Source organism: Mustelus asterias, chromosome 26 (assembly GCF_964213995.1).
Source record: "Mustelus asterias chromosome 26, sMusAst1.hap1.1, whole genome shotgun sequence".
Taxonomy (NCBI): Eukaryota; Metazoa; Chordata; class Chondrichthyes; order Carcharhiniformes; family Triakidae; genus Mustelus; species Mustelus asterias.
In genome coordinates this window covers 16,209,492-16,328,698 of record NC_135826.1, presented here as the reverse complement: position 1 = coordinate 16,328,698, position 119,207 = coordinate 16,209,492, and the positions used below count along the sequence as shown (strand labels likewise).

Sequence of the window (119,207 nt, the reverse complement as noted above, 5' to 3'; positions counted from 1 at the left end):
GCAGATTTTAAGTTGATGGTGGAGAACACCCGATATTGCGCAATCTGATTAACCATGTCAGATATGGGGGGAAGGGGGTACGCGTCCAGCTGCGTGTAGCGGATAATGGTCTGACTGTAGTCAATGACCATGCGATGTTTCTCCCCAGTCTTAACAACTACTACTTGGGCTCTCCAGGGGCTGGTACTGGCCTCGATGATCCCCTCCCCTAGGAGCCGTTGTACTTTGGACCTGATAAAAACTCTGTCTCCAGCATTGTACCGTCTGCTCTTGGTGGCGATGGGCTTGCAGTCGGGGGTGAGATTTTCAAACAGTGAGGGAGGGGCGACTTTAAGGGTCGAGAGGTTGCAGGTGGTGCGCGGTGGGCGATCTAAGAACTGGTGATTGCAAACAGAGAGCAGGGGAAAAGGCCCATTATACTCCATGGTGACACTCTTAAGGTGACATAGGAAATCTAGCCCCAGGAATACGGCAGCGCAGAGTTGTGGCAGCACGAGGAGCCTGAAGTTTTTGTACACTGTGCCCCGTACAGTCAGGGTCGCCACGCAGTACCCGAGGACATCCACCAAGTGGGACTTTGAAGCCATGGAGATCGTTTGCTTCACTGGCAGTACTAAAAGGGGGTAGCGACTCACTGTGTTAGGGTGAATAAAACTCTCCGTACTCCCAGTCAAATAAACAGTTTGTAGTGCGACCGTTTACCTCGATGTCCATCATGGACCTGGCGAGTTGGTGAGGCCTGAATTGGTCCAACGTAACCGAAGCCACCATTGGATTTTGCGACGCGGCTGATGGCATTCAAGATGGCGGCCCGCACGGCTCACATGCGGCTACCGGCGCCCAAGATGGCGGCCCCCGCAGGTCGCACGTGGCGCTACTGGGCTTGGAGGTCGATTTCGCCCTGCATACCTTCGCGTAATGGCTTTTCTTTCCACACCTGGAGCAGATCGCATCCTTCGCCGAGCAGCGTTGTTGGGGGTGCTTCCCCAGGCCGCAGAAGTAGCACTTTGGGCCTCCAGAGACTGCCACAGCAGTCGGGTCATTGGTGGGACGTGGCGTGGCGTAGGCCTGCGGCCCTCCCGAGTACAGAGGTGGCGGCGACTGCGGCGTCCACGATGCGCCCCCATGGTCGGGGTGTAGGCCTCAAGATTACAGAAGGCCACCTCTAACGAGTCGGCAAGCGTTACAGTCTTTTGTAGGTCCAGCCCACCCTGTTCCAGCAGTCGTTGTCGGATATAGTTTGACCTGATACCCGTGACATAGGCATCTCTGATTAAGTCCTCAGTGTTTTGGGCAGCTGTTACGGCCTTGCAGTTGCAGACCCTGCCAAGTGCTCGCAACGCACGCAGGAATTGGTCGCCCGATTCTCCTGGCTGTTGTCTGCGAGTAGCCGGAAGATGTCTGACGTAAATTATATTGGTCTGTTTGTTGTACTGGCCTTTTAAAAGTTCGATCACATCCTTGTAAGTTTCAGCGTCTCTAATCATTGAGAATACTTGATCGCTTACCCGGGCGTGGAGCACGTGTAGCTTGTCGGTTTTGGTCCGGATAACGGAGGCGGAGGCGGTGAGGAAAGTTTCAAAACATCGCAGCCAGTGATCGAAGCTGTTCGAGGCTCCTACGGCTTGAGGATCCAATTCTAATCTATCGGGTTTTAGTATCTGCTCCATCCCAAAACTTTTTGCGAATAAAATTGATGCACTATCAATCAAGCAAAGACTAGTTTGTATGCAAGAACAAATAGGCTTTTATTCGCAAAAGACTTGGAGCACACCCATACTGATGAACTGGTCCAGAGACTGAGGCAGGGGGGTGGGGAGCAGTCATCGTTATACCTGGACCAGGGGGGGAGGAGTCTCAGGCAGGGCCGGCAGGGGCATGCCCAGGCATGTCACACACACACACAGACAATAAGCTTAACAGTGGTTTACCACAGCAGGTTAGTGGATTGGCCATGCTAAATTGCTCCTTAGTGTCAGGGGGACTGGCAGGGTAAATACATGGGGTAGCAGGGATAGAGTCTGAGTGGGATTACTGTTGGTACAGGCTCGACATGCTGAATGGCCTCCTTTTGCACTGTAAGGATTCTATGATAATCAGTCAGTCATTAGTTTAAAATAACAAGTTACTAGTTCTAATTACTATTGGTTAATGGTTTCATGTTTCCTCGCACAGTGCATCAACTACATAACTGGAGTAATCCTTTCACATTTGAAACAGAAGGCGTACTTAGCTCAGAAAGCAATGTCTCAGCCAATGCTGTGTTTGAAGATCAAACTGTAATTGGATCTAGGATCAAGGTTGTGCAATGAGATCTCGATGTGGAGATGCTGGCGTTGGACTGGGGTAAACACAGTAAGAAGTTTAACAACACCAAGTTAAAGTCCAACAGGTTTATTTGGTAGCAAAAGCCACACAAAAGGTGTGGCTTTTGCTACCAAATAAACCTGTTGGACTTTAACCTGGTGTTGTTAAACTTCTTACAATGAGATCTCACCAGAGAGCAATAGGGGAACATCCCAATAGGGAAGTGGAAGTTGGCAACCAAAACCCTGCAGTTGGGTGGACCAAAGATTTAAGAAGTAAAAACCACCAGAGTCACATGGAATTGAGTCAAGATCTGGGAGGAGTTTCAGACTGATAAGAACTCCCAGAAGTGTTGCCAGTGTTAATCGGTCTCTCTCCAGCAGGTTGGTGTTAAGAGGAAGGGAATCGTTGGAAGGTAAGAGGCTGAGAAGAGAAAATGGCAGTCCTGAAAGATATTTCTGGTTGGTAATGGGAAGGTTTGGGTTAAGTTGAGGTCTTAGTGAAAGCTGGCGGGATTATTGGAATAAACTCAATGTACTCTCCCACAAAGCGGCTGAGCGCTGGGTGGCAGCCAGACTCCCCCCAGAGTTTAAATCCCCACTGAAACTTCCAGAGCCGGGGAATCCGGAGTGTTTTTAAAAGAGAATATTGATTAAAAATCAAGGGGGAGGTGAGTCTTGGAACCTCCGGTCGGGGACTGTAGGATTTAAGAAGCTTTTAGTTTCGTTTTGCTGTCAACTGATGTATTCATTCTGAACCCACATTGTGCCCCCCGCAGTTTCATTTCATTTCTTTATTCGGTGTGTAGTTTCTACAAGTCGACGCAATGGAAATGAACAGATATAGAGTCGCAGAAATCTCTCCCTTTTTCCCACTTTTACTCCCAGGAAAGACGCAACAATATTTCACTCGGGGCATCCGGAATCTGGGCTGAAAATCTGTGGGCATCTGGAGTCTGGCTCTGACGAAGGGTCATCCAGACTCGAAACGTTAGCTCTATTCTCCACAGATGCTGTCAGACCTGCTGAGATTTTCCAGCATTTTCTGTTTTTGTTTCAGATTCCAGCATCCGCAGTAATTTGCTTTTATCTGGACTCTGGGCTGGTACCCTGGGAGCATTTGGAACTAGGATTGCTTCGTACTAGGGCCTGGGTTGGTAGGCAGGGGTGGTAAGGATAGAGTGGAATAGAGGGGCTGAATGTTCCCATGGGGAAAGATGGAGACAGTAAGAGTTTTAACAACACCAGGTTAAAGTCCAACAGGTTTATTTGGTAGCAAATGCCATTAGCACAGAGACACAAACTCAAGTTACAGAATACTGATTAGAATACGAATCTTTACAGCTAATCAAGTCTTAAAGATACAGACAATGTGAGTGGAGAGAGCATTAGGCACAGGTTAAAGAAATGTGTATTGTCTCCAGACAGGACAGCCAGTGAGATTCTGCAAGTCCAGGCAAGCTGTGGGGGTTACCGATAGTGTGACATGAACCCAAGATCCCGGTTTAGCCCGTCCTCATGTGTGCGGAACTTGGCTATCAGTTTCTGCTCAGCGACTCTGCGCTGTCGTGTGTCGTGAAGGCCGCCTTGGAGAATGCTTACCCGAAGATCAGAGTCCGAATGCCGTCACGGGCACTCACGTTGTCTGTATCTTTAAGACTTGATTAGCTGTAAAGATTCGCATTCTAATCAGTATTCTGTAACTTGAGTTTGTGTCTCTGTGTGCCTTGTTTGCGAGCAGATATCCACTCCATCTGGCGAAGGAGCAGCGCTCCGAAAGCTAATGGCATTTGCTACCAAATAAACCTGTTAGACTTTAACCTGGTGTTGTTCAAACTCTTACTGTGTTTATCCCAGTCCAACGCTGGCATCTCCACATCGAAAGACGGAGATCCAGAGGGCACTGATTTAAGGTAATTGACAAAAGAAGCAATGGCAACATGAGATTTATTTGCAGACGACACAAAGATAAGTGGAAAAGTGAATCGTGTGGAGGACGGAGAAGATCTGCAGAGAGATTTGGACAGGCTGAGTGAGTGGGCGAGGATATGGCAAATGGAGTATAACGTTGAGAAATGCGAGGTTATACACTTTGGAGGAAATAATAACAAATGGGATTACTATCTCAATGGAAACAAATTAAAACATGCTACCGTGCAAAGGGACCTGGGGGTCCTTGTGCATGAGACGCAAAAGCCCAGTCTGCAGGTACAACAGGTGATCAAGAAGGCAAATGGGATGTTGGCCTATATTGCGAAGGGGATAGAATATAAAAGCAGGGATGTCTTGATGCACCTGTACAGGGCATTGGTGAGGCCGCAGCTGGAATACTGTGTGCAGTATTGGTCCCCTTATATGAGGAAGGATATATTGGCATTGGAGGGAGTGCAGAGAAGGTTCACCAGGTTGATACCGGAGATGAGGGGTTTGGATTATGAGGAGAGGCTGAGGAGATTGGGTTTGTACTCGTTGGAGTTTAGAAGGATGAGGGGGGATCTTATGGAGACTTATAAGATAATGCGGGGGCTGGATAGGGTGGAGGCGGAGAGATTCTTTCCACTTAGTAAGGAAGTTAAAACTAGAGGACACAGCCTCAAAATAAAGGGGGGTCGGTTTAAGACAGAGTTGAGGAGGAACTTCTTCTCCCAGAGGGTGGTGAATCTCTGGAATTCTCTGCCCACTGAGGTGGTGGAGGCTACCTCGCTGAATATGTTTAAAGCGCGGATGGATGGATTCCTGATCGGTAAGGGAATTAAGGGTTATGGGGATCAGGTGGGTAAGTGGTACTGATCCACGTCAGATCAGCCATGATCTTATTGAATGGCGGGGCAGGCTCGAGGGGCTAGATGGCCTACTCCTGCTCCTATTTCTTATGTTCTTATGTTCTTATGAGGTGTGGTTAGGATCTGGAATGCACTGCCTGACAGTGTGGTAAAGGCAGCCTCAACTGAGGCACTCAGAAGGGAAATGGATCTTTATCTGGAAAGGTTTCCTAAGTTCAGAGCAGAAAGCAGGGAAGTGGGTCCGAGTGCATTGTTCCTGCTGGTTTGAGACATGATGATGGGAATGAGCATAGAACCATAGAAAATTACAGCTCAGAAACAAGCCTTTTGGCCCTGTCTGTGCCGAACCATTTTTTGCCTAGTCCCACTGACCTGCACTTGGACCATATCCCTCCACACCCCTCTCATCCATGAACCCGTCCAAGTTTTTCTTAAATGTCAAAAGTGACCCTGCATTTACCACTTTATCCGGTAGCTCATTCCACACTCCCACCACTCTCTGCGTGAAGAAGCCCCCCCTAATATTCCCTTTAAACTTTTCTCCTTTCACCCTTAACCCATGCCCTCTGGTTTCTTTCTCCCCAAGCCTCAGTGGAAAAAACCTGCTTGCATTCACTCTATCTATACCCATCAAAATCTTGTACACCTCTATCAAATCTCCCCTCATTCTTCTACGCTCCAGGGAATAAAGTCCCAACCTATTCAATCTCTCTCTGTAACTCATCTTCTCAAGTCCCGGCAACATCCTTGTGAACCTTCTCTGCACTCTTTCAACCTTATTTACATCCTTCCTGTAACTAGGTGACCAAAACTGTACACAATACTCTAAATTCGGCCTCACCAATACCTTATATAACCTTACCATAACACTCCAACTTTTATACTCGATACTCCGATTTATAAAGGCCAATGTACCAAAGGCACTCTTTACAACCCAATCCACCTGTGACGTCACTTTTGGGGAATTCTGTACCTGTATTCCCAGATCCCTCTGTTCAACTGCACTCTTCAGAGTCGTACCATTTACCCTGTACATTCTTCTTTGGTTTGTCCTTCCAAAGTGCAATATCTCACACTTGTCTGCGTTAAATTCCATTTGCCATTTTTCAGCCTATTTTTCTAGTTGGTCCAAATCCCTCTGCAAGCTTTGAAAACCTTCCTCACTGTCCACTACACCTCCAATCTTTGTATCATCAGCAAATTTGCTGATCCAATTTACCACATTATCATCCAGATCATTGATATAGATGACAAACAACAATGGACCCAACACTGATCCCTGTGGCACACCACTAGTCATTGGCCTCCACTCAGAGAAGCAATCCTCCACAACCACTCTCTGGCTTCTTCCATTGATGTGGAGATGCCGGCGTTGGACTGGGGTGAACACAGTAAGAGTTTTAACAACACCAGGTTAAAGTCCAACAGGTTTATTTGGTAGCAAATACCATTAGCTTTCGGAGCGCTGCTCCTTCGTCAGATGGACATTTCCACTCCATCTGACGAAGGAGCAGCGCTCCGAAAGCAAATGGTATTTGCTACCAAATAAACCTGTTGGACTTTAACCTGGTGTTGTTAAAACTCTTACAGTCTTCTTCCATTGAACCAGTGTCTAATCCAATTTACTACCTCCCCATGTATACCTAGCGACTGAACCTTCCTAACTAACCTTCCATGAGGGACCTTGTCAAAGGCCTTGCTGAAATCCAGGTAGACAACATCCACCGCCTTACCTTCATCCACTTTCCTGGTAACCTCCTCGAAAAACTCTGTTAGATTGGTCAAACATGACCTACCACGCACAAAGCCATGTTGACTCTCCCTAATAAGTCCCTGTCTATCCAAATATTTGTAGATCCTATCCCTTATCACACCTTCCAATAACTTGCCCACCACCGACGTCAAGCTTACTGGCCTATAATTTCCCGGATTTCTTTTGGAACCTTTTTTAAACAACGGAACAACATGAGCCACCCTCCAATCATCCGGCACCTCCCCCGTGAATGCTGACATTTTAAATATGTCTGCCAGGGCCCCTGCAAGTTCAACACTAGCTTCCCTCAAGGTCCGTGGGAATACCCTGTCTGGTCCTGGGGATTTATCCACTCTGATTTGCCTCAAGACAGCGAGCACCTCCTCCCCTTTAATCTGTAAAGGTTCCATGACCTCCCTACCTGTTTGCCCTATTCCCGTAGACTCCATGCCCATTTCCTCAGTAAATACGGATGCAAAAAAACCATTTAGTATCTTCCCCATCTCTTTTGGTTCCATACACAGTCTACCACTCTGGTCTTCAAGAGGACCAATTTTATCCCTCACTATCCTTTTGCTCCTAACATACCTATAGAAGCTCTCTGGATTTTCCTTCACTTTGTCCGCCAAAGCAACCTCATGTCTTCTTTTAACCCTCCTGATTTCCCTCTTAAGTAGCTCCTTGCACTTTTTATACTCCTCGAGCATCTGATCTGTTCCTTGCTGCCTGTACATTTCATACAACTCTCTCTTCCACTTAATCAGTGTTATAATCTCCCTCGAGAACCAAGGTTCCTTATTCCTATTTACTTTGCCTTTAACCCTGACAGGAACATACAAACTCTGCACTCTCAAAATTTCTCCTTTGAAGCCCTCCCACTTTCCATTTACACATTCCACTGACCAGAGAACAGCCTGTGCCAATCCACACTTCCCAGATCCCTTCTCATTTCATCAAATTTGGCCTTTTTCCAGTTTAGAACTTCAACCCGAGGACCAGAGCTATCCTTATCCATGATCAGGTTGAAACTAATGGCATTATGAACACTGGATCCAAAGTGTTCCCTCACACTCACATCCATCACCTGCCCTAACTCATTTCCCAATAGGAGATCCAATATCGCATCCTCTCTAGTTGGCACCTCTATATACTGATGTAGAAAATTCTCCTGAACACATTTTACGAACTCTACCCCATCTAAACCTTTAACTGTATGCGAGTCCCAATCTATATATGGAAAATTAAAATCCCCTACTATCACAACTTTGTGTTTCTTGCAGTTGTCAGCTATCTCTCTGCTGATTTGCTCCTCCAATTCTTGCTGACTATTGGGTGGTCTATAATACAACCCCATTAATGTGGCCATACCTTTCCTGTTTCTCAGCTCCACCCATAGGGCCTCTGTAGACAAACTCCCTAATCTATCCTGCCTGAGTACCGCTGTGACATTTTCCCTGACCAACAATGCCACCCCCCCCCACCTTTTATGCCTCTGCCTCTATCCCGCCTGAAACATTGGAACCCTGGAACATTGAGCTGCCAGTCCTGCCCCTCCTGTAGCCAAGTTTCACTAATGGCTATAATGTCATATTTCCATGTGTCTATCCACACCTTCAGCTCATCTGCCTTCCCCACAATATTCCTGGCATTGAAATAGACACACCTCAAAAGATTATTTCCACCATACTCAACCCTTCCATTTGTGATTTTGCTTGAACTAACCTGTCTTTTCAGCCCTGCTCCACTATCTGCTCTGGCACTCTGGTTCCCATCCCCCTGCAAATCGTTGTGTTGTGTTGTGCTGTAATAATTCTTTCTTCCCATGATAGTCTAATTATTTTCCTATGATCCAATCTGAGATAGAACCCAGAAGCTCGATGGTGACCATCACTGCTAACTGCACCAGCCTGCCACTTTTGTAATAGATACAAATTTTGTAGGAACAGGAATTAGGCCATTTAGTCCTTTGCACATGTTCCACCATTCTATGAGATTATAGCTGATCTGTGATCTAACTCAATGGGCGGAATTTTCTCGTCCCGCCCGCCATGGGAATTGTAATGGTGGGAAATGGATCATGCAAAGGTCCGTTGACCTCGGGTGAGATTTTCCGGATTTGGGGCTAGTGCGGCTGGAAAATCCTGTCCCGTGGCCCATATCCCTTAATACGTTTCGTTAACGATAATTTCAGGTTTGAAATTTATAATTGACCCAGCATCATTTTCTGTTTGCAGAATTCTAAACTTCTGCAAACCATTTCAGTGTGGAGCCATTTCCTCACTTCCCCCTGAAAAGCCTTGCTGTAGTTTTTAGACTATGGCCCCTCGTCCTAGATTTGCCAACCAGCAGAAATAGTTTTTCTCTATCTAGACAATCAGTTCCTCTTCACATCCTGAAAATCATTCCATAACCTTTGAAATTCCTGTATTTGTGTAATCAATCTCTCCTCATAGTTTAACTCCGGGTATCATTCCAGTAAACCTCTACTGCACTCCCTTCAAGATCAATGTATCCTTCCTAGGCGTGGTGCCTAGAACAATTCACGGAGCTTTACTGGGGTCTAACTAGGTGGATTGTACGGCTGTAACGTGACTTCTAACACCTTCTGGTCCTTTAGATATAAAGGCCAGCATTCTATTAGCCTTCATGATCATATTATTGCAATAACTTGATCTACTTTGTTATCAATGAATTTGCAATGGTTTTTTCTCCAGTCTGTGTTTTAGCCACTCAATGTGAACCATTAAACTGGACATTAAAAATTGACTGTCAGTAGAAGCAGTAGCACTCACGAGGAACAGGTGATTACATACTAGTGAAAGTCACAACCTCCAGAAACTTAAGATCATCCAAAACTTTGACTCCCTTATATTAATGAGCACAAAATCCCAATTCAGCCATCACCTTGTGCTTTCTGAGCTCCCAGTCCACCAGTGCCTCGATTTTATAAATTCTCCTCCTTGTGTTCACATCCCTCCATAGCTAAGTCCCTCCCTGTCTCTGTAACCTCCTTCAGCCCTACAAAGCTCTGAGAACCCTGCATTTTCCCAACTCAACCTAGACATCCCAATTTCACTTTTTTCACCATTGGCAGCTGTGTCTCCATCCATCTAGGCCTAAGCTCTGGAATTTCCTTCCCAAATCTCTTTGTTTTGTCAACATTCTGCCCCTTTAGGACACTACTTAGAATTGATCGAATCCTACTTTGGTTTGTGTCTTTTTGTTGTCTAATTATATCCTTGCGAGAGGGCCGGTTAGCTGGGTTGGTGAGACAGCTAATGTGTGGTCCAGAATAATGCAAGCAGTGTGGGGTTTGATCTCTGTTCCGGCTGAAATAGGCTTTGGGCCTGCTTCCTCACTCTACCCTGTAATAAAATCATGGTCATGATGTGGAGATGCCGGCGTTGGACTGGGGTAAACACAGTAAGAAGTTTAACAACACCAGGTTAAAGTCCAACAGGTTTATTTGGTAGCAAAAGCCACACAAGCTTTCGAGGCTCTAAGCCCCTTCTTCAGGTGAGTGGGAATTCTGTTCACAAACAGAACTTATAAAGACACAGACTCAATTTACATGAATAATGGTTGGAATGCGAATACTTACAACTAATCCAGTCTTTAAGAAACAAAACAATGGGAGTGGAGAGAGCATCAAGACAGGCTAAAAAGATGTGTATTGTCTCCAGACAAGACAGCCAGTGAAACTCTGCAGGTCCACGCAACTGTGGGGGTTACAGATAGTGTGACATGAACCCAATATCCCGGTTGAGGCCGTCCTTGTGTGTGCGGAACTTGGCTATCAGTTTCTGCTCAGCGACTCTGCGCTGTCGTGTGTCGCGAAGGCCGCCTTGGAGAACGCTTACCCGAATATCAGAGGCCGAATGCCCGTGACCGCTGAAGCGTTCCCCAACAGGAAGAGAACAGTCTTGCCTGGTGATTGTCGAGCGGTGTTCATTCATCCGTGGTCGCAGCGTCTGCATAGTTTCCCCAATGTACCATGCCTCGGGACATCCTTTCTTGCAGCGTATCAGGTAGACAACGTTGGCCGAGTTGCAAGAGTATGTACCGTGTACCTGGTGGATGGTGTTCTCACGTGAGATGATGGCATCTGTGTCGATGATCCGGCACGTCTTGCAGAGGTTGCTGTGGCAGGGTTGTGTGGTGTCTTGGTCACTGTTCTCCTGAAGGCTGGGTAGTTTGCTGCGGACAATGGTCTGTTTGAGGTTGTGCGGTTGTTTGAAGGCAAGAAGTGGGGGTGTGGGGATGGCCTTGGCGAGATGTTCGTCTTCATCAATGACATGTTGAAGGCTCCGGAGGAGATGCCGTAGCTTCTCCGCTCCGGGGAAGTACTGGACAACGAAGGGTACTCTGTCCACTGTGTCCCGTGTTTGTCTTCTGAGGAGGTCGGTGCGGTTTTTCGCTGTGGCGCGTTGGAACTGTTGATCAATGAGTCTAGCGCCATATCCTGTTCTTATGAGGGCATCTTTCAGCGTCTGGAGGTGTCTGTTGCGATCCTCCTCATCCGAGCAGATCCTGTGTATACGGAGGGCTTGTCCGTAGGGGATGGCTTCTTTAACGTGTTTAGGGTGGAAGCTGGAGAAGTGGAGCATCGTGAGGTTATCCGTGGGCTTGCGGTACAGTGAGGTGCTGAGGTGACCGTCCTTAATGGAGATGCGCGTGTCCAAGAATGCAACCGATTCCGGAGAGTAGTCTATGGTGAGCCTGATGGTGGGATGGAACTTGTTGATGTCATCATAGAGTTGTTTCAGTGATTGTTCACCATGAGTCCAAAGGAAGAAAATGTCATCGATGTATCTAGTGTATAGCATCGGTTGAAGGTCCCGTGCGGTGAAGAAGTCTTGTTCGAACCTGTGCATGAAGATGTTGGCATATTGAGGTGCGAATTTGGTCCCCATGGCTGTTCCGTGTGTCTGGATGAAGAACTGGTTGTTGAAGGTGAAGATATTGTGGTCCAGGATGAAGCGGATGAGTTGTAAAATTGCATCTGGAAACTGGCAGTTGTTGGCGCTGAGCACTGAGGCCGTTGCAGCAATGCCATCATCGTGGGGGATGCTGGTGTAGAGTGCCGAGACATCCATTGTGACGAGGAGCGCTCCTGGTTCAACTGCTCCATGTGTGCCGAGTTTCTGTAGGAAGTCCGTCGTGTCGCGACAAAAGCTGGGGGTTCTTTGTACAATGGGTTTCAGGATGCCCTCGACATAGCCGGAGAGGTTCTCGCACAGGGTCCCATTGCCCGATACGATGGGACGGCCGGGTGTGTTTGCCTTGTGTATCTTCGGGAGGCCTCCCGAAGATACACAAGGCAAACACACCCGGCCGTCCCATCGTATCGGGCAATGGGACCCTGTGCGAGAACCTCTCCGGCTATGTCGAGGGCATCCTGAAACCCATTGTACAGAGAACCCCCAGCTTTTGTCGCGACACGACGGACTTCCTACAGAAACTCGGCACACATGGAGCAGTTGAACCAGGAGCGCTCCTCGTCACAATGGATGTCTCGGCACTCTACACCAGCATCCCCCACGATGATGGCATTGCTGCAACGGCCTCAGTGCTCAGCGCCAACAACTGCCAGTTTCCAGATGCAATTTTACAACTCATCCGCTTCATCCTGGACCACAATATCTTCACCTTCAACAACCAGTTCTTCATCCAGACACACGGAACAGCCATGGGGACCAAATTCGCACCTCAATATGCCAACATCTTCATGCACAGGTTCGAACAAGACTTCTTCACCGCACGGGACCTTCAACCGATGCTATACACTAGATACATCGATGACATTTTCTTCCTTTGGACTCATGGTGAACAATCACTGAAACAACTCTATGATGACATCAACAAGTTCCATCCCACCATCAGGCTCACCATAGACTACTCTCCGGAATCGATTGCATTCTTGGACACGTGCATCTCCATTAAGGACGGCCACCTCAGCACCTCACTGTACCGCAAGCCCACGGATAACCTCACGATGCTCCACTTCTCCAGCTTCCACCCTAAACACGTTAAAGAAGCCATCCCCTACGGACAAGCCCTCCGCATACACAGGATCTGCTCGATTGAGGAGGATCGCAACAGACACCTCCAGACGCTGAAAGATGCCCTCATAAGAACAGGATATGGCGCTAGACTCATTGATCAACAGTTCCAACGCGCCACAGCGAAAAACCGCACCGACCTCCTCAGAAGACAAACACGGGACACAGTGGACAGAGTACCCTTCGTTGTCCAGTACTTCCCCGGAGCGGAGAAGCTACGGCATCTCCTCCGGAGCCTTCAACATGTCATTGATGAAGACGAACATCTCGCCAAGGCCATCCCCACACCCCCACTTCTTGCCTTCAAACAACCGCACAACCTCAAACAGACCATTGTCCGCAGCAAACTACCCAGCCTTCAGGAGAACAGTGACCAAGACACCACACAACCCTGCCACAGCAACCTCTGCAAGACGTGCCGGATCATCGACACAGATGCCATCATCTCACGTGAGAACACCATCCACCAGGTACACGGTACATACTCTTGCAACTCGGCCAACGTTGTCTACCTGATACGCTGCAAGAAAGGATGTCCCGAGGCATGGTACATTGGGGAAACTATGCAGACGCTGCGACAACGGATGAATGAACACCGCTCGACAATCACCAGGCAAGACTGTTCTCTTCCTGTTGGGGAACGCTTCAGCGGTCACGGGCATTCGGCCTCTGATATTCGGGTAAGCGTTCTCCAAGGCGGCCTTCGCGACACACGACAGCACAGAGTCGCTGAGCAGAAACTGATAGCCAAGTTCCGCACACACAAGGACGGCCTCAACCGGGATATTGGGTTCATGTCACACTATCTGTAACCCCCACAGTTGCGTGGACCTGCAGAGTTTCACTGGCTGTCTTGTCTGGAGACAATACACATCTTTTTAGCCTGTCTTGATGCCCTCTCCACTCCCATTGTTTTGTTTCTTAAAGACTGGATTAGTTGTAAGTATTCGCATTCCAACCATTATTCATGTAAATTGAGTCTGTGTCTTTATAAGTTCTGTTTGTGAACAGAATTCCCACTCACCTGAAGAAGGGGCTTAGAGCCTCGAAAGCTTGTGTGGCTTTTGCTACCAAATAAACCTGTTGGACTTTAACCTGGTGTTGTTAAACTTCTTACTATAAAATCATGGCACAAGCTATCATTCTACAATCCTCGAATAATCAAGATGACACCTGGAGAAGTACTCTTGTGAAATGCCTGGGGATCATTTTAAAGGGGCTGTATAAATGTTGTTATAAATATATCAATAGTTGTTGCAAGAAATACATTTTATTTAGAAATTGGCAAGAATTCAATTCGGGAGAATAGCATTAAAGTCTGCATTGCAACGTCCAAAGGAATAAATAGTATCTGACTTACGCATTTTAATTTTTACCTGCTGGATGAAGCATTTACAACACCTGAATGGTGCCACCAGAATCTGATCCATTCGCTGTAAAACTTTGGCACAGTTAGCTGGACCTAGTATACTGATGTAACAATGTACAGACTAGTTTCTGTACACTGATACATCACATATATAACTTACAACCAGTGAGGTCTGGGGTTCTCTGTGCTACTCTGTGAGTAGCTTCTGACATTGGTTTAGCCCCGTTCTAAACCTCGATTGAGAAAATGAATATTTTGTTTGTTTCCTTGATTGTAATCTGGTGTGAAATCACCACCAGTCCATCCGCCCTCATGTACTGTTGCTGACGGTCAGACAGTTTTTAAGATTCACCAGCATTGGGCGACCTGAACTTCATTTTTAACAATCTTGACCTCTTAACGACCACAGTGGTTAAACGGAAGGTATCAACTAAATTTTAAAGATGGCTCGACCAATATTTTTTTAACACCAGTTTTAAAGGTGCAGCGTTGTCTTTAACAGTCTCAAGTTTTGCATTCTGTAACTGCCAATAAATATATGCATCTGGGGTTGTGTTGAAAAGAGACTTGTTACTCACTGCTAAACATGCAGGAATCTGGCACCTATTGGAATTTGCCTTGGTAGCTAGATCTAAGAGAGATTCTGCTCATTTACTCAAAGTGAAAGTATTTTTTCTGAAATGCTTTGTTTACTTTACAGTTGCTTAGGAAAGATACAGCTTCCTTGTGCAGCCCAGAAAGAGGCCATTTGGCCCATTCTGTCAATGCTGGCCATTTGAAAGAGCTATCCAAATGGTTTCACTACAATTAACACTGCAAAATGCGACTATAGATTACATCTTGGGAATGCTCTTCACAGCCAATTAATTACTTTTTGACACATAGATAGTCGTGGCAACCAATGTGCAAACAGCAAGGTCAAACAAACAGCAGATGCTTACCCTGTTGATCTGTGTGTGAATTGGATTCTATACAGGGCATTGTTGACGCAGGGGCATTGAACCAGCTACGAGTCTACTCAGCAGGAATAAATTTGCATGTGGTTCCTCCCCACCAACCAGTGGAACTTCAGGAAACACCTGCTGAAACCCTCAGTAATGTTGTAAAGTGCTATTTCCTCTGTTTATCTTCCACCAAAGTTTCAGTGGATGATTGGGAGAACCCTTGTGAAAATTCACCATTAATATTGGGGTGGCACAATGGCACAGTGATTAACACTGCTGCCTCACAGCTCTAGGGACCTGGGTTCAATTCCAGCCATGGGTAACTCTCTGTGGAGTCTGCATGTTGTCTGTGTGGATTTCCTCCCACAGTCCAAAGCTGTGCAGGTTAGGTTGACTGGCCATTCCAAATTGCCCCTTAGTGTCCAAAGATTTGATTTATTATTGTCATAGTGTTGGAGTTACAGATAGGGTGAAGAGAACGATCATAATATCTGATAGGACCATTCAAAAGTCTGATGCCAGCAGGGAAGGAGCTGTGCTCAAGTCAGTTGGTATGTGTTTTCAGATTTTTCTATCTTTTTCCTGTCGGAAGAAGGTGGAAGAGAGTGGGGTCTTTGATTATGCTGACTGCTTTTCCGAGGCAGTGGGAAGTGTAGACAGAATCAATGATGGGAGGCTGATTTGCGAGATGGACTGGGCCACATTCACAACCCTTTGTAGTTTCTTGCAGCGTTGGTCAGAGCAGGAGTCTGGATTAGCCATGGGAAATGTGGCGGATGAAGGGAATAGGGCCTGTGTAGGATACTCTGTCAGAGAGTCGGTGCAGATACGATGGGCTGAATGGCCTCTCCTGCACTGTAGGGATTCTGTGATTCTCTGAATATGTGTTTAAGTTCTCATTATATCGTGATATTGTTGACTGTCCTCGGAGAATGATTTAGATTTCCCATGCTGCCTCCACTGTACAAAATGATGAGGGACATGGATAGGGTGGAAAGGAAGAAACCTCTTCCCTTAGCAGAGGGGTCAATAACCAGGGGGCAGAAATTTAGAGGGGATTTGAGGAAAAAGCTTTTTCACCCGGAAGGTGGTGGGAATCATGACATTTAAGAAGTATTTAGATGAGCATTTGGAATGCCATAGCATACCAGTCTGTGGAGCAAGTGCTAGAAAATGGGATTAGAAAAGTAGGTGCTTGATGGCCGGCGCAGTTATGATGGGCCGAAGGGCCTCTTTCCGTGCTGTAAAACTCTATGACTTGCCAAAATAATGGTCTTACTTTGATCTTCAAAAGGATTAAGGGATTATCTAAAACTTAGAGCTGGATAAGCCAAATCTCTCTCCAGCTTAATTTAAAACCAAAGCACCATGTTTGGGCCCTTCAATGTTTATGTGAGTCCAGCCTCAATTCCACCTGGGTCTGGTTACCACATCAGGCTAAGCCATGCGGCGGAGCCTTGGTGGACTGTTCCGGCATTGTCCTTTCTGCTTTCCCGTTTCACCACCCAGAAACTACAGATCATCCTGAATGTAAATGCCAATGTTTTCACCGACACTGAAGACCTCATCTCTCTCACTTCTTTCCTCATCAAGCACGCTATTGCCTTTCCATGTGCCAGAGAATAAACTTCATGGTTCTTAATCTTCAAATCTCTTTAACAACAACATATAAAGTTGCTGTAGTCCCAGATGACCAGAGGCTGATCTCCCTGATTGGGGAGAGCTGACTGGAGGTGATTTAACCTGAGGGTCACCACACTTCAGGTGAGGGGCAAGTTTGAGATTTGATTCCTTCATGAATAACCTCAGCCGGTACAGGAATTTATATAACTTAACAAAACAACCCATGATGCTTCATGGAAATGTTATCAAACAAAAGGTGTCACTGAGCCACATAAAGGGGATAGTAGGGCGAATGTCCAAAGACTTAGAATCATAGAATCTCTACAGTGCAGAAGGAGGCCATTTGGCCCATCGAGCCTGCACCGACAACAACTCCACCCTGGCCCTATCCCTGTAACCCCACGTATTTACCCTGCTAATTCCGCTGACACTAAGGGTCAATTTAGCATGGCCAATCAACCTAACCCGCACACCTTCGGAGGCTCAGGTTTTGGTTAAGGTTTTACCAAACGTCTTAGCGGAGGAAAGAGAAGAAGAGAGGAGGAGAGAGTCAGGGAGAAAATTCTAGAGTTTAGAGCCTTGCCGGCCGAAGGCACAGCTGCTAATGGTTGAGTTATTAAAATGAGGGATGTTCGAAACTGAATTGGAGAATTGCCTAGGGTTGTGGGGTTGGGGCAGATTGCTGAAAAAATGGAAGGTTTTGAAAACAAGGGTGAGAATTTTAAAATTGAGGTGTTGCTTCACCGAGAGCCAGTGTAGATCAGAAAGCACAGCATGATGGGTGAATGGAATATGGTGTAAATTAGGACACGGCTGCAGAACGTTACAAGTTAATGGCGGGTAGATCACATGAGTTGGCCAGGATTGCATTGGGACATTCAAGTCTGGGTTGATAAAGTCCGGACAAGGGTTTCAGCAGCTGATGAACTGAGACAGGGATGGAGTTGGGTGGTTTCGCCAAAGTGTAAATAACCTGAATGCCTCAACACCATCTGATCCAACCACGCCATGTGACAGGACACTCTGCAATCGCACCACCCTCAGTGTAAACATTCTCCTAAATTCTTTATTTGACCGGTTACTGGGTTTCCTGTATTTATTTTTCCTCTTTTCTGAACTTGCCTTCAACTGGAAACAGTTTCTCCATGTACAACCTTGTACTAAGGCTGTTGAAGCTCTGAATTTAAATGACAAATTGGAATTCAGAGCACTGGGCAATGACGGTGCAGAACTGACCACACAGATTATTGAGCTGATGCTGCGATTGAAAATGTGACATGGGGTAAAGAAAGCACACAGCGAATGGTTTAGGGTCTGGGATGCACTGCCTGGAAGTATGGTGGAGGCAGGTTTAACCAAGGCATTCAAGAGGGCATTCAATGATTATTTGAATAGAAACAATGTGCAGGGGTACGGGGGAATGGCACTAAGTCAAAATGCTAATTTGGAGAGCTGGTGCAGACACAATGGGCCAAATGGCCTCCTTCTGCACTGTAACAATTCTGTGAAAATTCTCAGATGCTAAAGGGGACCGTGTTTGACCTGTTTTCACTTCCCAGTGTCACAGCTGCGAAATCATCAGCATTTATTTATGCAACATTAGTGTAAGACACACAGAGACAGCACTGCGGAAATGGCAGTTTTCTGCCACCCATGGTCAGAATGCCAAGGTGGAACGCTCCATCCAACATCGATGGCAGCACCTGCCTAGGGATACTGCCCTGCCAGGGGGGCACATCTCACCTCACTGATACTGTACGTGAATCAGCTGCTTAATACAAATGCACCATAAAAAGGCTCAAGTTTCTTCACTTTAGAGATTAGGATTTAGGATTAAACAGATCCAAGTTGGACATAAGCTGCAAACTATTGCAAGCATGTCACTGTATGTGAATAGTGATCAATTGTCTGCCACTGATCCTGGTGTATTCATTCTATTAGATTACCCATAATGAAGGCCTCCTTCTTTTCCACTTGCTTGGCGGTGTCCTTTCTGGCTGTTGCCTCTGTGCACACACATGATCCTACATTAGACGATGCGTGGTTGAACTGGAAGTCATTTCACAACAAAGACTATACTGAGGTAAGTGGCTAAAACATGAACATTTCCAACTCCCAACAGCTGAATATCCACCGTGAAGCCCAGAACCAGAAACTGTATCCAACTTACATAGAACATAGAACAGTACAGCACAGAACAGGCCCTTCGGCCCACGATGTTGTGCCGAGCTTTATCTGAAAAATGGTTCCATGGTTATCTGAAAAAACTTCCATGGTTTAATCCTGAATAGCCAGTGATGGTAAAATGAAGGGCAGCATTGTTAGCTCATTTCTGTTCTTCTTTCATATATTCTAACGTCTGTATTTTAGAGAATTATCTCGGTTAAGTCCCACCTTTCTGTGATTGGGAGAGTGTCTTTACATTGAACCATGTTAGGCCAGGTCAGCTCAGTGCAGTGCAGGTACGGGCACATTGTGTCCACTCAAAACAGTTCCTCCAACAATCAGAGAATCAGGGCTCCTGAAACATCGCCTACTTCCCCTCTGCATTATCCTAATCTGTTTTGACGTTGTGAGGTTCTGTACGCAACAGGCCGGACAGCAGCCAAGTCGAAGCCATGGAGGGAGCACGACCTCCATTTAAAACTCTCGAGGTTCAGTAGACCTCCCTGCACTCGGTTCATGTAGAATGGGACAGCCTCTCTCCAACCTTCATCCCTCATGGGCAGCAAGGGAAGGAAATGAGGGGAAGCATTAAATCCCAAGTACATCAGGGAGTGGGGTTTGCAGGATGGAGGGGGAGTACCGTCAGCAGCAATAGCAGGGGCTTGATTCTCAGTGGGTACCAACCCCCCCTTCTCCTAACCTGCCCCCTTTCCCAGTCCCTTGATCAGGCACTGAGTGTCTTTGAAGCACGGGCCCCTCTTGGGGGGCCACAAATATCCCTGACGGGGTTTACTTTTCGGGCTTCCCACATGGACAATCGCCCTGCTGCTACTGGGTGAATGCCAGTGGCGGCAGGATGAGGCCTTTTAGTGGGCATCAGCTGCTGGGATAAGGAAAAGGGGCGAGTGACTGATGACATACACTATCCCGCCCTGGGACTTCCTGGGTTGACCCAGCCTGTTGTCACTAGGCCTCTCTGCCTGTGTATGCACAAACCCAATGGAAGAATGAGGCGGGAGGAGCTCTCTTGTTTCTCTCTTCCAATTTCTCTTTGTGAAGTGCAATCCCGAAGAAGGCGGCATGGTGGCACAGTAGTTAGCACTGCTGCCTCACAGCTCCAGTGACCTGGGTTCGACTCCGGCCTTGGGTCACTGTCTGTTCGGAGTCTGCACGTTCTTCCCGTGTCTGCATGGGTTTCCTCCGGGTGCTCCGGTTTCCTCCCACAGTCTCAGACTCGATGGGTTGAATGGCCTCTTCTGAACTGTGTTGGGATTATCTGAAGATGGCACACCAGCTATTTCTATACTCCCATTCTTTACTCTAGGTTGTTTAACAGCAATGTTTTTGCTGTGCCCGATGGAAGCAGCTAGAAACTATAGCACCTGTCCATACAGAGCAGAGTAGTAGGAACATTTACAGTCAACTCTGCTTCTCACTGGTACAGCTCACCTCATGTAGGCCTCACCTCTCTATGGAGACGGGGCCAAGGAGAACAGTCAGTTTTTCACTGCTCTGTCTCTTATCAAGAAGACATCCCTCTAGCTTTAAGTCGGGGTTACCATTCTCTCTGCTTAGGGAAGCTCCATTTCCAATTGCTCCTTACTCGGGGCTGGTGAACACATTTCGGAAAGGCTAGGCACAATATTCAATTGAATTTTAAAATAAGGTTGCGGTATTAAGGAAAGAAACAATTGCTGAGCAAAAGTAAAGCAATGTCACAGCATTCACTTGATAAGTTTTTTTAAAAAGTAATTTATATAATTGACCAGGTGAGAGGGTGAGTGTGTGAATGTGTGTGTGTGTGTGTGTGTGTGTGTGGCTCACTCAATCTCGGGGTACTCACTCACTCACCCTCACACACAATGTGTGGGTGGGCGCCTGTGCATGTGTTGGTGGGTGAGAGTGAGTGAGAAACCTGAGACTGGGAGTAAGGCATGCTCACTCTCGCCCTTGCTGTCTCTCACTCCCACACAGCATGGCACTGTGCCCCCCCCCCCACCCCCCCATGCCGCCCACCCCCCCTCCCCCCAACCAGTTCAGTACGTCCAATCACAGGCTGGTTCCTACCAGTGAGCCTATCAGCAGCCAGTGTCTGGAAATACCAACCTGTGATTGAATGAGCAGACGCACAGTATTTTTCATGAAGTCTTCAGTGGTTGAACAGCCTGGAGGACTGGATCAAAATGCCTTGGCGCTGCAAATGTCTCACGGGCTGGAGGTTCGCCTGCTTTAAGCATTTTCACCTTTCTTCGTCTAACAAAGCACAAACTCTTCTCCAAAAATACCCTTGCAATAATAGCATTGCTTTGATAAGCTATGGCTGACAATTCTTTAACTTGCCAAGGGAAAATCAGTCCTGGTACCTCTCTGATTTGGCTTTGTCTAGAACTCCAGTTTGGAGCTGATTTCCAAGCCCTGAGCATGAAATAATTGGATAGGTTTCAGACGATACTTTTTTCTGTGATAAGCCACTAGTTTCCATTTGTATTTGTCTGAACACAAAATGGCTTCAGGGTGGTTTCACTTCCCTGTTCCCTCTTATTCATCACATGCAGGATTTGCAGCCTCTGCTAAGATACTTCTGCTTCAATAAACAAAAACATCCCTTTGCGTTCCAAATACACGGAAGTGTGTTTCTATTTATATCTTTTAATCGCCTCAGTTGGTGACTTTTGAAGAGGTGCAAGTGTTTTCTTTAAATTAATTTACCGGAATAGGGACATTGGAGTGGCACAGTGGTTAGCACTGCTGCTTTACAGTGCCAGGGACCTGGGTTTGATTCCCGGCTTGGGTCACTGTCTGTGTGGAGTCTGCGCGTTCTCCCCGTGTCTGTGTGGGTTTCCTCCGGGTGCTCCAGTTTCGTGCTGGGTTAGGTGCATTGGCCATGCTAAATTCTAAATTTTTCCACCTGACACGTACCATTCTGTGCTGCCACACAGGGATGTATCAGCGACTCCTTACAAGACAACTAGGAGTTAAACCTGCTCAACAGCCTTGGAGGCTTAGCTGTCGTTGTTCTCAAAATGAGATGGTTGCCTCCATCAGCAGTGCCAAAAAGTTGCAGCCACGATCAAGCACGCGTCTCAGTGTCTGACAGTTGTGTTCCTGTTGTGGCCTCTCGGAGACTTTAATCAGCCTTTGTATCCTCCCACTCTTTCGCTCTCTGAGAAACGTGGGCGAGGATATGACAGCAACTACACCTTAGGAACTGCTGAGAGTGTTTTTTAAATATAAAACTTGTCACATGATCTGTTTCTTTTCCTCTTTCTCTCTAAGGATGAAGGGAATTATAGAAGGATGGTGTGGGAGAAAAATTTGAAATTAATCGAGCTTCATAACCTGGAACATTCGATGGGGAAGCACACATTTCAGATGGGAATGAACCACTTTGGAGACCTTGTGAGTACGAATACAACTGTTATATCACAATAAATCATTTGGTTTCTATGATATAGACCACAGCATGGGCGATTGAATATTGACCAGAAATGCCCAAGGCTCAATCTCAAATCTATATTGTGTTGAACTGAATCAGGGTGGGAAAAGGGGCAATACAATGGACACAGTGTCCCAGAAGCACAGTCACTATCCAGTGATCACTATCAAGTGGCACACTGGGTGAATGGTCACCTCCGTCACATACCAGATGGGCGGTTGATGGGCAGATTGCTCTGGCCACCTGCTCCATTTTAATGGTGGAGCCTCATTTAAATACAAGAACCAGCTTCATGGTGCTGGTGAGCTCGGCATTCGGTGGCAGGAAGTCCATCACGAGGTTGCTGAGGCTCTTTAAAGGCAGCAGCGTCGGGATTGGAGGAGCAGCAGATTGCCGCAGCAGGGAACCTCCAGCAGCAAGGAGGTGAACTTGTGGAAGCCTTTAAGTCTCAAAATGCCAAGGGACTGAAGATGACAGAGCATCATATTTGCTTCGAGTATTCATTGGCTGCAGCTAAGGATCATCTTAAAAATGTCTGAGGAACCTCTACTTTCTGATCCGTCTAGTAGATACATTGGGAGCACTGAGCTCCTTCTGACTCTGATCTGCTTCTCCCACGTAGAAGCGTGAATCATAATCCACCCAAAATTCAGAACAGCCAGACCTCCCGCAGTAAGATCTATTTTCCAGATTCCCTTCCAATACCGTCCCGTTTATGCCAAAAAGCGGGATCGTGCTTGACCTTCATGCTTGAACTACCTGATCTACCCCCCAGCCACTGAACCTCCTCCAAACTCCCTTTCTTCTCAAAGCTCCATGAAAATGTCGTCACTTTCCCACCCCACATCTGTCAAGGTGTAGAGATCTGCGCCAAGAACCTCCGACCTCGTCCGCGGCTGGGATTCTCCGGTCCTGCTGCAGTGAATGGAGTTTTGGTTGGCCACGAGATTCTCCGTTCTCGCTGGCTTTGGGGCCGGCACAGACGAAATTGGAGAATTTGAGGGTGGCACGGTGGCACAGTGGTTACCACCACTGCCTCACAGCGCCAGGGACTCGGGTTGAATTCCAGCCTTGGGTCACTGTCTGTGTGGAGTTTGCACATTCTCCTCGTGTCTGCGTGGTTTTCCTCCAGGTGCTCCAGTTTCCTCCCACAGTCCAAAGATGTGCAGGTTACGTGGATTGGCTGTGCTAAATTGACCCCAGTGTCAGGGGGATTAGCAGGGTAAATATGTGGGGTTACAGGGCCTGGATGGGATTGTGGTCGGTGCAGATCTTGTGGGCCAAATGGCCTCCTTCTGCATTGTAGGGATTCTATGATTCAATCTATGATTCTATGAATCCCGCCCCTGAGGGTGTTGTCAGGTTTAACAAGCCTGGACAGGGAGATTTGCCGACTGATCCCCATTGAACAATTCCCAGCGGACATTAAGCAAGAACAGGGCTGGCCCGAACTGTGATGCCAACGTTGTAGAATAACTTGCTGACTGGAGGCTTGTGCTTGAAAGAACAGCCGCTTGGAGGGATGCAACTAGAGTCCAGTATGAGTCATGAGCTTTGGAAGAGCAGCAGAGTGAGGAAAGCCCAGGGCCAGGAAGAATTCCAGTCTCAGTATTCAATCCAACCTGCCTTAATATATATAGGAAAGAATGAACATTTATTAATAGGGGTACACAGGTTAACTGGTCCTGGGCTTGTTTCAGCCTGAAGGGAATGTTCCATTCCATCATTTCCAGCTGTAGATTGGACCAATCACAAGCTTCTCACAGTTGTAAAGTCACGGTGAGAGTTGCCGGGTGGGATTTTCCGGCTCTTCCCACCTTCAGGATCTTCTGGTCTCACCGAAAGTAACTCCCAGTGGTGGGTTCCCCAGCGGTGGGACGGGTAAGCCACGCAAAATGCTGCATACACTGGCGTGACCGGAAAATCCCATAGGCGTCCAATGGCAAGCAGCCTCCTCCACTGGAAACCAGGGGCAGTGTTGGGGTGTAATGTCTGACCGGTTTATTTGGTTTATGGGTTTAAGGAGATTTTGGTGCTGGAACTAACTGTAACAATCTATCTGGCTTACAGACATCTGAGGAGTTCAATCAATTTATGAATCAACTGCATCTACATGAAATGAAAAACTCAACCAGGAAGGAGGAGCCTGCTTCAGCTAGGCCCAAACCATCCAGAATTCCCCAGAGCATTGATTGGAGAAGCAAAGGTTACGTTACTGACGTGAAAAACCAGGTAAAGTGGTGAGGATGGTGACTAAGCTACCTGAAGAAACCATAATGTCATCTTACAACGTCTCCAGAATTCCACAAAACCTCCAATCTGACACTTCGAATTGACTAGGAACAAAATCCCTGATTTAAACTCCCAGTGTAAGTTTGGACCGGGGGAGAGGCAGACTAGAAACTGTCTGAGTCTGCCCAGTGTCAGTCCCTGGGATTTTACCAGTGGGCTTCAGCTGGATGGTCCCCACATCAGCCTCCCAATCCAGTGGGAAACACTACTAGGCTGGGGGCACGATATTTCAGGTTCATAGAATCCCTACAGTACAGAAGGAGGCCATTTAGCTCTTCGAGTCTGCACCGACAACAATCCCATCCAGATCCTATCCTTGTAACCCCACGTAATCCCCCGATACTAAGGGGAAATATTTACTCCACTAATCCCCCTAACCTACACATCTTGGGACACTAAGGGCTAATTTAGCATGGCCAACCTGCCTAACCAGCATGTCTTTTGGACTGTGGGAGGAAACCGGAGCACCCAGAGGAAACCCACGCAGACATGGGGAGAACATGCAAACCCTACACAGACAGTGACCCGAGGCCGGAATCGAACCTGGGCCCCTCGTGCTGCGAGGCTGCAGTGCTAACCACAGTGCTGCCCACTGTTGCGGATAACTGTTTGCTTGGGAGCTGCAGGAACAGGCCAGGGCGTACATTAAGAAGGGGGATTGGGAGTGCAGTGCAATCAAGGGGAGGAGCGCAATGAGGCCAAGGTTTTCTTCTGAAGCTGCAGAGGAGCAGACAGGCTGGTTTCAAATCACTGCTTCAACCCTTAGAAACCTACAGGTTTGCAGTGATTCCCATCTTTCCGTTGACTGATCACTTTCTCTGTGGTAATGTCTTGTACAGGGAGATTTACCTCATGCCCTACATCAATCTCAGATTGAGAAGTGGACAGAATAGCCCCAAACCTCTGACTGTGATATTCATGAAGTAGAAGTTACATAGCAAAGCCTAAGCTGACTCCTCATCCCTCCCTCTGGAGAACGTGGTGCCTGCCCTGTTAGTGCAGCTTCAGATATTCAGAACATAGCATGCGGAGAGTCAGAGACATAGGGCGGGATTTTCTAGCCTCGCTCGAGCGAGACCGGAAATTCCCGCCCGAGGTCAACGGACATTTCCATTGTCCGCCCCTCGCCCGCTCCAATTCCGTGACGGGCGAGGGGGTAGAATTCCGTCAATACCATTAGATATAGTTATTTTATATTTCTGCCCAAAATGGGTCTCGAAGGAACTTTCACTAGCTCAGGCCTTGAAACTTGCTTTGCAGCAAAGTCTTCATCACTCTCTAACTCCTAAGAGTCTCCCATTGAGACTAACCCCTTGGTAGGGGGATAGCATTATCTCTGACCCTTCTCTCAATCTCTGACTATGAAAAGATGCTTCTCTGAACAAATTGAACTGAGATTGGAAGATTGTGGGTATGAATAGATGTTTAATTTTCGCTGACACTTACTGGACCTCTGACATGCTCCCACCTCAATTCTTTTTCTATTATCTGGACTATGTTTACTGTGTGTCATCCTTAAGCTGTAATGTATCTAAAAGCTTCGTTTGAGATGTTGCTGCTATTACTGTATTAATATCAGTTATTGTTATTGCAGAGGCATTGTGGCTCATGCTGGGCTTTCAGTGCTGTTGGTGCCCTTGAGGGACAGACATACAAGAAGACAGGGAAGCTCATCTCCTTGAGTGAACAGAACCTGGTCGACTGCTCCAATTCTGAGGGCAACCATGGGTGCAATGGCGGGTTAATGGGCAACGCCTTCAACTATGTTCAGTCTAATGGTGGGATTGACACAGAGGTTTATTATCCATACACTGCAACGGTAGGTTTTTTGTTCCCTCCAGGTTTTTTTTCCCATTGCTTTACTCCTTTCCTGAATGTAACTGCTTAATGCTGGAGTGCAGCCCCACAGTTCTAAGCTCATCAGTAGTACGTGACACAGATAGCTCTTCCTCATCTCTGAGCCTTGATATTAGGCCCATTCAACCATGGTATCAGGGCAGTCGAGCCTGGATCCTGGCTTCACTCATTCCCCATATGTCTACCTTTCATCAGGTAGGGTTTAGGAGGGATTAAGTGTGGCTGATTGACCTCCTGTGCCTGAGGGCAGCTGTAGCACTCTCCATCACTGCCAGCTGGGATCTGTCATCTTGTTGAACATCTTACATCCAGCTGGTGAAGGAGATTGGAAGTCAATCTTCACCCGCTTTCAGATTTATTCATATAGTGAGACATTACAAATGTATAGTACCTGACTCTACAAACTGCCACTAGTTTCAATAAGTGTATCTTTGTACACTTTTGAGTAAATCAAATTAACTAAAGAATCACTCCTTTAAAGGAGCAATGCAACAAAAAAACAAAAACTTTAAGGGAAATTTATCAAATTAAATATGTGCACATTGGTCTGAATTTTGAGGCTGAGCCCTTGAGATCCAGAGACTGGGTGAGGAACACATCTCCACCGATTCTAACAGGCTTGCTGCCATTTAATGCTCTGATAAGCGTTGATTGGCACAAGACTTCTGTTTTCACTTGGGTGGAAGTCCTGCCTTGGAGAGTGGCCAGCCATTCAGATTGGCTGGCATCTGCCCAGCCCCTCCTGGCACAGTGCTTATGTCTCTCATAAACTTTTCTTGCATTGATGTATTATATTTATAAGATTAAATTCATAAAAATGGCTAATTAATGAATTTGAAATAAAATGTTAACCTAGCTCCACTAAGAGAGCAGAGAAAGGGGTTCAGACTGAATTCCACTTCAAATGTTTACACACTGATGTCAGATTTCCATCTACGGTTCATGGACTGAGAGTCAGGCCATTTCCTGACATTGTATTCACGATTTCAAAAAGACAGCACATTTCCATCAAATTTGGTCTCTGGGAGTTGGGCTTCCACCTCCCTAGGCAGGTCTGAAGTGACAACGGAGGTAGCTGGATGGTGTGGACAGCAGCTTAAGAGACCTGCCTCTATTTACTGGGACATTGGCCCAGTTCTATTCATAGTTGTTAGACTTTCTAACTCTCACCCCAGCCCAATAGCTTCTCCCAACAAATCTCCAGCGTCTCCCATACATCCCTCAGTGCCCGTTCAATCAATATCCATTAGCTTCAGAACTCATGAACCATTAATAAAACTGACAAGTCTTTGAAATGCTCATAAAATAAAAGCAGCCTTTCAAAATTCCCTTTCAAACACAGCCAGTGAAAGTCCACCCCGAAGAACCATTAATCCAATCAATGGACGAGATCTTTAGAATCATAGAATCCCTACAGTTCAGAAGGAGGCCTTTAGACCCATTGAGCCTGCACTGGCAACAATCCCACTGAGGCCCTATCCCCGTAACCCTACGCATTTACCCTACTAATCCCCCTGACAGTAAGGGATAATTTAGCATGGCCAATGAAGCTAATCTGCACATCTTTGGAGTGTGGGAGGAAACCAGAGCACCCGGAGGAAACCCACGCAGACACAGGAAGAATGTGCAAACTCCATACAGACAGACACCTGGGGCTGGAATTTAACCCGGGTCCCTGGCGCTGTGAGGCAGCAGTGCTAACCACTGTGCCACCCTATCTTCTGGCTCTTCATGCTGGCAGGAACTCCTGGTCCCACCGATGGCGCACCCCTGCTGCAGGTTTCCCGGCAGCGCGCAGTTGAATCAATGGGAAACCCCATTGACAGCAGCAGGACCAGACGATCCCACCGTCAGCAATGGCAGCCCTCTCACTGCTGAGAAACAATGCCATGGGGAGGCCAAAAAATATCTAATTTTATTCAAATATACAGGCATTGGAAAACCGCTTCAAAGAAACATAAAGTTATTACAAGCTTCCAAACTGTCAAATGAACAAAGTAATCAGTCCCCTTTGCAGCTGATTAAATGACCGCCTGAAAGGCTGGCTCCTAAATGAATCTTGGAACTCAACCAAGCATTCATAATGATGCAATCTGGCAAAACACATGTCTGGCCATCTGGTCAGCTGCTTCTGTTGATACATTTGTCAAAGGGGACTACCAGCCTTGTTTGATTGAGAGTTTTGCAAAATTGCAACTGATTTCTTGATAACTTCTGCACAGCACATTGAGGACAATTAGGTGGAGGGGATCCTGTGCACGGTAGGAACCCCTCATTTTCTCTCCGTTTATTTAAAGATTGGACAATGTGCTGCCATGCTTGATTATATCCAACATTGTCCATTGGTCTGAGTCGAGGTGGTCTTTTTGGCTCAGTGCAATCCTTAGTTTCTTCAGCTCCTTTCCACTTGAGCGATATCCTTCATTCTCAATTTTAGACTTTCACCAGGTTAATTAATTTAAAAACACCAACTGGTGTCAGAAACGATCCCCGATGTTAATAATTTAATACAAAACTTGATTAGCTGTCACTTCTCACAGTTCTTTTGAAAATAGCTAAATTATGGATAATATATTTTGTACCTTCCTTAACTCTGAAAGAAGTCTTTATCAATTTGGTTCTTTTTAAAAATTCTTTCAAGTGATGTGGGAGTCGCTGGCTGGGCCAGCATTTATTGCTTGTCCCTAATTGCACTTTAACGAGTGGCTCACTGGATTATTATAGGGGGCAGTTAAGAGTCAACCACATTGTTGTAGATCTGGAGTCTCATGTAGGCCAGACCAGGTAAGGCAGAATGACATTCCTCCTAGTCTAAGCCTGAAAGGTTATGTAATCATGACTGTAGCTGGAATAGTTAGCTTTACAGCAAGGATTTGTTTATTTTGTATATAGTTAAATGCTTTTCTTATGATTTCCTCTCTTACAGGAAGGCACCTGTAAATATAATCCCAGATACAGTGCAACCACGTGCCATGGCTATAGGTTTGCAACTGGTGGTAATGAGGTAGAGCTGGCTGAAGCAGTGGCCACCATTGGACCAATATCAGTCGCCATTGATGCCAAACAATTATCTTTCCAGTTCTACAGATCAGGTAAATAATGAAGTCTAATCATTTATCTTTGTACTAGGCACATTTGGAAGAAAATGGACTAGTTAGTGACAGGCAGCATGGTTTTGTACAGGGAAGGTCATGTCTCACCAACTTGCTTGAGTTTTTTGAAGAGGTGACAACGATAATTTATGGGGAAAAGTTTATATGGACTTTAGTAAGGCGTTTGACAAGGTCCCGCATGGCAGACTGGTGCAAAAACTAAAATCACATAGGATTCGGGGTGGACCAACTAGATGGATACAGAACTGGCTTGTTCATAGAAGGCAGAGAGTAGCGGTGGAAGGATGTTTTTCAGAATGGAGATCTGTAGCTAGTGGTGTTCCGCAGGGATCAGTGCTGGAATCACTGTTGTTTGTAGTATATATAAATGATCTGGAGGAAAATGTGGGTAGTCTGATTAGTCAGTTTGCGAATGTTACGAAAATTGGTGGAGTTGCTGAGTGCCAGGGATTGTCAGAGGATACAACAGGATATAGATAGATTGGAGACTTAGACACAGAAATGGCAGATGGAGGTTAATCCAGACAAATGTGAGGATCAAATTTGGGTGTGAATTATACTATAAATGGCAGAACCCTTAGGAACAGTAACATACAGAGGGATCTGGGTGTGCAGTTCCCTAAATGTGGCAATGAAGATGGCCAAAGTGATTAAGAAGGCATATGGCATGCTTGCCTTCATTGGCCGGGGCATTAAATACTAGAGTTGGGAGATCATGTTTTAGCTACATAAAACCTTGGCTAGGCCACATTTGGAATATTCTGGTCACCACACTACCAGAAGGATGTGGAAGCTTTGGAGAGAGTGCAAAGAATGTTCACCAGGATGTTGCCTGGTCTTGAGGGTATTGACTATGAGGAGAGGTTGAATAAACTAGGATTGTTTTCACTGGAAAGACGGAGGCTGAGGGGAGACTGATAGAGATCTACAAAATTATGAGAGGCATAGACAGGGTGGATAGTCAGAGGATTTTTCCCAGGATGGAAGTGTCAATTACAAGGGGGCACAGGTTCAAGGTAAGAGGGGGAAAGTTTAAGGGAGATGTGCAGGGGAAGTTTTTCACGCAGTGAGTGATGGGTGCCTGGAGCGTGATGCCAGAGGAGGTGGTGGAAGCAGGCGCATTAACAACATTTAAGAGGCATTTGGATGGGTGCATTAATAGGGAGGGAATAGAGGGATATGGACTGAGTAAGGGCAGAAGGTTTTTTTTGTAGTTTAGTTAGGGCATCATGATTGGCATGGGCTTGGAGGGCCGAAGGGCCTGTTCCTGTGCTGTACTTATCTTTGTTCTTTGTTTTGTCTAGCTCACACATCAAAACAACAGATAGGAGTCTGGTTATATATGTTGTTCAAGAGCCGAGATGGGGGGGGAGATATTAATCGAAAAACTCAGCTAATGTTCTGGGGACCCGGGTTCGAATCCCACCATGTCAGATGGTGGAATTTGAATTCAATAAAAAATTTCTGGAATTAAGAATCCACTGATGACCATGAAACTATTGTCGATTGTTGAAAAAACCCATCTGGTTCACTGATGTTCTTTTGGGAAGGAAATCTGCTGTTCTTACCTGGTCTGGCCTACATGTGACTCCAGAGCCACAGCAATGTGGTTGACTCTCAACTGCCCTCAAAAATGGCCTAGCAAGCCACTTAGTTCAAGGGCAACGAAGGATGGGCAATGAACATTGGCCAACCAGCGACGCCCATGTCCCAAGAATGAATTTTTAAAAATCTCTGGAACCTTGAGTGGTTTTTAAACATAATTTGAACTCTGAAGGAGTCTTAGAATATTGAGAAATCCCAATCAGACTCGTTTTATTCCTATTGTTATCAGGTACTGTTACTATGATCAGGTAAGGAGGGATCCTTCTTTGACTGCATCAACTTTTTTTTGTTTTGAAAAGGATGTAGTTGCCGATACTGTGGGTGTTTAACCATTCAGGAAATGTGATCATAAAAGAGCCAATTGGACAGGTTTTTATGAATTTAACAAAAAAAGAGGTTAGCTTTATTGTACTTAAACTGATGTAACTAAAATAATAAAAGAACTGTCTAGATATTCACAACACGCACATGCACGTGTTACAGAGTGGGAAAAGATAGATTTGCTAACTTAGAATCCAAACAAATAAAAGGGCTACACGCTCTGTAGCTTCGTGACTCGATTGGATTCAGGGTGAATTTGGTCGTCTTGCGACTTTCCTTTGGTAGTCCCAATACTTCCGATTTAAAGATGTAGTTGGATGATTTGACTAGTCTCTCTCCACAGATGCTGTCAAGCCTGCTGAGATTTCCAGCATTTTCTATTTTTATTCCTGGAATTGGTCTCTGAACTGCTTTAATACATTTAAGTCTTTTCTTAAATAAGTGGATCAGTATTTTACACAATACTCCAGATGTACTTGAGTATGAGCCCAGATGGGTGGCACAGTGATTGACACTGCTGCCTCACAGCTCCAGGGACCTGGGTTCGATTCCCGGCTTGGGTCACTGTGCGGAGTCTGCACGTTCTCCCTGTGTCTGCGTGGGTTTCCTCCGGGTGCTCCGGTTTCCTCCCATACTCCAAAGATGTGCAGGTTAGGTTGATTGACCATGCTAATTGCCCCTTAGTGTCCCAGGATGTGTAGGTTAGATGGATTGGCGGGGTAAATGTGTGGGATTATGGGAATGGGGACTGGGTGGATTGTGGTTGGTGCAGACTCGATGGGCCAAATGACCTCCTTCTGCACGGTAGGGATTCCATGCTTTCTATGGTGTAGTCTCATCAATACCCTGTACAACTGAAGCATAACCTCCTGACTTTTGTAATCAGTTCCTCTCACAATAAATGATAACATTCTATTGGCTTTCCTAATTACTTGCTACCTGTATATTAGCCTTTTGTGATTAATGCACTAGAATCATAGAATCACAATGTGAAAGGAGGTCATTTGGCCTATCGAGTCTGCACTGAATCTGACAAAGTATCTTACCCAAGCCCTCTCCCCCAGCCTATCCCTGTAAACCCACACATTTACCATGGCTAATCCACCTAACATGGACATCCTTGGACACTAAGGGGCAATTTAGCATGGCCAAGCCACCTAACCTGCACATCTTTGACTGTGGGAGGAAATCGGAGCACCCGGAGGAAACCCTCACAGACACGGGGAGAATGTGCAAACGCCCCACAGACAGTGACCCGAGGCTGGAATTGAACCTGGGTCTGTGAGGCAGCAGTGCTAACCGCTGTGCCACCCCTAGGACACTCAGATCCCTCTGCACGTCAGAGCTCTGCAATCTCTCAGCATTTAGATAATAGATAGATAGACCTGTGCTGTTGATACTATTCTGCGCCATACCCATAGTCAACTGAGCCAACTGGCCCCTGGGACCAACTGGAGAGTTCTTTCAAAGAGCTGGCGCAGGTACGTTGGGCTGAATGGCCTCCTGTGTTGTATCATTCTACATGTCACTGTGTGATGTATGAGAATGATTGGAGGGAGATTATGAATTAATGTCTTGAATTTAAGAATGTTTATTTAAGAATAGCCTAGGTGCTGTTATAGAGATGGTTGATTCCTTGAGGAATTTGCCATTGACCCACATATTTTCTTACCTTAAAATTGGGTACAGACTGAGAACTGACTTTTTTTGCTCAATGTTTGTTGAAGTTATAGCCGCTGATGGTTACATTGTGATTTAGACTGTTTATCATTATAGGTGTTTACTATGAGCCAAAATGCAATAACGTTGAGCCCAACCACGGGGTGCTCACCGTGGGCTATGGAAGTGAAAATGGAAAGAACTATTGGATCGTTAAAAACAGGTATCTAAACGTGAAGTCCACACAACCAACAATATACGGACAAATATGCAACATAAAGACAGAAATAAACAAATTAAATTTACTCTTAATATATTAATGTTTAATGTTAGTAAGAAATTGCTTACGAAACAAGATTTATATCTCCTACCTGATACATCAGAGTACAAAACAAAATGATGAAACCTTGTGATAGAATGAGAAAGTGATGGGGCAATCTTCAGCACTGATTGGTGGAAAACTGGCAGCTTTGAATCAGCTTCCTGTTTTACATTCCAATCAACACCATTGACTTCAATGACCTTTTGGCTAAGATCAAGCATTGGATCAAGCTCAGGATGGGGTGCGATGCCTTATCTTGTCAGCTTGGATCTTGCTTGTCTCTCTTGCGGGAATCTTGAATTGGATTCAAATGGAATTTGGGTTTTGGAACAAGCAAGGAGTGGATTGTGAATTTGCCTGGTCCACTCTGAGCATTGGCTTTGTAACTTTAAGAATGGAGTAAAACTATCTTTCAAAAATCATTGACTTCAGTGAAAAGGAGTTTATAACATTTTCAAGCATCAACTTTACATCCCCTCTGAAGTTGCAAGTGACTTCTTCATTTTCTCTCTTGTATTCCAGTCACTCTAGGTGACCTGCACTGAGGTTTCTGCTAAAACCATTCTTATACTGCTTGCTCTGAGAACCAATGTGTTTTACTATCCTGAGATTCACCCTTCAATATGGGCAGAAGCCTATTTCTAATCACATTTCCTCCAACACAAATACTTTCCCCTTGGTTTCATGGTCAATCCCAATGACGATTATTAAGTGTAGTGTCCTTTCTAAGGCACAACATGTTAATACACCAACACAAACAATAACCTAATAGAAGCTGGATAGCTACATAAAGTGGAGGCAAAGTCTGTGAGAGTAGGATCACCCTTCCATTTCAACAGTCTTGTAGAGTTCCCAGCTGCTCTATGCGTTCTTCAGCTGGTCCACAAGAACATTATGCAGCCTGGCCACATCTGTCCTTTAATCAAAGAACAAAGAACAAAGAACAATACAGCACAGGAATAGGCCCTTCGGCCCTCCAAGCCCGCGCCGCTCCCCGGTCCAGGATTGAATCCTGAATCCAGGATCCCCGCCCAATTTTCCAGCCTATCTACATACCAATATCCTATCCACCGAGCTGTCCCTCACAGCTACGATGCTTTGTTCATTACAACCTATTAACTCACCCCCACCCCCCCATTCCAGACCATGTGATCTCCAGGGAGAGGCGAAAACCCAGAGTGAAAAACCCCAGGACCAATATGGGGAAAAAAAAATCTGGGAAATTCCTCTCCGACCCCCTGAGGCGATCGAAACGAGTCCAGGAGATCACAATGGCCCTGATCGGAAAATGCTTCCCAACCCTAGTCATTTCCACTTCCACGAACACCATATGAATTCCCTGCCCCCGAGACAGGTTCCCAACTATCCGTAGCCTCACTCTGTACTGGCACCAGCAAGATGATCATAGAATGAAGCCTTGAAACGAGAAACCAGGAACAATTAGCCCGCGCCGCTCCCTGGTCCAAACTAGACCACTCTTTTGTATCCCTCCATTCCCACTCCGTTCATATAGCTGTCTAGATAAGTCTTAAACGTTCCCAGTGTGTCCGCCTCCACCACCTTGCCCGGCAACACATTCCAGGCCCCCACGACCCTCTGTGTGAAATATGTCCTTCTGATATCTGTGTTAAACCTCCCCCCCTTCACCTTGAACCTATGACCCCTCGTGAACGTCACCACCGACCCGGGGAAAAGCTTCCCACCGTTCACCCTATCTATGCCTTTCATAATTTTATACACCTCTATTAAGTCTCCCCTCATCCTCCGTCTTTCCAAGGAGAACAACCCCAGTTTCCCCAATCTCTCCTCATAACCAAGCCCCTCCATACCAGGCAGCATCCTGGTAAACCTCCTCTGTACTCTCTCCAAAGCCTCCACATCCTTCTGGTAGTGTGGCGACCAGAACTGGACGCAGTATTCCAAATGCGGCCGAACCAACGTTCTATACATCTGCAACATCAGACCCCAACTTTTATACTCTATGCCCCGTCCTATAAAGGCAAGCATGCCATATGCCTTCTTCACCACCTTCTCCACCTGTGACGTCACCTTCAAAGATCTGTGGACTTGCACACCCAGGTCCCTCTGCGTCTCTACACCCTTTATGGTTCTTCCATTTATCGTGTAGCTCCTCCCTACATTATTCCCACCAAAATGCATCACTTCGCATTTATCAGGATTGAACTCCATCTGCCATTTCCTTGCCCAAATTTCCAGCCTATCTATATCCTTCTGTAGCCTCTGACAATGTTCCTCACTATCTGCAAGTCCTGCCAATTTTGTGTCGTCCGCAAACTTACTGATCACCCCAGTTACTCCTTCTTCCAGATCATTTATATAAATCACAAACAGCAGAGGTCCCAATACAGAGCCCTGCGGTACACCACTAGTCACAGGCCTCCAGCCGGAAAAAGACCCTTCCACTACCACCCTCTGTCTTCTATGACCAAGCCAGTTCTCCACCCATCTAGCCACCTCCCCCTTTATCCCATGGGATCCAACCTTTTTCACTAGCCTACCATGAGGGACTTTGTCAAACGCTTTACTAAAGTCCATATAGACAACATCCACGGCCCTTCCTTCGTCAACCATTTTGGTCACTTCTTCAAAAAACACCACCAGGTTAGTGAGGCATGACCTCCCTCTCACAAAACCATGTTGACTATCGTTAATGAGTTTATTCCTTTCTAAATGCGCATACATCCTATCTTTAAGAATCTTCTCCAACAACTTCCCCACCACGGACGTCAAGCTCACCGGCCTATAATTACCCGGGTTATCCTTCCTACCCTTCTTAAATAACGGGACCACATTGGCTATCCTCCAATCCTCTGGGACCTCACCTGTGTCCAGTGACGAGACAAAGATTTGCGTCAGAGGCCCAACGATTTCACCTCTCGTCTCCCTGAGCAGCCTTGGATAGATTCCATCAGGCCCTGGGGATTTGTCAGTCTTTATATTCTCTAACAAACCTAACACTTCCTCCTTTGTAATGGAGATTTTCTCCAACGGTTCAACACTCCCCTCCGAGACACTCCCAGTCAACACATCCCTCTCCTTAGTGAATACCGACGCAAAGTATTCATTTAGGATCTCCCCTACCTCTTTGGGCTCCAAGCATAATTCCCCACTTTTGTCCCTGAGAGGTCCGATTTTTTCCCTAACAACCCTTTTGTTCCTAACGTATGAATAAAATGCCTTGGGATTCTCCTTAATCCTGTCTGCCAAGAACATTTCGTGACCCCTTTTTGCTCTTCTAATTTCCCGTTTGAGTATTTTCCTACTTTCATTATACTCCTCCAGAGCTCCCTCCGTTTTTAGCTGCTTGGACCTAACATACGCATCTCTTTTCCTTTTGACCAGTCCCTCAATTTCCCTGGTTATCCACGGTTCTCTAATCCTACCCTTCCTATCCTTCTTTTTTACAGGCACATGCTTGTCCTGTAGCCCTAACAACCGTTCCTTAAAAGACTGCCACACACCAGATGTGAATCAGCAATGAAAGCCAACCTGATTGATCCAAAGTGATCTGAACAACTTTCCTTCTCCGTTAATTATATCCCAGCTCACATATTTTGCAAAGGCCTGCATTTATAAATGTCTTGTGGAAAACAGATATTCTTTGACTAGAGTTTAATCAAACTTTCCTGTTTTCCCTCAGCTTTGGAAAATGGTGGGGTGACAAAGGATACATCAAGATGGCCAAGGACGAGAACAACAACTGTGGAATTGCTAACTACGCAGTCTACCCTCTTGTCTAGGAGTCTGATGAGAATATTGCCTTTATAAATGAAAGCTTACTGCATGTTTTGCAAAGTTAAATATTTTTACTTGCTGGTTTATGACTGTTCACTAATTATCGGTCCTGAATTATATAGAATTTCTGGCTTCTCTGTACATGCCTCCAGTGACATTATGGCTGAATGAATCTTTTCAATTATGGGTTCACTCATGCTGAGTCTGTCATTGATTCTGACATTAAGGCCGGAATTCTCCGGCCATTCACACCCCGTCGCTGACAGTGAGGATGGAAAATTTGGTGTTCAGCCAAATCTCTGTTCACTGCAGCGGGATGGGAAAATCCCGGCTGTGAGCGAGTTTGGAGAATCCGACCCAAAATGTAGCCAATTCCCAGGAGTGAAGTTGCATATGAAAGCACATTTCTCTGAAGAATGTTCCCTTGTGATGGAGAACATTAAATCTAAGTAGCGTGGGATACCAGGCCCGTTTGCTGCTATCTTCAATATCCCTGACCATCATTTCTGCCAGTATTCAGCCTTTGAACTATTTACTAATTAGAAACCAGCATTCCTCATGACTTAAGGTCTTTGATAGAGATTCAGGAATGTGTATACAAAATAAAACAGATTACTTTTGTTAAATGCATTATATCTGAAGGTCTTGGCTGGGTGTGAGCTTCTGTATTTAAATTGACAATGGGCAGTGTGTGTGTTTGTAGAGGAGAATTCCCTGAAATCTCTGACCAATGTAACTTATATTTAAACCTCCAGTCAGATCATTGGCCTGTGCTCTGTTCAATAGACAATGTTAAAGGAGACTGGTAGTAATTTAGTAGAACTCCCCAAGGAAGTGCTTAAAAGCCAAGCTACAAAGCCAGTTCTAATGGCTTAGTTGTTCAAAATCACCTTCCCTAAAAAATTCAAGTGTCATAAAAATCTAAAAATGGGCGTGTTGCACGCTGGCCTTTTGAGTGTTCTCTCGGAATGTACAAGTTTGTGAACATCAGTCAGAACAACATCTGCTTCACTGCTGTTGCCCCACACTGGCCACTTACTCATACACTTTAAGAGTGAGCCCTTGGTTGAGAGAGCAGAGGGAGCCTTGAGGCCAGAGTTAATGTTGGGAGTATCTCTAGGTTCAGTTCCATTCAGAACCTACTTGTCTTTGGGCCATAACAGGATATGCTTCCACGTGTCCTGAGCCAGTTTTGGCTGAGGCCATTAAACCAATCCACATGATCACTTCTCGGCTTCAGCAAAGAATCAAAGGACAGCATGGAGTAGGAAGGCACATTCAAAATGATTAATCAGGGAATGAAAGAGATAGAGGAGCAAGCTGAATGGGCTGAATAATGCTCTCTATTCATTTCTACATATTTTACAGGCATAAAATCTACTGATGACCATGAAACCATTGTTGATTGTCGTAAAAACACATCTGGTTCACGAATGTCCTTTAGGGAAGGAAATCTGCCGTCCTTACCCGGTCTGGCCTACATGTGACTCCAGATCCACAACAAAGCCCTCAGGATGGGTAATAAATGCTGGCCCAGCTAGTGACGCCTGCATATATATAAGAGTGGGACCTAAAAGGGTTAATCATTGAAATGCTCAAACAAGACAAAATGTATGTATTGCCTACAGCAGAAGCAATGCTTATTTAAGAGTTAATCACACAGCACAATCTCTGTTTTCGGGGTAGCTATTCCATTCTTCCCCACTATTTCTTTAAGTTGTTACAAATGTTTAAAAATCAATATTATAAAGTAACATGGTGAAATTCACAGTAATTGTAGAAAGCAAAGGAAAGAAAGGTGATAATTTGGGATTTAGGATTGGTGCTGAGTTGCTTAAATGTCCAGTGGCTTTATTGTTTTCACAAAAGCAATTTCAAACTACCTTGATGACCCAGATCAATGTTTTATTCAACATTCCTCTTCAGAAATGATGTGCGTTTTTAAAATACTTTCTGTGGATCAAGTTTGTACTTTCAAGAAATAAAAACCATTCAGAATAAAAAAAAATTGTTCTCTTTTTAAATGGTTAAAATGTCCTCAATTAAAGTGCTTCAGAAAACACCATCTTTTTTCTTTCTTCTCCTGAAGACAGGGCGGCACAGTGGTTAGCATTGCTGCCTCACAGGGCCAGGGACCCGGGTTTAATTCCCCGTCACTGTCTGTGTGGAGTTTGCACATTCTCCCCGTGTCTGTGTGGGTTTCCTCCGGTTTCCTCCCACAGTCTGAAAGATGTGCAGGTTAGGTGCATTGGCCATGCTAAGTTCTCCCTCGGTGTATCTGAACAGGTGCTGGAGTGAGGCGACTAGGGGATTTTCACAATAACTTCATTGCAGTGTTAATGTAAGCCTACTTGTGACATTAATGTTTAAACTTTGAAGGTGGTTGTGCTTTTGCTGATTTACAGTTCAAAGGGCACTGAGTGCTTTCCACTGCCTCACCCGTGTGTCCATTTTAGTGTGTATGACAGTGAATGGTGTCAGCCTCTCATTCTGTTCTTGCTCTGCACCCCCCGTGTTCCTGAGAGGTGCCATCGGATGGTGGTTAGCAATTTAGACACTGGCTGATTTTCTCTCCCTGTGTCCCCTCAGCCTCAATGCCAGTTCAATGGCACTGCCCAGTTGAGGCTGATTGAGGACAGGTCAAAGGTCTTGCCTTGGACCAACCTGCTCACATAGCGCTCAATCTGTTGCTACATGGTAAATCAGCTAAATTGATTTCCACACCTCGACTAAATTGCAGTCAAAATATTAGAACATTTTAGAAACATTAAGGGGGCGATCTTACCTGCTTATCACACCGGTCGATTGATATGGTGAGCTGGTAAGATCGGGCGAGAGCTGAAAAACCAACTTCGTGCCCAGTTTCTCGCCTCTCGCAATGTTACCAGCAGCGTTTTGCCAGCGTAATCAGCATTGTACCCAGGAAGGTTTATGATGACTTTGTTTTAATATTATTAGCGAGCCTGGGAGGCAATTGTCCAGGCTTACTTGCCTTATGACACTGGTGTCCTCACCGGCAAGGATCACGTATGGTCCCCACCAACGGGGATCTGACATGATGGCCTCACCGTTGGCAGCGGAGGCCATTGAAGCCCCCCAGGGTGGTCGGAGGTAAGGCTGCGTAGTGCCCCTTGGGCAGTGCCAGTCTGGTACTGCCAGCCTGTGGCCTTTGCACTGCCAGGGGGTTGATTGGGCACCCTGCCACTACCCACTGGACAGTGCCAAAGGGGGCAAGGCCTAAGGGGAGGGCGCACAGCCTGAAGGGGTGGGGCCAGAATGGGGAGGTGAGCTGAGTACTCTACATTGGGGATCGGATAGGGCAGCGCTTGGCTGGGGGGAATGAGGGCCAGCAATTGGCTGGGGGAATTGGGTCTAGTAATTGGGGGATGGGGTGATGTCTGGGGGAGTGAGAGATCTCCCAGTCTACTGTGTACACTTGTACACAGTGCACTGGGAGATCGGGGTGCGTGTGCAATAGTGCCCCTACAGCTCAGCAGCCGGCTTTTCGGCATGAATAGGCTCCGTCCCCTCTCGCACTGGTGAGAATCACACTTTGCCTCTTTTTTTCTAAGTGCCATACGATTGCATCTGGGAACTCGTCCAACAAATGGTTGTGATTCTCTCCCATTTTCATGCTCGTTCGGCACTTAGAATTTTTTTGGTAAGATCACACCCTAAGCTTTTTCTAAAGATTCCTGTAACTGGAACTTGGATAACTGCAACAAGGGCGATTCAACCTGTCACTGCTGTGATATAGGATCCTGATTCAGCTCACGGAATCCTGGTACTCTATTAACTTGATTTACAAACGCATGACACTTTACCAAAATATCGAATACACATTGAAGCAGGAATATAACATTAGGAGATAGACTTCCAACCTCATTGCCTGAGTGGCAACATGGCAGAATAGGTAGAAGCAAATTACTGCGGATGCTGGAATCTAAAACAAAAACAGAAAATTGCTGGAAAATCTCAGCAGGTCTGACAGCATCTGTGGAGAGAGAACAGAGCCAATGTTTCGAGTCTGGATGACCCTTTGTTAGAGGCAGAATGGATTGTCTGTCCGTGGTACTACCCTGTCTCTTTATATTTCATGAGTGGATTGTGTAAAGGTCTGATATTTTGTCAGATCACTGCCCAAGAAGTGAAGACACAGGTTTACCTCATTGTCTTGTGATTGATGAAAGCACTTTGATTTTGAAGCATCAGGTGCCACCTGGATCAGATACAGTTTCTGCAGGGTTTTTTTACTATTGGGTGATATTGGAGGTAAGAAGAATTAAAAGACATTGTTGAATGTTGGAGGCAAGGTGAGTGCATTGAAATGCTGAAAGAATGGGCTTAATGAGCTATTCTCAGCCTTCACTTATTCAGGGCTATGAGGAAATAAATAGTGGAGAGTGGGACTGTTGGAACATTCTTTCAAAGGCAGCCATAATAGGTCAAATAGCCTTCGCATGTGACCTATAAAACACAACAAATTGTATCAGTAGCTGCCTACAGAAAAAAAATGTCCAATTGTCTGTCTACCACCCCTATTACACAAGTATAGAGTTGGTGTGATCTGGCTCAATTGGCTAACTGAAGGAATAAATTACACATAAACTGATTAATTTTAAACATGCAAGCTTGACTGGTATACCTGGCTGTATGCATTTCCAATAATAAAATGCATCTTGACTCTATTGTCTTCCACAATGGTTTGGGGTGGTACAGTGGTTAGCACTGCTGCCTCACAGCACCAGGGACATGGGTTCGATTCCGGCTTGGGTCACTGTCTGTGTGAAGTCTGCATGTTCTCCCCGTGTCTGCGTGGGTTTCCTCCAGGTGCTCCGGTTTCCTCCCACAGTCCAAAAATAGGTGGGTTGACCGTGCTAAATTACCTCTTAGTGTCCAAAGATCTGTAGGTTAGGTGCACCAGTCATGGTAAATGCACAGGGTTATGGGGATAGGGACCTGGGTAAGATGAGCTTTCGGAGAGTCGGTGCAGACTCGATGGGCTGAATGGCCTCCTTTTACACTGTAGGGATTGTCTGCTAATCTCTGCCTGATTCAACGATGAAAGGCATTTGGGTGGGATTTTCCAGCTGTGCTTGCCCGAAGACCAGGACATCCTGAACGAGGTCAACGGATCTTTGCATGGTTTGTGTCCCGCCCGCTACGATTTCCGTGGTGGGCAGGACAGAAAAATTCCACCCTTTGAGTTTGCAAGGTTCATTTTTAATTTTCTGTGGAGAAAGCTTTCTCCTCCATTTTGTTTTCTCTAACATCTTCCAGTTCCCCCCCTGACAGCTCAATGCCTCATTTGAGTGGGATCCTTTATGTTAACGTCAGGCCTGGGCAGTGAGTGCTGGTAGGATGATTGTTGTGAAGGCAGGGAGCCCAGATCTGCTCTCACTCGGATGTTCCCTGCATGTGTTATTCCAGCAGCAGTCATTGGGTACTGACCAAGAGCAAGGGTGGAATTCAAACCATGAGCCCAGTGCACAGGGTCCCCAGTGGAGCAGTGAAAGGACACACACATTGGGAATGGTTGATCACTAATCAACCTACCATCAGTTTTTATTCATTACCTGTTAAAAACACACTTTTAAAAAATCGTACCTGCGTGGATTAGACTGTGGAACCATAGAAACCCTACAGAGTCGCAGAGGCCATTTGGCCAATCGAGCCTGCACTGACTCTCCAAAAGCGCATCTCACCCAGGACCTTCCCTCCACCCTACCCCTGCTATCCCGTGCATTTACCATAGTGGCTAATCCACCTAACCTGCACATCTTTGGACACCATGGGGTATTTACCATGGCTAATCCACTTAACCTGCACATCTTTGGACTGAATAAATAGATTAACTCGATTAAATTGACAGTATTTAGTATTATTTTTCTCATGAAATGTAGGAACCTCAAACTGAACCATATGTTATCTGCATTACAAAAGTAACTCTATTTCAATAGTATTTCAATAACTGTAAAGACTTTGCTTTGGGACACCTGATGGACGTGATAGGTGCTATATAAATGAAAGCTTTTTCCTTTTTCTTTTCACTTCTGAACACGAGTGGAATCCAGACTGCTCCCCTGTTCCTCGTCCATGCATTTTAAAAGAATCTAGAAAAGAACTAGCAGAGGCACTAATACTCATTCAATAGTTCCTTGGGAAAAAAATAGAATCAAGGACTTGTGGATAGCTAAGGTTATACCCACATTTAGGAGGGTAGATAGACTCAATCCAGGGAATTACATACTAGTCAGTATGACACTGGTAGTCAGAAAAATAATGAAATCCCTATAAAATGAGAGACTAGAAGACAATTTAGAAGTTAAACAATATTAATGAATAGTTACCATGGATTTCAAAAGGAATGTCTTACTTAATCAACCTCACTGAATTCTTTTAAGTTTGTTTATTCGTGTCATAAGTCAGCTGAAATGAACATTACAGTGAAGTTATTGTGACTTTGCAGAGATAACAGAGAGTAGACAAGGGGAATGTAGTAGATGAAATGTATCCTGGAATGGGACTTGAACCTGTAGTTTCTGGCTCAGAGGCAGATTACTCACTGAGACACAAGACCTCCTTCAACATCATGATACACACAAAAACTAGAAGCAGGAGTAGGCCTCTAGGCCCTTCAAGCCTGCCCCGCTATTCAATATGATCATGGCTGACCTATGCCGGCCTCAACTCCTTTTCTGTGCCATTTCCTCATAGCCCTCTATTCCCCGATCTGTCAAATATTTATTCACCTCCGCTTTAAATACCTTTAATGATCCAGCCTCCACCACCCTTTGGTGCAGAGAATTCCAAAGATTCACCACCCTCTGCAAGAAGAAATTTCTACGCACCTCATCTTAAGACCATAAGACCATAAGACATAGGAGCGGAAGTAAGGCCATTCGGCCCATCGAGTCCACTCCACCATTCAATCATGGTTGATTTCAACTCCATTTACCCGCTCTCTCCCCATAGCCCTTAATTCCTCGAGAAATCAAGAATTTATCAATTTCTGTCTTGAAGACGCTCAACGTCTCGGCCTCCACAGCCCTCTGTGGCAATGAATTCCACAGACCCACCACTCTCTGGCTGAAGAAATTTCTCCTCATCTCTGTTCTAAAGTGACTCCCTTTTATTCTAAGGCTGTGCCCCCGCGTCCTAGTCTCCCCTGTTAATGGAAACAACTTCCCTACGTCCATCCTATCTAAGCCGTTCATTATCTTGTAAGTTTCTATCTTGTAGCTATCTTGTAGCTATGCTCCCTTGTTCGAGACTCTCCCACTAGTGAAAACATCTCAGCATCTACCCTGCCCAGCCCCCTCAGGATCTTATATGTTTGAATAAGGTCACCTCTCACTCTTCTAAACTGCAAGGAATACAGACCCTTGATAGGACAACCCTCTCATCCCAGGATTTAGCCTGGTGAATCTCCTTTGGACTGCCTCCAATGTTACTTCATAATTTTGTAGGTAAGGGAACCAAAACTGTACACAGTATTCCAGGTGAGGCTTCACCAGTACAATTGCAACAAAAAACTCCCTATTTTTAAACTCCAACCCCTTTGCAATAAAGGCCAAAATGCCATTTGAATTGAATTGCTATTGTCACATAGAATCATAGAAACCCTACAGTACAGAAAGAGGCCATTCGGCCCATTGAGTCTGCACCGACCACAATCCCACCCAGGCCCTACTCCCATATCCCTACATACTTACCCAACTAATCCCTCTCACCTATGCATCTCAGGACACTAAGGGCAATTTTTAACATGGCCAATCAACCTAACCCACACATCTTTGGACTGTGGGAGGAAACCAGAGCACCCGGAGGAAACCCACGCAGACACGAGGAGAATGTGCAAACTCCACACAGACAGTGACCCAAGCCGGGAATCGAACCCAGGTCCCTGGAGCTGTGAAGCAGCAGTGCTAACCACTGTGCTACCGTGCCACCCGTATTGGGCGGCACGGTAGCACAGTGGTTAGCACTGGTTAGCACTGCTGCTTGACAGCTCCAGGGTCCCGGGTTCGATTCCTGACTCGGTCACTGTCTGTGTGGAGTTTGCACATTCTCCTCGTGTCTGCGTGGGTTTCCTCCGGGTGCTCCGGTTTCCTCCCACAGTCCAAAGATGTGCGGGTTAGGTTGATTGGCCAGGTTAAAAATTGCCCCTTAGAGTCCTGGGATGTGTAGGTTAGAGGGATTAGTGGGTAAATATGTGGGGGTAGGGCCTGGGTGGGATTGTGGTCGGTGCAGACTCGATGGGCCGAATGGCCTCCTTCTGCACTGTAGGGTTTCTATGAATGATTGATTCTATGAAAAGTATTGTTTCTTGTGAGCTCTTACAAAGCATAGAGTGCATAGGGGAGAAGGAAAGGAGAGGGTGCAGAATATAGGCCGGAATGTTACCATTGTGCCCACCACAGGAATCGGAGTGGGCAAGGGGCGGACCGTGGAAAGGTCCATTGATCTCGGGCGGGATTTTACGGATTCGGGGCGAGCGAGGCCTTAAAATCCTGCCCAAGTGTTACAGTTACTGATAGGGTGAAGAGAAAGATCAACTTAATGTGTGATAGGATTGTGGGACCTGCCTGCTAGCTTTTTGTAATTCATGCACTAGAACGCCCAGGTCCCTCTGCACTTCACTCACCTGAAGTCATCAAGACATCAAATAGGGAATTCAGAGGAAACTTCTTTACCCAACTTGCTGCCATAGGGAGCGTTTGAACCAGTCATGTAGAGGTGGGTAAGGGGAAGTTAGACAAGCATCTGAGAGAGAAGGCTACTGAGGGTAGAGTTAGAATGAGGAAGGATGGGAGTGAGGCTGAAGTGCAGTGTTTATACCAGCATGGACTGGTTGGGCCTCGTTTCTGCCTGTTGACCAGGTTAACAACCTATCAGGGATTTTGTAGACCAGTAATGCTCTGTAGCACAGTGCAGCTTGCTAATAAGTGATCAGGAAGCCCCCTCAGCGAGTTACCAGAATTTATTTTCACTTTGCCAGCACCAGGACAGCTGCGAGCAATAGAAATGTTTATTCCCTGTGGATTTGTGTGATTCCAACGGGCTGTGTACAGAGTCTATGTAGAATGTACAGCAGACATTCCCTGCACACACGTTTGACCAGTTTGCATATTCGCTGCGGGGCAGCATCGCAGAGTTTGGAATTTCCCAGTCACATGAGATCGACAGGAGGAAGTTGTGTTTTTTTTTCTGTGGGGGCATTCATGTAGTCTGGGCGCTTGTGTTAACTCCACACTCGGGTTAAGAGGCACTACACCACAGGAGGCGGCGACAAGGTAGGTCTGAGTATCCGCAGAGTTGGCATTAGTGTGATACCCTGAACCCTTCGCCCAGACAGAGTTACCGGCAGCTCCTCCTGGGCACCGTCCAACTTCCTGGAAAAGGCTCAGTCACATTCTGGAATTTGCTCGTTGTTTGCAAGTCCAATTCCAACCTTTGTTCGTTTTAAATAGAAACTGAAAAACTTTTGCTGCCGAACTGGGTTTGCAGGTTTCGAATCTAAGAGATAAACTGATTGCTACATTGTCGGCAAATCAAACCAGGGAACACCATCATCATCTCCTCCAAGCCATTCACTAACCTGGTGATACATCACAGAATCACAGTGTTGTTACAGCCAGAAGGAGGCCATTTGGCCCATTGTGTGGGCACTGGCTCTCCAAACTAGCACCTTAGTACCTTCTCCTGCCTTTTCCCCATATCCCTGGGAGTCCGGGTGCATGGATCTCAAACGGCTAGTGTTCAGGTACAGCAAGTAATTAGGAAAGCTAATAGAATGGTATTGTTTATTGTGAGGGGAATTGAATACTAAAGCAGGGAGGTTATGCTTCAGAGCAAGGAACAGGAGATGGAGAATTAGTGAGCGATTAAAGACAGGGGCAGTACAGGTTAAAAAGTGTACAGCACAGGAATTTGCTAAAATGTATGTGTAAATGCAAGGAGCATAGTAAATAAAACCAGTGATTAAGGTGATTGATAGAAGGGAACATGAGGAAAAACATTTTCACCCAGAGGGTGGTGGGTGTCTGGGATTCACTGTGGAGTTGGAAGTTGAGGTTGAAGTGTTTAACTCATTTAAAAGGTCCCTAGATCTGTGTCTGAAGCGCTGCAACCTCCAAGGATACAAACTGGGAAGTGGGATTAAAATGATTAGTTTCCCATTCTCTTTGGCTAGTGCAGACACAATGGACTGAATGGCCTCTTTCTGCACTATAACATTTAATAGAACCATAGAATCCCCACAGTGCAGAAGGAGGCCATTTGACCCATCGAGTCTGCACCGACCACAATCCCACCCAAGCGCTATTCCCATAATCCTATAAATTTACCCCACTAATCCCTTTAACCTGCACATCCTGGGACACTAAGGGACAATCTACCATGGCTGATCAACCTAACCTGCACATCTTTGGACTGTGGGAGCAAACTGGAGCACCCGGAGGAAACCCACGCAGTCACGGGGAGAATGTGCAAACTCTACAAGCCGGGAATCGAACCCAGGCCCCTGGAGCTGTGAGGCAACAGCGCTAACCACTGTGCCACTGTTCTATGGTTTGAACATCAGGGAGAGAGTTGGTGTCAATGGTCCATTCTTTCTGGCCTGTTTCAGTAACCAACAGACACGCTTCTCATCAGAATGTTTTGCAGGTGGGGTTTTGGTCATGTGATAGCTATAATTGGCATAAAGTGGAGGGCGATCCATGTTGATGAAGGAGCTTTGATCTCCCATTGTCAAAGTTATCAAGATGCTATCAAAACACTTAGGGGTCCTTTCCACCCTCCTTGTACAAATGAGTTTTGTTAGTCCTTCATTGTTCCAGGTAGTTTCTGGCATCAGAAAGTCTAATGGTCCTTATGTTTTGTAGATAGTTTTAGACAATGGCAGTTGTGAAGTTCATCAGAGGACCTTCCTATGAGCCATCGCTCCTGACAAATCCACATGGAGCTTTTTAGACTTGGCCCCATTTGTAGGGTCAGGTGACCTGTGCAGCCATTCTAAAGTTAGTGTCTTTGGCAAAAGTCCTGACCAGCTGTTGAAATTAAAGATTAATATTCCACATCACACCCGGCACATCGTCATGGCAATGGTAAATGTGGTTACCAATCTGTGCACAGAAAGCTCCCAGGAATTGCAATGTGATAATGACTGGATATGTTTTAGCAATGTTGATTGAGGAATAAATAAATAGGTCAGAACTTCAGGGATAATTCCCCTGCTCTACTTAGAGCCATGGGGTCAGTTATATCCATCTAAGAGGGCATCAGATTTGCATCTTATCTGAAAAAGGACACCTCCAACAATGTGGCAGCCTCTCGGCTCTGCATGAGAGTGTAATTCTTGTAACTCAGTTCACATAAGGTCTGGGAGTTTTGGCAGGATGTTCCCGAAACATGTGATTTCTCTCCTGAATGCTGCCTCAAACAGTGAGGGATGTCAATGCTTTTAATTTCTCACGGCAGTGCCTCTCACCCTGTTCTACAACAACACTGCCCCCTGCCCAGGGAACCATGGCCTCAGAGTTGCGATCGGCTGGTGAACAGTCAGGAGAGGGGTAAAGGATCTGGAATTGGAGGCAGGAAATGGCTTAGGAATCGGGCTGGTGTCAGAGAAGGGGAAAATGGGGAGACAGGGAATAGAGGCTTCGGGAGAGAAGTGGAGAGTGGGGGATGGCTACTCAGGAAAATGGGGGAATCGGGGAACATGCGAGTGATGGGAATGGAGGTGAGGAATTTGGGACTCAGGCAGGGCAAGGTGAGGGGAACAATGAGGTGGGTTGAGGGCACCGGCATTATCCACAGAGCTGAGAGTGACAGCAGTGAATGGAAGCTGTGTTTTATTTGTTCCTGAGATGTAGCGTGACCGGTTAGGCCAGCATTTATTGCCCATCTCTAATTGCCCTTGAGAAGTGATCTTGAGCCACTGCCTTGAATTGCTGCGGTCCACACGGTGTCGATACACTGTCGTATTTTATTTCCTGTGATCATTCGATGAAACAAAATAGCTTGGTTGGCCACTTCAGAGGGCAGTTGCCGTGGGTCTGAAGCCACACGTATACCAGACCAAGTAAGAACGGCAGACTTCCTTCGGGTCAAACCTGGGGATCTAACTGTGAAAGAGGACCAAATAGTGAACAACTTCTTACTGGTGGGCAAATGGAGGACAGGAGACTGAAGATTCTGATTGGAAGAATGGAGACGAGAGGTGGAACTGTCAGCTATTCGACCAAGGGACCTTCATCACGTGGAAATTGAAGCATAGACTAAAAAAAACATTTAAAAAGCAAGGATTAAATGGAATATGCAAAGATGTGGAGGAAATATGAGTATAGAAGGCAGAGACAGCACTGGCCTAATGACCTCCTCCAGAGCTAAATTTTTCAATACATTTATGGAAACTCTCCTTTATTGAGCCTGAGAGCAGTGAATGGTTTGGAAATGTTGGTGTTAAGCAGAGTTTAGCATGATGTGAGAAGTTCCCCAAATAATGAGCGATTCTTAGGCTGGTTCTGATTGGTTTCTACTGGCTGGTGTTGATGTGTGATGTTCAAAGAACAAAAAGAACAAAGAAAATTACAGCACAGGAACAGGCCCTTCGGCCCTCCAAGCCTGCACCGACCATGCTGCCTGACTTAACTAAAACCCCCTACCCTTCCGGGGAAAATATCCTTCTATTGCCATCCTATTCATGTATTTGTTAAGACGGCCCTTAAAAGTCACTATCATATCTGCTTCCACTACTTCCCCTGGCAGCGAGTTCCAAGCACCCACCACCCTCTGTGTAAAAAACTTGCCTTGCACATCTCCTTTAAACCTTGCCCCTCGTACCTTAAACTTATGCCCCCTAGTAATTGACTCTTCCACCCTGGGAAAAAGCTTCTGACTATCCACTCTGTCCATGCCCCTCATAATCTTGTAGACTTCTATCAGGTCGCCCCTCAACCTCCGTCGTTCCAGTGAGAACAAACCAAGTTTCTCCAACCTCTCCTCATAGCTAATGCCCTCCATACCAGGGAACATCCTGGTAAATCTTTTCTGTACCCTCTCCAAAGCCTGCACATTCTTCTGGTAGTGTGGTGACCAGAATTGAACACTATATTCCAAGTGTGGCCTAACTAAGGTTCTATAAAGCTGCAACATGATTTGCTAATTTTTAAACTCAATGCTCCAGCCGATGAAGGCAAGCATGCCGGATGCCTTCTTGACTACCTTCTCTACCTGTGTTGCTACTTTCAGTTTCCTGTGTACCTGTACACCCAGATCCCTCTGCCTATCAATACTCTTAAGGGTTCTGCCACTTACTGTATATTTCCTGTCTGTATTAGACCTTCCAAAATGTATTTGTCTGGATTAAACTCCATCTGCCATCTCTCCGCCCAAGTTCTCCAACCGATTTATATCCTGCTGTATCCTCTGATGGTCCTCATCGCTATCCGCAAATCCACCAACCTTTGTGTCGTCCGCAAACTTACTAATCAAACCAGTTATATTTTCCTTCAAATCATTTATATATATATTACAAACAGCAAAGTTCCCAGCACTGATCCCTGAGGTATGCCACTTGTCACAGCCCTCCATTCAGAAACGCACCCTTCCACTGCTACCCTCTGTCTTCTATGATCGAGCCAGTTCTGTATCCTCCTTGCCAGCTCGCCTCTGATCCCATGCGACTTCACCTTCTGTACCAGTCTGCCATGAGGGACCTTGTCAAAGGCCTTACTGAAGTCCATGTAGACAACATCCACTGTCCTACCCTCATCAATCATCTTGTCACTTCCTCAAAAAACTCGACCAAGTTAGTGAGCATGACCTCCCCTTCACAGAACCATGTTGCCTCTCGCTAAGACGTCCAGTTATTTCCAAGTGGGAGTAAATCCTGTCTCAAAGAATCCTCTCCAATAATTTCCCTACCACTGATGTCAGGTTCAGCGGCCTGTAATTACCTGGATTATTCTTGCTATCCTTCTTAAATAATGGAACAACATTGGCTATTCTCCAATCCTCTGGGACCTCCCCTGTAGCCAGTGAGGATACAAAGATTTCTCTCAAGGCCCCAGCAATTTCCTCCCTTGCCTCTCTCAGTATTCTGGGGTAAATCCCATCCGGCCCTGGGGACTTGTCTACCTTAATGTTTCTCAAGAACACCAATAGCTCCTCCTTTTTGATCTCAACATGACTCAAACTATCTACACACCCTTTCCCAGATTCATCATCCACCAAGTCCTTCTCTTTGGTGAATATTGACGCAAAGTACTCATTTAATACCTCGCCCATTTCCTCTGGCTCCACGCATTGATTCCCTCCCTTGTCCTTGAGTGGGCCAACCCTTTCCCTGGCTACCCTCTTACTCTTTATATATGTATAAAAAGCCTTGGGATTTTCCTTAATCCTGCTGGCCAATGCTTTTTCGTGACCCCTTTTAGCCCTTCTTACTCTTTGCTTAAGTTTCTTCCTACTTTCCTTGTATTCCACACTTGCTTCGTGTGTTCCCAGCCTCCTAGCCTTGACAAATGCTTCCTTTTTCTCTTTGACTCGGCTCACAATATCTCTCGTTATCCAAGGTTCCCAAAACTTGCCATACTTATCCTTCACCCTTACAGGAATGTGCCAGTCCTGAATCTCTATCAACTAACACTTGAAAGCCTCCCACATGCCAGATGTTGATTTTCCCTCAAGCATCTGCCCCCAATCTACATTCTTCAATTCCTGCCTAATATTGTTGTAATTAGCCTTCCTTAAAGTACAGAGCAGCTCTGACTGACACTCCCAGTTTGGAGGAATAACATTTACACAGAACCTGAGCCCAGAGCAGAATCCAAGGAGGTTCCGAAGGAGAGATTGAATTAGCTCAGTGGCATCATCAGGGCTCCCTGATTGTAGCTTGTCCATGCAGTGGGGAGGTATCAGGGTTATGATTTCAGCGTGAATATCAGGATGTTATAGGATTACTGTTAGTCACAAGTAAGACATTGGACATTATTCCTACCAGCTATATATAGACTATGAGCTAATGTATTACACTTGGTCATGAGGGAAATCTCCTTCCTCCATCCCCTTGGTTACTATTAATTCTCAATGTAATTTCAATAATTTGTCATTAGTTACTAGTGGAATCAAATTTCTTTCCACCTCTGGGTTTTTCTCTGTGAATTGCTCACCTGCTGTTGAATTCCTCTCCCTTGGTTACCTCTCTTTCCCTCTCCACTCCCCTGAATTTTGCCCTTCCCCATGATCTCAACCATCCCCCCAGTTTCAGCACAGATTGGGTAAGCGCAGAAACACAAACTGGGAAGTAGAGACCCACCGCCTACCCCATTGACCCAATTCCCACTAAACTGCTGACCACCTCTGTGAGCTGACATTGCTAACAGTAATTCTCTCTCCTAAGTGTTGTCCCTCTCTCATTCAAACCTGTTGTCCAAAGATGTGCCTGTTGGGTGGATAAGCCATAATAAATACTCAGGATTACGGGGATAGCAGTGGGAGTGGGCCTGGGTAAGATGCTATTTTGGAGTGGAGACTTGACAGTCTGAATGGCCTCCTTCTGCATTGTAGGGGTTCTATGGCTCTGTGATGTTATGTACGTTGGGGGCTTGTCCCTTTAAAAGAATGGGTCAGGTGGCCCGGAACTCAAGCTCCACCCTGGGGTGGAACTTGCCTGGTCAGACTTATTCTGTCGGTGCTAGGATTAAGACATGTTAATAAACTGTTCCAGTTAGTTTACAACCACTCACCTCGTGGTTTATTATTAGTCTCAATAGCAGACCACATAAACAACATATGGTCATCACCCCTCTCTACAAAATAACCCAATATACACCGTCCTTGCAAACTGCCATCTCCAACTTCCCTTCTCCCAGAATGTGTTCATCATAGAATCCCTCGAGTGAAGAAAATGTAATTCGGCCCATCGAGACTGCACCGACTGTCTGACGGAGTATCTTACCCACGCCCATGCCCTCTCCCCCTCCTATCCCTGTAACCCCACACAGTGAGTTTAATGCACATTATCGTCACCGCTATATAGTGAGTTTTATATGTGTTGTCACCTCCCTAATCCGTGCCCAGCTCTCCTGGAACTCTTTATTTGAATCCCTCCAATCAGATTTCCACTGCTGCCACAGTATTGAAATGGCTCCGATCCAAATGATATCCAATGTTACTGTGACAAAGACCAACTTTCACTCTTTGCTTTCTCGACCTGACTGTAGCAGAGGGACAAAGCTTAATGTGGTGGGTGCAGGGACGGGGGCAATTATAGTTCATAGAATCCCTACAATGCAGAGGAATTCAGCCCATCGTGCCCACACTGACAACAATTCCACCCAGACCCTATCCCTGTAATCCCATGTACTTACCCAGCTAATCCCCCGACATGGAGGGGCAATTTAGCAGTTGACCTAACCTGTGCTTCTTTGGATTGTGGGAGGAAATGGCTCCGATCCAAATTTAGTTTAGTTTGCGGACTCTAGTTTCAGAACCACTAAGATACTCAACTGAAGCAAATTGAGTAACATTTGGACAACTGCCATGTGATCCAACACCATGTGATTGAGCATCACGAGTGGTATCACATGATTAAATGTCATGTGATCAACTACCACATGATCAATCCTCCAGGAAGATCTAAAATCAGAGGTGGCAACCCTACCAAGCGACCACATTTAGCAACCCCACCTAACAACCCCACTGAGCCCCTCAATGGGGCAGTTATGGGTTTGGCAATCAATGCCGTCATGTTAGAAATTAATTAAAAAGAGTTAAAAGCCCAGTGCTGTCTAAAGAAACGTGCAACTTCTGAATGTTTGACCTCTGAATTTTTAAATCAAATCCAAAAAGGTGCAAAGTATATATTATGAAAAATAATTAACTTTAAACCTTTATGTATCTAATGAAATGAAGACTACACCAGGAACTGATACGGCTGTGAATGAAAGTGAGTAAGAAAAACAACTTTATTATAATTTCCACAAAAAATAATGGTGAAGATTAAATAAAATAAGACTAAAATTCACGATGGGAGCCCGAATGTTCCGGTCGGATTCTCTAGTCCTGCTGACAGTGTACCCTACCATGGATCTCCCGGTGGCAAGGTGTGCATTCAGCGGGAAACCTCGTTGGCAACGGCAGGACCCGAAGATCTCACTGCCAGTCAGTGGTGGGGTTGTCATGCCCACCGCCGCAAAGCATGTGACGAGTTGCCTGGAAAACCCCGGCTGAGATGAAACATAGTGGGCGAAATCTCCCCAGAACTTGGCTGTCAGTTTCAGCACAACAACAGGTGCGAATCCTGGGGGTGTGGGAGGTGATTGGGGGGATGATTGGGGGCACCCTGTTGTCCATCGAACAAGTTCTCCTCCAGGAACCAAGAGGCCATGAGGGCCTCCTCCCCTTCTGCCTATGTGCAACCTCGTCCCCGTCTGGCCTCCGTCCTCAGCCTCCTCAGCCGGCTCATCCCTGGCACCCTCCTGCATGTCCTCCTCATCCAAGGACACGTGGAACTCCTCCAGGTCATCACCTGGAAGCTCTTCACCCTGCTGCAGAACGAGGTTGTGGAGGGCCCAGCAGACATCAACAATGCGGGAGATCCTCTGGGGGCTGTACTGCAGGGCTCCACCAGACCTGTCAAGGCAGTGGAAACACATCTTTAACAGGCTGATGCACTGCTCAATGACAGAGTGAGTTGCATCATGAGCCTCATTGTACTGGGTCTCCACAGCGATCTGGGGCCTCTGCACTGGCACCATCAGCCACAACCTGAGGGGTTAACCCTTGACCTCTTGGAGCCATCCCTGAAGCCTGTGGTGTCCCTTGAAAAGCCCAGGGATCTGGTACTGGCCGAGGATTTGTCTGTCATGCAAGCTCCCTGGGAAACGGGCATACACAAGCATGACCCACATCTGCTGGTCGCACACCAGCTGGATATTAAGGGAGTAGAATCCTTTCTGGTTTATCAAGGGGACACCCTGGTGCCGTGGGGCACGGAGAACCACATTGATGCAGTCTACCTCCCCCTGCATCTGTGACAGACACGGTTTCTGCCTGAACCCCATTGACCTCTCGTCCTGGCCTGGTCCTGATCAAAGTGACACATTCACCCACCCATGCACACAGTGGCTTCATGGATGGACTTACGGGCAGACGCCTGAGAGATTTCACAGAGGTCCCGGTGGAATCCCGGAAGGCCCCAATGGCCAAGAAGTTTAGGACCGTCGTGACCTTGTTGGCCACAGGGAGCGGGTGTCCTCCAGCGCCACGTGGCGATAAGTCCACCAGAACATGGTACAGGTGCTGCACTGTCTCCTCCTTCAGCCCGAGTCTTTGTTGGCACATGGTGTCTGAGAGCTCCATGAAGGATAGGCGAGTCTGGTATATCCTGGGGTGACTTCAGTGCCTTTGTGCTCCCTGCAAGGCTAGTGTGACCTCCAACCCCGATCCTGGCCTGTGGCCCGCTGGTCTGGATCTGGATGCTCTCTCCTGAATGCCGCTGTGCGTTGCTGCTGGAATCTGTCCTCGTCCAGCGATGCGATCAATAAGATTGACAGGTGCTGCCACCATTGTGAATTTGATCAGCATCTGGTGAGGGATGAGAGAGAGACAGGTTGGTGCTGCAGAAAGTGATCATTAACATCCTCCAACCCATTGACCATCCTAACCTGGGAACAGCCAGCCCGAGAGCATCGCTGCTAGTGATTGAACGCTCACAGCTCCTGTGTCCTCCCATTTCCAGAACAAGGCTGCCCCTTGTATATCCCCTCACCCACTGAGACTTGCATCCGGCCTTCAGTCCCCTCTCTCAAACCCGGGTGCATCGGGGATTCTTTCAGGACAGAGATGTGTTGAGTCATCGCATTGGCTGTGGACATCTGGATTGTGAGGTCCACCTTTCAATAAGGGTGGCGGCGAGAGCGGATGGACTGAAGGAGCCTGACTTCCAGCCATTGGGAAGCCTGGGAAATGCCACCCCCCCGTTGCCACTTATTCTCATGTCACCACCAAGCTGACAGCTGTGATACCCGAAGCTGAATCCCAGCCTTGTCTTTGAGACTGTGGGGAGCTGAGGATTAACCCCTGAGGGCCAATTGTCTCAGCTGCATGAAGCTCAGGATTCGAGCTGCTCTTTCCCTGGGGGAGAAGCAGTGCTAATGGGCACCCTGCTTGGTGAGGCTGGAGAATTCAGAGAGCTTGACTTGGGTGTCACCCCTCCATATTTGGGCCTACAGGATCTCTAATCTTCAGGTGAACCAACTGCCCCACTGAGTGGGCACTGATTTGGATTGTCTTTGAGGGTCTCATCCATCCTGCCCATTTGGCTGGGCTGCATGGCTCTCAGTACATCATACTCACTAGTGCCAACACCTGCCCTGGCACCAGACATCCCCACCCTAGACTCTCATGCCACGGTGAGCTGACTCTTACAGCATCGAGAGCTGACCCCAAGACAACTGAGGCCGATATTGGGGACCCCCCTCCCTGCCCGGTGAGTAAAGCCTCACAGCGCTAGGGACCCCGGTTTGATTACAGCATTGGGTCACTGTCTGTCTGGAGTTTGCATGTTCTCCCCATGTCGGCGTGGCTTTCCTCCAGGTGCTCCGGTTCCCTTTCACATCCAAAAGTTGGGCTGGTTAGGTGGATTGGCACTTGTCAAACCTCCATCATGACACAGTTCCAAATAGGACAACCAAGCAAATAGTGATTATAAGGGGTGGCACGGTGGCACAGTGATTAGCGCTGTTCCCCATGCTGGCTCTTTAATAGCATCATCCATTTAGTCCTGCTCTGCTCTTTTCTGCATGCATGCACCACTTTTTCAGGATTTGGATCTCAGAATGTGACAATCAGTGGTGTAAAAAATGTTTCTGGGTTTCACTTCCCATTCCAATCACTTTGACACAGTGCTCTCTTGTTACCACCACAGTTTCTCCAGATTTGCTGTATCAAAGTTCTTCATTAATCTCCCCGTAATCTTCTCTACTCTAAGGAGATAGTGTATTTGAACCTTGAAGGTGAGTTTAAAAAGACTTTCTGTTTGCTTGGCTTTCTGCATCTGTTGAACATGAATGGTGTCGGACATCAGTATTGGGCCAGATCTTTGCTGGGCCGGATAGATATCTCATGGTGCACACCGTTCAATTTATTCATCAATGAACCAACTGACAGAGACAGCACTAGGGACCCCAGTTTGATTCTGGCCTTGGGTCACTGTCTGTGTGGAGTTTGCACATTCTTCTCATGTCTGCGTGGGTTTCCTCCGGGTGTTCCAGTTTCCTCCAACAGTCCGAAAGATGTGCTGGTTAGGTGCAATGGCCATGCTAAATTCTCCCTCAGTGTACCCAAACAGGTGCCAGAGTGTGGCAAATGGGGGATTTTCGCAGTAACTTCATTGCAGTGTGAATGTAAGCCTACTTGTCACACTAATAAATAAACTTTTACTTTAAAGTTGTTTCATATTTCAGTGTCAGCTTCTGAGAGAGACGTTATCCAGCAATCTGGAAACTGCTCTTCCATTTATACTTTCACCTGCCTGACTCCCCATAAGGCACAGAGTTGGCAAATCCAGTGGAACCATCAAAATCCATGAGTGTGGTTTGTGCTAGGGCCTGGATGAAGTGAGTGTGGAACTCGGTGCTGTTGGAGCGACAGTGTTGACTCTACCAGCGTTTGGGCAGAGGTTAGCATTTCCTGTGACCTGATGAGGTGTTTGAGAATTAAACAGGAAAGGTGACAAATATTTTGAGACGTGACAAAAGTAATTCCTGAAACGTACAGTTTAAGAGAATGTAAAAAGCAACCATGTTTTGAAATCTGTGTTTTGAAACTAAAATATTTGGGAACAAGAAATGAGAACAAAGCAGAACTACCTTCCAAAGATGAAGCACGAGATCGAGCTTCTGACTGAGAAGAAACTCCAGTTATTTTCTTTTTCATCTCTGCAAGGAAATGTGTTTCCGAACTTTTTTCAACCCAGCTGAGTCAACTGTTTGTGTTTAAATATGTTTCTCCCTTTAAAAGGCTACAACTTAAAAGGCTAAACTAGGAAGAGTGCAGAAGAGATTTACTAGGATGCTCCCGGGACTTGATGGTTTGAGTTATAAGGAGAGGCTGGATAGACTGGGACTTTTTTCTCTGGAGCGTAGGAGGCTGAGGGGTGATCTTTATAGAGGTCTATAAAATAATGAGGGGCACAGATCAGCTAGATAGTTACTATCTTTTCCCAAAGGTAGGGGAGCCTAAAACTAGAGGGCATAGGTTTAAGGTGAGAGGGGAGAGATACAAAAGGGTCCAGAGGGGCAATTTTTTCTCACAGAGGGTGGTGAGTGTCTGGAACAAGCTGCCAGAGGTAGTAGTAGAGGCAGGTACAATTTTGTCTTTTAAAAAGCATTTAGACAGTTACATGGGTAAGATGGGTATAGAGGGATATGAGCCGAATGCGGGCAAATGGGACGAGTTTAGGGATTTTAAAAAAGGGTGGCATGGACAAGTTGGGCCATAGGGCCTGTTTCCATGCTCAAAACCTCTATGACTCTAACTTTTGCGACAGATTGATTTGATTTATTATTGTCACATATATTAGCATACAGTGAAAAGTATTGTTTCTTGTGCGCTACACAGACGAAGCATACTGTTCACAGAGAAGGAAACCAGAGGGTGCAGAATGTAGCGTTAAAGTCATAGCTAGGGTGCAGAGAAAGATCAACTTAATGTGAGGTAGGTCCATTCAAAAGTCTGATGGCAGCAGGGAAGAAGCTGTTCTTGAGTCGGTTAGTACATGACCTCAGACTTTTGTATTTTTTTCCGACAGAGGAAGTTGGAAGAGAGAATGTCCGGGGTGCGTGGGGTGCTTAATTATGCTGGCTGCTTTGCCGAGGCAGCAGGAAATGTAGGCAGAGTCAATAGATGGGAGGCTGGTTGGCGTGATGGATTGGGCTGCACTCACGACCTTTTGTAGTTTCTTGCGGTCTTGGGCAGAGCAGGAGCCATACCAAGCTGTGATACAACCAGAAAGAATGCTTTCTATGGTGCACCTATAAAAGTTGGTGAATGCCATAGCTGACATGCCAAATTTCCTTAGTCTTCTGAGAAAGTAGAGGCGTTGGTGAGCTTTCTTAACTATAGTGTCGGCATGGGGGGACCAGGACAGGTTGTTGGTGAACTGGACATCTAAAAACATGAAGCTCTCGACCATTTCTACTTCGTCCCCATTGATGTAGACAGGGGCATGTTCTCCTTTACGCTTCCTGAAGTCGATGACAATCTCCTTCATTTTGTTGCCATTGAGGGAGAGATTATTGTTGTTGCACCAGTTCACCAGATTCTCTATCTCATTCCTGTACTCTGTGTCGTCTTTGTTGTCATATTTTGTGAAGATGTTTAACTCTTTTAACAATGGAGGGATATCAGGCTGGAAGCTACCGTCTCTTGAGATAGTTTAACAACAATTTAATCAAATACTCTGTAGCATGGAGGGCATTTTGCTTTTAATGAAGGAGGAATTCAAACAATTACATAGAATCGTAGAATGTTACAGCTCCGTGTGAGGCTATTTGGCCCATCGTTCCCCATGCTGGCTCTTTAATAGCATCATCCATTTAGTCCCGCTCTGCTCTTTTCCCACAGCCAGCATTTTCTTTTTATAAAATTCCCTTTTGAAAGTTATTATTGAACCTGCATGCACCACTTTTTCAGGATTTGGATCTCAGAATGTGACAATCAGTGGTGTAAAAAATGTTTCTGGGTTTCACTTCCCATTCCAATCACTTTGACACAGTGCTCTCTTGTTACCACCACAGTTTCTCCAGATTTGCTGTATCAAAGTTCTTCATTAATCTCCCCTTAACCTTCTCTACTCTAAGGAGATAGTGTATTTGAACCTTGAAGGTGAGTTTAAAAAGACTTTCTGTTTGCTTGGCTTTCTGCATCTGTTGAACATGAATGGTGTCGGACATCAGTATTGGGCCAGATCTTTGCTGGGCCGGATAGATATCTCATGGTGCACACCGTTCAATTTATTCATCAATGAACCAACTGACAGAGACAGCACTAGGGACCCCAGTTTGATTCTGGCCTTGGGTCACTGTCTGTGTGGAGTTTGCACATTCTTCTCATGTCTGCGTGGGTTTCCTCCGGGTGTTCCAGTTTCCTCCAACAGTCCGAAAGATGTGCTGGTTAGGTGCAATGGCCATGCTAAATTCTCCCTCAGTGTACCCAAACAGGTGCCAGAGTGTGGCAAATGGGGGATTTTCGCAGTAACTTCATTGCAGTGTGAATGTAAGCCTACTTGTCACACTAATAAATAAACTTTTACTTTAAAGTTGTTTCATATTTCAGTGTCAGCTTCTGAGAGAGACGTTATCCAGCAATCTGGAAACTGCTCTTCCATTTATACTTTCACCTGCCTGACTCCCCATAAGGCACAGAGTTGGCAAATCCAGTGGAACCATCAAAATCCATGAGTGTGGTTTGTGCTAGGGCCTGGATGAAGTGAGTGTGGAACTCGGTGCTGTTGGAGCGACAGTGTTGACTCTACCAGCACTTGTCAAACCTCCAGCATGACACAGTTCCAAATAGGACTACCAAGCAAATAATGATAATAAGGGACGGCACAGTGGTTAGCACTGCTGCCTCACAGCACCAGGGACCCAGGTTCAATTCCGGCCTTGGGTGATTGTGTGGAGTTTGCACGTTCTCCTCGTGTCTGTGTGGGTTTCCTCCAGATGCTCCAGTTTCCTCCCACACTCCAAAAATGTGCAGGGTGGGTGGATTGGCCATGCTAAATTGACCCTAGTGTCAGGGGGATTAGAATCAAATCAAAGAATCATTTTCATAGAATCCCTACAATGCAGAAGAATGCCATTCAGCTCATCGAGCCTGCAATGACAACAATCCCGCCCGGGCCCTATCCCCATAACTCCACTATTTAACCTGCTCGTTAGCAGAGTAATTACATGGGGTTATGGGGATAGAGCCTGGGTAGGATTGTTATTGGTGCAGGCTCGATGAGCTGACTGGCCTCTTTCTGCACTGTAGGGATTCTATGATTCTAAGTGCAAATAGCTGACTGATTTAATTGAGCTATGCCCGGTTCTTGGGTGACATTCTATTAATATTTGTCTTGGTGGCACTGGGCTATTGCCCAATGTTTTTCCCTATGAGCCCAGTTGAAAATCAGAGGCAATATAAACCTCTGACTGCTCCCAGATTGGGTGTTGTCAGCATACTTGTGTGCAGTAGTAGGAGCATAGGAAATAGGAGCAGGAATAGGCCATTCGGTCCATTAAGAATACTCCACCATTCAAAGAGATCATGGCTAATCATTAACCTCGATACCATTTTTCCCCACCATTGGAGAGTGGGGAAGTGTGAAAAGAATGATGTCTTTAGTGGGTATGAACATGTGTAAGTACAGTCATTGGTAGTGCGGGCTTTCGCGGCTCTCAGTCTTACCACGGGGGACCTGTGTAACTAGTTGCCTCCAGTTCTGAGTCCATGCTGTGTTGTATTTCAATATTTTTGGAATAAAGAAGATTGAATTTCACAACGCATCATTTCCCTTGATGTCATTGGCGTACAGAAATCAATCAATTTCTGTCTTGAACATTGAGTCATAGATTCCCTACAGTGCAGAAGGAGGCCATTTGGCCCATCGAGTCTGCACTGACTCTTTGAAAGAGCATCTTCCCCAGGCCCTATCCCCGTAAGCCCACGTGTTTATCTCACTAATCCCCCTAACCTACACATCTTGAGACATGAAGGGATAATTTTGCATGGCTAGTCCACCTAACCTGCACATCTTTGGACTGTGGGAGGAAACCGGAACACCCGGAGGAAACCCACGTAGACACAGGGAGAACGTGCAGACTCCACACAGACAGTCACCCAAGGCCAGAATTGAACCAGGGTCCTTGGTGCTGTGAGGCAGCAGTGCTAACCACTGTGCCACCATGCCACATGTTCAATGACTGAACTTCCACGGCCCTCTGGGGTAGAGAATTCCAAAGATTCACAACCCTCTGGGTAAAGAAGTTCCTAAATGGCCTTCCCCTTATCCTGGTTCCCGATCCCCCCAGCAAGGGGGAAACATCCTGTCCACATCTACCTTGTCACGCTCCGTAAGAATTTTAAAATTTCAATGAGATTACCTCTCGTTCTTTGAAACTTTAGAGAATACATTTCCTCAATCTCTCCTCATAAAACAATCTCACTATAAAATTCATAGAATCCTTATAGTGCAGAAAGAGGCCATTCGTCCCATCGAGCCTGCACCGACCACAATCCCACCCAGGCTCTATTCCCACAACACATTTACCCTGCCAATCCCCTGATATTAGTGTCAATTTAGCATGGCCAATCAACCTAACCCTCACATCTTTGGACTGTGGTAGGAAACTGGAGCACCTGGAGGAAACCTGCGCAGACATGGGGAGAAGGTGCAAACTCCACACAGACAGTGACCTGAGGCCGGAATTGAACCCGGGTCCCTGGCGCTGTGAGGCAGCAGTGCTAACCACTGTGCCCCTGTGCTGTCCCACTAATCATAGGGATTAGTCTGATGAACCTCTGTTGTACTCCCTCTATGGCAAATACATCCTTCCTTGGATAAGGAGGCCAAATGGTACACAATACTCCAGGTGCAATCTCACTGAGGCTTTATACAATTGCAGCAAGACGTCCTAACCCTTGTAATAAAAGGAGAAGAATTCTGCAAAGACGCAGAAGGTTTGGTAGAGTCTGTGGAGTTAGAAATTGAGTTAACATTCTGAGCCTTCATTCTGACTCTTCTGCAGAGTTAAGGAAATGGAGAATTGTGATGGTGTTTTTTTGTATAAGAGGGGGTGGGACAGATAGAGCAAAGTATAAGGTCAGTGAAAGATGGAAACTTGGAGAGATTGCACAAAGATGTGCAAGATATAAGACAAAGGAAGTGTTAATTGCAATGCGAAGGGCTCTGAAAGGTTCTGATAGTGACATAAAGGTAAGATAGATTGTGTTATTGGGAGAGCAAATTAGGGCTCCTTTCACTGATTACCATGTTGAACACCACTGGAGGAAGCACTGAGGGTGGCAAGGGCACAGAACATACCCTGGGAGATGGACTTCAATGTTGCAGCAGGTGGTGAAGGAACCAATAAGAGATAAAAACAGCAAGATTAGATTGCTTTGTTGTACTGAGGGGGAAAACAAGGCAACAACTCGCAGGTGTTTTGATTGGGGGGGGAGGTGGCATGGAGTAGGGGGAAAGCCTGACTGCCATCGGGGACACGTGAGGAGAGGGTCAGTCTACAGTCAGGGGGAGTGGGGCATGAAAGGGAGAATATGCCTGTGAGGGTCCGTGGGTGGGGTCAATAAATGGGGGAGGGTCTCCGATGTCTGTGGAGGGTAGGTGGAGGTTGTGCCTGCGGAAGGGTGTGCTGGTAGGAGAGCTGCTGTTCAGGTGCTTTCTGCGTGCATGTGCAATTCGGGCCCCCAATCCGAGCTGCTGGTTTCTGGGCGATTTAAGCTCTGTCTCCTCCCCCTACGGGTGGGAAACAGCTTTCACTGTTCTTTTCTCTAAGTGGATACGATCGCAGATTTGGACTCGCCCCAAAAAAAACAGATCAGAAACTCTCCCATTTTCACGCCTGTCCTGGACTTCGAATTTGTTTTGTAAGATCGCCCCCAAAGTCTCACCTTCTCAATCTTAAAATTATAATTTCAATTTAAAAACCAAAAATTTGTCTATTCCAGCCTCGAATAAACTCGATGATGGAGCATCCACAACACTCTGTAATTCCAAAAATTCACAATCCTCTGAGTGAAGAAATGTCTCCTCAACTTGTTGCTAAATGATTGGCTCTTTATCCTGACATTTTGCCCAGCAATGGGAAACAACCCCCCAGCCCTTTCAGAATCTTGAATATTTCAATGAGTTGGCTCTCATTCTTCTGAACTCAAGAGAGTATTAACCCAATATACGCAATCTTTCATTAAAGGACAATTCTCTCAGTCAGGAACCAATCTAGTGATCCTTTACTGTACCATCTCCAACGCAAGACCAAAACTTTGCATGGTACTCCTGGTATAGTCTCTCCAAAGCCCTGTACAACTATAGCAAGACTTCTTTGTTCTTGTACTCCAAACCCCTTGCAATAAAGACCTTCTTTATTGATTGCTAGCAACACGATGGTTATGAGATATCAGCTGCTTCTCATGTGGAGTGCCGTTCACGGAATAAGGAAACTTGTAACAAACAAAATAAGTCTCTCTGATGTGTTTTTGTTTTTTCAGATAAGGCACCATGAAGCTCCTCCTGTTTCTCGGCACTTTCCAGATCATGGTTCTGACTGTCACTAACTCACTGTTGTTTGATCCACTGCTGACTGAAGGCTGGGAGAACTGGAAGGTGCACCACCAGAAACAGTACACAGAGGTGAGGGAAGAAAGTAGCAAACTGCCTAAGGATATGTCAGGATGCACCACATCTGGAGATTAATTCATTTAAAAGAGTGGTAAAAAGAGCTTGAATTTATATAGCACTTGTCTCTACCTCAGGATCTTTCAAAGTGCTTTGAGGCAATGCAGTATCTTTGTTCTGTAATAACTCGATGACCAACTGTCCCTTCTCGTCCCATTGACTGCAGTGGTTCAAGAAGACAGCTCACCACCATCTTCTCAAGGGCAATTAGGGATGGATGGGTGGCATGGTGGCACAGTGGTTAGCACTGCTACCTCACAGCGCCAGGGAGCCAGGTTCGATCCCCGGCTTGGGTCACCGGAGTCTGCACATTCTCCCCGTGTCTGTGTGGGTTTCCTCCAGGTGCTCCGGTTTCCTCCCACAGTCCGAAAGACATGCTGGTTAGTTGCATTGGCCATGCTAAATTCTCCCTCAGTGTACCCGAATGGGCACCGGAGTGTGGCGACTAGGGGATTTTCACAGTAACTTCATTGTGGTGTTAATGTAAGCCTACTTGTGACAATAATAGTAACTACTAAATAATAAAATAATAAATAAATAGTGGCTTTGTCAGTGATGCCTAAATCCTGTAAATGAATAAAAAAAAGAAGCTATGGGAGTTCTCTCATAACTAAATATGTTATATTAAAATGAGTGTTTGCAGCTGGCAATCTTCAGGGTTATTGAAACTGCGTCAACCCAATTGTTATAAAAACTTAACTGATTCAGTAATGCCCCAGGAAAAGAAATCTGGCCTACATTTGACTTTTTAAAAATTCCTCTACTGGATGTGGGGTGTCGCTGGCTGGACCAGCATTTATTGCCCATCCCTAATTGCCCTTGAGAAGATGGTGAGTTGCCCTCTTGAACTGCTGCAGTCCATGTCGTGTAGGTATACCCACAGTGCTGTTAGGGAAGGAGTTCCAGGATTTTGATCCAGTGACAGTGAATAAACAATATATTTCCAAGTCAGGATGGTGAGTGGCTTGGAGGGGAAACTCCAGTTGGTGGTGTTCCCATGTGCCTGCTGCCCTTGTCCTTCTAGATGGTGGCGGTCGTGGGTTTGGAAAGTGCTGCCTCAGGAGCTTTGATGAGTTGCTGCAGTGAATCTTGTAGATGGTACACACGGCAGCCGCTGTTCAGATCTACAATAATGTGGTTGGCACATAACTGCCCTTCAAAAAGGCCTTATAAACCACTCAGTTCAAGGGCAACTGACCTTGCCAGTGATGCCCACATCGCATATTTGGAACTTTTGTACAAACTCCGTGAGCAGTCTGACTGTTAGCAGCAACAGTATCTGAATTCAAGCAGGGAACTATTGGCCAACTTGCAGCTGTAGAGCAGGAAAGAGGTTTTGTATCTGATTCAGTTCTGTAAAATGTTGCAATCTCTTTCTTCCTGCATACCATAACTAAATAATGAATGGTCTCAGTTCGAATATTAATTACTCCCGCAACACTTGGACCCACTCTTTCCCCTCTGTCCCTCAGCACTTCCCAGCCAACGACCTAAGCACACAGCCCTCACGTATCTGCTAACACCCGTCCGGGACCAACCCTCCAGGAACCTTCTCTCCCAGTTTAACCCCACAACCCAGAACCACAGCTGATTGCCGTTCTAATGCTGTAGTTTGGTGCTGAAAGGGGGGAATGAAATACTGGGTAGGACTAGTCTGACCAAATAATTTGTCGCTTTGATTGCGAAAGGTTATGGCACTTGAGGAGTCATCATGAGTTCAAATCCCACCATTACAAGTTAGGAAATTGAATTCACCCAATGTAGGAATTTGTAGGTTTTACATTTTATTGGGGGAGGGAGGGTAAAAGTGTCCAACTGCTTCACTCATTAATTTCCTTCAGGGAAGGAAGCTGCTACCCCTGCCTGTTGCATCTTCTCATTTAGCTCAGCAAATACTCTGGTGACTTCAGTTGTCTTTGTTTCACAGTTATCTATCAAACTCTTAAATAAGCATAAAAACATTATCTGAGTCATTCTGTTGAAGGTTATTTATTAGTAGGCTTGCATTAACACTGCAATGAAAATTCCCCAGTCGCCACTCCAGCGCGTGTTCGGGTACACTGAGGGAGACTTTAGCATGGCCAATGCACCTAATCAGCATGTCTTTCGGACTGTGGGAGGAAACTGAACACCCAGAGGAAACCCACGCAGACACGGGGAGAATGTGCAAACTCCGCACAGACAGTGACCCAAGCCGACAATTGAACCTGGGTCCCTGGTGCTGTGAGGCAGAAAATGCTAACCACTGTGTCACCATGCCAGTTCTTTTTGGGGCCTTTCTTCCATAGTCACTGATTGCTCCTTAGAGTTTTCCAATTTACTTATTAGATCCTCAATCTGTTTCCTTGATTTTCTGCTTTCAAAGTCTGGATTTGGTCATCCACACTGGGCAGCTCATCTTTCACGTTCTTCAGATTGGATTGAAGTTCAAGAATTTCATTGCTCTTTTCATGACTCTTCTTCCGGAATGAAAGGTTGCTTTTCTCCATTGAACAAGCTTTCGATGATGAGAGTGTAATGGTTTACATGAAGAATCTCTGTGGAAGCGACTGACTCCACTTTATCTCCACAATTATAATATTGCGCTGAAGGAAAAAAACACTTCTTTTTCAAACTGTCTCAATTCTCTGATTTTCTAACTTTTCTTCAGACTGAAGAACGTGTTCGGAGAATGGTGTGGGAGAAAAACCTCAGGTTTGTTGAATATCACAATCTGGAGCATTCGATGGGCAAACACACCTACAGTCTAAAGATGAACCAGTTTGGAGACATGGTACGTATTGAGACGGGGAAGGACTTTGTTCAGACATTTTGAAATATTAAGGTAGAGAACTTGTGGTAACCAGTCTGCAGCAGGCAATGGGAGCAACAAATGAACATCGTCCACTGAGTTTATTGCTTAATATTAAAGTATTTTAGCTTAAATAAAATATGTTGTCAGAATATTGGTACGAACCAAGCCCAGTGTTTGGATGGGGTGAATTGTGAAAATGTAAGAAATCTCAAACCTGACCCCCAATATGCCTAATGTTGAGTTTTGATGTGGAGATGCCGGTGTTGGACTGGGGTAAACACAGTAACAGTTGTTAAAACTCTTATAATGTTGAGTTTACCAGAGGTAGGACAGGCAGGGGTGAGCAACCAGCTCACGCCCAGGAGGTGGGCCAATCAGTTAAAAAATATAATGAGGTTGAGGTGCATGCCTCAGATTTAATCTGCCTTCCAAATTTAACCCTGGCTTTGGAATTGCCGGACCTTGGGAAGCCCGGCAGTTAAAGAAAGGTGAAAAGCGCTTTATGTAAAATGTATCTGTCCTTTACAGCAGTACTTGTGGGTGAAGAGGAGCAGGGGTGCTTCTTTCCTATCCACTGTTGGATCCCCACTTTTTAAGACCATAAGACCGTAAGACATAGGAGCAGAATTAGGCCACTCGGCCCACCAAGTCTGTTCCGCCATTCAATCATGGCTGATATTTTTCTCATCCCCATTCTCCTGCCTTTTCCCATAACCCCTGATCCTCTTATTAATCAAGAACCTATCTATCTCTGTCTTAAATGACCTGGCCTCCACAGCCTTTTGCGGCAAAGAGTTCCACAGATTTACCACTCTCTGGCTGAAGAAATTCCTCCTCATCTCTGTTTTAAAGGATCGTCCCTTTAGCCTGAGGTTGTGCCCTCTGGTTCTAGTTTTTCCTACTACATCCTCTCCATGTCCACTCTATCCAGTTTCAATAAGATCCGCCCTCATCCTTCTAAACTCTGAGTACAGACCCAGAATCCTCAGCCGTTCTTCATACGGTGAATGAGGGAGACAGAACCCTTCCCTCATGTGTTTGGAGATCCCAATCCAAGATTGGAGATACCTTCCTCCTGATAGTCTAAATCTCATTAATATTTTAGCCAGATAGTAATACTCCCCAATATGATAAGGGTCAGGGTTTTCTCCACGGTATACATTCCCTCACCATTAAGGGAATAGGAGTTGGGTTCACTGAGTGACTGATACAGAAGTTTAGATGAAACAATTTAAGTTTTAAGTAAACATGCAAATTTATTATAATAAGAAAACATGTGTGTTAGTAGTTATACAAAGAGTATAGTACATAAAGCTAAATAAATCCCATAAAGAATAGATGACTAGTTCTTATCTCTGTAGGAGAATCCAGAAATTACTTTATTTGGTTACCAATGTAAGAATTCTAAGAGTAATTAAGTGAGTGAGGATATCCATGAAATATTAAAGTGACCTTACCTTAATCCCTGAGTGTGAGTCAATCTAACAGGTCTCCCCAATCAATTTGAAGATTCGAGTTTGAGTTGAGGCATTTAGAATGAATTTTGGGATTGTACTATCAAGGGTATCGCGCAAGATGTTAATTTGTTCAAATTGTAGACCGTCCCTAATTAGTATGCTATATTTGGTGAAAGGGTTATAATGATTCCGCAAGTGTTATAATGAGAGTGACCGTTTAATTTCTGGGAAAAATTATTCTGAATTTAGTTCTGAAAATTGGAATTTACATTACAGTCATGTTGGTCAATGTTTCTTAGTCTCAGTATTTGTCCAGCAAGATGACAAAACTCGGGGCCTTGTGTTGTATTTATCTGTTTTGTTCTTTTCTTATTGGAGCTGGTATTGAGGCCTACATGCTAGTGTCTTGGCAGGGATTGGATGCTGCTTTTTAGGTGTTGTACCTTTTAGCAATAAATTCACATTTGTTGTAAAGGAAGTCAACCTTGCTACTTTTGCAAGCTGTTAAATTATATTTTATTATGAGTTTACCCTGAGTTATTTTTAAATGAGTATTCCTGTATTAATTCCATAATATTATCAGGTAGAACTACAAGAAATACCTTAGTTACCTAAATACCTCAGAACCTTAGTTAGGCCGCACTTGGAATATCGTGTTCAATTCTGGTCACCACACTACCAGAAGGATGTGGAGGCTTTGGAGAGGGTACAGAGAAGATTTACCAGGATGTTGCCTGGTATGGAGGGCATTAGCTATGAGGAGAGGTTGGAGAAACTTGTTCTCACTGGAACAATGGAGGTTGAGGGGCGACCTGATAGAAGTCTACAAGATTATGAGAGGCATGGACAGAGTGGATAGTCAGAAGCTTTTTCCCAGGGTGGAAGAGTCAATTACGATGGGGGCATATGTTTAAGGTGCGAGGAGCAAGGTTTACAGAAGATGTATGAGGCAAGTTTTTTACACAAAGGATGGTGGGTGCCTGGAACTCGCTGCCGAGGGAGGTAGTGGAAGCAGATGCAATAGTGACTTTTAAGGGGTGTCTTGACAAATACGAATAGGATGGGAATGGAGGGATATGGTTCCCGGAAGGGTAGGGGGTTTTAGTTCAGTCGGCAACAGGGTCAGTGCAGAACAATCATCTATTCAGTATCCACAATCTAAAACAGATAATCCTTTAATGATCTCTTAAGAGTGTTAATGCGGGATTGAGGGTGTTGTATTTGAATGTGCGCAGTATACAAAATAAGGTAAATGAGCTTGTAGCGTAGATTGAAATTGCCAGGTATCGTTCTGATGTTTGCTCCTCGCTCAAACTCTTGTCACCTTTCAGACCTTGGAGGAGTTCAATGAGCAGATGAACGGATTCCGCCTTTTAAAACCCAGGAACTCATCCGAGCAGCTAGCTCGGATTCCGGAATCGGTTGAGATTCCAGACCATGTCGATTGGCGCAATGAGGGATATGTCACACCGGTGAAGTACCAGGTAAAAGAATTTCTTCTGAGGAGTAAGATGGAGAACAGATTCCTTGTCAAAGCAGCTTCGGCAGCAGAGGGGCTGGAAAGGGCTTATGGTATTTAATGATTAAATTCCGATCACAAACACGTTGGCTTTTGTTGCCCAAGATCTCACAGTTGGGGCCGGATTCTTGGGAAGAAGTTGGGAAGAAGCATTGAGGAGGCTATTGCTCAGCAAACTCTGGGTGGGCAGGGGTGGGATGAAGTTGGGTTCACTGCCCAGGGAGCAGGCTCGAAGCACCAACAGAGACTGGCAGATGGTGAGGTTGGCAGGCTGTAAGGCCCACCTCCCTTTGCTGGGACATTGACCCTGTTGGAATTATGACTGTGAGGTCCTCCATGCCTCAGTCCCTCTTATCCTCTCACCCATCCCCAATGTAACACATGCCCTTTTCATGCTCTCTCATATTTCCATGCCCCTTCCATGTCCAAAAACTCCCAACCCCTTCATAATCATCACATTCTCTCCATGCTCCACTATGTACTTCTACAGCTAAACCACTCTCCACGGTGGATAGACCTCAGGAGCATAGTATGGGAAGATAAGTGAAAAAATAAACTTCTAATAATCTAATAGAGCAGTCACTCAAATAAACTTCATATCCCAGAGCCATTGAAAACAACTATAAACCCTTAAGTGGTTATTTATTTGTTAAGAACAATCATCTATTCAGTATCCACATCTAAAACGGATAATCCTTTAATGATCTCTTAAGAGTGTCAATCAACTTCTGCTGATATAGGTGGTTTCTAGCTTTTGAAATTCAGTCAAACATTCATAATGGGATCCTAATCGTTCAGCTCCTGGGATGGCAGGTCTGTCATAGGAGGAGAGACTAAGCCGGTTAGGATTAGATTCATTGGAGTTTAGAAGAATGAGAGGGGATCTCATAGAAACTTATAAAATTCTAACAGGGTTAGACAGGGTAGATTCAGAAAGAATGTTGCCAATGGTGGGGGAGTCCAGAACTAGGGGTCATAGTTTGAGGATAAGGGGTAAACCTTTTAGAACTGAGGTGAGGAGAAATTTCTTCACCCAGAGGGTGAAGTAGTTGAGGCCAAAATCTTGTGTGATTTCAAGAGGAGATTATATATAGCTCTTGGGTCAAGGGATATGGGGGGGGGGGGGGGGAGGGGGTGATGAGGATATTGAATTTGATGATCAAAATGAATGGTGGAGCAGGCTCGAAGGGCTGAATGGCCTACTCCGGTTTCTGTTTTCTATGTTTGTATGTTCTGGGACTGTGATTGTGTAATTTCAGGGTGCCTGTGGCTCATGTTGGGCCTTCAGTTCAACTGGAGCACTGGAGGGACAGACCTTCAAAAAGACGGGAAAACTCATCTCACTGAGTGAACAGAATTTGGTGGATTGTTCGGGACCGCAGGGAAATCAGGGCTGTGGTGGCGGATGGATGGAAAATGCCTTCCTGTATGTACATGAAAACAATGGGATTGATTCCGAGGCTGGGTATCCCTACACTGGCAATGTCAGTAACTTATTTCTATTTGTCTTTGGTAGATTAATCAGGATATTCTTTCAATGATACTCCCATGTTGTACATTGTCAGTATTTCCAGCAAAACTCTGTAAGAATCTTGGTGTTGCTATGGTCAGGTGCTGCCCTTTAACCCCTGTAACCATTGGTCAAACCCAGTCGAGCCAATGTACTGGTAGTGTCCCGTTCCTGATGAGAGAAAAGGTTTAATCAGTCACTCGGTCGGTTCTGTCGCCTATTTTTAAATCTAGCCTTGACAATGTGACAGTATCTCTTATGTGCCAAATTAAGGGGTTGTGAGAGGAAAGAGGGGGGCCTGGACCTGGCTTGGAATAGTGCATCCAGAGTGCTTTGCAACCAGTTTCATAGCCACGAATTGGCAAACTAGCTCAATGTCCTTGAACAACTAGTGGAACTGTGGCTGCAATGCTGCTTCAATCTTGCAACTAACTACAATCAACTTGGATAGACAGGTTATACCTTCCTGGGTATATGTGACTTTATAAACTCAGTGAGCTTCATTTGATGCTTTCCCAAAAACACTGCAAGAATAGAAGTGCAATGCGTGGCCCTGATTTTGTAATATCCATTTGGTTCGTCTAGCAGGCAATGTTACAGAACCTTCCCTATTTTTTCATAGAATTCATAGAATCCCAACAGTGCAGAAAGAGGCCATTTGGCCGATCAAGTCGGCACCAACTCTCCGACAGAGCACCTTTACTCAGGGCTTATCCCTGCTAATCCCCCTAACCTACACATCTTGGGACACTAAGGGGCAATTTAGCATGGCCAACCCACCTAACCTGCACATCTTTGGACTGTGGGGGGAAACCAGAGCAACCGGAGGAAACCCACGCAGTCACGATAAGAATGTGCAAACTCCACACAGACAGACACCCAAGACCAGAATTGAACCCGGGTCCTTGGCGCTATGAGACAGCAGTGCCACTGTGCCACCGTGCCGCCCTGGCATCTAACTTGTTCTTTACACTGACGCTATCAGTGTTCTGCTAAGTGTGAGATTGCCCTGGAGAGGTATACAGTCCAGAGGGAAATTAAACTGGAATAGTTCACTTTGCCGTTTGAATTTAATTGCGTGCAAGTTCTGTTGTGAATTACTGAGTTTGTAGAATAAGTTAATTGGCATTTCTTTGATGGGATATTGACGACATTAAGGTTCATGTTTTGTTTTTAAACAGGATGATCCCTGTAATTATAAGGCTAAGTACAAAGCCACCAACTGCACCAATTACTTTTTCGTTACTAAAGGCAATGAAAAAGCTTTAGCTCGAGCAGTTGCCAAGATTGGACCCATATCTGTTGCTATCGATGCCAGCCATCAATCATTTCAGTTCTACCATTCAGGTAATTCACACATGACAGTTTCAGTATTCACGGAGGGAGGTTTCTATATCCGGATGAATGGTTTATCCCTGTGCACTTTTGGGAATTTATGTTCTACCCAGAGACTTGTGACCAAAGTGAGTGAGGAGGCTGTTGGCATGGAGATATTGAATGATACAGCACAGAAGGAAGTGATTTAACCGACTGTACCTGATGTGATTATGTTCCAAGTACTAAATATAATGCACTATATTGACTCGACTCCGACCTCATTGTGGGGTATGGGATCAGAGTGTTTCAACTACTCAATATTAGCAGCTCCCACCGCCCCCCCATACCTCATTGAGGTATACAGCACAGAGAAAGGCCCTTCGGCCCATCGCATCTGGGCCAGTCAAAGACAAACCATCTAACTATTCTAATCCCATTTTCCAGCACTTGGTCTATAGCCTTGTATGCCTTGGCATCACAAGTGCACATCTAAATACTTCTTAAATGTTGTGAGGGTCTCTGCCTCCACCACTCTTTCAGACAGTGAGTTCCAGACTTTCACCACCCTCTGGGTGAAAAAGGTTTTCCTCACATCTCTTCTAAACCTCCTGCCCCTTACCTTAAATCTCTGCCCCCTTGACATTGCTCCCTCCACCAGGGGGAAAAGTTTCTTCTTGTCTACTCTATCAGTGTCCCTCATAATTTTATACATCTCAATCATGTCCCCCCTCAGTCTCCTCTACTCTAGGAAAACAACCCAGTCTACCCAAACACTCTTCATGACTCAAACTCTCCAGCCCAGGCAATATCCTGGTAAATCTGCACCCTTTCCAATGCTATCACATCACTCCTATAATGTGGATTCCAGAACTGCACACAATGCTCTAGCAGTGGCTGAGCCGACATTTTATATAGTTTCAGCATAACCTCCCTGCTCTTAAACTCTACGCTTCAGCTAATAAAGGCAAGTATTTTGTATGCTTTCTTAACGACTTTATCCACCTGTCCTGCTACCTTAAGGGACTGCTGTACATGAACACAAAGATCCCTCTGATCCTCGGTGCTTCCCAGGGTCCTGCAGTTCATCATGTATTCCCTTTACTTGTTTGTCCTGTCCAAGTGCATCACCTCACACTTATTCGGACTGAATTCCATTTGCCACTGATCAGCCCATCTGACCAGCCTGTCTATATCTTCCTGTAACCTAAGGCTATCCTCCTCACTATTTAACACCCCACCAATTTTTATATCATCCACAAACTATTTTGCACATAATGCGAATGATTGGAATCAGCTACCTAGGATAGTGGTGGAAGAAGAGATGATTAATGATCTTAATTAGATAACTACTTGAGGGAAGTAAACTTGTAGAGCTATCAGAATAGAGCAGGGGAATAATTGGCTGTTGTACAAAGAGCTGGCATGGAGTTTCTGAGCTGCAATAACTCTCTGACTTCCTTAACATATTTAAATTGTGTGTTTGGGAGCCTGACTTAAATTCATTGATTCTGTGTGCGTTTATTCGGGATTGAGAAACTGTTCAGTGAAAGGGAGACGGGAGCTGTCGGCTGCACTGGATAACTGCCTTTTCCAGCACTCCTTGTGGGTCAAGAGGAGCAAGAGAGCCTCCGATTTCCCCCTTCCTGATTGCTGACCTTTCCCCTCCAGTCAAAACATTCTCTCCCAGTCTTCCCTCGGCCTTGTTTCCCATCGATGCATCTCGCCGTGATTTTCAAACCCCCTCTCAACGAAGCCTCCCAAATATCTCACCATCCTTCCTGGAACTGTTTAAATCCCTCCAATCAGGTCCTACCACATTACTGACACAAATGTGAACTGCGACAAAGGTAAATTATCCCTCCTCATTCTTCTCCACCTGTCCATAGCCTCGGACAAGGGATGACCAAATCCTCCTCCTCCTCATTAACCGTCATTCATCCGGGAGTACTGCACACTTGATTTCATTTTTATCTTCTAATCAAAGTCAAATAATTGCCATCAGTAACCTCTCCGTACCTTCAATCCTCCAATCGTCTTTCCTTGACTCCTTCCTTTGTCTCACCTCTGTGCTGCCTTTCCACAACATCGTCCTAAAGCACATTGTCAGTTTCCAAATGTATGTTGACAACATCCAGTTCTAACCCATCACCACCATCTCTTTCTCTCTCTATTGAACCCTGCACTGTCTTGTAATTATCAGACTGTTCAACATCCTGTGCTGAATATAGCAGCTGAATATTGGCAGTCTGTTCCAGCCACAATCCTGGTTCTGAGACTGAGTCAGACTGTTCACGATTTTCGTGTCAGGTTCGACCCTGACATGATCTTCTGGTCGCACATCAACCCCAATAAGACTCCTTCTTTCCATTTCTGAAACATTGCAGAACTCTTTCCTTTGCGGCACGGTGGCACAATGGTTAGCATTATTGCCTCACAGCGCAAGGGACCCAGGTTCGATTCTCGGCTTGGGTCACTGTCTACGTGGAGTTTGCACGTTCTCCCCATGTCTGTGTAGGTTTCCTCTGGGTGCTCCTTGGGGCGATTAGCCACGGTAAATGCGCAGGGTTACGGGGATAGGGCGGAGGGGAGGGTCTGGGTGGGATGGTCTTTCGGAGAGTCTGTGCAGACCTAATGGGTCGAATGGCCTCTTTCTGCACTGTCGGGATTCTATAGCTCAATGGACTCTGCCTCAACTTCCCTCATCTCCTGCTGAAACCCTCATTCATGCCTTTGTTATCACTAGACTCGACTATTCCAACACATTCCTGGTTGGCTCCAAGTCACATTCACCTGTACTCATTGGCCTATACTGGCTCTCAGCTAAGCAATGCCTTTTGATTTGAGATTTGATTTTGATTTTAGAGTTCTCATCTTTGTTTTCAAATCCCTCCCATTTCCTTTCCCCTGTGATCTGCTCCAGTCCCACAAGCTTCCACGATATCTGAGCTACTCCAGTCCTGTCTCTGGAGCATTCCCAGTGTGGGCACGCTAGCTTTAGGAATCAGTTATCGTGAAGATTGGTTGATTGCCTATCCCCAGAAAAGGAGACAGAAAAGTTGAAGGAGACAAGGGAAGAGTGGAAATTGGGAGGAAGTTGCACAAAGATTTAGAAACCTATAAAACTCTCAGGATGAGACAGAGTAGATGCAGGAAAGATGTTCCCGATGGTGGGGGTGTCCAGAACCAGGGGTCACAGTCTGAGGATCCGGGGTAGACCATTTAGGACGGAGGTGAGGAAACATTTCTTCACCCAAAGAGTGGTGAGTCTGTGGAATTCATTACCACAGGAAGTAGTTGATGCCAAAACATTGAATGTACTCAAGAGGCAGCTGGATACAGCACTTGGGGCGAATGGGATCAAAGGTTATGGGGAGAAAGCAGGATTAGGCTATTGAGTTGGACGATCAGCCATGATCATGATGAATGGCAGAGCAGGCTCGAAGGGCCGAATGGCCTCCTCCTGCTCCTATCTTCTATGTTTCTATGATTTCCAGTTTGGTGTGAGAGCAGGAAATGGAACTGATAAAGTCATCACTGACCTGAAGAAAGAGGTGAGGGGACCAAAGTAAAATGTTCCACATGCCCATTAAAAGGCAGGAATAACTAGAACACATACGGGCTCCCATAGAAACAGCCTTTTATCCATAAGAAATGAGTGGAGTTGTTGTGAAAACAAGTTCAGCCAGGTGGAGGTAGGTGATGGTGGCTGGAGACTGAATGTGGGATCTTACACACACTGGAGTTGAAAACTGTCCATCACAGTTTCTCCCACTCACTTAGTCCGGCAATGTCTCATTGTGACTTGATGCTCCGGTCTACATTGCTCACAATGCTGCCACTCTTTGTGCTATCATCACACTTGAGTACACGACTCTCTATTATGTTATTTGAGTCATTACCTCTGGAGATCTTATTGCTGTTTAGATGTCACATTGATGTTGCATGTTTTTCTGTAAACACGTTGTCATGTTCCATACAAAACCATGCATTGATCCAAAGACCAGAGGCCCATCTCCAGATATCAGACAAGTTCTTCCCTAAAGCCAAAGTGGTCAATGCCTGGCTGCTAATTTTCTGGGTGAGCATCGCTTCTGATTACAGCTGCTGCTGCTGACATAATGCTCCACAGAAAGTGAGACAGAAAGATTGAAGAACTATAGTTGTTTTGCCCCAGCACAGACGCCACTAGTCACCTCCACTGCTCTCTGGGGAAGATAATTCCAGATTAATGACCCTTTGGGAGATAAAACCTCTCCTCATCTCAGTCTTATTCTAAAACTGTGTCCCCTGGTTCTAGTCTCTTGCAGAAGTGTGATTTACCTTATCAAATCCCATGGATCTTACATATTTCAATAAGATCACCTCTCATTCTTCCAAACTCCAGTGGGTAGAGGTCCAACTTGCTCAATCCTTCTGCAGAAGATAAGCCCTTCATCCCAGGAATGAGCTGAGTGAACTTCTCTGAAGTGCTTCTAAAGCAATTATATATATATTTCAAATAAGGAGACAAAAACTGTTCACAGTATTCCAGATGTGGTCTTTCCAAGGCCCTGTACAGCTGCAGTGAAACTTCCATATTCCATTCCCCTTGAAATAAACTCCAGCATTCCATTTGTCTTCCTAATCATTTGCTGCAACTGCATACAAACTTTTTGTGATTTGTGTACCAGGACACCCAGATCCTTCTGTACCACCAACGTCTGCACTCTCTCTCCATATAAATAGTACACTGTTTTTCTATTCTTCCTGCCAAAGTGGACAAGTTCACAATTTCCCCACATTATATCCATCATTCAAAATAAAGTGGCACCTCTGGCAATGCAGCATACCCTTGTTCCTGTGCTGAAATGTTACTCTGGATCACATGCTTGAGCCTCTGGCATGGGACTCGAACACACACTTTTGGACTTTGAGGCGAGTGACCAGCTAAGCCACTATGAACATGTGATACATTGAGACAGATCTTTTAAAAATGTATCTGTAGCAAAAAACCTTTTTTTACAAACTTTATTTGGTAAATTTCAGTTGATACTGGGATTGAAGGGTTCTGATCTCTGACATCTTATTGAGGATAGCATTGTATTGCTCCGCAGGTATTTACTACGAACCCAACTGCCTACCTTATATTATGAGTCATGCGGTGTTGGTAGTTGGATATGGAAGTACATCTGGCTCAAACTACTGGATTGTTAAAAACAGGTATGTTGTCCACATCACATATTTAATTATATAGGATTTAAAATCTCTTCTCAGAGTGAAACACGAGATCAGTATTGTTCCCTCTCAGGAGTAAAGGAAACATTAACTGTCTGCCTCAGAGGGAGGGCGGCTGGCATGGGAAATGGATATTTTCAGAGGTGTTCTAGGAATGACTTTAAGGCTTACTGTTCAAGGGTCAAGTTGGGGGAGTGTGGACAGAGCTTGACTCTGTATCTGACAAGTGCTACATTTAACCAGGAATGCTTAATGTTGGATGCAAGATAACAAGGATCCATTCTGGAGGCAGATAGCTTTCAGCTTGATGGGTTTATGCATTCACACAGTACCTTATTGGAATGTGGAATTGAAAGAGAAGATTAAAAGTGTCTGGCTCAGAATGCCACAAAGCCCGTTCACCTCGAGTCCTTTGGAGTCAGCTCAGAAACATGCACTGAAAATCTCCTCTGATGTAAGTGGGTGCAGGACACTGAACTTGTGAAATTGGCATGAATAACACACATTTGTTTCACTTCCTTAATGTAGCGAATGCCTGACAGAAGTGAAATTGCAGAAGAGTTAGAAAGGGAAACTGGAGAAATGATGAAATCAGTTATCTTTCAGGACATTGGAAGAGTTACGACATTGGAAGAAGATTTGGAGAGTGTTCCAGCATGTGAGGCTAAGATGTTTAAGCTGAAGGTGGTGCAGAGAAGAGAGGGTTGTAAAGGGGGCAGATTCAAACACGGTGGGTATATGACAGCATAAACTGCTGAGGGAGATGGAGAGGGAGGGAGAATGGAGAGGACACAGAGGGAGAGAGAACAGGTGAGATCATGGAGGGACAGAGAGTGGGGAGGATACAGAGGGAGGAAGAGTGAGGATGACAGAGAGGGATGGAGAACTAGGGAGGACAGAGAGGTACAGAGAGCGGGGAGAGTACAGAGAGAGAGGACACAGAGGGAGGGAGAGTGGGAGGAGGACAGAAGGAGGGAGAGTGGGAGTAGGATAGAGGGAGGGAGAGTGGGAGGAGGGCAGAAGGGGAGGGAGAGTGGGAGAAGGACAGAGAGGGAGGAAGATTGGGGGGGACACAGAGGGAGGGAGATTTGAGGCCTTTGAAGAATTGTAGACCAAGACCAGAACATGGGATGCGGTGTTTAGGGAAGACACACCAATGGAGATTGCTGAGAATCGATGTAACTGAGAATCGGGATCATTGAGGTTCTTCTGTCTTAGTGTTAAGTTGGAGAAAGTGCTTACTCATCCATTACTTCAGCCTAGATAATCAATCTGACAGCAAAATGGTGGCAATAAAGTTCAGCATCACCAGCAATCAGATGGAAGCTAGGCCCATCATGAAGAGATAGCATGTAGATGAGGAAAAAGAGTAACCAGGTAAAGGGGCAATTCAAACCAACAATGAAACATGGGATATATGGCACAGAAACAGGCCAACTAATCTATGCCAGGGTTCATGCTCCACTCGAGTCTCCTTCCATCTTTCCTCGCCACATCTGCCATTGTAATCCTCTATTTCCTGCCCCCTCATAGGATTGATTAGTTTCCCCTTAAACACTAGTCATTTCAACGACTCGTTGAGGTAACGAATTCCACATTCTCACCACTCTGAAGAGATTTCTTCTGTTTTCTTGGTGACACTCTGATAGTTTTGTGCCCCAGTTATATCCTTCCCCACAAGAGGAAATGTTCTCTCTGTACCCAGTAGGCATGGGTGCCAGCAAAAGCCATTGTGGGAGAGACGTTGCAACATTGGTATAGCCCATAGAACTGTGTTGCCATGGTGATGATCGGCAGAGGACAGATCTTGGAGGGGCCGGTCCTTGAGGAAGATGGGGAGAGATGGAACACCACACCACAGTGATGACAGCACTGACTGTGGCCAGGTTACCTTCCTAAGTGACCTTGAATTCACAAAACTGCCTTTTTATTAAAACAAATTACTCCATCCTTAAAGTTGCAAAGCCAATGTTCAGAGTGGACCAGGCAAACCCGAATCCATTCCTTACTTGCTCCAAAAACCAAATTCAAATTCCAATTGCATCAAATTCAAGGTCCCCACAAGCGGGACATACAAGATCCAAGCTGACATTCCACGCCATCTTGGACTTGAACTGACTCTTGATCTTAGCCAAAAGGCCACAAAACTGCCTTTAATTTACTCAGATCACCCAAAAGCATGCTTGTTGTGAAAAATTCCACGATTATAATTTTGGCAGCGCGGTGGCGCTGTGGTTAGCACAGCTGCCTCACAGCGCCAGGGACCTGGATTTGATTCTGGCCTCAGGTGGCTGTCTGTGTGGAGTTTGCACATTCTCCCCGTGTCTGCGTGGATTTCCTCCCACAGTCCAAAACGTGTAGGTAGATGGATTAGCCATGGTAAATGTGTGGGGGTTACAGGGATAGAGCGAGATGGGTGTTTGAGCCTCTAGGTTGCTGTTCAGTAAAGGAGACACGAGTCCAACTTCTTCATAAACTACCTTTATTTCCTTGATCCAACTCCACATATAATTCTCCACCAACACCTAGTGCCACCTGTAGCCCCTTTATACATCAGCAACTTCTATTGGATAATTGACATCAAATTAGGACTTAATTGGAAGGTCTGTTAACCCATTCCTAACAGTGGGTAGGCTTGGGTAAGATGCTCTGTCAGAGAGTCAATGCAGACTCGATGGGCCGAATGGCCTCCTTCTGCACTGTAGGGATTCTATGATTATGGGAGGTATTACTTTTCACTTAGACTGGGGAAATAAACCTCAAGGTGTAAAGGCAGTGAATTTCCAGTGTGTGTTTGGGACAGTTTCCAAATCGAAGAAGATAATGTCGAATAATAAATCTGAAGTAGTTCACAATCGGACAGTAAGATGCCATTTTTGCAAATAGCGACTAACCTGATTTGAATTTGTTGTTGGATTTAAGAGGAAGAGAGAGGGGTCACAACAGACAATGTTTTAAATTTAAGTAAGGTAAAATCTGGAAGCATGAGAAATGAAACAACAATAAACTGACCTGTTAATGGCTAAAATTACAGACAAGCAAACTACCATTCAGAAAGAGAAAATCCATCACAAGATTAATGCCTTAAAAGCTGAGAAGCATATTGCAATTCCGAAAATAAATTCAATAATAATTATTTTCCATTGATCCAGGAAAAAAGCAGCAAAGAAATTGATTGTGGTTTTTATTGGATAGTTTTGCCCAATCTCCTTTTTGCAGTGTATGCTTTAAGAACAAAGAAAATTACAGCACAGGAACAGGCCCTTCGGCCCTCCAAGCCTGCACCGACCGTGCTGCTCAACTGAACTAAAACCCCTTACTCTTCTGGAAAGAACATTATCCTGTTGTGGAAAGTGTTTATGATAATTCCAAATTGTTACTTGAACTCTTTTCCATCCTATGAGAATTCTCCTTGTGTCTAGACTGTAGGGACCACATTCCTAATGTAGCTTCCCTGGACTAACCTGGAATGTTCAGGAATTAGATAAATCTCCACGAGAATACCACAAGAAACATAACGGAGGCATTACGTTCATTGTGTGTGTGTGAGTTTTATAAAACTGTTTTTGAACTCTTTCATTCATAGAACCTTTAGAGATGGGAAAGGGACTGTTTGGATTAGAGGCAAAAAACTCTGGGAATTCTCTCAACCAGAGTTGGCGGCCATAATGATAGACCATGAGGGTAAATGGGACAGTGCTGAGAAGGTGAAGCTTAGGGGGAGTAAGACAGAAATGCTCAATGGTGCACAGACCTTAGCAGCATTTACTTCAATCATTTCAGTCACAAATATTTGATTTAATTTATTATTGTCACATTTATTATTGTATTGGGATACAGACAGCATGCCATCCATAGAGTACATAGGGGAGAAGGAAAGGAGAGGGTGCAGAATATAGTGTTGCAGTTACAGATAGGGTATAGAGAAAGATCAGCTTAATATAAGGTAGGTGCATTCAAAAGTCTGATGGCAGCAGGGAAGAAGTTGTTCCTGAGTCTGTTGGTGAGTATTTTCAGAATTTTTCCCAATGGAAGAAGGTGGAAAAGAGCTTGTCTAGGGTGCGTGGGGTCCTTGATTATGCTGGCTGATTTTCCGAGGCAGCGGGAAGTGTAGACGGAGTCAATGACTGGTCTGCGTGATGGACTGGGCTACGTTCGCAACCTTTTGTAGTTTATTTCACAATTAATGATTTCTTTTTAAATCTTTTCCAGCTATGGTGTTGGATGGGGAGATGAGGGCTACATTTTAATGTCCAGAGGCAGGCAAAACAACTGCGGAATTGCAACCCATGCCGTCTATCCAGAGGTTTGAAGATTCTTTGAACAGAGTCCGAGAATGCGAAGACTTCTGAGGCCGTGCCTTTCCTGTTGTGTGTGTGCAGTTATGTTATTTTAATTACTGTTGCTTCGTATTACTGCCTTTAGAGGAAATTGCTACTCATCACTTCCTTTGTTGATATTAATATAAATTGTTTAGTCCTGGGACTGCAATTATATTGATAAATAGTTTGACTGAGGGATGCTTTAGCTGATTGATATTGGTATCCTGAATGGTGCTTGTTAATCATAGACTCTGATCGACTATTTCAAAGTAAGAAGTCTCACAACACCAGGTTAAAGTCCAACAGGTTTATTTGGTAGCAAATACCATAAGCTTTCGGAGCGCTGCCCCTTCGTCAGATGGAGTGAAAATCTGTTCTCCAACAGTGCACAGAGACACAGAAATCAAGTTACAGAATACTAATTGGAATGCAAATCTCTACAGCCAGCCAGGTCTTAAAGGTACAGATAATGTGGGTGGAGGGAACATTATCACATTATTACATCACATATTTACAATGTCACATTATCAGTAACCCCCACAGCTTTCCCCCTGATCTTGCAGAATCTTACTAGCTGTTCTGTCTGGAGACAATACACATCTCTTTAACCTGTGTTTAATGTTCCCACCACCCACATTATCTGTACCTTTAAGACCTGGCTGGCTGTAGAGATTTGCATTCTAATTAGTATTCTGTAACTTGATTTCTGTGTCTCTGTGCACTGTTGGAGAACAGATTTTCACTCCATCTGACGAAGGGGCAGCGCTCCGAAAGCTTATGGTATTTGCTACCAAATAAACCTGTTGGACTTTAACCTGGTGTTGTGAGACTTCTTACTGTGCTTACCCCAGTCCAACGCCGGCATCTCCACATCATGATGACTATTTCAAACCCAGGATATTGTCCTGCTGGCCAAGACAGTACTTCATTCTCTCCCCTTGTTTGAAATGTTGTTGGAGCTCTTGTTCCTGTTTCTGACTGTGATATCCAACAACAGAAGAGCAAGGCCAGGTTAAATTGCAGGGTATTGGCACTTAGTTCTGCTGTCGAGAATGTCAAACAGATGTTCTCAATGTAAGTCAACCAATAAGTGCCAAATTCTTAACATAATGGTAATAAAAGGGAATAACTATGAAGAAGTCTTCATAGATTGGCGGAGTGTCTTATACTTTATATTTACAAATAAAACAAATGTATCATGTGAAGAGAACTTTGATTTCATTTCTTGCGTTTATTTTATCAGTTGGTAAGATATCCGTTTCTGAATCAGAAGCGGTCGATTCAGACCCTGCTCCACAGACTGGAACACAGTACCCTGGAACTGCGCTGGCACTGCATGCTGGCATTGGCCACTGGTGGGCAATGCTGGGGGGAGCTATCGGGTGTTCCATGGGGTTGGGGGGAGGTAGGGAGAATGGTGTCCATGGTGGGGGTGGGGGGGGGGGTGGGTGTGGCATTTCCATGGTGGGGTAGCGTTCTGTGTTTGGGAGGGATTCCGTGGTTTGGGTGTTTATTATCTTTTTGCCATCGGGACGCCCTTTACCAAGAGCTGATGTTGCTGCCCTACCCCGTCAGCGTGACATGGTGAGACAGCGTGACGTTATGAGACCTGCCTCTTTGATTTATTTTGAACATATGTCAAAAAATACAGCGAGAAAAGTCGGCGTTGCAGCCGGGGCTACTCAGCGCTTTTCCTGACTGAGCTGGCACCTTATCAAAACATGAGAAAATTCTGCCTCTTGGGTTTTACATCGGAGGCCAGATTGGGAGCCCTCCTCAGATCACAGCACCTGGCAGTGAGGTGAAGACAGGCCTGGAGTAAGTGGGCCTTAAAATGTGCAGCTTTTCTTAAACCTCAGGTGTTTGGCCCGAGAGTTTGCAGCTTGACTCTCCTTTTTCTCAGAACTAGGGTGCCGATGTGTCTGAGACGACCTAATAGCCCCAGAGTTGAGCAGCATTTTGGGTACAGGCCTATTCCAGACTAGCACAGGGGAAGAGGGAGACTCGATAAATCAACCTTTCTGTCTGGCTTCATGTACCAGGTTCAGCCACTGAAGGAAGAGGCCCAAGAAATTATGGATGCGTTGATGGTCATCTTCCAGTATTCCATAGACTTTGGAACAGTTCCTATGGATTGGAGGATAGCTAATGTAACCCCACTATTTAAAAAGGGAAGTAGAGAGAAAATAGGGAATTCAGTAGGCCTGACAATGGTAGTGGGGAAAATTCTAGAATTCATGATCAAAGATTTTTTTAGCAAAACAGTGACACAATCAGACATAGCATGGATTTATGAAAGGGGAATCATGCTTGACAAATCTGCTGGAATTCTTTGAGGATACAGCTAGTAAAGTTGATGAGGGGGAGCCAGTGGATGTGGTTCATTTGGACTTTCAGAAGGCTTTCGACACAGTCTCACATAAGAGATTAGTGTGCAAAATTAAAATGCATGGGATTGGGGTTAATGTATCGAGATGAACTGGTGGACAGACAGGAAACAAAGAGTGGGAATAAACAGGTCATTTTCCGAATGGCAGGCAGTGACGAGTGGGGTACCGCAGGGATCGGTGCTGGGACCCCAGCTATTCACAATATATATTAATGATTTATGACAGAACTAAATGTAATATCTCCAAACTTATAGGTGACACAAAGCTGGGTTGGCGGGGGCGGGGGGGAGCGGTGAGCTGTGAGGAGGATGCAGCGATGGTCCAGTGTGATTTGGGACAGGTTGAGTGAGTGGGTAAACGCATGGTGGATGGGGTATAATGTGGATAAGCGTGAGGCTATCCACTTTGGTAACAAAAACAGAAAGACAGATTATCTGAATAGCTATAAATTAAGGGAGGCGAATGTACAAAGAGACCTGGGTGTTCTCGAACACCAGTTGCTGAAGGTAAGCATGGGTGTGCAGCAGATAAATGGTATATTGGCCTTCACAGCGAGAGCATTAGAGTCCAGGAGTAGGGATGTCTTGCTGCAGTTATAAAGGATCCTGGTGAGGCCACACATGGAATATTGCAGTTTTGGTCTCCTTATCTGAGGAAGGATGTTCTTGCTGCAGAGGGGGTGCAGTGAAGATTTACCAGGTTGATTCCTGGAATGGTGGGACTGATATATGAGGAGAGATTGAGTTGGTTGAATTGAATTTGCTGGAGTTCAGAAGAATGAGCAGGGATTCATAGAAGCCTATAAGATTTTAACAGGACTAGGCAGGGTCAACGCAGGAAGGATGTTCAGAACCAGGGGTCACAGTATAAGGATACGGGGTAAACCATTGAGGACAAAGATGAGAAGAAATTTCTTCACCCAGTGTGGTGAGCCTGTGAAATTTTCTACTGCGGCAGCATGGCGGCACAGTGGTTAGCACTGCTGCCCCACAGTGCCAGGGACCCAGGTTCAATTCTGGCCTTGGGTGACCATCTGTGTGGAGTTTGCACGTCCTCCCCGTGTCTGCATGGGTTTCATTAAGGTACTCCAGTTTCCTCCCATTGTCCAAAGATGTGTAGGTTAGCTGGATTAGCCATGATAATGGGGACTGAAGGGGGAAGATAGGCCTGGGTAAGATGATCTTTTGGAGCAGAATGGCCTCCTTCTGCACTGTAGGGATTCTATGATTACCACAGAAAGCAAATGAGGCCAAAACATTGTATGTTTTCTAGAAGGAGTTAGATATAGCGCTTGGGGCTAAAGGGATCAAAGGATATAGGGGGATATGATCAGCCATGATCAAAATAAATGGCAAAGCAGGTCAAAGGGCCAAATGGCCAACTCCTTTTTTCTATATTAACAAATGCAGGAATCTGGTGTCTGTGGAATCTCAGATATCGTCACCATTTTTGGGAGGGGAGAAAATGGAAGTAGAAAAGGGAAAAGAGCTGATGTGACATATTTCTGAGAAAAAAATAGACTAAAGACCAGTAATTTCCCATCGGTGAATCCTCAGTAATCCATTATATCTGTGTTCCCTAAACTCCCTCCTTCACTCTGTGATTAAAGAAACCGGTTTCTCTGTGAAAGGCAATTCCAGGAAGTTAACTGGAGCGGGGAATTCCAGAGTTACATTCCTGTCAAAGAGCAGCGAGAGATCAGTGACCGGAGGAATCCACATCCACAGATCCACTCACGGCAACATCTTTCCACAGCCTGAGAAATCACCTCAGGCTGGAACTGAACACGATTCTCTCCACCCTCACAGCCCTGGTTAAGTCGAGTCACTGGGGAAAGAACAGTTCACCTTCCACGGTTAACTGGCAGCATTAGAGAGATTGGCCCAGTTTAGATGAGAGGTTTGACCAGTTACTGGGAGCGGTTCCTGCCAAGCCCTCGGTTTGAGGAACCTCACTTTGTGCTGTGAATAATGTGAAAAACCCGCCCTCAAAATCTCAGTCTAAAAAACTATGGATTGATTCTAAAACCACAGCCTTTTGGGGCAGAGAATTCCTGATTTCTGCCTCCCTTATTGTGAGAAATTGTTCCTAAATTTCACTCCTGGATAACATTTAACATTCACGAGGGGTCATAGGTTCAAGGTGAAGGGGGGGAGGTTTAACACAGATATCAGAAGGACATATTTCACACAGAGGGTCGTGGGGGCCTGGAATGTGTTGCCGGGCAAGGTGGTGGAGGCGGACACACTGGGAACGTTTAAGACTTATCTAGACAGCTATATGAACGGAGTGGGAATGGAGGGATACAAAAGAGTGGTCTAGTTTGGACCAGGGAGCGGCGCGGGCTAATTGTTCTTTGTTTCTCGTTTCAAGGCTTCATTCTATGATCATCTTGCTGGTGCCAGTACAGAGCGAGACTGCGGATAGTTGGGAACCTGTCTCGGGGGCAGGGAATTCAGATGGTGTTCGTAAAGCAGAAGTGGAAATGAATAGGGTTGGGAAGCATTTTCCGATCAGGGCCAGTGTGATCTCCTGGACTCGTTTCGATCGCCTCAGGGGGTCGGAGAGGAATTTCCCAGATTTTTTTTTCCCCCATATTGGCCCTGGGGTTTTCACTCTGGGTTTTCGCCTCTCCCTGGAGATCACATGGTCTGGAATGGGGCGGTGGGGGTGAGTTAATAGGTTGTGATGAACAAAGCATCGTAGCTGTGAGGGACAGCTCGGTGGATAGGATATTAGGATGTAGATAGGCTGGAAAATTGGGCGGGGATCCTGGATTCAGGATTCAATCCTGGACCGGGGAGCGGCGCGGGCTTGGAGGGCCGAAGGGCCTGTTCCTGTGCTGTATTGTTCTTTGTTCTTTGTTCTTTGTATTAAGCCCTCTCTGTATCTACCCTATCAAATTGCTTCATTGTTTTAAAGAGCTCCGATAGAGGTCACCACAAACTGCCTGAACTCAAGGGGATGCCAGTTTCTATAACCTGCTCTTATAATTTAACCCTTTTAGCCCCAGTATCAGTCTGGACAATCTCCACTGCAACTCCCATGATTAACATGTCCTTCCTGAGATCAGTGCCCAGAACTGATTTTACAGAATCAGCTTTTACCCAGGGCTGAAATGGTTGCCACAAGAGGTCACAGGTTTAGGGTGCTGGGGAGTAGGTACAGAGGAGATGTTAGGGGTAAGTTTTTCACTCAGAGGGTGGTGGGTGCGTGGAATCGGCTGCCGGTAGTGGTGGTGGAAGTGGATTCGATAGGGTCTTTGAAGAGACTTTTGGATAAGTTCATGGAAGTTAGTAAGATAGAGGGTTATAGGTAAGCCTAGTAGGTAGGGACATGTTCGGCGCAACTTGTGGGCTGAAGGGCCTGTTTGTGCTGTAGCTTTTCTATGTTCTATGTTCTAACTGAACCCTGTTACTCCAGATTCGATCTAACCGAAGCTTCAGATGGCTGAAGCATCATTTCCGTTTGGTGCTGCAGTCACTTTGAGATAGAGGCCAATATTCCATCTTTTTGATTACTTTTTGTACCTTCTACTCCAGTATTCCGAGAGATCAGGATTTGCTGAGCTAACTTCAAATTCCTTTGAGGAAACAACAATTCTTCTCATGCAATGTTACCATGGCTCAAAGTGATAACGTTCAGCTAAAAGTGCCAATGTCCCCGTACATTGGTAAGATGCAGAAGATTTCATTGTAGCTTTGGTTGACTGCACCATTTGTATCTGACTGGGTGCAGTGGGTGGCTTTACTCAGTGCGAGACCCTCATCACTTGCTGCTGTGAGTTTTATTGAGTTGCTGCCACATGCACCGTTGGATTTTGTATTTTTAAAAATTAATTTATGGGATCTAGCGAGGTCAGCATTTTTATTGTCCATCCCTAATTGGTGTTGGGAGGACTTGTGGTGCAGTGCATAGTGAGCGCTGCCTGAGCCAGAGTTCCTGGGTTCGAATCCCGCTCCAGGGCCTGATGGCAGTGGAAGGCGTGTGCATAATGTGCCCAACAGGAGGATTATCAATCTGTAAATCCTTCCAATTCACCTTTGACAGGCAATAAGAGCAAGAGAGCATGGTCAGCCATGCTTAATGCAGAACGGCACTCCTCAATTTATATCCTCTGGCCACGGGCTAGTTACCTGTCCCAGGAAAATGTGCGAGACAGGAGAGGGTTAATTTAAACAGCCCTTATTTCTCCTCTCACCATCCATCTGTAAACAGGTGGTTTTTGATTTGCTTCCCTCTTTATGAGCGGTGGCGTATTTCCCAACCCCCCACCCCCCGGTTATGGTGTGATCCAATTTCCTATTAATAACCCCACAGCAAAGCGGATGAACTCAAAGGGTTAGTTTATTTGCACACACTCAAAACACGAGAGGGGGTCAAAATGTAGCTGCCTGTGCACTCATGCAGTAAAAGAAGAATAGAGAAAGGAAGGGCAAAGACCACAGAGCAAATAATTATTGTTTCACATGAGCCCAGAGTCTGGAATCAAAGTCCAATGAGATATTCCTTCACAGAAGCCGACAGGCTAAATAACGATGCTGTATAATTCACTTTTCCAGTGGTGTTGACCATGACATAAGCACTCAGTGATGGATCAGTGTTGTAGGCAGTGGTACAGGAATTCCAGTAGAAACAGTGTAGATGGGGCCAGGTATTCAATCTGGGCGGAGCCCCTTTCCTGCAGTTACATGATGCACTATGACTGGTTCCACAAGCTGGGCCCCTGTCACATGACTCCCACCTCTTCACTCTGGCTTTGACAAAAGGGACATATCCCTTTGCCTGGGATCCTGAGATTGTTAAACCTTCATTAAGACTGGGAAGGAAGGTTGTGCGATTCTTTGCCTAGCAGATAAATAGACTCTGGCTGACCAACTTAGCTTATTAAATGCAGATGGCCTTTGAATAGTTCTCTTTGAATTTTGTCTCTGCAACCCAAAGGGGGTGGTTAGGGTCTCTCCAGAGATAACAAGGCACAAGTTTCTGTGATACTGCCATGGTAGTGCCTTTTGTTCGAGGCTCACAGATAGACCTAACTTCAGTCATTTTCAAAGGGGCAGCAAAGTGGCACAGTGGTTAGCACTGCTGCCTCACAGCGCCAAGGACCCGGGTTCGATTCCTGGTTTGGGTCACTGTCTGTGTGGAGTTTGCACATTCTCCCCATGTCTGCGTGGGTTTCCTCCGGGTGCTCCGGTTTCCTCCCACAGTCTGAAAGACGTGCTGATTAGATGCATTGACCCGAAGTGTGGCGACGAGGGGAATTTCACAATAACTTCATTGCAATTTTAATGTGACTAATTAATAAATAAAGGTCTTTGTGCAGTTTTTATAATTTTAGAAATAACCATGGCACATATTTTATAAAATATTCAGTGCGAGGAATCAGCCTTGAGAAGGCGGTGGCGAGCTGTCTTCTTGAACCGCTGCAGTCCATGTGGTGTAGGTACACCCACAGTGCTGTCAGCAAGGCAGTTCCAGGATTTTGATCAAGCAACAGTGGAGGAATAACAATATATTTTCAAGTCAGGATGGTGTGTAGTTTGGAGGGGAATCCGCAGGTTGTAGTATTCCCATGCATCTGCTGACCTGGTCCTTTTAGCTGGCAGAGGTCATGGGGTTGGCTGATGCTGTCAGGAGATTTGATGAGTTACTGCACTGCAACTTGTAGATGGATGTGGAGATGCCGGCGTTGGACTGGGGTAAACCTGGTGTTGCGAGACTTCTACTTGTAGATGGAGCACTTCTGCTACTGTGTATTGGTGCTGGAGGGAATGGATGTCCTGGGCTGCTTTGTCCTGGATGGTTTCAAGCTTCTTGAGTGTTGTTGGAGTTGCACCCATCCAGGTAAGGAGGGAATATTCCATCACACTCCTGGCTTCCCTGTGGCCATCAGATCTTTGAACGAACCTACCATATATTAAGCTGATCTTTCTCTACACCCTAGCTATAACTGTAACGCTATGCTCTGCACCCGCTCTTTCCTTCTCCCCTATATACTCTATGAATGGTATGTTTTGTCTGTATAACGTGCTAGAAACAATACTTTTCATTGCATCCCAATACATGTGACAATAATAAATCAAATCAAAATTTCCTTCAGTAAAAGCCCAAATGAACTGTTCTGAAATCCAAGGTTTCATTGTCTCTTTCTAATCTCAGTTGTCACACAGTCAGGTTAGTTGTGACTTTTGACTGATGATCCTGAGGGTCTGCATTCCATTCAATGTACTATAGCCCATGGCCAATGCTTTTCCCAGTGTAAATAGCATGTGTGCCACATTATCACAGCTTGAGAATAAATGAAGTAAATGTTTGTGAAATACTTTAGCACGAGGACAGAATTCCTTTAAATTCATGCCAGGGTGATGGGTTTCAGTTTCTGACCCAACCATGTTCCTCTTACTAAATTAGCAACGAGTAAAAGAGGAAGAAGATCACAAGATCCATTTACTGGAAGTTAATAGTTTAACAGTGAGTGAGGGACGTCACTGGCATCAGTATCATATTGGTATGATATGGATGTGGAACTTTACTCATAGATTTTTACACTCACCCACAATATTGTACAAAACTGTGCAGATTGAATGAAAAAGAGACGTTTTTATATATGTTTCTACCTTCAGTTGTCGGAGCTGCAGTGCTGGAGGAGACTGTGTCTGTCCCGAGGGACAGTGGACCACCTCTGCCACATACTGCACGAGCTGGCACCCCCTGGAACTGGAGAACACCCAATGCCTGTGGCCCTTAAACTGACAGCTGCTCTGAACCTTTATCCCAAAGGTTCGTTCCAGGGCAGCACCGGGACACGGTGGCATCTCCCAGTCTGCCACTCACCAATGTATTAGGGAGGTGACAGATGCCCTTTATGCCAGGACTGATATGTTTATCAACTTTGACCGGGACCAGGCGAGCCAGGATACCAGGACCAATGGGCTTCACCCACCTAGCAGAGATGCCCCAGGTGCAAGGTCTGATAGGCAGAACCCAGGTGGCTTTAAACCCAGCATGCGGCGCCATTCAGGAACTACTAGGGATTTCGCTCCCTCAATGTCCAACTCGTCTGCGACTACACGATGCACATCATGCAGGCGTGTGCCCGTTTCCCAGGGAGCGTCCATGACAGTTACATCTTGGGCTGTTCACAAATCCCAGCTGTCTTCTCCGGCACTGAAGCTTGGACATCTGAAGTTAGGAACACCGGCTGGAGGGATGGCTCCTCGGGGACAGGGGGCACCCACTCAGGAGGTGGCTGATGATGCCTGTGCAGAGGTCACAAACATCAGCAGAGACTCGATACAATGAGGCTCACACACGTGCTGGTGGAGCAGGCGGTCAGACTGTTGAAGATGCGGTTCCGGTGCCTGGACTGATCAGGGGGTGCTCTACAATACAGGCCCACAGAGGGTCTCCCGCATTATTGTGGTCTGCTGCGCTCTCCACAACCTAGTGTTTTGGAGGATAGACCACCTGGACCTGGAGGCGAGCGTCAGATCTCTTTGGATGAGGAGGATGTCACGGAGGGAGTTGGGCTTGTCGAAGCTGAGGAGGAAGAAGGCCAGGGTATGGACTGGGCCAGAATGGGCCGCTGAGCAGGGATGGCCCTTATAACATCTCGTTTTGGGGATGAGCAGGAGTAGCCCACATTAAGCTCTCTCCCCCCATGGGTGTCAGCTGAAATATCATCATCAAACCAGAATGATGTTCTATATGAGCAGGGTGCTGAAGCCATTGGCTGGACTTTGCAGAGAGTGATGGTGACTTGCTGTGAGGACAGAATGATGCTCCTCTCATTCGCTGCGATTTGTCTGACTCCTGCCTGACAGAGAGCTGAAATTGTCCCGCCGATGACCGGGCACAGGGCAGGCTTCAGAAACGGTTTAAGGTGAACACCAGGTACCACAGCCCCTTTGGGGTAAGGGCTCAGCTTCTCAATTCACCCGAGGTGGGAGGGCTCTCAGCATTTCGACAGCCCCCTGGCCTCTGGAGCACAGGGTCAACATTACACTCTTGACTGGGGGTGGGGGGACAGTCCCTTCAATGAATGGGAAGGGTTTCCGAACTTTCGGTTGGGGGGTGGTGGGGAGGAAGCTAACTGTATCTGATTGTTTATAATTTATTTTTTTACATTTTTACTCCATTCTGAAAGTTACAAACTCAATGCTCAGAATCGACCAACCAAACCCGAATCCATCCCCTCACCTACTCCAAAAACCAAATTCAAATCGAATCCAATTCAAGGTCCCCACAAGCGAGACAAACAAGGTCCAAGCTGATAGGATAAGGCCTTGCATCCCTGGCTTGATCTTAGCCAGTGGGGGAGACATCGCACAGCCATTCTCACACTAGTTAGGGATGAAACTCTGGATATGTGCAGGGTTCACTAAATTTCCAGCATCAAATGACACACTGGAGGCTCTGTGGGTGAACAAAGTGAATATCTAGAGCTATATACACGATGATCTTGGTGAGCCTGGGATCCTGGGCCCTGCTTTCAGGCAGCATGGGTGTTGCGGTGCTGCTCTCCTCAGTGTTGAGGACTGGAGGTGTATTACTCCCAGGAAGTGGGCAGTCAGATGGGCTGGACACCCCCGGGGTGTCTGGAGTGGAAGGTCCTGGGCTCTGCCGCAGACAATCCTCAACTCTCTGGGTTCCTGGGGGCCCCTGTGCTCCTACATGGGATGGAGGGGCAGTTGGCGTGAGATCCAGAAACCCTGATGTGCTCTGGCTCTGACACTCGTGGATTGCCACCCGTGCCTGTACCATGGAGCTCACGGTTTCAGATATGGAGGTCATGGGCTGAAGCATGGAGTGGACATCGCCACCAGATCCTGCACCAAGGTCTTCAGAGCGGACAGCAACCTTGCAGTGTTGGCCTCGGGGCGTTGCAGTGATGCCACCATCTCCTCAGATAGAAGGTAATGAGACTCCTCCAGCTGGTCTTGCAGAGAGGGATGCTGCCATCCCTTCCTGATGCTCGATATTCTGCTTTTCCATTGAATCTCTACAGTGCAGAAGGAGGCCATTCTGCCCATTGAGTCTGCACCGACCGTCTGAAAGACTATCCCACCCAGACCCTCCCCTCTACCCTATCCTGTGGATTTATCATGACCAATCCACCTAACACACACAACTTTGGACTGTGGGAGCACCCGGAGGAAACCCACGCAGACATGGGGAGAACGTGCAGACTTCACACAGACAGTGACCCAGAATCGAACCTGAGTCCCTGATGCTAACCACTGTGCCACCGTGCCGTACTTTTTAGTTCCATCAACTCTGGAACAACTGGACCCAGCAGCATGCCATTGGCCAGGGTCTCAGCAGAGTCCTGGACTTCGGCATCCCTCCGAGTGCCGGTTCCCTGGGATCTGCCTGCCTCTGCCTGCTGTGAACCTTCAGCTGAGAAGTGCTCACCAATGAGTGAGCCAGAAGCCTGCTTAGTGATCCCACCGCGGTGTGAGTATCTGCGTTGGTGCCATATGTGGGTGACAGCAGTGACGCCTCTTCAATGGTGGGGTTGGAGAAATCACCCTCTGAACTGCTCGTGTCCGGGGGGTCCAGGGGGTGGGGGGGGGGGGGGGGGGTGGCGGGAGAATGGCCTGTCCTGCTTCAGTGGTTGGCCTCCAAGAGGAGGGAGATGGCATCAGTGCTTTGCAAGGGATACGGAAGGAACATTGATTGCTCACATTGAGACTTGAGGAATGACAGCATATGCCTTGAGGGTTCTCAGGTTTCTCTGCTGCCCCCACTTCACCAGCAGCGCAGGCATTGCTCTTCCTCCTCCCCGGCCTGCTTGAGATCTGCTCCTCAAAGTGATTTGAGGGTTCAGAGCTCGGGCATGACTCCAGCTGGCTGCGCCCGCTCACGCTTGTTGTGGTTGAATTTGTCCTGCAACGACACAGAGAGGGAGAGTGTAAGTGGGATTGTGGAGTTTTAATATGTTGATGAGGTGTGACAGGCATGGGGTGTGGGTGGGAGCTGGAGTGTGAGGAGCATGGTGATTGTGGGAGGGAGAGGGGGATCTGGTGCTGGCAGAGGCCAAGGTGACCGAGTGTGAGAAGGGGTTGGGTGTGTGAGGGCGTCCATATAGAGACTGGGGATGCTTCAGTTCCCCTGGCTGAGTGAAGAACATCATGAGTGAAGAAGGTCATTCATCTTCTTTCAACACTTCTGCCCTGTTTTCTTCTGTAGTGAGCTTGGACTGACCAGGGCTGCCACTGCATCCCAGACGGGGGTGGTCACCCTGCTGGACGGCCGTCTCCTAGAGCAGGGGCACAGTGTTCCCCGCCTCTGTGCCACTGCATCGAGTAGTCTGGTCGGAGCCCACTCTGTGAATCGCAGGGCTGGCTTGGTGTCTGCTGCCCCCTACAGTTGCTGCGGAGCGAGTGCTGGTGAGCCGTTTAGATGGAGGTCTCCAGTGATTGGTACGGTGACGTTGTGGCAGGGGGGACGAATCAGAGCGAGTTCACCGTGAGCGCAGCGTGACTCTCATGGACATAAAGATATTTACTGATGAGGCTAAAATTCAGACAGAAATCACACTGGTGCCGTCACTCCCTTTTCCACATTGCTTAATTCTCGTAAGATCGCATCCTCCCCCGTGTCCCCCCACCCCCACCATCCCCCCAGAATTTGGATTTTTAGTTATGGGTCAGCTGCAAGAAGTTACCACAATTCCCAGCTCCAAAACCATAAAGAAGATGAAATGCGGGAGCTTTGTCTCACTGGGATGGAGTGGGAAGGCTGGGACTGTCACAGGCTGAGGAATGAGTAATGTCCTCACAGTTAGACCTACAGAGACTGGGGGCGGTGGGTGGGATGGGGGAGGGGGGGAAACTGACAAAACAAAACAAGCAAACTTTCTTAAATATCCTTCCAATCAGAAGAAGTTGCATTTATATAGTGCCGTTCCCAACCCCAGGACTTCCTACAGCATATTGCAGCGAATGAAGTACTTTGAAGTGTAGTCACTGTGGTATAATGTGGGAAACACGGCCGTTAATTTGCACAGACCAAGATCCCACAAACAGCAATATTGTCACGACTGGATAATCTGGTTTTGGTGATGTCGGTTGACAGATAAATATTGGCTCAGAGATCAGCGATGACTCCCCTGCCCTTCTTCAAAATAGCTTCACATGATCTTCGACTTGAGAGGACAATTTAACACCTCATCCAAAAGATGGCGATAGCACAGTGCTGTCTCAGGACAGCATTGGAGCATCAGCCCAGATTCTTGCGCTCAAATCACTGGTGTGACAATACTGTGCCTTTAAGAAATGTATTTGTGTCATGTTTCTTGTGCAGGATTTGTTTTTGCAGTTTGTTTTGTTATCGGTGTCGCTTTGTCTGTACCCAGCAGCCCCTGTTGTTACTGCAGCAACATAATTGATCTTAAATGCTAAAATATTTGTTTTAATCTGGACCAATGTAAGGTTGTTATTTTCATGTTTCCCCCTGGGTTTTTCAGAGTGGGGCTTGATTCGGGTTTTAACAGGAGAAGTCATGTGACATGATGTGGGCTAGAGAGAAACCCAGTTCAGATGCTATTTTGGAGCTATAGAGAGAAGAAATAGCTTTCCGTCTGTCCCTCTCTCTCTCTCTGGATTTGGAGACTTGAAGTCCTGCTGCTTGAACATAGAACATAGAACATTACAGCGCAGTACAGGCCCTTCGGCCCTCGATGTTGCGCCGACCAGTGGTACCAATCTAAAGCCCCTCTAATCTACACTATTCCAATATCATCCATATGTTTATCCAATAACCACTTGAACGCTCTCAACGTTGACGAGTCCACCACTGCTGCAGGCGGGACATTCCACGCCCTTACTACTCTCTGAGTAAAGAACCTACCTCTAACATCTGTCCTATATCTCTCACCCCTCAATTTAAAGCTATGAAGGTAGACCTTTCTCTGGAAACTGCTGTATGGGATTCAGAAGCCAGGTGTCCTTCTGTATATGTCCTGTGGCCAAACAGGCCACCTAAAATGGCGATTTGTAAAGCACTCTGAGACAATTGGGCAAGAACTAAAACAGCAGGCTGCCGCCTAAAAGACAGAGATAAACAGGCTGCAACTCAGACGAGTGAATACACAGGATATGGGTCATCTCCAGGACAAAAGGGACTTTCTGGTCAAACTGGGTTGTTTACCAGACATAGGGGCGCCGTAACCCCTTATTTGGGAGGGAGGTGTGTGTCCTACGTGCCCCCAGCACTTACTGACATGGCCGCTGGGGACACACCCAGGGATTGGTGTGGCAGCACCCGATTGGACTTTATCGATCAGGGTGATCAAGTCCTGATCGATTGATTGGCAATGGCCAAAAGGGGCGCGAAACCCAACGGGGTATAAAGGGTGCTGCACAACCAAGAATCTCTCTCTCTCCCTGACCCCTCGAAAGAGCAACAACAACGGTGACCGTCGCCAGCAACGACCAGCACGAGGAGAGCCACCACACCCGAGAAGGAAGGAAGACCAGAGCCAGAGTGCCAGACCAGACCAAAGGACCAGACGACGCAAAGGACGACCGAGACCAGCGCACAGATAAAGGCCAATATCTGCCTGGGTACTTGCCAGTCACGCAAAGTTAAGTCAAGGTTTCGTATTGGACTTGAACTTCAGTATTTTCTGTAAGATAACTTATTGGTGGTTGGGTGGGTGATTATTGATTGTGTGTTTTAAATAAATATTGGTTGTACTAACAAGAAGTCTACACGCAATTCTTTGTCCATCGTATAAGGGTTTAAACAGACTGTGCAGCAGGCACAACAGTCCATAGGGGTTAAAAGGCTGGAAATCTAGCATCCACCGGAGCCTATTTGTTTTTGGTGCTAATTGGTTCTGAAGAAGGTTGTATGTCTATGGGAATATTGCTTAAATTGGAACTATAGAGATAGTTAGCTGTTAAAAATAATACTTTGTCATGTTTAAATATTTTAATTGGTAAAAGTTATGTTAATTCTTTTTGTTCTATTTTAACTGTATTGTTAAATAAAGTTTGTTTTAATAAAAAACTTCCTAGAAGGTCAATAGAATCACACCTGAGTAAATCACCTTATACTCACGCTAAAGCCAAAATCAAATAACATTGGGGTCTAAGCTAACTTCATAATATACCTTGGAGTCTCTGATCTTGTCCCTAACACTGGATTGAGACTTGAACACACAACCTTGTGACTCAGAGATGAGAATATTATCAGCTGACAGCTAGTCAGGGAGCTTAATAATAATTGCCTTTTTAATCAGCTATTTTAGACAAATATATTTTTGCAGATTGACTTGAATTCAAGGTGTGTATTTTTAGTCAGTGATTATCTCATCCTGTACGGGGGAGTGTAATGCCTGATGCATATATTGCAACAAAGGCTGATCTCGTGTGTGAGCTCAACTCCACGGATTGTTCTCTCTGGCCATGAACTCAGGGGTAGGGAGCTCGCTTGTGATGTGACGGTAATTCCCAATAATCCAAATGGGAAAATTTAAAAGGATGAGGCCACGTAAAGAAAGAGGGAGCCAACATGCGCGGGACTGCTGAAAAGGATTGTGGGGCTGTGGGAACGAATTCCAGTAGCCTGGAGGACTAGATTAGCTAGCTGGAGGAATGAAGTAGTCTGGGAACATGGGGATTGGGTTACTTTTGTTATTCATTCTTGAGATATCAGCATTGTCGCTAAGGCCAGCATTCATTACCTGCCCCGAATTGCTCTTGAGCAGATAATGAGCCATTTACAACTGAGGGGTTTGCTGGGCCATTTCAGAGGGCAATTAAGAGTCAGGCTCATTTTACCGTGGGTCTGGAGTCACATATAGGCCAGACTGGGTAAGGACAAAGTTTTCTTCTCTTCACTAAAGGACATTAGTGAACCAGATGTGTTGTTCTAACCATCTGTAGAAGAGTCATAGAATCATAGAATCCCAATAGTACAGAGGGAGGCCATTCAGCCTATCGAGCTTACACTGACAACAATCCCCCCCCCCAGGCCCTATCCCTGTAACCCCCTGTAGGTACCCTGCTAGTCCTCCTGACACTAAGGGGCATGGCCAATCCACCTAACCCGCAGGTTAGCACCCGGAGGAAACCCACGCAGACACAGGGACAACGTGCAGACTCCACACAGATAGTGACTCGAGGCCTGAATTGAATATGGGTCCCTGGCGCTGTGAAGCAGGTAGGTTTGAACTCTGTTTCTCTCTCCACAGATGCTGCCAGACCTGCTGAGTTTATTCAGGATTTTCTGTTTCTATTTCAGATTTCCAACATCCGCAGTATTTTGCCCTTTTTCAGACCCTGATAGTAACTTTTTCTCCAGTTTCACCCCGTTGTAAGATCTCCCAATGTGAACATGGCCAGAGGAGGTCCAAAGATATCAGCTGCATGGCAGAGCATTCGCCACTAGATGGCAAAGTCTCTCTATGAATGATTCTCTATGAATACAGTAAGAAGTTTAACAACACCAGGTTAAAGTCCAACAGGTTTATTTGGTAGCAAAAGCCACACAAGCTTTCGAGGCTCTGAGCCCCTTCTTCAGGTGAGTGGGAATTCTGTTCACAAACAGAATTCCTTATAAGTTCTGTTCACAAACAGAACTTATAAGTTCTTATAAGTTCTGTTCACAAACAGAACTTATAAGTTCTGTTTGTGAACAGAATTCCCACTCACCTGAAGAAGGGGCTCAGAGCCTCGAAAGCTTGTGTGGCTTTTGCTACCAAATAAACCTGTTGGACTTTAACCTGGTGTTGTTAAACTTCTTACTGTGTTTACCCCAGTCCAACGCCGGCATCTCCACATCATCTCTATGAATAACCAGGAGAGGGCAGTGCTGCTGCATTAAAAGTCAAGTAGCAAAAATACACATAAATTTCTCCTCATTCTTAATCACATCGAAAAACATTAACTTTTTCCTCTGTAACTATTTACACCTCCTCTCGACCCATCTTTCATTTCTACTTTTGTCCCATCTCCATCATCCCTTCAGTCATTTAATCTTCATGCAGTGCAAGATTATCCCATAAACTAAGTAGGCTGCAGTTTAAGGGTTAATCGTGTGATTAATAATCTAAGTTTGAATAAAATACTAAATTTTAAGTTTTATATAATCAGATAAAAAATAAAAGAGACGGAAAAAAGACTCTAAAATGGACATGTCCATTCTGATGTGACAAAAACACACAATGGAGCTACACAGTGATTTGTCATATTGAGTTTATAAATCTGCAGAAACAACTATTATTCATATTGGAATATCATTAATTCCTGATTGGTAATTAAAATGAGTCATAAACTTCAATGACCAAATTGAAATGCTAAATGTGGGACTGTTATATTAGTATAAATTAGTATAAATTACAGTCAGGATTTATTGTTCAGTCAGAGCAACAATCAGGTGATTTTGGATAAAACACAAACATGCATTTTACGGATCATATTTGAGCCGTAACTTTCGGGTTTCCCAGTGTCAGGTTTGTGGGTTATTCCAATGTCGTGCTGGGAATTCCTCTTGGAAACTCCTACGTAAGCAGCTTTCTTGAAGGTCAATCCACGGAAAGCGACTGGCCCGGATAGGGTACCCGGACATGCACTCAGATCCTGCACGGATCGGCTGGCGGAGGTATTCACAGACATCTTCAACCTCTCTTTACAACAATCTGAGGTCCCTATCTGCTTCAAGAAGACGACCATCATCCCGGTACCTAAGAAAAACCAAGCAGCGTGTCCTAATGACTATCAGCTGGTCGCTCTGACATCCATCATTATGAAGTGCTTCGAAAGGTTAGTCATGGCACGAATCAATTCCAGCCTCCCGGACTACCTGGATTCACTACAGTTCGCCTACTGCCATAACAAGGCCATAGCAGACACCATCTCCCTGGCCCTGCACTCAACCCTGGAACACCTAGATAACAAAGACACCTATGTCAGACTCCTATTTATCGACTACAGCTCAGCCTTCAACACTGTTATTTCCATGAAACTCATCTCCAAACTCTGTGGCCTGGGCCTCGGCACCCCCCTCTGTGACTGGATCCTGAACTTCCTAACTCACAGGCCACAATCAGTAAGGATAGGCAACAACACCACCTCCACGATCATCCTCAACACCGGTGCCCCACAAGGTTGTGTTCTCAGCCCCCTACTATACTCCTTATACACCTATGACTGTACGGCCAAATTCCCCTCCAACTCGATTTTTAAGTTTGCTGACGACACCACCGTAGTGGGTCGGATCTCAAACAATGACGAGACCGAGTATAGGAATGAGATAGAGAATCTGGTGAACTGGTGCAGCAACAATAATCTCTCCCTCAATGTCAACAAAACGAAGGAGATTGTCATTGACTTCAGGAAGCGTCTAGGAGAGCATGCCGGTCTACATCAACGGGGACGAAGTAGAAAGGGTCGAGAGTTTCAAGTTTTTAGGTGTCCAGATCAACAACAACCTGTCCTGTTCCCCCCCATGCCGACTCTATAGTTAAGAAAACCCACCAACGCCTCTACTTTCTCAGAAGACTAAGGAAATTTGGCATGTCAGCTACGACGCTCACCAACTTTTACATATGCACCATGGAAAGCATTCTTTCTGGTTGTATCACAGCTTGGTATGGCTCCTGCTCTGCCCAAGACCACAAGAAACTACAAAAGGTTGTGAATGTAGCCCAATCCATCACGCAAACCAGCTTCCCATCCATTGACTCTGTCTACACTTCCCGCTGCCTCGGCAAAGCAGCCAGCAATAATTCAGGACCCCACGCAGCCCGGACATTCTCTCTTCCACCTACTTCTTTCGGGAAAAAGATACAAAAGTCTGAGGTCACGTACCAACCGACTCAAGAACAGCTTCTTCCCTGCTGCTGTCAGACCTTTGAATGGACTTACCTTACATTAAGTTGATCTTTCTCTACACCTCAACTGTAACACTGCATTCTGCACTCTCATTTCCTTCTCTATGAACAGTATGTTTTGATCTGTATAGCGCGCAAGAAACAATACTTTTCACTGTATGTTAATACATGTAACAATAATAAATCAAATCAAATCAAATCAAAAAGGGTTTACCCGGCAATTGCCCGGAAGGGTTAACTTCCCGTGGACAATCGTGCAGGGCTGGGACAAAACAATAAAAATCCTACACAGCGATTTAAATCGCTCACTTTAGATGGTTCTGAAAGTTTTACCCCGGCAGTTACTCTGAAAGAGTCAGATGGAAAAAAGTCAATCCTAACTCCTGAGTAATATCTAAACACCCAGACGCAGCCTCACACGGAACACCCCCACATCCCCCACTCCCCAGGGAACCCCCCCACACTCCAAATCAAGCCCCCATCCCCCATGGTATTACGCCCCCATCCCACAACCTGCCCCCTCTGACCAGAATAGGCCCGAACACCCACACCTACCCATATGTACCCCCAAACCAATGTCTGTATCCTTTCACCCCACACGTCCGGATCGCCCCCATGTCCGGATTGCCCCCTGTCCGGATCGCCTCCCCCTCCATGTCCGGATCCCCCCCATGTCTGATCCCCTCCATGTCTGGATCCAATCTGAGGTGCTCTGCTAAACATTGCAGTCTGGCTTTGAACGCAGACGCCGTCTCCCTGGTTCCCTCACTGCAGAATGAAACTTATACCTCAACACAACGATTCTCTGTGAACGGGATGTTTTGTGTGTATATACATGTTAATACATGTGACAATAATGGGGTTAAAATGGTCTTTTGACCAGTTCCTTTCTTTGGTTGAAAGATTTCATGTCCGGAGTTTTAGGTGATGTTAGGCTCCTCACCAAGCTGTAAGTTTGTGGGCCACCCACACTGTAAGTAGTATCACCTTTTGTTTCTCCTCCCTAGTGATTTCATTAGCCATGAAGAAGTAATGCAACCTTTCGATATATCGCCCCCGCTCTCATCTTCTGGGTCCAATGGCTCTATCTTCCCGATTAAAGGCACCTTAAAGATAAAGGCATCTTTACTTCTTGGCTTCGACGATCACTTTCCTTCCCCTCTGCGCGCTGTGATCTCCCGGCAACTGGTGCATTTTCCTCGTTGCCAGTGTTTTAACCGGCGATGACTCGATATGGCTCCAACAACAAAAAGATTTATTAAACTGTAATATCTATTTATACTCTAAGGGTCGAATAGAAACCTCGCACGTGTCTGTGCTCTTCACTTCCCTGGCTCCAACTGAACTCCCAACAAACAGGACACATGCCCTCACTCTCAATTGGCCCAGCTTCCCACGCTTCCGTCCGATACGGTCCAGCCCAATCATGTGGTCTGCGAAGGATCGCCCCTTAAAGGGACCACGTTCCCCTACCAGGTAAATATATATCTATTATTGAGATATGTGTATTGTATTCTTTACTTCCGCTTTGCCTGACAGTAACAATTTGTTTGACATTAAGTTATTCCTGCCCTCCACCCTATCCCTGACATTCCCTCTTGTCCCCTTCCCGCTCTTTTCCTGCCTCTACTGAAAAACCACTCTTCTCTCATATCTTCCAGCTCCAATGAATAGTCCTCAACTTTGAATGTTTCTTGCTACCATAAGGGGAAGTTGAGGTGATTAACGTAGAAACTAATGGGGAAACTAGATGAGATGGAGAAAGTATAAAATAAGGTTATGTTCCGAGGTTATGATGAAGAGGGTTTTGTGATCTTTTATAGAGCAGCACTGCCCTCTCCTGGTGACCTCTGCACCATGTGAAGAGAAGCGTTGATGTGGAGATGCCGGAGTTGGACTGGGGTGAACACAGTAAGAGTTTTAACAACACCAGGTTAAAGTCCAACAGGTTTATTTGGTAGCAAGTACCATAAGCTTTCGGAGCGCTGCTCCTTCGTCAGATGGAGTGGAAATGTGCTCTCAAACAGTGCAAACAGACACAAAATCAAATTGCAGAATACTGATTAGAATGCAAATCCCTACAGCCAGCCAGGTCTTAAAGTTACAGACAATGTGGGTGGAGGGAGCATTAAGCACAGGTTAATGAGATGTGTATTGTCTCCAGACAGGAGACAATCTTTAAGACCTGGCTGGTTGTAGGGATTCACATTCTAATCAGTATCCTGTAACTTGATTTTGTGTCTCTGTGCACTGTTTGAGAGCACATTTCCACTCCATCTGACGAAGGAGCAGCGCTCCGAAAGCTCATGGCATTTGCTACCAAATAAACCTGTTGGACTTTAACCTGGTGTTGTTAAAACTCTTACAGAGAAGTGTTGCCATCTAGTGGTGAATGCTCTTCTGTGTGCAGCTGATAACTTTCTAGACCAGCCATGGGCAACCTCTGACTCAGGGGTAACCTGCAGCCCACCTGGGTTCTGAGTGCAGCTCCACGAGACATTTTGTTGACCATTGCCCATGCGCAGAGTAGCAACATTCTGCTGATTTCTGCAGTTTTTTTCCTACCGGTATGACTGAAGTGATTCGCATGTAAAGCAAGGGTGAGTGAAGTGAGGTGGGTGCTGATTGCTCACAACACTGACTGTGAGAGCCGTGCGCTCCCTCTGTGTCCAAAGTGTAAACGTCTCTTTTGTTTTTATCATTTTGAGTTAATGGTAGTTCTATTAACATATGAATGATTAAGCATTTTCTATAACTCATTATGAAATATTCAATGTGTATTAAAGTGTTTAATCTTTTTCATGGGGTTCATGGTTAGTGTAGAAGCTGATTTCAATCATGCAACCCACTGAGATGAGGAGGGCCATTCATGCGGCCCATTCACTAGCCTAGGTTGCCCAGCAGTGAATCAGAGCAGTGGCAGATCTGGGTCAGAATATTTTATGTTCTAGCCCACCAGGACTTGGTCTCTTTGGCATCGGGCTGAGGAAATGCTGCGTTGTCCATTAGATGAGTTGTAAACTCCAGACCCTGGTTAGGTGCATTGGCCATGCTAAATTCTCCCTCAGTGTACCTGAACAGGCGCCGGAGTGTGGCGACTAGGGGCTTTTCACAGCAACTTCATTGCAGTGTTAATGTAAGCCTACTTGTGACTAATAAATAAACTTTAAACTTTCTTTCCATGTGGACATTAAGGAGCTCTGTTTGCCCGCCTCAGGGAATTGGTTTTCAGACAAGAACAGTGGAGTTTTCCTGGTGTCCTGGTCAACATTCTTGCCGGAAGCAAGACCAATTTTCTCAGTAACTTCATTGCAGTGTTAATGTAAGCCTACTTATGACACTAATAAATGAACTTTAACTTAAACAGTAAAAACAACTGAACTGGTCGTTAATTTCACTGCAGTTTACGAGATGTAACTGATTGTAAATTGGCTGCTGCATTCCCTAAATAATATACTGCATCCTCTGCACTGTAAATTCAAGGTTTCTAAACATAACATAGATGAGAATTTTATGTGCGGTATGCACGCACAGTGGGCAGGACAAGATATGGCCGTGTTTCTTGGTTCTGCCCGAGATCAATGAAACACCACAACATTTGTCAGGCTGGCACCTTAGTTGGCGGCCAGCGTGACAAGTGTCTGGATAGGGTCAACAAGGCCAACGGGGTGGGGGAGCAGCAGAAGCTGGGTCCATTGGCAGCCCGATGGGACGTTTAAAAATCAGTTTATTTTATTTATTAGTCACAAGTAGGCTTACATTAACACTGCAATGAAGTTACTGTGAAATTATTGTTTATGAACAGGATGATTCAATTGGCCCACTAGGAAATTTTTATCAAATCAAATTTTATTTTTAACAACACAGTTAGATTAAAACAAAAAGAATTAGCATAATATCGGTGTAGGCAGGGGGAGATCTGCATAATGCTGGTAGCAGCACCGTGAAGACCTTCCAGGCGGGAGGGCACTTCAGGTTGGCAGCAAGTTCCCTCGATTCTCGGATGACTGTCTGCGTGCCCATGTGGAGGTGATGAGAGCCAGCACGGACATCCTGAAGCTGAGGAATATAAAGAGGAGGTCACCCCCACCTCGCCAAGGAGGCCAGAGGTCAGCAGGCATGACCTGGTCTGGTGCATGCGAATCCAGTGCCGGAAAAGGTTCACTGACCTTCTGCCCTTGGCAAGGGTGAGTGTTGAGTTGGCTTTATCCAGCGTGGAAAGGTGCCTGACCATAAATGCACTCGTGGATGTAGGAATCAGCGATCTCAGAGCAAACCTCTGCCCATGTGCGGTTAGGCTGGAGTGAAGGTCAGAAGCCTCAGTTCCATCAGATGGTCTGATGTACAAATGGGATGGGACATCCGCATGCCTTGCGGGGGTGAAGAGGGGGCAGCATGGTAAGGTGCTGGAGGTGGACGGTTGAATACCCAATGGGACTCTGCACTTAATTACAGGAGAAATGTTGCCATGACAACTCTGCAAGATGTGCTAATGATGCTGGGGTGTCCAAACTGCCAATCCTCGCCAGCCATGAGCTGGGCGCTCTGGAGCTTGAGCGTGAATGGGGAGGGAGCTCCGAGAGGTTGGCGTCTCCGAGGAAGGTTAGAGCCCAGTGGGCTGAAAGTGTAAAGAATGTATGGGCATCTCATCCCTCATAAAGACTTCAACGCTGCACCAATCACTGAGCCACTGGGATGCCATTGGCACCATTCACACTGGGCAGCCTATCATGGACACTGACTCTGTGATGTGACGAATAGTTCTGAGTGATTGTTTTCATCCTCCAGAAGCAGCCAGGACGCTAACCACCCTCCCTTGAGCCAGAGCAGTCGACAGTGGAAGATGCACCTGCGGCAACCCACTCTCCGCACCAAGCACCAGCTGGCCAATCAGGCAGCAGATGCTGGATGTCCAGCGGGATGCACGGGGAAGTCTGGCGGAGATAGAATCATAGAATCCCTACAGTGCAGAAGGAGGCCATTCGGCCCATCGAGTCTCCACTGACCACAATCCCACCCAAGCCCTATCCCCACAACCCCACACATTTTACCCTAGCTAGTCCCCCTGACACTACGGTCAATTTAGCACGGCCAATACACCTAACCCGCACATCTATGGACTGTGGGAGGAAACCGTTTGTTTGAAGTTTATCCCATCTAGTATGTTGGTCGCACCACTGATGATAGAGGGTATGATGATGGGGTTTTGCCTCCACAAGGACTGCGTGGTAATTATTATGTTTGCCCCTGTGGACTAAGGGGCACAAAGAACCATGAGGTAGGCTTGAATACTTCAATATTGGGAGCTGTTTATTGTGGATGTGAACTCATTCACACCTGTCTGGTCATGGACTGCCTAACTGGGTCCCAGACTGGGCGGAGCTAATAGCCCAGGGGTCACTTGATCCATACTCTTAATGGGGCAGTCTGCACCCCAAATCCCAACATCATAGGAGTCATTCCTACCAATACGGTCATAGACAGATGCATCTGCTATAAGTAGATTGGAGAGGAAGAGTTCAAGTAGCTTTTGCCCTCTTGTTGGTTGCCTGACTCCCTGCAGCAGACCCAGTCCAACAGCCATGTCCTTGAAGACTCAGCCAGTTTGGTCAGTAAATAAAAGCAAAACAAAAGAGGACAGCACAGTGGTTAGCACTGTTAGCATCTAAATAAATGCAACATCCCCATCGACACGTGGAAATCGCTTGCCTTAGAATGCAGAAACTGGAGAAGAAGCATCTGCGAAGGCGCCAATCACCTTGGGCGTGTCACCGGATGGGGCACACAGAGCCCCAGCATAAGCAGCAGAAAGAGAGAGTGCAGAATCCAGAGTGTCCCACCCACCCACGTCATCAAACACCACCGACCAAACCTGTGGCAGAGTCTGCGGCTCCAGGATTGGACTATTCAACCACCGGAGAACCCACCTCCCCGATATGGAAGAAAGTCATCCTGGACCCTGAAGGACTGCCAGAGAAGAAGATGATCGTAACTGTGCACCGTACCATCTGTGTTACCATAGAGGTGCATCATATAGCCTGTATTACCGTAACTGTGCACCGTAACACCTGTATTACTATAACTGTGCACCGTACCATCTATATTACCATAAAGGTGCACCATAATGCCTGTATTACCATAACTGTGCATCCTGACAACTGTATTACCATAATGTAAGGAAGTTAGAAAGAAATGAAAATGAAAGAATTGGCTATAAAAGAAGCCGAAAGGTGCTGAGCTGCACTGAGGATGGGTGAAGCAGAGACTTTGTTAAGCAAAGTAGAGACTAGCAGTCTGGGGACCTAGATCAGAATGTGGGGATGCCGGCGTTGGACTGGGGTAAACACAGTGTGGTGAACCACTGTAGTATTGTCTGTTTGTGTGATATGCCTGGACACGCCCCTGCTGCCTCAATCCGGGACTCCGCCCTTCTCTGGGTATAAAGGCGACTGCTCTCCGCCCCTTTTGCCTCAGTTCGGATTAGCTATCGGTTCGGGAGTGCTCCAATTCTTTCGTAAATAAAAGCCTGTTATTTTGCAACAACGAGTCTTTGCATAATTGATGGTGCATCAATTTTATTTACGAAAGTTTTTGGGATGGAGCAACTCTTAAAACCTGATAAACTTGACTTGGATCCTCAGGCTGTTGGGGCCTCAAACTGTTTTGATCACTGGCTGCGCTGCTTCGAGACCTTCATCGCCTCCTCCTCCGCCGTCGTAACCGACATCGACAAACTACACGTGCTCCACACCCGCGTCAGCGCTCACGTCTTCGCGATAATCCGAGACGCGGAAACTTACCAGGAGGCAATCGATCTCCTAAAGAGCCAGTACAACCGGCAGCCGAATGAGGTCTATGCCAGACATCTGCTGGCCACTCGCAGACGGCAGCCGGGGGAATCGAATGAACAATTCCTGCGCGAACTGCGTGCACTTGGCAGAGCCTGCAGCTGCAAGGCCGTTTCAGCCGCCCAAAACGCCGAAGATCTGATCAGAGATGCCTTTGTCGCGGGCATCAGATCGACCTATATCCAGCAGCGTCTGCTGGAACAAGGTGGGCTGGACCTGAAGAAAACTGTGGCGCTTGCCGGCTCGCTGGAGGTAGCTTTCCGGAACCTCGAGGCCTACATCCCCAACCACGAGGGCGCACTGTGGACACCGCGACCGCCACCACCTCTGTACCCGGGAGGGCCGCAAACCTACGCCACACCCAGTCCCGACACTGAACTGACCACTGCGGCAGTCTCTGGAGGCCCAAGGTGCTACTTCTGCAGCCTGGAGAAGCACTAACGACGACGCTGCCCGGCGAAAGACGTGATCTGCTCTGGCTGTGGTAAGAAGGGCCATTACTTGAAAGTCTGCAGGGCAAAATCGGCCTCCAGGCCCAGCAGCGCCACGTGCGATCCGCGGGAGGCACCGTCTTCGACGCCATCGGCCGCGTGCGATCCGTGGGAGACGCCATCTTGGACACCATCAGCTGCGTGCGAGCTGCGGGGGCCGCCATCTTGGATGACGTCAGCTGCGTGCGAGCCATGCGGGCCGCCATTTTGGGAACCGTCCACCGCGTGCGGCTCCTTGCCTAATCCAACGGTGGCCTCGGTCGCGTTGGACCAGTCCAGGCCTCACCAACTCGCCTGGTCTATGATGGACATCAAGATAAACGGCCACACTACAAACTGTTTATTTGACAGTGGGAGTACGGAGAGTTTTATCCACCCTAACACGGTGAGGCGCTACGCACTGCCAGTACTGCCAATGCAGCAATCAATCTCCATGGCTTCGACGTCCCAGTCAGTGAATGTCCTCGGCTACTGTGTGGCAACTCTGACTGTACGGGGCACGGTGTACGAGAAGTGCAGGCTCCTCATGCTGCCACAGCTCTGCGCTGCCGTACTACTGGGGCTAGATTTCATGTGTCACCTTGGGAGCGTCACCATGGTATATAATGGGCCTTTTCCCCCAATCTCCATCCGCAATCTGCAGCTATTAGACCAGCCACCGCGCACGACCTGTGGTCTCTCGACCCTTAAAGTCGCCCCTCCCTCGCTCTTTGAACACCTCCCCCCCGACTGCAAGCCCATTGCCACCAAAAGCAGACGGTACAGCGCTGGAGATAGAGCGTTTATTAAGTCCGAGGTGCGACGCCTCCTGGGGGAGGGGATCATTGAGGCCAGTACCAGCCCCTAGAGGGCCAAGTGGTGGTTGTTAAGACTGGGGAGAAACATTGCATGGTCATCGACTACAGTCAGACCATTAACCGATACACGCAGCTGGGCGCGTATCCCATTCCCCGCATATCTGACATGGTCAATCAGATTGCACAATATCGGGTGTTCTCCACCATTGACTTGAAGTCTGCATACCACCAGCTCCCTATCCGCCCGGAGGATCGCCAATACACTGCCTTCGAGGCGGATGGCCGTCTCTATCACTTCCTTCGGGTCCCCTTCGGCGTCACCAACGGGATCTCGGTTTTCCAGCGTGAGATGGACCAAATGGTGGACCAGAAGGGGCTGCGGGCCACCTTCCCGTACCTGGATAACGTCACCATCTGCGGCCATGATCAGCAGGACCACAACGCCAACCTCCAAAAATTCCTCAACACCGCGGCACTCTTCAATCTGACCTATAATAAGGAGAAGTGCGTATTCCGCACGCGCCGCCTCACCATCCTTGGTTGTGTTGTGGAAAACTGGGTCATCGGCCCCGATCCCGACCGCATGCATCCCCTCCTGGAACTTCCCCTCCCCAACACCCTCAAAGCACTGAGGAGATGCCTGGGCTTCTTCTCGTATTACACCCAGTGGGTCCCCAATTATGCGGACAAAGCCCGTCTGCTCATCAAATCCACATCTTTTCCCCTAGCAGCGGAGACTCGGCTGGCCTTTGACTGCATCAAAGCGGATATCACGAAGGCCACGACGCACGCTGTAGACGAATCCATCCCGTTCCAGGTGGAGACCGATGCGTCTGATTTTGCCCTAGCCGCCACTCTTAACCAGGTGGGCAGACCCGTGGCCTTCTTCTCGCGCACCCTCCAGGGCCCTGAAATTCGACACTCCTCTGTCGAAAAAGAGGCACAAGCCATCGTGGAGGCTGTACGGCGCTGGCGCCACTACTTAGCTGGCAAACGGTTCACCCTGCTCACGGACCAACGGTCCGTTGCCTTTATGTTCAGTAACGCGCAGCGGGACAAAATCAAGAATGATAAGATTTTGAGGTGGAGGGACATCTTATACCGGCTTGGGAAGCTCAATGAGCCCCCAGATGCCCTGTCCCGGGGGATCTGTGCCAGCGCGAACCTAGACCGATTACAGACTCTCCACGACGACCTCTGCCACCCGAGGGTGACCAGGTTCTTCCACTTCATCAAGACCCGGAACCTGCCCTATTCCATCGAGGCAGTCAGGTCTGTAACCAGGCACTGCCAAGTCTGCGCGGAGTGCAAGCCGCTCTTCTATCGGCCAGACAGAGCGCACCTCATCAAAGCCACCCACCCTTTCAAACGCCTAAGCGTTGACTTCAAAGTCCCCCACCCCTCTTCTGACCGCAACATATACTTCCTCAACGTCATCGATGAGTATTCGCGGTTTCCCTTCGCTATTCCCTGCCCGGATATGACCTCGGCCACGGTCGTCAGGGCCCTGCACAGCCTCTTCACCCTGTTTGGTTTCCCCAGCTATATTCATAGTGACCGGGGGTCCTCTTTTATGAGTGATGAGCTGCGACAGTACCTGCTCTCCAAAGGCATAGCCTCGAGTAGGACCACCAGCTACAACCCCAGGGGGAACGGACAGGTGGAGAGGGGGAACGCGACAGTCTGGAAGGCCGTTTTATTAGCTCTCCGGTCTAAGGATCTTCCAGTTTCCCGCTGGCAAGAGGTCTTCCCTGATGCGCTACACTCAATTAGGTCACTACTGTGCACGGCTACCAATGCCATCCCTCATGAACGCTTGTTTGTTTTCCCCAGGAAGTCCTCCTCGGGGACCTCACTACCGTCGTGGCTGATGTCCTCACGCCCTGTCTTGCTCCGGAAGCACGTGCGGACCCATAAATCGGACCCCCTGGTCGAAACGGTCCGGCTCCTCCACGCCAACCCCCAATACACCTATGTGGCGTATCACGACGGGCGGGAGGACACGGTCTCAATTCACAACCTGGCACCCGCGGGTACTACGTCCCACAGCCCCTCACCCCCAGCTCCCAACATTGCCCATGATGCACCAGGGTCGCAGCACACTCATTTAGCCCCCGTGTACGGCACGCCTGAGCTTCAGGAGCAGCCTCCACACACCCGGCAGTCTGAAGGGGCTACGGATGGCTTCATCGATTACGGACTGGCGTCTGACTCACCACCGCGGCCTCCTGAACCGGCATCACGGCCGACACTGCGGCGGTCGCAGCGGCAGATCAAGCCCCCAGAGAGACTGAACTTGTAACTCTGTGACTGTCGTTCCACCACCTCGCCCCCGCCGAACTTTTTTTTGAACAGGGGGTGAATGTGGTGAACCACTGTAGTATTGTCTGTTTGTGTGATATGCCTGGACACGCCCCTGCTGCCTCAATCCGGGGCTCCGCCCTTCTCTGGGTATAAAGGCGACTGCTCTCCGCCCCTTTTGCCTCAGTTCGGATTAGCTATCGCTTCGGGAGTGCTCCAATTCTTTCGTAAATAAAAGCCTGTTATTTTGCAACAACGAGTCTTTGCATAATTGATGGTGCATCACACAGTAAGAGTTTTAACAACACCAGGTTAAAGTCCAACAGGTTTATTTGGTAGCAAATGCCATTAGCTTTTGGAGCCCTGCTCCTTCATCAGATGGAGTGGATATCTGCTCTCAAACAGGGCATACAGAGACACAAAATTAATTTACAGAATATTGATTAGAATGTGAATCTTTACAGCTAATCAAGTCTTAAAGATACAGACAATGTGAGTGGAGAGAGCATTAGGCACAGGTTAAAGAAATGTGTATTGTCTCCTGACAGGACAGCCAGTCCTGGCTGTCCAGTCCAGTTAACTGGCTGTCCTGTCTGGAGACAATACACATTTCTTTAACCTGTGCCTAATGCTCCCTCCACTCACATTGTCTGTATCTTTAAGACTTGATCAGCTGTAAAGATTCACATTCTAATCAGTATTCTGTAAATTGATTTTGTGTCTCTGTGCCTTGTTTGGGAGCAGATATCCACTCCATCTGACGAAGGCGCAGGGCTTCAAAAGCTAATGGCATTTGCTACCAAATAAACCTGTTAGACTTTAACCTGGTGTTGTTAAAACTCTTACTGGACCTAGATCATAGTCATGCCCAGTTGCATAGCAGAGAATCCAGCTGTAATGTAGATGAAGAAAGCAGAGGTCTGTCTGTGTACAAACCCACAAATTATACTCTAATCGAGAAGAAGGATTCCTAAAAGGAAGCTACAGACCCGTGCGGTAATCATTTTCTGGATTTGGCTCATCGTGTTATAACCTATGGGATGTTGTTTTGGGGAAGGTACATTCTGTTGTTTAGGAAATGAGAAAGAGTTGATTGGGGAGGGGGATAATTTAAGCATACTGTGTGGGTAACCATCATTGTATTTAATTGTAAGTGTTCTGTACTGTTACCTTTCTTGCTGTGTGTTTTAGAGTTTATTAAGTTTTGTTATTTGAATAATTTACAAGACTAATTCCTTTCCCCACCAGGTTTCATTTCTTTTCTCACACTTTCACAAAATTGCAAAAATAAATAGTTTAGAATCAGCATTCCAGGTTTTCCTTCTAGAACCCGGAATGCCCTCGCATTGAACGTTAGAATGTTCATTACAATAATTGTGCTCCATATCACCTGCATTAACGAACTGTGAACCATAACACTTATATTACCATAATTGCACACCATAACAGCTACATTACCATAACTACACATTGTAACAGCTGTATTACCGTAACTACACACCGTAACACCTGCTTTACGATAACTGCACACTGTAACAGCTGTATTACCATAACTGCACACTGTAGCACCTGCATTACCGTAACTTCACACTGTAACACCCGCATTACCATAACTACACACTGTAATACCTGCATTACCATAACTACACACTGTAATACCTGCATTGCCGTAACTACACACTGTAACACCTGCATTACCATAACTACACACTGTAACACCTGCATTACCGTAACTACACACTGTAACACCTACATTACTGTAACTACACACTGTAACACCTGCTTTATGTGTTTGGCTGCTTTAAGGAATGAAGAACAATCTTATTTGAAGTTGATGTCCAGGATGTTGGGACATTCATAGGAAGTAATTTACTGGTGGTTCACTTCAACCAAAGTTCAGATCCATCGACTCCAGGGAGGTATTCTACAGAGCAAGGAGACAGGAAATTTCTCCTTTTCTAAGCACTGCAGAATTAATGTGGGTCACACTTTTGTGTGGGGCACATAAATACTTTGCCTTGTGGGCTGGCCAGGTTAATGGCAGGCTGTGCTTTGGATCAATGAATCTCTGAGGAGAAGGCTGTTCTTAGTCTTCATCGCAGACAGAGATAAAGTTCAGGGCCTGAAGTGAAGGGGTCACCTCTCCACTCCCATTATGTTCCAATACCTTACTGCACGTCCACACATTCAGAGACTGGGGGCTGAGTCTCCACTTCCTGGGGCTGTCTGGAGTGAGGTTTGAATCCAAAAGCTTCCTGATCAGCGATGGGAATGTCATCATTGATCTAACACTGTTGCAGCTATAATGGGTTCAACAGCAAATCCAGAATAAATCATTTAAAAAACATGTTAGAATCATGCGTGTTGCAGAGGGACAATCTCCCATCTTATTTTAACAATGCTCACTTCAATCGTACATTGATGAGTCATTCCAGCAAAGATGGATTGGTGCTTTGCCTTTCCATGGTATTATGTCAAGATAGAACAACGCCATTCTGCACAGTGGGACAATGCTAGAGTAATGTTACGAAGGCATTAGAACATGATATGGCCAAGTTTCACGACGTTGCTACCTGCAGCTTTAAGGAACTGGGTTTGTCCGTCACAGATGGAAGTCATGGCTGTGGTGGTCACAGTTGATGAAAAACTCGAGCAGGAGCTGACAGCCGACAAACATCACACTTGTTCCGCAATGCTACAAAAGTGGCCTCATTCTTTAATGTTAAGTAAAGGCATTGGCCTTGTGGAAGCAGCACCGATGTTAATGATATTTACTGAACAAACAACACTCAGAATATCATTACATCATTGTAAATGAAGGCTTGGGGGTTTTATTACGTTCTTGCAATGTGGGTGATGTGAGCAAGCCTTCAATCATTTTCCACACCAAAACTGAACAGTTCCATAGACGAGTTATTGAATAGAAAAGCCCACATTCCCTGCAGTTTAGAAGAATAAAAGGTGGTCTAATTTAATTATATAAACTTCTTAAGGGCTTTGGCAGGGTCAACACTGAGACAATACTTAAGGTGGTTGGAGAATCTACAACAAAGGGGTCATAGTCTCAGGATGAGGCAGTACTGTCACTGGGCCAGTGATGTGGAGATACCGGCGTTGGACTGGGGTAAACACACTAAGAAGTCTCACAACACCTGATGAAGAAGCAGTGCTTCGAAAGCTAGTGGCTTTTGCTACCAAATAAATCTGTTGGACTTTAACCTGGTGTTGTGAGACTTCTTACTGGGCCAGTAATCCAGAGACCCCGGGTCGTACTCTGGGGACCCGGGTTCGAATCCAGATGGCGGAATTTAAATTCAGTACAAATCTGGAATTAAAAATCCAATGATGACTGTCAATGGTCGTAAAAACCCATCTGGTTCACTTATGTTCTTTAGGGAAGGAAATCTGCTGTCCTTACCTGGTCTGGCCTACATGTGACAGTAATGTGGTTGATGCTGAAGAGCCCTCTGAATTGGCCGACCAAACCACTCAGTTCAAGGGTATTTAGCGATGGGCGATAAATGTTGGCCAAGCCAGCGATGCCCACATTCTGTAAATGAATTAAAAGGTGAAGTTTATTTATTAGTCACAAGTAAGGCTTACATTAACACTGCAATGACGTTACTGTGAAATTCCCCTAGTCGCCACACTCTGGTGCCTGTTTGGGTCAATGCACCTAACCAGCAAGTCTTTCAGAATGTGGGAGGAAACCGGAGCACCCGGAGGAAACCCACGCAGACACGGGGAGAACGTGCAAACTCCACACAGACAGTGACCCAAGCCGGGAATCAAACCCGAGTCCCTGGCGCTGTGAGGCAACAGTGCTAACCACTGTGCCACCGTGCCGTCCTAAAGGTAAGAGGTAGGCCATTTTGGACTCAGGTGAAGAGATATTCATTCAGCAAGGTGATGGTGAATCTTTGGAAATCTCTATCGTAAAGAGTGGTGGATGCTTGGTTGTTCAGGATATTCAAGACAGAAATCTGACAGATTTTAAATTCCTAATGGTGTGAAGGGATATTGGGCTCACACGGAAAGGTGGAGTTGAGGTAGAAAATCAGCCATGACCTTATTGAATGGTGGAGCAGGCTCGAAGGGCCGAATAACCCACTCCAGCTCCTACCTTCAGCACTTCAGATGATTTTAATGGTGAACCTATGAGATTGAAGTCACTGTGGTGAAATGGCTGAGGTCTGCCCCCTTCTCTGAAGGACATTAGTGAACCAATTGGGTTTTTATAACAAGTTAGTGTTTCTTTGGCCACATCTGAAAAATGTTCAAATATATCGAATTTAACTTGTTATTGGTGATTTTGAACCCACCACCTCTGGTCTTTTTGTTCATCTAGCCCTGCGTGGAAGATGTTAATATCTGTTCAGAGGGTGTCTTCAAATGAATCAGTGGGTAGGTGCAAAGTCCCAGTAACGTACAGATTCATACAGACAGAAAGCTCTCGGGTAAGACCCCTAGCTTATACTGAATTAGATCATCACTGCTGAGACATGGTGGGGGATTTTACCACTTCCCCCCATCCATCGATGGGTGGGGTGAGCCGGTAAAATCACTCGAGAGCCAAGAAATCAGGTTCGTGCCCGATTCCTTGCCTCTCGCAATCTTATTGGCACTGGATCTCTGGCGCGTTCAGCTTCTTGCCCATTTCCAGTGAGAGGCTGAATAAATTATTTAAATATATTTAAAACATCATTTGCATGTAATTGACAAGCCCAGGATGCAATCGTCTGGGCTCATTTGCCTTTGTGGTACCTCTCGGGGGGAGAGGTATTCTCTGACGATGATCACAGCTGATCCCCATGAACGGGCAACAGTTGTGATGGCCTCACTGGAACTGGGGACCTTTGAGGTCCCCGGGGTGGTCGAGGTCAAGGGTGGGGGTTCCCTTTTGCCGGTGCCAGCCTGGCACCCTGGAAATGCCCACCGGGTGCCCTGGCAGTGTCCACCAGGACTGACAGGGGCAGTCTGGGCAGTGGGGTGGGGGTGCTCACTATGGGGGCTCGAGGATAGCTGTGTGGGTAGGAGGGGCTGTATTGAGGCTGGCTGCAGCAGCAGAGAGCTGGCAGATCTCTCAGATCTGTCATCTCTCTGCTGGTTGCCATTGCGCATGGACAACCAAAGGTCTGCGCATGCGCAATGACTCCCTCTGCGGCTGGGTTGATGGTGAGCTACACCACTCCATCTAGTGGCTAGAAATGGTCTAGCCCATTTTTTACTTGTCTATGCACCTAAGATCCTGATTTGAGCTCACCCAAAAAACGGATCTGAAACTCTTCTGTTTTCACACTTGCTCGGCACTTTGAATTTTTCTCATAAAATTGCGCCTAGTGTGTGCACTCAAATTGGTGTTGTGGTGTGTCCTTGGAGGAGAGAGAGAGAAACCTGAAGAAGCCTCCTGCTATTCAGCCATCCTTGCTGGTGGATTGTAACTTTGTGCTAAAGGTTGATAGTGAATCAGCTGTCTCATTTACACCTCTCCTGATTCTTATTCCTAGTGATTTAAGATATCCTGTCATTCACTAACCCCACTTATACACAGAGTGAAAACTACCCGAAGTGTGGGGGTTCAATTGGGACCGGTTCAAGTTTCTGTGAGCTGTCCGCAGTGTGCAGGATCACACATAAAGAGTGGCCACAAACGAGATTAGTGAGGATGTTTGCTGCTGTATTGCAGAAGGAACCAGCGCCTTCAGGAATGGAGAGTCCAGACATTTACCACAAGGGGACAAAGGCATCTCTTTCTGTTCACCGTCATTCCTCCCTCCGTCCAGTTTCAGATGTTGCCACCCATCCAGTCCAACACAAAGGAGGATAGAAAAAAAGTGCCAAGGTTGGATTTTAAGTTCCTCCGTTAGAGGAAGGTAACTGAGGTGTTAACGGTCCTTTAGCAATGAAGATTGATATAAAGAGACCTTGCACTGAGATAGTATCTTAAACATCTTAGAAAGGTCTCTGAGTGCTTCACATGAATTACTTTTTGAAGTGTGTTTGACTGTACTGGAAGATCCAACTCATTCAGCAACACCTGCAGAATATTCTCTTTCACAACAATTATCTGAAATGTCAGTTTAGTGACTCCTTCACTCGCCAATCAATTGTGTCTGGAAACATCCTGGCATGGGAAGGCAATGAGGAAGGATATATATACGTACGCATATAATCACAGTCGGCACATCGCCTGGGGAGATCGAGCCCGTGAGAACTGGAAGGTAAACTTGCTGATCATTGATTCTTTTTCATTATGTATTTTTCTGACTGGAACGCTTGTAGAAAACACAAAATTGCAACATTTCCAAATGTACAAGTGTTGAGATCTTTACAAACTTTCAGAGAAAATATGTTTTTTTATTTGTTTAGGAGGTTAACATTGGCAGACTGAGCATCTTATACAAGGTAGACCAAGGGCCAGATCTGAACCTCATCAGAAAAATACACTGCGATGGTGTTTGGGATCTGGAGGTGAGGTGGGGGCAGTGATTGGGGTCAGGGTTGGTTGGCGAAGTCCAGGAGGAAGAGTGTCCCTCTGGGAAGCTTGTGTGTGAAAGAAGCTTAG

The 119,207-nt window shown here is 46.3% G+C and overlaps 2 protein-coding genes across 4 annotated transcripts; both read left to right on the top strand.

Moving 5' to 3' along the window:
• The first annotated feature begins 2,516 nt into the window (after positions 1-2,516).
• LOC144479477 (cathepsin L2-like) lies at positions 2,517-39,423 on the top strand. The gene is made up of 8 exons (XM_078198186.1): positions 2,517-2,722; positions 18,782-18,923; positions 22,283-22,405; positions 24,513-24,674; positions 26,329-26,553; positions 29,518-29,683; positions 33,407-33,512; positions 37,273-39,423. The coding sequence occupies exons 2-8, from the start codon at positions 18,792-18,794 to the stop codon at positions 37,370-37,372; spliced, it is 1,014 nt and encodes a 337-aa protein (XP_078054312.1). The 5' UTR covers positions 2,517-2,722; positions 18,782-18,791; the 3' UTR covers positions 37,373-39,423.
• A 7,087-nt stretch (positions 39,424-46,510) lies between these two features.
• On the top strand, positions 46,511-84,170 carry LOC144479486 (procathepsin L-like). 3 transcript variants are annotated; one of them, XM_078198210.1, is made up of 9 exons: positions 46,511-46,663; positions 64,650-64,791; positions 67,487-67,609; positions 70,419-70,571; positions 71,866-72,090; positions 73,298-73,463; positions 78,527-78,632; positions 82,860-83,260; positions 83,733-84,170. In XM_078198210.1, the coding sequence occupies exons 2-8, from the start codon at positions 64,660-64,662 to the stop codon at positions 82,957-82,959; spliced, it is 1,005 nt and encodes a 334-aa protein (XP_078054336.1). In that variant the 5' UTR covers positions 46,511-46,663; positions 64,650-64,659; the 3' UTR covers positions 82,960-83,260; positions 83,733-84,170. The 3 variants fall into 3 exon arrangements, with proteins under 3 accessions (XP_078054336.1, XP_078054337.1, XP_078054335.1); XM_078198211.1 differs by having other exon boundaries at positions 82,860-83,275; XM_078198209.1 differs by having other exon boundaries at positions 82,860-83,284; positions 83,727-84,170.
• Positions 84,171-119,207: the final 35,037 nt, after the last annotated feature.

Coding starts and splice junctions, on each gene's coding strand:
- LOC144479477 (XM_078198186.1), top strand. CDS start 18,792: ATGAAGGCCTCCTTCTTTTCCACTTGCTTGGCGGTGTCCTTTCTGGCT. Junction 22,406..24,512: donor TGAACCACTTTGGAGACCTT/GTGAGTACGAAT, acceptor TCTGGCTTACAG/ACATCTGAGGAGTTCAATCA. Junction 26,554..29,517: donor ATTATCCATACACTGCAACG/GTAGGTTTTTTG, acceptor CCTCTCTTACAG/GAAGGCACCTGTAAATATAA.
- LOC144479486 (XM_078198210.1), top strand. CDS start 64,660: ATGAAGCTCCTCCTGTTTCTCGGCACTTTCCAGATCATGGTTCTGACT. Junction 70,572..71,865: donor TCACACCGGTGAAGTACCAG/GTAAAAGAATTT, acceptor GTGTAATTTCAG/GGTGCCTGTGGCTCATGTTG. Junction 73,464..78,526: donor ATTTCAGTTCTACCATTCAG/GTAATTCACACA, acceptor ATTGCTCCGCAG/GTATTTACTACGAACCCAAC.